Below are 144,179 nucleotides of genomic sequence, written 5' to 3' on the forward strand. Positions count from 1 at the left end.
CTTGTTAAGCTTCCACCCTCACTTCCTTCAGGGTTAAGATGATCTCACTAAAATCCTGCTGCTCTTGCTTGGCGAAGCTCTCAGTCTGACCCTCTGCTTTGCAGCCCCACTGATTTCGTGCCCACGTACACCTGCTGGTGGCACCTGCTGTGGGGACTTTCATCAACAGCTGTGAAAAACAGAGGAGACGCAACCTTAAAGTGCCAAGGTATCACTTCTCAGTCTTAACTGAGAAAAAAGCTTAGAGAATTTGTGCAAAGCTTAGAGAATTGTTTAAAAAGTCCTTTGTTCTTGGGGACTGAATATATTCACACTGGAAAAGTGAGAAAAGGAACATGTTTATACATTTATTATATACAATATTAAGGCACAAGTTTAAACAGCAAAGAGTAAGAAATCTTTGGCTGACCAACATTATCAGTATTTGCTGTGGGTGACATGTAACGTTCTTCATTTCCCCCCCTATGTACAAATAACCTTCCAGCTGTACAACACTGTACACCAACTTCTCTATACAACCAACAACAATAAAAAATGACAGTATTTTACAACTAGTTACCAACGTCACCTGGAATGGCTACAGCACAGTTTCTCAAAACACAGAAGAGTTCACAGAGTTGGGAAAACCAGCACAAATGGAGTTTCACCGCTCTGCTGAGAAGGGCTGATTTATGGCAGTAGTGCTCCATGCAAGTCCTGCTAGTGCTCAGGCCTGGGGAAGACCCGCTGGTCCTCCAGACCCTTCATCTAGGAAAACTAACATCTCTTGAGTTTAACGTAATTCAGAATGAATCTTCGAGTTTATCTGAGCCACGACTCCAAAAGCAAAGGAGTTGCCTACACCATAGTCTCTGACAAATGGTTTCCTATATGTCACCATGAATCTGGGGCAGCATCGGTTGTAAATGCACCTTGGGATACCAGAAACTCAAGAGACTGTGGTCTCCACGAGGAGGAGGAGTGCTGTACTCTAGCTGACTTGGAGAAGCTGAGCTGCACCACTACCAAACATAACTGAAAGCCGCATCACACATGCTGATCCAACACTGCTGCTGTGGGATGTCTAGCTGTCTGCCTGTACACAAATTAAATAGTTTAATCAAAAGAAATAATACAGCTGGTAATAAAATGCTTAGAGGCTTCCAAGCACCTGGGTATCCTTATTTCTTGATGAGAAATGATGAAATGAAACATTCACCATTATTTGTATTCCCTTGCTTTGACTTCCTCCTGCGCCGCTCCAACCGCAGACTTTCAAGGAAGGGCTACGGAGGTGGGTCAGCGCTGCTGCCATGCGCAGGCCCGGCCTTTATGCAAACACTTACAACCTTTAAATTAACTTTAGAGAAAAAAAAAATTATTTTACAAGGCATATATTAAGCTGTGTAACATTATCCAAGGGTTTTACACGTTTGGTTTCACAATGCAAAGCTTCTAATACTCAAAACACACAGTTTGCTTGCCCGCACAACCTACCTACGCCTACTTCATTTAACAAGTGCAAAAATCAGAACGAGGGCAACACTGACATATGTCTAATTCTATGTACACGCAAAAGTAAGTGCATAGATTTAACATAGCAATTTTGTTTTAAAAAAAAGGTATCAGCCAGGCAGTATTGAGCACAGGGCCCTGGCCCCTGCAGGCATTGAGGTTGCAAGGACTTCAGTTTTCAGCAAAAGCAGAGTTTAAAGTGCCTGGTGTTTTCACAATCGAGGGCTCTGATCCGATACCTGCAGGAAGGGGTGACCTCGAGCCAGCCCTGAGCACATGACTACTTCCAGCACCTATCAATTTTCCACTGTAGGAAGCTTCACATAAAATCCCATCACCCCTTTTCCCAAAGCCAAGGTCTTAACGTCATAACGGTGCACCACAAGGTTCAGGAACCCCAAAGCCAATACAGAATACCTCCAAGAGGAAAATTTCCTCATCAGCATGTGCAATGCATGAAGCAAATGGTATGCCATGATTAATGCTGCTGGTGAGTCGGCTGTCTTACAAAGATAGCTGCCACCTCGTGCAGAAATCAGGGACTAAGCTAAAAATTAGAAATGTTCCATCCTGGGTAAAACGAGGTGAAAAGAAACTGCAGCTCAGTGCAGAAAACAGATGATGCTCATGCTTTGCTTTGCAGTTAAACCCTTCCCAGCCTGACCCTACACCCCTTAGTGCCCAGTCCCATGTCAGCTTGAATGGCAGGTTCATATGCTCTAGGAAGGTAGGATTTGGCTGTAGGCATTGAAAATAAGGAAAAATGCTGTTCTTACCACAAGCACACTGGTTCTTCCACTACTATGAACCAGTGCACAGTTAGAGGCATCTTCTGATCTCACACGCAAGCCCAGCTTAACTCCACTGGAAATGCAGCCATGTAACCCCGCTCTGAATGAGCTTCTGCACTGCACAGCCCTTTGGGGAGCTGCCGGGATCCTCCCCCAACTTTCCATCCTGAAACCTTCCCATCCTTACAAGAGGCATTGCTTCAGCAGGGTCCTCCTCCCCCCTTCTACTTTCATCCTCCATGGGAATTCCAGCCAACAACTGCTCCTACCAAAAAAAGAAGACTCAGCAAGTTTGGAGGTTGCAAGACACGAATATTTGCACTGTAAATCCAGCTCCAAGAGCAACACTTGTCCAGCCAGGAAAGAGGCACCTGACCTGCCTGCCCAGGAAAACCACACCACACCATTTCAAACAAATACTTACAAGAACCTGCTGTGTACATCTATGGACCAATTATTCACTGAAATTAAGCAGTGAATACTTTAGAGAAATGAACTGAATCTGAAGAAGACGCAAGTTTCTCCTTGGTTATTTAGAAACTGCCTCTGGCCTCAAAAGAGATGGGATTTCACTCCCTTGTCCTGGCTGCAGAGAGGCAGGAAAACAAGTGGCAGTTTGCACCCAGTCTGTAACTTTACTACCTTCTCTTTACACCAGAAAATGCAGTTTCCTTTTCCCTCAACGATCCCCTTCTCATGCCACATTCAGTTTTCAATGCCCCTTTCTGCTCAGAAAATCCCAGACGTTCATTTCATCACTCCTCTTCAGTGCTCTTGACTTCTTGCTTGGTCCAAAGTCTCAACATATCAGACTCAAGATTCATTCTGGGCACAAACTTCCTCTGTCTTTGTTCAAATGCTCAGGGTTAGTTTTTAAGGTTGGCACACGGAGGACCACCTTGGACCTGGCTGTACGCACACAAAACCCCAGAGGCGCCATCCTCTGCTCAGATGAGGACTTCCATCATGTCCGTATCTGGAAACTCGGGCTTGTGGAGCAAGCTGCTCACTCGGCCTTTGCTGTCAGGCAGCTTCCCGTGGTTTGAGTTCTCTGCAATGAGAAGGGGGGAAAGTTGGTCTTCAGCTCAAATTCAACAGCAAATTTTTCAAAGCAAATATAAATCCATTTTTTTCTGGGTGGTGGTGGAACACATCTTAACTGTATATCCCACATACTGAAAGCCAGATTTGATCAGGAGGCTCGGAACGTCACGCTGAATTGCCTGTGCAATGACAGCAGGTGTGTTGGTGAGCACAGACCCCAAGGGCAGGCATAAAGATGGTATTTAAGAGATACAAACCAAAGTACCTCTTTAGCTGTGGCCCTAGAAAGAAACAGCCATTTGTGAAAGGTTTACATCATTTGGTACCAAGTTACTACTTGTTGTCTGATCCATGGTAGCTCTCCACATGTATGCTCCTATTCTACATCAGGTACAAATTTTAGGAGTTTAAAACATCACAAAGGCAGTACACAAATAATCAGGTAGGTGGTTTAATCTAAAATGTATTACTTTGCTAGTGGGATGGGCTAAGAGAATGTATATGGCCAATTATTACAATGTATGAGAGATGTTGTTAGGTGTTTATCTTCATCACCATAGTTCCCAAAAGCCAAATTCAGAGAGAACTCCTCTTAATTTCTTACAAGCAGCAATAGCTTTGAAAGGCTATTTTAAGAGTTCCTGGAAACAAATTCCAATTCAGATTGCCCAAAACACAGTAATACAGAGTTTCAAGGAATCAGTGATATTCAGCCCTATTAATGATACATGGCATGTGTTTAGAGTGAAGGCTTGCTTTTGAGACAAGATGAATGTGTAGGAAACTGGCTTTTTCAAAATAATGTGTGTAAAATAAATGTCTCCTTGCTGCAAACCAGCAGTTTCCACTTTTCAAAAATAATTGAAATTGTATTTCTTTACCTCTTCCCCCTCAAAATCTCTGCTTTCTCCTTACTACTTGCCCCAGATTTCCTTTAAAAATTAGGGAGAAAATGGTGCCTTCACTAACCATGGTTTAAATTGAAAAAAAGAGAAGGGTCTGAGGGCCTGAGCCGCTGTGGAGTGTTTTCAAGGTGTGAAACTGTCTTTTTATCTTTGGTGGCATGAATAATTGCATTTGTTGTAAACTGCCTGCTGCAGACAAGTGGAACTTTACAGAAGCTACTGAGCACGAAGCGCTGCAAAGCCAGACTGGGAAACCTTGGAAAGTTCTCTCCTTATGATTTTGGTTTCCCTGAAGAAACCTCCCCACCACCTTACAAACTGTGAAGGCATCACCCCCCTCCACCAATACTGGGGTGTCTCTGCTGACAGCCCTGGGGGTCCTGGTGTTTCACACTGACGTGGGGATCTGGCAGAGCTCACCCAGTTTCTCGCTGGCCACTCGTGTTGCTGGGGGCCGTGGGGCCGGGCTGTGCAATGGAGTGGTACCCAGCCGTCCACGGCCAGGGAAGGAAGCAGCAGAGGGCCAGAAGAGCTCAGCGCTTTTGTCTGTCTGGGTGCTGCTGTCTTTGCTGCCCGTCTTTGTGTGGGAGGCTGCTGGTGCCGGAACGGGCATGCAGGACAAGGAGGGCAGCGGAGGAGGCAGCGAGGGTACTGATGGGTGGTCGTGGTGCTCCCTCCCCAAGAGCAGTCCTGAAAACAAGCAATGCTCAGTCATATCCCCACGTAAATGTAAGTGCTGCCCCCCCATCCCACCCCAGAGCTACAAGGCGCTGGTCTGGATATGTCCCCAGCCCTTTAGCTCGGCTTAGCTTTTCCCTTTGACACCACCTGTTGCTCTTCTCCTGACATCCACATGGCACTTTCGTACAAAACCAGCCTTTTGAGAGCAGCCACCCATTCTTGCATCCCCTTTTGCATGCTCATCCCAGCAGAGCCTCACACATCTCCACACTCCCTGTTCCATGCAGCCCCAAACCACAGTCCTGCACTCATTTTCCCATTTAGCTGCCACATTACATCATGCACTCCTACCAAAGGGATGCTCACCCTCTTGTTTAACTAGGCTTTTTTTCTAGCCCAAATTTGTTATTTACTCTCACAAAGTTACAAACATCATCTGCTTGTTTCTGGTAGGCTTTCCCCCAATTATGGCTTTCTATAATCAGTGCAGAACGATTTAATATGATTAAAGATATAATTAAGATGCAATGCAAGGTTAAAAAATGACTAATTTTTTACTTCAGCACAAGGACACGTGTTCTTCCCATGGAAAGTGCTCTGGAAATGAGTCATCGGGGCAGCATGTGCCACGGCCAGGGACACTTTTGCTAAACTCAAGCAGGAGGATTAGGATGAAGTGATGGATGAGCCAAAGCTTAAGTAAAAACTGAGCTCACCTATGCTTCCCTTCCAGATCTTCTCTTCCTTCTTCTCCTCAGCTATCTGGTTGCTGGTGAGTGAGGTCTGGCGTGAATGCGTGCCCGTAGCAGCGGCGATGGAGGGGACGGACCGAGCTGGTCTCAGGCTGGCGCTGTCGGCTTTCCCGGGGTCCTTCCGTGACCGTTGCTGAAGGACCTTGATCATGGCATCCTTCTCAATTATTTTTGCATGGAGATTCTTTATTCTGCCAAAATATAAATGCCTTGCTTACAGGAATGGAAGAAGCAGGCAGCCCTCCCCATGCTGGGGCAGCAGGACAGGTCCCTGGTCCCTGGACATGTGCCCTGCTGCTCTGTCCCCTCCAGGTCTGAGTGACTCAGACAAGGCAGCTCCCACCAGTTCCTCTGAGGATAACCATGCACTTTGAAACAGGCAGCATTTCTAGCTATTAAACCAAATCTGGGAACTCTTTTCTGCAGGGTTAACTGAACCCATCTATTGCTGTGGCTTTACCAATGCAGCAGGAGCAATGAGGGCAATATCTTGGCTGCACTGCAGATTGCTACCTTCACCAGAATACAAACACACAGGCTATTTCCACCCCTGTAATACATCAGGGCCAAATCTGGAAACCCTCCTTTGGCAGGCTGAGTTAACCCCATGATTTGGGTCTGTTGTCAGCTGGAGTAAAGACCTGCTGAAGCAAGCATAAAGGTTCCCTTCGGTTTCCCTAACAGCTGGGCTGGGCTCTTGCTTCCCCCTCACCACTGCAGAAATGATCAGCACAGAGTGTGCAGACCTGAGCTAAGCTTACTTCTCTCACACAGACCCCAAAGACTCTCGAGTCACAAAATAAACGGATTATTTGAGACTTTTCTCCAGGAACGATTAACACCAAATCATACCAAAAGACTACAAAACCACATTAAAAAAAAATAATTGTACATGTACAATATGACAGCCAGATGACTTTAGCTTGACTGTGATGTACAATATACAGTCCAATGCAGCTGCATTTTGTGAAGCAGTGAAGGCTAAAATGCTGCATCTGGAAAACCTATATGTACAAGGGAGATAGCTAGTAACTTCATGTTGGCGTTAGTTTTCATAATCAGATGTCTAAATTGCAACAAAAACACAAGATCCTAATCTATCTTTAATGAAGCCAATGGCAAAACCCATTACTTAACTGGAAGCAGGATTAGCTTGCATCTGTGAGTGGAAAACAAAAATCAAACCCAGTAAAAACAATCACTGATATTTTCCACAAGCAACAAACACACCTTTTTATAAAAGTGTCTGCAGGCTGGTGTTTTTGTGGGGAAGCCAACACTGAAGAACAGATTTTTAAATAGCTTTTCAGTAAAAACCTAGAGGAATACACAAACTTTCTCAGGGGATTTTTACTCAGCAAAAAGCCACTTTTCATCAGGAAAAAAGTCTGAATTAAAAATACTGCCCAGGTCTAACGCTTATTGAACTACACAGCCACATGTCCGTTTGTGTGCTGGAAATGGAGAAGAATCTGAAACAATGAATGTTACTCTTGCTGACTGCCTGTGCCCAAAAGAGTTTATGTTATATCTTCTACTACTTGTAAATGCATCTTTTTTTCGCGGTACTCATGGTGCTAAATTTGGCAAGTTTGTTCCTAAATGCCAATGTGACCATCGACGACTTATATGCGGGAAACAGTGCATCTAGAAAGAGCAATAAGCAGGCAAGAAGTGAAGTGAGGCAAAGGCAAGCCCTTGCATTGCTGATTATGTAGGAGTGGGATTACAACTTCATCTTTCATGACCAGATGCTCGTGTTTCCAGAGGGGGATTTTCACTGAGATTAATCAAGCATTCAGCTTCATCACATGCCAACCTACTTTTAATAGTGGAAAAGACTCTGTTTTGCAAGAAGGTTCATTTTTGGCACGGAGAAGGTTTAACCGAAGGTAGGGAGGAGGAAGTTATCTAACAACGGCAACTCTTTAATCCCTGTTTTAATGCTGAAGAGCAAAAGTCAAAGTGAAGCTAAGCCCATCCTTTCCATGCATCCATGAAGGAAACAGAGGGCATCCTGTTTTATCTGAACCCAGCTCAACCCCCACGACAAGCAGGTACGGCATGACAGCCCCTTACGTGTACTCCATGTCCTGGCAGCGCCGGTTGGCTTGCACGATCTCCTCCTCCTCCTGCCAGCCCCGCACCTCCAGCGCACTCTCACCATAGCTGCCGTTGCGTGAGTGGCTCGGGGCCGAGGCGTCCCTGGCAAAGTGGTTCAACATGGTGAGTCGGGCTCCTGAGACTGCGAGGGCAGCTTTTGCAAGTGAGATTGGTCCTTGCAAAGAAAAGCCCAAACCCACACTCAAAGAGCAAGCTACTGACGGTTGCCTATCAAGCAGACAGCTACCTGGTGTTGGGTTGCCTTGCTGTGGTCTACTCTTGGCTTGGGTTTAGTCATTAACACCATTAAACAACCAGGCTGATGGAACAGAGAGCATGCTAAAATCACGGGCAAAACCCATGGGGCTAACAGCCATCCTGGAGGACAGGGTCAGACATCAGAAGGACTCCCACTGTCTGACTCACTCTGGGGAAATGGTCTCAAGTCAAAAAGACTACATCACAAATAAGAAACAAAATTGCACACTCTGGAAGGTGAAAAATAGCACAGGAATTGCTGCCTAGACTGGAGTGCAAAAGAAAGCGATCACCCTGAGTCATGCACTTAACCGCATTTCAAAGGGAAATCTCTTTTTAGGATGTTTTCAGGGGATTTGGCTTCTAAGAAACTGGGGCAAGAAGTTGTTTATTCTGTACTCCTCATCACTGGAAAGCCTCGCTGCAGTGCCTTGTGTGCTTTTGGGCACCATGCTTTGACACAGACAAACTGGAGACAGTCCAGGCAAACGCAACAGGAATGGGAAGGGGTTTACACTAGCACATGTGAGGAATGGCTGAAGGAAGTAAATTAGTTCAGGCCAGGGAAGACACAACAGGGGTTATCTGTCTCCCAATATTTACAAGGCTGATACAACATCGACAGTGATCTGTTGTTGATTATGTGCTCCTGGGAAGCACAAGAATCAATTGAGGTACTTTGCAGTAAAGAGGTTTAGCTTAGCTATCAGAAGAACCTTTTTATTTTGAAGCTTAATGAAGCTGTGGAACAGGGGACTTAGGCACAAAATTTCCCTCATTAAAGCTTTTTAAAACTAGGTTGAACAAGCACGTTGCAGACCGTGGGATGGATGCAGCCATATACCAACAGTCCCTCCCTGCTCCTGTGGTGCAGGAGTTGCCTTACCTATGCTGTGCAATTTGGCAGCCTGAGACTTTCCCGTTGAGGCCATGGCTGGAGTCTGGTACCTGGATTTGATCAACTTCTGGACCTGGTCAGAGGGGTAAATCCTGTCTTAACTGACTACTGTATCTCACTAGCGTGACACCACAGAGAGGAGCATCAACCTTGGCAGTGTGACTCAGCAGGAAAAGGCAAACAAAATCCAGCCTTAAGAAAACACCCATTCCTTATTATTCCCCCATTCTTTCTGCTGTGAACAGAGCTGCCCGCTTGCAGCAACATCTTACCTCTCTGTTGCAGCTGTGGCTGCAGCATTCATGGCAAAGTGCCTGATCGTACTCTCCTCTAGGTACTTCTGCTCCCACTTGGTCATGTCGGCTTCCAAGGCCAGGATCCTCTCCTCCTTCTCCCGCACCAGCTCCATCAGGGCTGGGGCACTGTGCTCTGGGAGGCTGCTGGCCTGGTAGCTGCCCTGCCTCTGCAGGTGGAAACAGCAAGATATTCACCTCCTGCCAGGTATGGGAGCTACTGGCCCTTTTTTCCCCACGTCTTCTCTGGAGCTCACAAAGATGCCCCCATGTCTTTTGACATGGGCAAGGGGAATCCCTTATGTTGCAGGAGGACAGGCAGGTTGACCATGTGTGCAAGCCCAGCACGTGCTTCTCTGGACCATGCTAACAGAAGCAGGGATCTGGTTGCTCCCTGGATGTGCAGGGATTTAATGGGATACCCCAACCCAAGGGAAAAGGCAGGAAAAAAAGCTGGTAGAAAAAAGAAGCAATGAAGCTTTAAATTATTTTCTTCTTGCTGGGACTCCATCACGTGGCTGGGCAGTGCTTGGTATGGACAGGCAGTTATTACCAGAGGATTTATATATACAAGCAGAAAAAAAGTGACACGTAACCTAGCTACATGTAACCTATTTAAAACAGCAGCTGGGAAAATAGCCCAGATATGGATTTATGCCTGTCTCATCTGGCACACTAGTTCTCATGTGCCCTCAGGAGATGCTTTCTGTGGTGCAGCAGGTAACTTTCTGACTGAGGGGCAGAATATCCCCAGGCACTGCAGGGGGGCTCCCATGGGATGCTGACAAGCATCTATACTGCGAAGAAAGCACTTACCCAGGCAGGATTTATCCCGCCCAGTTACAGGCACTTAATTAAAGCACCTAAGCAGCACATGCAGCCTTCCCAAGCTCCTTTTGTTGTTAGTTGAAAGAGGAGGAGGATGGAGATCCAGCCCTCGGCTTAGGGGAGGTTGGATGGAATGAGCCCTCACCAGGGGAAGAGGCATGAAGCTCTGGGAGAAGTGTCAGAAATAATTTTTTTTTTCCCAGTAAAAAAATGCAAGAGATTTGTTACACTCCATGGTGCACAGGACTGTGTTAAAAGGGAAACTGTGTCTTGTTTCTCATGTCTACACCATGAGCTTCCACTGGCAAAGCGGCTCCCGGGTGCAGTACCAGCACACCTGAGCAAGGGCTGCAGCAACTGCTTCCACTTTCCAAAACATGTTTCCTCCTTCTAGATACTTGTCTTCTGCTTATGGGAAACTAGAGATACCAGGGGAGGGCTGCAGTCTTTGCTTTTTGGTGCAGTAACGCATTTGGAAGCTCCTTTCTGGAAGAGTACAATACGGAGTAACCCTTAGGAGCAATGGCTGCAAGCCTTCTCCTGCAAAAAAACACCACTTATGCTTCAAATATTGTCAAATCCCTGGCAGGAAGGTAATGTTTTGGAAGCACAGCCCTGGGTCTGTGAATGGCATTTTGGGACATCACGGGTGCCTGTCATCTTCATTCTCAGTCAAAACCTCTGCCAGCCCTGCATGATCAGCCTGCAATGCTAAGTCTAAGGCTTTTTTTCGGTCCTAGCTCATGCATAAGTGATAATGTAGATTTGCCATTTCAACTCAGTTACCACCAAGCTAGGAACACAGGGTACTCTGGCTCGCTGTCTCCTTGTGCGCTGTCTGTTCTGATGACTCCAGTAAAAATGAGAAAATAAAGCTCTTTTTTCTCTGTGATGAGAAAATGTTTCAGTAGATATAACTTTGATAACTCAGAGAAGACACGGCTGAAGTAAAAAGTTGGGGCACCTTGAAGCAACATGATTCATCGCAGGGTTGCGGCTCATAAAACAAAAGGTATAAATAGTAAAAAATGCCCCAAAGTCTCCTCTCAAAGCTGATAGGTGAGATGTGAAGTCAGAGAACCTTTCTTCTTAAAACTTGTTAGCGTGAGCTGGTGTAGGCATTTGAGAACTATGGCAACCCAAAATGCAGTTGCTGATTACAATGCCAAAAAAAACCCAATTAAAAATTAAGGAGTGTGTAAGTTACAGAGAAATTTTCTGCCAAAACTGAACTGAACTGCCTGAACTCTCAAGACAAGGACTTTGTCAACAGTCCATCCCAGTTACTTAATATATTGTTTTGTCCCTATATGCCAGCCCAGAGAACAAAACCTTTACTAGTCCTAGTTTTACCCTCACTCGAATTTTAATCGTATTTTCTCAAATGCTCTTTCACTTGTACCAGCATTAGTATGTCATAATCCACATAACTTCTTTTTTAAATTGGAGAAGGGGTAATTGAGAAGAGCTACTGGAAGAAGACAGGAACGGCAAGCCCCTGGTGGGCAGGGCAAGAAAGACTTATACAGCAGCAAGCAAGAGCCAAGACGGATGAGAAGAGTCTCCAGGGAGCAACAGTGACAGTGATGCCGGTGGAGGGGTGCTGGGGGACCTGCCCTGAGCTGGGGCTGCCGGCAAGAAGGAGCTGCTCTCAGGTCTGGCCACTTTATGACATTGCAAACAGCTGCTATTGCCCATAGAGCTATTTCCCAGCCGCATCCTGCAGGCAGGATCAGACCCTCTGCTTTCGGGCAGCACAAGCTCTGTGTACCAGCTGCTTTGGTCTCCACTAACGGCTCGCGCATTTCTTGACATGGTTATGAGTGAGCCCTTCACGCATTACAAGAGCATCATGCTTTGCTTATGTTGCTGATTTTTCCCCGAGAGGTGGTTTGATATACTCTGTACATCTGCTTGCCAGCGCCCATGTATTCGGCCCTCATTGCTGGCTGTAACCTGGAAATCCTCCCTGCAACCTCTCCATGCTTCTTTCCCCCCTTTTCACAGATGACTGGACTTTGGGACTTGGGGATGGAGGATAATGTGAGAGACCAGGTTACCTACCCAAAGAAATAACTATGCCTAAAATACAAGCACACCACCATCCCTCTGAGGACACAGGGCTGCCAAAAAACCCAAGCGGACAGAAATGCAAAACTATACTTGTAGCCAGTCCGGACTGGACTGATTTTAAATAATTTACAGTATGAAGATAATGCACCATTGGACTTGATGATCCTTATGGGTCCATTCCAACTTGAGATATTCAATGCTCCTATGATTTGTCTCCAGATCTGTTATGGACAGAGGTTTCTGTGAACCAAGTACATCATCTTTGTCCAGACTGAATACTGCCCAAGCCCTTGCTTCCACCTAATCCCACATCATCCCACCTTGCGTTTTCAGTAAAAGATCTGCCAAAATCTGTGTGCCAGATCTCACACCCATGTGTACTGCACCTTTCCTTTCCTCCTTTAGTGTGGAGCTGATCTTGCACAACCTGTGATTGCTGGGGAGAAACCTGGAAGGACGTTCTCCCCTGGCAAGTGTGGGGACACACGCAGGGGCAGAGACCTGCCTGCCCTTGAGCAGGGGAGCCAGGAGCTCCCAGTCACGCAGCAGGCAGGACTCAGCCACGTACAGCAGCCCCACTGTGGAGCTCCCCCATCCTCCACTGAAAATGAGGAGTTAGAATCATAGTGTGGTTTGGGTTGGAAGGGACCTTCAAAGTACTACCCCCTTGTCATAGGCAGGGACATCTTCCACTAGATCAGGTGGCTCAAAGCCCTGTCCAACCTGACCTGGAACACTTCCTGTGATGGGACACCCACAATCCCATACAAAGGAAAGGCTGAGGCAGAAAGTCCAATGACTTGAACCCAAAAGCAAGGCGGTACCTGGCAGGGATGCAGGCAACTGCCCTTTAAAAGCAACAGCAAAGGCCCCGTGCTGGGGTCCTGCACAGCCCACCCCACCCTCACCTGCTGCATCCGCAGTGAGTCCAGCTCTCGCTCCAGGCGTGTGCGCAGCCGCCGCTCCATCTGCTCCCTCTTCTCGCAGGCTGCCTGCAGCTGCGTCAGCGCCTGCTGCAGCTTCTCCACCTTCTCCACGTAGGCCTGCTTTCGGCGCAGCTGTGGGGGACAGGGGGTCAGCAGCGCCGGAGGGCACTGCACACCCACCCTGGGCCACTGAGACCCCTGTGCACTTGGTACGTGTACGTTGGGCACAAGCATGGCTTTGGCCATTTGCTTTGCAGGGTTTCTCCAGGGGAAGGATGGTGCCCGGTTGATGGGCAGGAGAAGGGCACAGCAGGCATCACTGGGGCAGCTCTACCCCTTTCGGAGGGAACAGTGACCAGATCTTCCACCCACTGGGGACCTGGTACCCATGAATACCCCTGGCCATTTCTGAGCAAGAGCCATCGTGTTGGTCGATACTCTTTGGGCAAGCACACACGCTGGCCTCAGCTACGAGGAATCCCAGTGGGTTTTATCAACTGACGACACTTGGCACATTGTCTGCATCCAGAGTCTCTGTTTTTCAACCCTGTGGATCTGTCCAAAGCAGGTGGAAAAACTGGAGTGCCAGCAGCCAGAAGCACTCCACCTGCTCTATCTTGCTCATGTCAATGTATAGATGTGCTGGCAGCTAAAGGCAAGCCCTCCTTACACATATAATTATTTAATTACTGAAAGGCTAAACATGATACAAAAATCCTGCAACACAGGGTTTTATGGCTAGAGATTGCTCAAGCAGCAATCCAAAAGGAATTTGCAAGTGGACTGCAGGTATTCAGGGTGCTCAGTGGCTATCCCCACTTCTTCTGTCCTCCTACCATGCCATTAGGCACTCAGTGACACTGCAGGGTATCACGATCAGGGCTCAAGGCAGGAGCTGGCACACTTGGGAGCCCTCGGGGAGAGGGGGCTGCAGTTGCCAGACACACTGGGCATCTGCTGCACCAGGCACTGGTATGGGCATCTGCTGTACCAGACACTGGTATGGGCATCAAAGCCTGTGCTGAAACCTGACCCCCAGCCAAAATCTGGCACTGAGATGGGGCGAGCTCATGGGAGCCAGGCGTACCTGGCTGTCCATGAGCAGTCCTCATCCCCAGGGAGTATGGACACTGACCCAAAAACTCACCCACGGGGCTGTGGTGGTGGGATCTGCCTGCTCTCCCCAGGGGCTGCAGTCCCAGCCTCAGAAAACCCAGTTCCCCCTCTTCTCCCCTAATCTTTTGTCATGAATTTTCTCTTCATGAGCATGAATAAATGTACCTTTTGAAAGGTATCTGCCTTATAGCAGAGAAATTAACAGTGCACACAAACTGAAGCTGCAAGCCCCAAAAGACCTTGACGAACCCCAAAAGACCCCAAAACACTCTCGACTTAACTCCCTGACTCAGAAAGGGAGGGTGAATCAGTCTGAATGCTGAATCATGCAGACTTTGCCAAGCCTCAGTCAGACCCCATCTGCAGCCTGGGGGTTAATGCGGGATGCTCAAGGTCATTGCCATGATCACTAAGATCCTCTTTAGAACTTCTAGGCTCCCTCATTTATTTTTATGCTTGTTTGAGACCTGAAGCTTTTCAGAGGCAAAACAGAAGGCAGAAAAACACATTAAACCCAGCTGACACTGGGGAACTAGAAAAATAAGAGAGGCTGGGGAGATGCTGTGAGCTGGCAAGCCCAGCACCAAAATGATATCCTGGTGTCTACCTCTTTTTTATGTACTTATATCACTACTGAAATTAACTGTAACATGGGTTACGATTTAGGAGCTATGGCCACAAAATATCTGTGTCTAAATATCTAGGGGATGTAGTGAGAAGTTTGCTGCCTTGTTCCTAGGCATGTGGAGCAAATAAACACTAGTGCTGGGTTCCACCGACTCTGTGGGGTTCCCCTTCGCCCACAGTCCTCTGCTTAGCCCAGGACTCCCATGCCACAAAGAAAGTTTTTTTTTTCCACTATGTGATCCTGGATTCACCTACTCATTATAATGATAATAACTTTTTATTTAAATTCTTCTTCTGCCACCCTAAATCCATCCATGTCATAGGTGAAGTGAAATATGGCCTTGTTCACAGCAAAAGCAAAACTTGGCCTAAACAAAGCTCCTCAGCCAGAGATGACTGGCAGCGTGACCTCCCCAGCTTTCTGTAATCCAGGCTAATGCTTATGGCTCCTGGGGTTTTCCATAAAATTAATGAGATTATAATCCCCACTAGTCTCTGGCAGCGGCACGAAGACTGCATTCCTTGGGAGCTCACAATTTGGCAAGACAGGCACAGTGGTGGCTTCTTGCTGAATGTGCTATTTTGGCAGTAGGAAGATGCCTGTGCCACCTCCCAGCTGCGTCAACATGGACCAGAGAGGGGAAGGGGGCTCCCCCGGGGTCCCTCCTTGGCAGCAGACCTCATCCGCTCCCCTGCATCCTGCCAGATGCTGGAGGGTCCATCTGCACCACAGCAGCCAGAATTTGGCTTTGCAGCAGCCCCCTAAGCTCCAGGGTTCACACACTCACGCATGAGTGCGCCTCTGCCCATGCGGTTGAGGCGATGCACAGGCATTCACTGCCTCAGAAAACTATTTTGTTGGAGATACACAACAACAGTTCCCACATTCATACATTTATAGGGAGGTTCTTGAGCCAATTCTGACTTTTCTATCCTGCCTGTAGATTCATAAGCAAAAAATTCACCCACACATTTAAAAAACAAATTACAAAATGTTGTCATTTAAATTAATGGACTTGTCAGTGCAGTATGCATCTGTAATGGAGGGGGACTGCAATCAGAAATACATGATACTAAGCTCCACCACTTCAAAGACATGCAGACTCATATAAAAAAAGCTGGATGGCAGTAACTGGATGTAACTGGAGAGTTACCAGTCCATCCTTCTGCTGCAAGGTAGGATCAACTCTACCTAAAACATGGCACATGTCTGTGTAATCTGTTTACAAAACCCTCCAGGGGCAGGGACTCCACAACCTCCCCCTGCAAACTACTTCACAGCTTATTTTCCTATACTGCCAGAAAACTTTTACCCTAATGCCTAATCTGGCTTTCTCTTACGCAATTTAAGCAAATTACTTCTTGTTCTGTTTCCAGATTGTGATCTACTAGAGCAAGAAGCATTTAATGAAACAATTCACATATTCAGAACATCAGCAAACTTGCCTGAACACTGCCCATGTCCCAGGGATTAAGAAAATAAAGATGAAGAAGAGTTAAGGCTAAAAGGGGATGATCCAAGCAACTAAATCTGAGTAAAGATGAGTGGGTCTTGGAAAAATATCTGCACTAGGAACATAACTCCAGTTTGAGCTATAGAGTATCTATTCTACAGATATGACACTTGAGTCAAAGACTGTAAGAGCTGCAGAATTCACTATCACCCTAAGTAGGTTGTTTCACTGTTAATACTCTAACTCTTAACTTCCAGCCTGATTTGCTCAGCTTCAGCCCCCAAACACTGCATCTCATTATTTCTTCTTATGTTAAAGACCAGCGTTTAATCTGGCTGACAGCAATCCCTTCTTCATGTTCATGTGCATGGACTGGAGCTCAGCCACCTCTTCTCTTTAATTGTTCACAGCAAAGAACAGCTTCTGGGCCCCAAATAAATTCTACAGCTGTTTTCTGAACCCTCTCCAATTATTCAGTCTTCTGTCCAAAGTGTGGACCAGACACATATTTCCAGCACCAGACTTCTAAATGACATGTGGTGATAATACCACCTACATATTTTTGAATTAAATCCTTCTACTAGCAGGCACTCGGGATAATGTAGATTTACACAATATGCTATCTTATGTTAATTCAACTTAGTAGCTACTGCTGATTTCTCAAGCCTTGATTTAAAAAGCTTTTAAACTTAATTACATTCTGGTGGTAGAAGAAATCTGGGTGGATTTACAAAGCAGCGCATGAGGTAGAGCTCTGTTAATAATAGTCATTTTCATTAGAGCGATTTTGTGTTTCCGTCAATATATTCCAAATTATAGTAAAAACCCCAGGTTTAAGATGAAGGTTGAAAACTTCAACAATATCTGCTGCATATATATCAAATTGAGCTCTGGAAACACTGGAGACTGTTGAAAAGGTGCTTTGATTTAGTGATGAAATAGGCCAAATGCAAGGGAGGGGGAGCACAGGAGCTTGGGCACATGCTGACAGCCACAGATAAACTGCACTTCTCTCAAGATGCATGACACTGCCTTGAACCATTAAAACATGGCAGCTGATATAAAATTCATTCAAACTCCCCCTCAAATTAAAAAAACAACCAGTTAAACACTACCAGATCGATGTGGATTTGCTCAGGCTGAGGGTTCTGACAGACAAACTCTGGTAAATACCTTTGCATCACCTTCATATGTCGTCATCTCTGAGATCTACCATGCCCCAGGCAGGAGGTTACCACCTCCACAACATGTACCATGCCCCAGGCAGATGGTTAGCAGCTCTCTAGAGGAGAATATTTGTCCTCTCCTCAGCTCCACCAGCCCACAATCCAGGATTCTAGCTCTGATCCCCGGCAGAGGCACATTTCTGTTGGATGACTAGACTAGAAACTGGCAACTGCAAAGCTCTTACGAGGCAGAGCCCCGAGACTGCAAACATTACTACAACCCAGCAGGCACAGGGTAGCTTCTTACACCACCTGCCTGGAAATCTGTGTTTATGCTTCTGCTGCCTTCACCAGTGTGTATTCAGCAGGTTGATGTTACCTGCCAATACCACACTGACAGTCTGTGGAGCAGCCAGGAGCTAAACCTATTTCTTCCTATCCCCTGTGTGATGCCATGACTGTAGAAGCAGGTGTTGCCACCTAAAACAATCCTTTATGCAGTCACTTTGTAATGAAATGCAAACAGAAAACCTCTGGTTGCCTTTAAGGCAAGCAGTGTCAAGTGAATTATGTACAGATTAAACATACAGTAGCTCCTGCAGCTACACCAAAGGGACTGCCCCAAAGACTGGGATGGTGAGCAGGCTTTAGTCTAACTAACAAAGGAGCAGTTAAACTTTATGTGATCCTCTTCTTGCTGCTGAATGTATCCACTGGAGGGAATGGAGTTTTAAAAAGTTTTCTAAATGGGAAGTCAGAATGGTTTAATGGTCAGGAACAAAGCAGCAATGCCTTCAGCACTTACTTATAGTACCTTAAAAATCTTCCAGACTCTAAGTAACCATCAGTTAGCCTAACAGTGGGTCTGTCATGCTGGATACCCTTACAAAAAACATCCAAATATCACTGAGGTCAATTCAGCCTTCATCTCTCCAAGACAAGGAACTGCACTTAAGTTACTTGCAGGTATTTGAGAAAGATCTTCCCTGCTCCTCACAGAACCCCTTGCATCTGTGCACCCAGCAGACTCCTGTGGATTCATCCCCAGGCCAGCCCTGGGGAGGGTACAGGTGGGAAATGAGGCACTGAAGAGGAAAAGACCTGCCCAAGATCATACCAGCAGTCTGTGCCAGAGCATGAACCTCTACCCAAACCTGCCGGGTGAGCATCCTTCTCCTCACCAATGGCCTGCCCACTCAGATAGGAAAGATTATGTTTATTGTATTCCCCATAAAACATCCTCCTCTTTGTTGGTCACAAGGCTAGAGATTTTAGGGCCAAAAAGGCCTGTTTTGATAGTTTTGCCTGATCTGCCAGAGTGCATAGACTTTCAGTGAGTTATTGAATCCACACCTTTTGGTTGAAGGTCTTAAGGAATAAAATTTATTTGAGATTCAGAGACCTCCCATAATGGAGGACTGACATCACTCTTAGTTCTAGTTAAAATTGCGCATTATTTCCCCTTTGAATTTGTGTAACTCCAGCTTCCAGCTACCAGATGTCGTTCTGGACTTGTCTGTCAGTTTGAAGAGCCCTCTGTTCCTGGGATTTCTCTTCCCACCTGAACACCTATTTTCACTATCAGGCTTATAGGAGCCTTAATGACCTCTTGGGGGTTTTGCACAGATGGTGCTTCTTGGGTTTCATGGTATGACAGTTTTTTTCCAGCTCTCACATAAAACCTGTAGCTCTCTGTAGCTCTAAATCCTGGATGGTCTGCATCCAGCCAGATCAGTCAGTTCTTTTAAGACCACTGTTCAGATGCAAAGTTACCAAGCCCTGCACTGCTGTGCTGCTCTGCGTATCTCAAAAGTCTCCTGGCATTCTTTGAGGAGAAATGAGATGCACTAATATCACATGTTTGTATCGCAGTCCCAAGCCAGTGAGCAGTCAGCTTTCTATTTGATACTTCTGTTAAGTCCTACCCCTACCTCAGCCACCAGCTAGCTGAGTGTGGTGTTCCTCTTGGTTACATGTTGAAGGCTCTGTTCTGAAAACATCTATGGTTGTGGTCTCCTTTGCTTGCTTGTTTGGCTCAGTATTGTATAACTACACATTTTCTCTATAAGAGGGCCAGTGCAAGGGGAGCAGGAAGACCTGCCACACCATGCCTAGAAGAGATGCAGGACTTGGATGGAAAAAGCCCTAACCATGGGCCACCGCTAGTCTCAGAGCACAGAAATGTTGCCCACGCCTCACCTCCTCTTCCAGTTTGATGACCTTGGCTTGTGCGTTGTTTAGGGCCTGATCGAGGATTTCGATGTGCCTCCGCTGGTCCTCATTGGCAGAGCGCACAGCTGCCAGCTCCACCTCCAACTTCTCCTTCTCCTTCAAGTGCTCTTTGTCTGGAAGAAAGACAAGAACAAGAGCCGCTCGAGGACAGCTCACATGCCCTCGGCCATGCCCCTAGAAAAGCAACAATTACATGAAGCAGCAGCGAGTGGGGCCATTACAACATAGTGCTGAGATACAGCAGGCAAGGAGTTTCCACTGCCAAGGCTCAGCCCAGCCTTACACAAGTGGAAACAAGTGACAGCTTGGGCTGCATCTGCACTAGCAGAGCTTTGTGGGCCTGAGCACTGCCTCATAACTGTCCATTCTGCTGAACTACCAGCATATTCCCCAGCAAAATTTTGGCTTGCACCAGCTACTCCTTTCCCACACGATGCCCAGGCCTTACTTGAGAACAGCCTATGTCAGGACTGTTTATAGCTGTCAGCTTGGATGCTGCCATTCTCTAAGGCACAAGAAACCTCAGCTACATGGATGCGGGCTGTGCTGTGCCCAGCCCATTTTATTTGCAAGGATGGAGATCATGAGATACAGAACATGTGAAGAAGCCAAATAATAAATACAGGCCTGTGCTGGACAGCTTGAAAATAGAAAGAGAGGAAAGTGATAAGGAAGACTAAGATAGGAGGCATCTGAACAGGCTTTCTCTGGATATATACAGAAAGGGGGCCTGTGGGAGGAATTCCAACCCTGTCGGGGCCCTGGGTGACTTTCCAGTCCTCCTCTAAAGGGTCCAGCAATCAGTGCTTCCCCCTTATTAAGCGCCTTAAAGCACCAGAAGCGAGACTAAAACATGTGGATAACCTCTGAAAAATCATCCCTTTTTTGGATAAGATTTAAAGCTACATTAAAAAAATCCACCTGGCTAAATTCAGTCAGCTTTACCCTCATTTTTCTTCAACCAAACTGCAGGCCCACCACTGACTTTGTTGGCAAGCTGCCTGGGGAAAGGCTTGGCTCCATCTACCTCTGTCCTGACAGTGCTGAGAAGCCATTTCAGGGAACATGAGCATCACGGGCCAATCACTAGAACCCCAACATTGGACCACAAAGGGTTAATGACCGGAGGGAACAGAGGATGGAGGTTTCATTCAGTGAAATCTGAGATTTCAAAATCTGCTCTTCATTCTGAATGACAACAAAAATAGAGCACTTGGCAGGCCTCCAGGAAGGAAGGTTTTTCCCCAAAATTAATTTGGTGTCAATTAAAGATTATTTTCATTTTTTACTTTTTAAACATAGCATTACAGAATTTATTATTTTTTAAGTGAAGCGAAAAGTTGCTTCAAAAAACGTTGAAACATGGAAAATCTCCCCCCAATATCCATCCCATCCCACCCAAGCATGACCGCTCAGGCTGGAAGCCCCACCATCCACCACTCCTAAGGAGGGTCAGGAAACTTCACATGGCCAAAGCCAGCCCATTCCACACCTGAACTACCCCCAGAAGGGCCTTATTCTTAAGGCCATCTCAATTACAGTTGGGATGAGAACAGGTTTAATTTACACACTACCAGTAGGCACCTGCCACAAGGTGAGATGCGTATGAGCCGAGCCACGTGGAACAAGGAATGAGTGGCTGAGGTGAGTGCAAACCCACCTAGCCGTCTTCCCATTTACGCTAAAAGAAGCAATTCAGCACCTCACTATGCACCTGGTAGCAACACTGGTACACCAGCCTCTGCAAAACCCACAAGCAAAGCCCAGCAAGTGCAGTGCACACCACGCCACTGACTGCCACCACGAGCCATCTTGGTATGACATGGCCTTAATCTTCCCACATTAGCAAGAAATTTTATATTGGGCATGCAGGTCTCTTCCCTCCATGCAAAGACGTTTACTTCAGTCGGATTCACCAGAAATAACATTAATATCTATTGAACAAAAGTGTAAATCTAGGCAAATTATCAAGCAGCTAATTTCATTAGAGGGTGAAGAAGCTGGAAGATGAATGCTATTTTGGCACTCCAGTATCTCATGCTGGGCCACACTTGCTGTGCTCCAGATTTGAAACCCCAATTATAGGAGGACAGAACATAGAAAAACAGGACTTGGGATATTCACCTTCAACTTTCATTGTGGAACTTGAAGCACTCTGCTTACTCTGCTACATTGTTTTCTATCCCTCCCTAAAAGGAGGGCAAGATTATGCTGTACACAAAATGATCACTGAACCCACTAGAGAGCTGACAAGAAGAATTTACTTAACAGCTCTCAACACTTCTCCACATCAGCTTCTCCCTGCAAAATGCTGGAGGCACATTTTATAAGCACTTTCCCACATTGCACTAACTTTTAGTAAAGAACGTCTTTGTTGGACGTACCTTAAATTCTCTTCAAGTACATACAGGTGTCCTTAAACTCTAAAAATAGTGTTTTACTGAGCTACACTTGCACATACCTTCTGCCCATGCACGTGCTTTTTACCTAACAGACTCCAGCTAATAACTATTTCTATTTTCTGGTGGGTCACTGCTACATCCCGCTACTGAACAATCCCCAAAAGGCTTCTCTGCGGTAGATTACAGTTGCAGTCTCACAGCTTTCCATCCATTGCCTCTGACTGTTGCACCTCAACACACTGAGGACATTACACTGATATTCTGACTGGGTAAAAGAAAGTGGAGATAAAGCCAAAAGCCTGTTTCAGTGCTTCGCAAACAGGCTTTTTTGGTTGTCAAGCTGGTTAGGTACACCAAGAGTAGACCAGTCTTGACCCTGCTTTGAAGCAGAAACATTAGACAGAAAGATATAATCTCTGCCACCCCTTCACCTGCTGAGATGTGACCCCCAGCTTTTCACACAGACCTCACGCTTAACAGGAGGTTTTGATCTGATCAGTCTTGAAAGAAAAACAAGAAATACGTTTTTAACATACATTTACCTATATTAGTTGAATGTGTGCCCTCAAAGCCACTCACAACTAAACACTACATTATAGACAGCACAGGTCCACCCTGCACACCTCATAAGGAGCAGCTGCTTTAACTCCTGCATCCCAGCCAAACGCCAACACAGATCATTACCATCATCTTCAGTTTCGCTCACAAACAGCACATTCCCAACAGCTTTCTGGAGTTTGGACCACGCCACCACCAAGAAAAGCCTGAGAAGCACAGGAGGTTGTGCTCGAGGTCCCTGAGCCTGTTTTCTCACATGGTGATTAACAGGGATTCTGCACTAGCATTAATAATTATGGTCAATTGTAACATACTTAATAAATGGTTAGGTACATGGTTACTTGTGGCCACTGACCTAAGCAGGGATGCAGAAAGGTTTGATGCTCTGTTGTCAAAGGAAGTCACCGAATCTCCATCGAAACTCGTGATGGCTTTCCTTATCCTACAAAGTATCGCAGGCAGTGTAAGCATGGTCTGATTTACAGTTAGGACATTTCCATTTGCATGTCATGAAGTACAAGTCAGGGGAGAATTTGACCTTCACGTGCTGAAAACTGAAATCAGTTTTCCCACTCCCCTTCCCTTTGGAGGGCAGGGTGAAGTCATGCAGAACAGATGCATTCTTCTATACAGCACTGTTCCTTCAGGATACTGCTCCCTCCGCAGGTGCCCTTGGCTCTGGGTGCGGGGGGGGCAGTGGCTCCCCACCTCCCCACATGCAGCTCGCGGCTGTAAAATTAAAGGACAAGGAGCTCCCTTTCACTTGCCCCTGAAACTTCTGCCTCTGCCCTGATTATTTCCTCTCTTAATACCGAATGGCTCTTAGTCTGCCAAAAACACCATTCTCAAAAACGTTTAGTGTGAACATTTTTGCCAGTTGGATTCATTTGATGGGAATATTCATTTGCCTGGGATATTTGAGACCGAGATATATGCACAAGTTGTACACGGCACATCCACTGCACACTCCCACAAAGCATGAGGGTCTACCAATGCACTGCCAAAAATGTCTGTGCAACCCCACTAATGGGTGCAGAGCCACATGAATGGGCACAGACCTTGATCTGCCTCAGACACCTGAAAAAACAGTCCCTTGGAGGAACCCCTGCTCTGACAGAGTGCCTGTAAGTCCAGAAATCCCAGAAAAACACACAAAATTCTCAGATTCCACCAGAACAAATTTTTCCCATGATATGCTGTAGCATAAGTTTTCTCTCTGCCCTATGCCCTTGAAACCATCCTCAATCTTCCTGCCTCTCCCTTTCTACAGCATCTCTCAGCCTCTTCCTGCCTGGCTCTTCTCTTGCCTGTATGGGCCCATACACCTTCATCGGTTGCTGCTTCACATCTTTCCTTATACGAACCTTTTTCTCTGACAAAAGATCACATAATTATCATGAAACTAATAGGCCACGAGTTCTCTCCTACCCCCAATAGAAGAGTAGCATTTTTCTTAGGCACAAATGCCTAGCACTTAATACTTTGAGGCATGCAGCCTGGCTTTGCCTATTATTATGACACAGAATAAGAGTTTTTGTCACCTCTGGTCTCCGTCTCAGAGCGCATGACTGCTCTGCACTGTTGCACTGCTAATAGAGAGCTCTGCAAGAAACTGAGAAATGATTCCTGCATGCTCTGCCTTGCCAGATTTCTTTTTCAGGGAGTTTTTCCTATTACTGGAGTTCTACCACAGTATTAGTTCCACATTTGCAGTATTACCAAGGACAAGTGTTAAAAAAACCTCAAGGGTTTCTTTCCTTCTTCACCTCATCATGAGATTGGCTTAAAAATGTTAAGTTTCAGGAACCTGCTATATGTTGGAGTCTTTTTATATAACTTGGGTTGGGATGTTAAGGGTCATGTTTTCAGGTTGCTTTCCATAAATGTAGGGGCTAGAAATATGCTTTTGCTTTTCTAATTAAAACTAAGATTTGCATTTACTAATCTGACTTAATAGCTACTACCCTTAGGAAAAAAAACAAACACAAGTTTTATGACAAAATTGCAACAGCTGATAGGAGTGCTTGTAGGCACCATTTTTTCTCCTAAAAATTACTATTTCAGTCTCAGCAGACAGGTATACACATGGCAGCTAAAACAAGCTGCACGCCGTCTCCTCTCAGTTTCCTGCCTGAGCATCCCATCAAAAGACATGAGGAGGGTACAGATCATGCTTGCAAAACCCCCAGGTTGGTCTGCCCCTGGGGAAGACTCACAAACATCAGCATATAAATGCAGTCAGCAACAGAGGATTTCCAAGCAAAACCTTTTATGGGCTCTCAGAGGGGTGTTTTAGGCTGGTATCCTGATATCAAGGTCACTACTGCATGTGCCCCAGCAGCCCAAAGAACATGAGTGAAGAGGACCTGCTTTACATGTGCCCATTTTTCTATTCTTAGAAGCACTCTGCATCACATTGGTAACATTTAGCTCTCTGGCCTAGCCAGAAGACACTTCAAGCATCCAAGCCTGTCTTATGCGTTAGGATATGAAAAGCTATATTTGTTCGTAAGCTGTGAATTGATAGCAGTAATATGCTGAGTGCACAGCACAAAGTTTTATTGCTAGATATTTATCAGTAGAAGCACAGGCCGTATTTATGCACTGGAAAATTTCTCAAATTCAGTCCATCCTGGGGATTTAACTCCCCCTTGCAGCTACCAGCATATGGGAACACTGCCAGGCTGTCTCTATACGAAGACAGCAGACCTCAGTCTGCAATTTGCACTGTGCAACTTACCCCATTTGAACTCTTCCCAAGGATGACAAGACTTACATAGCAATGCTGTTTTCTTAACAGATCATCCCCTTGGATTCGGAGCAGTACCTACCCACCCTTGTGGCATCTGCTAATATGGCAAAGCTAACACAGTTATGGAAAAGATCATTAGATTCTCTTCTGGTTTGTGCACACACACACAACTATCAGCGAAGTTGCCATGCTGGCATAGTCTCTGCTGGTGGGAGCTAGGAGAAGGCTCTCCTGCATTTGGAGCAGCTGGTGGATGCTTCAATGGGATTTAAGCCCACAAGGTACTGCACAGCTCCCAGGTGGTCAAGCCCATGCTGAAGATGCTCAGGATACATGAGAAGCCACGCACTGTCATGCAGCATCCAGATGCTCAGGTTTTGGTTTGGCTGGTCACACAGAGCCATCAGCACAGGGCAGGGGAATGCTGCACCACTCTGCTCAGTCATTACAGGAGCCTAAAACTTGCCAGGAGCAGATGTTTTTCATAGTGGTAGAAGTTGTAAAATCTTTGTCTCTTCCACCCTTTGTGAAAAGGAGGGTCCAGCTCTGCTCTGCCTCCTGTTAGTCAACCCCCAACACTGATGACAAGTCAGCAGAGGTTGCTCTGAGCTTGATAAGCCAAGATAAGAATCTGGCTTCTCTAAAAAGCGTGCATCTCTAGAGATGATCCCCGCAAGCAACACTTCACAATTTCAGATAAATATTTATCAAAAATAAGCTAAGTTGTGTTACCATTAACTTCCACTGCCTGGTTCTGGTGCTCAGAGAGAAAAAAAACCAACTGCCTAAACAATCCAGTCTGCAGCTTAAAGAAGAGTATGTGACAAAGTAGCTGTGTAAAACCAAACCATAAAGACAGTAATGATTAATAGCAAAGTATTCACCTCCACTCCAGCACACATATGTATTTGTATATATATATGCACCTTTGAAACAGATCAGCACAGTACTCACTCTGAGTCACATAAAGGCCCTCTGTTGACTTATCCTCATGCCCATCGAAGTCTCTACTGGCTAGCTGCCTATTGGCTGTCTCCAGTCGTTCTGCAAAAAACAGGAAATACTTTAAGTATAAATATATGTATATAAAATTGTAGGCCAACCAAGAAAATAAGATGCATGCCAGCAGAGCAGTATAAATAGACTCTCTGAAGGAGGACATTAAAATGGAGGCTGACACACACGTAAAAGATGAGGCCTTTGACCTCTTCCATGAAGCTGTGTTGTTCAGGTTTACAGAACCTGGGGAAAAACCCTCTGCTATTAGTGCTGACGTGCCCAGAGAGTTCATCTCTCACACTGTCCAGAATGCACAAGGCATTTGCAATCTGAATTACCCAGCTTTGCAAGGGGATGGGTGCTTTCCTGCAGTAGAGTGTTGTCCCTGGTGCAGCAAGATGCCCTGGGGGAAGGCAGTCCCCAGCCCAGTGACACCAATCCTTGGGGATGCCCTGGGAAAGGAGCAGTTTTCTGCAGCCAGGGGCAGTTTACCCTGTTAAACTCCTGCCTTCAAGTGCCTCCCTTCTCCAAAAAGACCATGCAATCCTCCTTGCACCATTGCATAATGCATGAGCCAGCTTGCAGAAGGCATCTCACTGTACAAGAAGGTACCAAGTACCCCATCAAGAACCTGGACAGGTAATAGCTACAGGTAATAGCTACCCAACATACCCTCTGTTATACTATATATTAATATATATTATATATATATATAGTATATATATATACTATATATATTGATATACCATCAATTTTATGTTTTTAATACAAAAAAAAAAAGAGAGACACCCTTTGATACTTGCTACTGGTTTTGAAGGCACAGAACTTTGACATTTATGGGTGGTACAGCATTGCTCTCTATTGCAACATGATCTTCAGCTCATTAGAGCTGGACAAGACTTCAGGACTGGTGGCCTTGCTGTCAAATCAATATTTGCAAGTGCTAAATGCAAAGGCACCATCTGAAGTTGACTCTTATGTTTTGCCAGAAGGTTCCCTTGCAACGAGGGGGGTGACAGCAGTTTTGTCTTATGCCAATAAGCAAGGTCTGATTTCTCAAGACATTTATCTGAAACATGTGTGAAGCTACTCCTCTAAAGCCTGCTGCTCTGGAGCTTGTGAGAAGTGAAACACCATGTCAACAGCAGCAAAAAATACCAACACAAGCAAGTGTAACGTACCACGGAGATCCCTGTTGAAGTCATGAAGTCTTCTAATTTCTCCTTCGAGTTTGTTTCTCATTGCTTTGTCCAGAGACTCCCTCTTAGTGGTGGTCTTGACCAAGCCCTCATAAGCTTCTGAAATCCTCTGAATCTCTATTTCAAACTGAAAGGAGAGAGAGCTCCTGTTAAAGCCCAACAGGAAGGCGTCCTGTCCCAGCGTTTGCCCAGCATGTTTCGAAGGGGCACTGGGGTCGGGACAATGCTGATGCATGCCAAGTGTCACGCCAGCCACCAGCTCTACAATGACCAATCTTCCTGGCGGAAGATGGTGTGAAACCCCCAGTGGTGCTGACGGTTCCTGCAGTGGGGACCCCTGCAAATGCTCTGTGGAGCAGCTCACCATGCCACAACACCCCATGGCACCCCGCTGGCAGCTCCCAATAAAGCTTGGGGTGAGCTGGACCTGATGTAGCTGCTCACTTGCCTTCGTTCTGCGACCGAGGTGGCTGCTTTATCACCATCCAAGAGAAGAAACAAAGGAAACTGTGTATTTGTGTGGCCTGTATTCTTTCCTATAAAGGGTTGCAGGAGGCAAGATTTATTACTCTGCCAGATCCCTGATTCAAGACCTAGCTCTGAGCTCTGTGTGCCCCCAGAAATGTTTTAGTTCAGTCCCATCCAACTCTTTTAATAAGCTAATGTCGCGTTAAGTGTAACAGCTTTGCTAAAATCATTGCTGCAGGAATGATCAACACCAATGTGGGAATCTGCTCCTGCATGCCTGGACCTTGTGTTTGCGGAAAAAAGCTTGATAACGTGCACAGGCTGGAAAACCAAGTGCTATATATATATCCTCCCACATACCTTTCTAAATCTGGCTCTTTTTTAGCCTCTGGAACGGATTCGTGATCTGTGAAGCCAGGGCGCAAGCCCACTTCCACTTGCTGTGGAGGTAGGTTCCTCTCCAGGGCTTGTTAAGCTTTAGGTATCATTTGCCAGCTGCAACAACTTACAGAATAAAAGCTCCAGGGCCACTGGAGCTGTCACCCTGCTGTATGTGTAGGAACCTGCAGCCATGCTCCATCAGCCTGGACCTGTGCTTCCCATGATGCTGGCGCCACTCTGTCTGGATATGGCCCACGGGCATCCAGCACATCCAAACCACACACCAAGGAAAGCCCAGCAGAGCCATGATGGGGAAACCTGGTTACCTTCCCCGATTTCTGCTTTCAGCTCGCTCAGGCACAAAACCTGAAACAAGTGGCCATGTGCAAAGTCAACGGAGTGGCCCCCATGACACCAGAAGCTTTGGATTAGTACCTTGCTGGGTATCATATCACCTATCTCACGCTGGTGGAGATTTAACAGCTCGCAGGTATTTCACACACATACATGCTCCTCCCCTACGTGCATGACATTAAAAGGTACCATATGTAGATTAGTTCTCAGCTGACAATTTTCCGCAGCTCAAGAAGAGGATGACCTGTTGAACTGGCCATATCCCATGCTATGATATTCTGACTTGGGTGAACTGCAAACCTAGTTAGATTATTCTGACTTTTCATTTTGGTTTTGGTGTTTGGTTTGGGTTTTTTGTGTGTTTGTTTGTTATTTTTAAAGCAGGGGCTCCAGGAAGCCCCATTAAATTTTCCCTAATCACATCTAGAAAAGCAGGTCCTCTTCCCACCCTGCTAATGCATGGTCAGACACCAAATGTGTTCCCACCATGAGCATGCTTGGAGGAACACTGCATAAACTCCAATCTGTTTAAAATTCAGACTGAATATTACTGTGGTCCAAAAAAAGTCAATGGGTTTTATTTTTCCTCATATGCATGGCAAATTAAGCTTGTACAAAGCCTTATCGAAAAGCCTGAACTTTTTTGAGAAAATCACCTGGAGTGCTGTGCGCAGTTCTGGGCCCCACCATTAAAGAAGAATGTGAAGGTCCTTGAATGCATCCAGAGGAGGGCAACAAAGCTGGTGAAAGGCTGAAAGGCATGTCCTATGAGGAGCAGCTGAGGACACTGGGTTTGTCTAGTTTGGAGAAAAGGAGGCTGAGGGGCGGCCTCATCGCTCTCTACAGCTTCCTGAAGAGAGGAAGTGGAGAGGGGGGTGCTGTTCTCTTCTCCCTGGGATCCTGTGATAGGACATGTGGGGATGGTTCAAAGCTGCATCAGGGGAGGTTGGGACTGAACATCAGGAAGCATTTATTTACCGAGAGGGTGGTCAAACACAGGAACAGGCATCCTAGAGAAGTGGTCATTGACCCAAGCCTGTCAGTGTTTTAGAGGCATTTGGACAATGCCTTTAACAATATACTTTAACTTGGTCAGTCCTGAATTGCTCAGACAGTTGGACTAGGTGATCCTTGCAGGTCGTTTCCAACTGAAGGACATTGCATGACTGAAGCTCGCATGACTGGAATGCTGTAATGCATGGCTACATACCTTTTGGGAAAGACAGGTCAGCAAAGTGAGGTGGGAGAGTTGCTTTTTATGTGAGGGAGCAACCAAGATGCATCAAGGTCTGCCTAGGGTTGAAGGAAGAACGAGTCGAGAGCTTATGGGTAAAAATTAAGGGGCAGGCAAATATGGGTGACACTGTTGCGGGTGTTTGCTAGAGGCCACCTGATCAGGAAGAGGAAGTTGATGAGGCCTTCTACAGACACCTGGAAGTAGCCTCGCAATCGCAGGCCCTGGTCCTCGTGGGGGACTTCAACCACCCTGATATTTGCCAGAAAAGCAACACAGCGAGCCATGCATGATCCAGAAGGTTCCTGCAGAGCATCGAGGATAATTTTTTGACACAGGTGGTGGAGGAGACTAGAAGGCGAGATGTGCTGCTGGACCTTATACTACTTTATTGTATATATATATACACTGTATATATATATAGTGTATACACATGTGTGTGTGTATATATATGTATATATATACACTATATATATATATTGTGTATATATATACTTCTTTACTGTGAAGGTGACAGAGCAGGGGCACAGGCTGCCCAGGGAGGCTGTGGAGTCTCCTTCCCTGGAGACATTCAGAACCCACCTGGACACGTTCCTGTGCCCCCTGCTCTGGGTGTGCCTGCTCAAGCCAGGGGGGTTGGACAAGATGATCTCCAGAGGTCCCTTCCAACCCCTACCGTTCTGTGATTCTGTGAAATATTCTATTCTATTCTATGTCTGACCTACAACCAAACTCTGTTTCATGTGAATTTTCCAGAATCAACATGACATGTTGATTAGTTACCACAATACCAGCATAGTTTCAACTATGTGATTCTGTTACAGCTTTTTCTTTAGATCAGCGTTACCTCTGCTAGCAGAAGTTTTCGCTTCCAGTAAGTAGTTAGAGGCTATATTCAAGCTACCTTGCATTGCTCTCCTTGACCATTTAAGCAGATTGAGCTTCTCTCTCCTTGAAAGGATGCTTTGGCTTAGCAAAAATAATTTTTAAAGCACTTTGTTGAATCCTTAACTACATGATGCCTACCAGACACCATGCTTGGTTGGGTGCCCTGACACCTGCCAGTTCCCACGCCTCCACTCTCCTGGGGTGAGCCACTATCTGCAGGAGAAGATGACTGCTCCAGAGAGCTCCTACCACAGAGCAAAGCAGATTTGCCAACACGTCAGGGGGTTTCCAAACTCCGCAGTCCTGCCCAATGCTGCTGGTTACCACAAGGACTCTGACTTGCCTGTTATCTGCTATTATTTCTCAAAACACATCACCACGCAAGTCTCCTGCAGCCCTAGAGGCAAAGACTTGCTGCAGGAAAAGAAGGAACCTCCATCAGCACTGAACAAAATTAAAGGACAGCAGAAGAACAGCCATAAATTGTGTTGGTGTTTCTCAGCAGCTCTGGGATTTCCTTCCCCTTCTTCTATGGAGAAGAAAAAACAGTTCAGCCTTTTCTCTGTCTGGTAGCTCCTAGAGCCAACACACTCAAACAACCCACACACACAGCATGGGGAAGAGCGAGCCCAGCCCGGCAATTAAACTTCATCAAGGTAACACTGCCCAACAGAGAAACAGCAGCAACAGAAGAAAAAAAAAAAAAAAAAAAAGAGAAGATAATGTTTTGCTTTCGCAAAAAAAAAGGTCAAAATTAAATGTGCACAACTCCTCTTCACCTCCCAACTCTTTTAGATAAGAAAACCAGCCAATTGTCAAACAGCACAGGGATTAATCACCACCTTGTACCTCTCTGCAAAAAGTCTGTTCAGACACAACTGAGAATTTGACAGTCCTCAGGGCTGATCTGTTTGTACGAATGCCCAGGGAGCCCTTTACGTCAAGCTGACTTTCTCTAATTTCTTCTCCTATTCTGTAACGAGTAAAAGTGATGGGAGGGTGGCCCTACCTAGAATAGAATTGTTATGCACTGACAAACAAGAAGTACTCCTCATGACCCTTCCACTTCTAACAAGAGGGAAGAGTTTTCACATCCAAAATATGTAATTTAACTCACTGTCCTGTTTTCAGAGGTGATGTTCAGCTGAAACTGTGGAAACAGAGGAGGACCTGCCTTGTCCTTGTGTTCAAACACAGAAAAAACAGCATGGGAGGGATACTGTGTGTTAAGGCTTTGGTTCAGGACCTGAAGAAAGAATGCACTTGAGCATGTGTTTCCCTTTAATACTCCGCTTACATTCCCCCGAAGTCAATGGGACTCGAGTCCACGCTCTGTTGACTGAAGTGAGACTTCACCCCATGCTTGAATACCTTTCTGTTGGTGTCTGATGCAATCGACTCGTGGGGCATCCAAGATAAAGAGAGAGCCATTTCCAAGAGTGTAAAAGGAAATCAGAGTATTTTTAGGGCATCGCACTCAAATACCTTTTACTGAACAACGCAGCTTTTGTAAAATTAATAGTTGGAATATTTCTTTTTGCCCATGAAAGCCACAGGGAAGCCAGCATTAAAATCTTTGCAGATGTCTTCACACAGAGTTAACATTGCTGCAAAAACTTCTCAACTAAGTTTAGGAAATTTTGTGAATAAACTCAACTCATCTGTTTGCAAAGGAGGAGGCTGAAAGACAACAGCAGCTACAAAACAACAGGTTTTTTTCTAACCTGTTTGAACAGATCGTCACAGATTTTTCCCAAAGCCGAGGCTGGGACATGGACTCTAGGAGCTGCCTCTTGCCCTGTGACGGGTATCTCCAAGAGTACCCTGATGCCACACAGCACACAAAAAAATAAGCTCCTATTTAGACTCCTAAATTCAGAAAGAAAAAACCTGCAGTATAAGCCCATTTGTGCATAAGCAGTGGGAATACATAAATTAAGTATCAGTGTAAAATCCTAAATCACTCATTTGGTCTGGGACCTAAAGCCAGCAGATCTGGGGAGCATCTCTGCATCGCCTTCAGTGAGCGCTCATTTTTAAGCAATTTCTGCTTTGTTTGATTTGACTCTCCATCTTGTCACCCCAGGCAGTACATAGGACAGTGCCCTTCTCCACCAAAAATGCCAGCTTGCATACAGAAAAAAGGGGTGCAGGATCTCTTCACAAAAGGGTTTTTGAGCAAAACCTTTACCAGATAGCTCTTTCAAACAAGGGGGCAGTGCTTTTTAAGCCAGTATGTTCAAAGGTGGGTATCTAACATCAGTTCCTAGAAACCCATCGAGCAGTCACTGAAAACTTCTGAGACAACGAAGTTAATGAATTTCCAAATAATGGGCAACCCCACCAACAGCTGTTAATGCTTCCAAAGAGCATGGAGTGCCATGCGAGCGTATTGTGGTGGACAAAACCGCTCAGGACAGATATGGCCATGCTCTTCAAACGCTTCTCACCTGCAGCCCTCCAGCCTGCGCAGAGTGTGCAGGATCCAGCTGCACCAGGAGCAGACTCTGCCCATGAGAGACTTCCAGGGAAAGCTCCGCTGAGGCCAGCATGGAAGGATGGAAGGGGAAAGTCCCCAGCTGAGAGACATGTGATGGGCTGTCCCATTTTGCCCTAAAGGCAGGGGAGCCCACAGGCACAGGATTACACTTCTGGGAGACCACAATGGAGAGGTAATGGTTAGAGATGGCCACTGGTGCGTCCCCATCGCAGTGACATGACTATGAAGAACAGCTTAAGGGACCCAAATGCAGAATCACCAACATGGTTGCCCTGCCCAAGCCCCATCCACCCCTCCACATACCTTCTGCAGCTTGTCCGCCTTCTCGTAGTACCCCTCCAGCTCCTGCCGCAGCACGTGGTTCTCCTCGGAGAGCATCTCCACCATCTGCTGTGCCCGCTCCACGATGGCGAAGGCGTCAGGCGTCAGTTGCTGGCCCGGCGGTGTCGGTGTCGGTGTCTGGGCAGTGGCGGGGGCTGGCAGCGGGGGCAAGGCTCCTGGGAGCAGAGAGCCAGCAGTGGCAGTGGCCTGTGAGGACATGGGGCTGTGCTGCTGGGCCGGCGGCGGCGGGAAGGGCGGCTGGCATTGTCGGCTGCAGGGAAGCACACGCGGGGGAGGCGTTAGAGCCGAGCGCCCTCAAAATGCGCACAGGAGCTTTTGCCTAATAACTGCATGGTTTATTAATAGGGTTATAACTGTACAGTTGTGATTCCGGTCCTTAGTCACTCCTAAATACCAACAATCGCAGCAGGGACTGGGTAAATTGTCTCCTCGCCTGCTCTTGACAGTGATGTATACATCTGGCATGAACGGATAAAGGAAGCATTGACTTGAAAACAGCATTTTTGCCTAGGTGCGCAGCTAATATTTCAGCAGCCAGCCAGCCTCTCCCTGCCCCCCCTTGCCACAAACCCCACTGCTGAGAAGCGTGAGCCAGTGGGCTCGAAGGAAACACAAGGGATGCATTACTCACCCTTCGAGCACCGCTCCCTGCCTGGAGCGAGACCGGCTGATCGGCCGAACTGGGAGGCGAAAGGAAGTGATGTGAGCGAAGCAGCGTCCCCAAGCAGCTTTAGCAAGCGGCAAAGGGAAGGGCTGCTGTGGAGCTGCTGGAGGCACAGCCCCGGTCAATCACGGCAAGCCATGAAAGCCATCTTCCAGTGCGAGACCTCATTGTGTCACTCCCCGACTACTGGCATCCATCACACACCAGGCTCGTGTCGAGAAGGATGAGAAGCAAGCTGGCAGCAGACCTGGTTGTGGGCTAGCCTTTCAGATCGCGGGCAGCTCTTTAATTCACCTGAGTCACAATTTGCAATGGCTGGAGGATAACCCAGGAGGACATCTTAGCAGTGAGGGTAACCCTGTGGCTGGTGGCCAGATGGGACCTGGAGTCCCTCAATTCTGTCCTGCATTTCAGCCTTGCAAGCTCAAGAAGGGAGACTGCCCCTGTTTCAAAGGGGGGAAAAGTCAGGCAGGGAGCAGCTCAAAGCTTGTCTGCACTGGACCCATCTCCATCCCTCCATCCACTGCATGGGCAGCCTTGGAGCCTTGGCCAGGGTGAGCAGCCACAAAGAGCCTTGCTGTGCACAGGGTGAGCCACTCCTCAGCCCAGATGCCAAAGCTGTGAAATTTCTACACTGTGCTTGTCTAAGAGACTCAACCCAGACCATGCAACACATAGGTGTCAGAACCCAGTTTGGCTGGAAAGTAAGCCGGCTGCTGGACTCCACCTGAAGTATGCAATCAAGCACCTTCTGAAAGTTGTATTTTAGCTTAACCACAAGCTATTAGGCTTACTGTAGCTATCATTGCCTTTATTTCCGTACCCCACACAAGGCAGGAGACCTAACGAATAGATGTATTTACCCCATTTGGCTTCAAAGATCCATGAATGTTAGAGATGATTTTGTGCTATATAAATACATAATAAATAAGATTACCCATCTTCAGCACCTACACAGCTTCTCAAAGCAGCGTTTTCAAAAGCCCTCAGCGTTGGCCTAATTCTGCTGACAATAACCCGTCACTGCCTTCAACTGCAGCAGAGCAAGGCAAAAAGTGAAGGTAATTTTAAAGCCCTGCCCTAAAAGTGAACAGCACTGCTCTAACAAGCCTGTCCTCACCAAGCCACACGATGACGAGGAAAGCCAGCAATTCAGCCATATCTTCCCTGTCAAACCAGAGGGAAAGCAAACAGGGCTCTGCAGCTGCTCCCTAGATGCAGCGTACACACAGCCCCACACTCCCATGCTTTGTCCGATGCATCCACCGTGGCATGGAAAGGTATTGAAATGGAGCAAAGACCTGAATACTGCTAACCTGCCCAGGAGCACAGACCCTGGTCCAGGCTCAGTGTCCTTGGGAGGAATATCCCGGCCAAGCTTCATGCAGCCAGCACTGGGAAAGCCTGTGCTGAGCTCACCCTGCCCTCAAAATGGCTTTTACCTGCAGAGTGTAGACATACCCTTCTTCCCTGCTAAACGTCCTTGGAGGCAGCTCTGGAGCACAGCAGGGAGGCCATTCCCCCTGGGTAGCTCCCAGGGCCAGGGGGGTTTTGCTTTCAGATCCAGGCATGTTACTTCTCTAGTAGAGGTGCAGCCTAATGACTAAGCAGCTAAATGTCTACTGAAAGTGGATAAAACTTTCCACAGGACAGGAGAGCAGGGAGATGCTGTACAACACTTTACATATGGCCAACAAAACACAGTAATTCATAAAATCACAGACCGTTTTGGGTTGGAAGGGACATTTAAAGATCATCTAGGTCAACTCCCCTACCATGAGGAAGGACGTCTTTCACTAGATCTGGTAGCTCAAAGCTCTGTCCTACCTGATCTTGAACACTTCCAGTGATGAGGCATCCACAACTTCCCTGGGCAACCTGCACAAGTGTCTCACCATCATCATAAAAAAAAATTCTTCCTTAAGTCCAATCTAAATCTACTGTCTTTCAGTTTAAAACTGTTGCTGCTTCTACTGTCACTACAGGCCCTGGTAAAAAGTCTCTCTCTGTCTTTCTTATAAGCCCCCTTGGAGTACTGAAAGGACACAATAAGGTCTCCCCAGAGCCTTCTCTTCCCCAACTTGAACAACCCCAACCCTCTCAGCCCTTCTTCATAGGAAAGGCGCTCCCTCTGACCATTTTCATGGCCCTCCTCTGGACCTGCTGTAGCAGGTCCATGTCCTTTTGTGCTGGAGACCCCAGAGCTGGATGCAGGACTGCGGATGGGGTATCACCAGAGCAGAGCAGAGGGACAGAATCACCTCCCTCAACCTGCTGGCCGTGGTTCTTTTGATGCAGCCCAGGATATGGTTGGCCTTCTGGGCTGCAAGCACATTGCTGGCACATGTCCAGTTTCTTGTCCACCTCCAAGTCCTTCTCCACACATCTGTTCTCAATCCATTCATCCCCCAGCCTGTACTGATATTGGGGATTGCCCCAACCCTTGTGTAGGACTTTGTACTTGGCCTAATTGAACTTCATGAGGCCCACCTCTCTAGCCTGTCAATGTCCCTCTGGATGGCATCCCTTCCCCCAGGCACCACTCAGCTTGGTGTCATCTGCAAACTTGCTGGTGGTGCACTCAACCCCACTGCCTATGTCAGTGATGATGACATTAAATGGTCCCAGTAACAACCCTTAAGAGACACCACTCATTACTGGTTTCCACTTGGACATTGAGCCATTGACTGTAACTGCTTGGACGCAGCTGTGCAGCCAAGTCCTTATCCATCTAATAGTCATACATCAAACCCATATTTTTCCAATTTAGAGGCAAGGATGTTGTGGGGGACCATATCAAAGGCCTTACAGAAGTCTAGCCAGATGACATCTGTAGCTCTTCCCTTCTCCACTGATGCAGTCACGCCAGCGTAAAAGGCCACTAGATTAGTCAAGCTTGATTTGCCCTTGGTGAAGCCACGTTGGTTGTCTCTAATCACTTGTTTTCCATATGTTTTGACACAGCTCCCAGGAGGAACATTGCAAAGTTTTATCTGTCATGGCTGGTGAAGGTTCTTTTCATGCTGGCCCACGCCCCCATCCCTGTGCCCGCACAGAGCATACCACAGCAGAAATGCGACAGCACAGAGAAACAGGAAAAAGGAAACTGCAGCAGCTACGCAAACACAGCCCTCACCGAATGCCACACCAGCTGGAGCCAAAAACCATCCCACTCCACCAGAGGAGAGGATGCTACCACAGCTCAGGACTCTGCTGACTGCTGTGATTTGCTGTGGTGCTCGAAATTGCCTTAGCAGGACAGGGGGCATTCCAACAGGGAGTGTTTAATTTTAATTCAGGATGTTAGGCTGCCTTGCTTTCTTGCATTTGTCACAGAAAGGAAAGGAGCATGCACGCCCACACCCAAGCTGACTTTCTGGCTGGTGTATCTGCACTATTGCCTTCAGATGGTGCTCAGCAAAGCCCAGGGCTGCCAAAAGAAGCAGTCATGACTTCCGCTGAAATCCCCTTAAACCAGTGGGCCCAAGGTAGCCGCCCCAGAGCTCCTGGACACCAGTACTGGGTTGAGATGCTGTTCCCTGCTCACCTGCCTTTGGAGTTTACTGCTCCTCCAGCCTCACCACTTCTGCCTGCTGCTGGGACCTCACAGCAGGATGCCCTGTGGGGTCACACTGACCTCGGGGGCTCATTTTACTTCATGAGACCAAAACCACATCTCCTCACAGTACCTGGTGATCCAAGGCCGTGCGAGCCAGAGAGCCCAGCAAGCCCTGTGCCAAGTTGCTTGGCAAATCACAAGAACAGCCCCGCATGGGCACAGTTCTCACACCATCCCCACAGTGCCCCTTTCTTTTGGTGCCCAAGTGTATAAATCCCAACAAGGGACCCCATGCTCATCGTGGGACTAGTATATTTTTTGCTCAAAAATATGAACAATAAAGAACATCACGAGCAGTGGAGCAACAGATGTCACCCACGGTGCAAAAGATGCACCACAAGCATTTGTAAATGTATCCAAGCATGCAGCGCCTCCTCAGCGCTGCTGACACCCAGTCCGCACTTGTGCGTTTTTACCACAGCAATTAATTGAGCTAAGTGTGAGTTTTTTATTACCTATTTATTTATTTATTTATTTATTTATTTACCTATTTTATTACCTATTTATTACCAAATAAAAGGTAACAGTTCACTTTATGCAAGTAAAAGCCCAGCTGTCTGGACACAGTTATACCACTACAAAAACACACATTTGCTACAGGTACAGATTTTCTCACTTCTTTATGGGAATAGCTTAGAGCAATAAAATTAAATTGATCTCTGAATCCAACCCAGTGGAGATACAGCAATTTTTCTTCTTCATAATGAAGCAGTACATTCTTTGGTCATAGATACACCCTTTAAACACTTGCATGAGCTCCTGACACTGTGCTTTTGGGAAATCTCAACCTCCCATCAATTTAACCTTTTCACATGTACTTTGGTCTGTCTAGCTTTTCACTAGAGAGGGAGGAGAGCTCCCCAGGATCTTGAACTACAAACAACTTGTTGGACTAATAGCAGCAGCCTGGCACCAGAGTCTCAATAGCCAGGGCCACAGGAGAGATTCTCCAAAGTGTTTTCCAGCTTGGAAACTCAACAAGCAAAACCAATATTACATCTCTTGAAGCACATCTGTTCAACAAAATGAACATGTTTCTTGCTTTTACTTGCTTAAACTGTCCCAATTTAATTCTGACTAAGCCTACTGCAAAATCTCCAAGTGTATATGCAATAAAATCAACACAGCGATTCATACTAACAAATCAACATTTGTAGAAATAGGAGAGCTATATTATCAGATTAGTTCACATCCAACCACTCACATAAAGCTCCAAAGAAACGAAGCAATCAGGATTATCCTGAACTCCTTTGGACTTCATAAAGAATGACATTCTCAAAACTTTCCTACTGTATTTTAAATGTTGATCTTACTCTGCATTACAGCAAGACAAAATCTTCCAGCCAAACAGGTTTTTATCGAAAATCATCCTTATTAAAAGCATGAAACTGTGGAACAATATCAGTTTTGGATATCTCTGCAACACTGCAGCTACATTTCTATTGAAAACATATTTTTTTGTTGACATTATTATAGAAGTAGGCTCCTATATACTTCCACAACGCAAAGAAGAGAAAAAGAAAAGAACTAAGGAAACCAGCTTTTAGAATACGGAGCACCATGCAGGCAGCGAGCCTTTCAAGGGCTACCATGCTAGGCTTGCCACAGTGTGCTCTCTCCTTTAAGTGATGCATAGCTTGTGACACATGTAATAGCTTGCTATGCATAGCTTGCAAAATACAGTGTCTGCAGCAAAATACTTGACCATGGACCTCACTTTCATGAGAAACTCCTCAGAGTTCAGCAAAGCCACCCAAGCCCCCAGATTTCAGCGTGGTCTTAATACACCTCTTGTACTGGATCTCCCGGGAACAAGAATGACAAACACAGAGGAGTTTTGGGGGGAACTTTTAGCTGTATGTAGGAATAAGAAACCCTGAAAGGACAATTCACGATGAAGTCGACTTGCTGTTGACCAACAGAAAATCATAAATACAGAAGAGCTATTGCTCAATAAAGCAGGGAAGTAGTAATTAAGTAATAAGCAAAAAATAAGGAAGTAATGAAATGAAAATGCCTTTAAATGTTCTGGAAAGAAAAGTTCACCACTGCCCTGCTAGAGGTACAGTGCGGCTCTCCTCCATGTAGGGATGAAGAGTGGCCAGTGGAAGGAGGACTTTGTTTCCAGAATACCATAGCATTTACATTCATAATTAAAATGACACCCTCTAACCTATTTAGCTCATCTTTCTCTGAATGGTCTGCCTTCCTTTGCCTCTAGGGCAGACTGGCCTACTTCATCTCTCAAAGACTCTCCCAAGGGACTTCATCTCCCAACTTCACACATCTACTGTGGATGCTTCAGCTGAGTCAGCAAAATGAAAGTGGCATTTCTGGGGCGCAGATCTTTGAAACTGCCTTAGGCTTTTATCTTACAATGAGAATAAAAAGTGTGCCCACTGACCAGGCATCTTGAGTCTGGATACTAACCCTCAGACCCAGCTGTCTACCCAACCTCCGCTATGATTTCTGCGGTCATGAAGCAGACTTAAAATGCTGTTCTTTGTAGTTGTGAACAACATAGATGAATCAGTGTTGTCACTGTGTGGGAAAAAGACAGGATCCTGGGAAAGTCAGTAAGTCCAGTCTGGTGGTCATGGTACAAGGAAACAGCTATAGACCTGTCATTAAATGCTAATACAGCCAGAAATGGGAGATGACTTCCCATAGCCATGATGTAGCCCTCACGGTATCCTCTGGCTTATGGAATCAGCAGCAGTTGCAACACCTTATAAAGACAAAGGTTTATTTCAAAAACCATTTTGCAGACTTGGACTGACAACTCCAGAATTCATTATTTTGTTAGTGATGTTTGTTAGTGCTGGAAAGACTCGGCCCAGCTTCTTCAGGGGTGACTACATCAAGATTTGCAGGGCAAAATTATCATCTGAAAAGACACATGCTGCATTAAACATATTCTCCATAGTTAAGAGAGGTACAGGATATCATATTTCTTCACAGGGATTCACACTCAGAATAAATACTCCTTCTAAAGCCCAGCTGATTTTCAGCAAAGGAAATGGTGCCTTCCTCAACCTCTGCACTCCTGGAAGAACCAATGGGGATAACAACACAGAAGGGTAAGGAGAAATGACATGGGCATCACCCAAGCTGTGGGAACGGCTTCATTTCTCTTCCATTTATTTTACTGAAAGGCAAATTAGACCAGGAGGAGAGCGTACAAAGCTCTTCTGCAGGGCTGCCAGCATCCACATCAGCTGGAAGTGCAGCCTCCAACCCACGCTTGCGCTTGGGCTACCCTCGCAGAGAAACGCCTAGCAGAAGTCAGCTTGGGTGTGACATCCCTCGGCTTGGCCACATTGCCAGCATGCCTATCTGCCTGGGGTGTCTCAGGGAAGAAAAGGAGCTTCTTGTAGTCCCCTCAGCAGCCACAGACATGTGGCTGAATGAATAAATATCAACAGGTTGTCTGAAAACAGCGGTAAAGTGGTGGGGTGAGTTAACGCACAACCAACCAGAGAAGCCACAGACTATTTCAACAGTTAAATGCAGGCCTCTACGTCTAGGCAGGGTGGAATTTTATTAGGCACAGAAAAACCTGGGATATCTTAAAAAGAGCCCAGATTTATTCTTCAGTTGCATGCCATCTTTTAAAATGCATGGATTATATCAGAATTAAAAGGTGCCTGCATGATTGACTTCTGCATGTAGCCACAAATGAAGCCCCCTCAACAAGCAGCGGTGTTTCTAGTTCAAGACTTCGTTTCCATTATACATGCTTTTTATTAACGGTGCAGAGAAAGAAGTCATTCTGGCTAAAAGACACCAGGATCTGACAAGGGCCACTGGGAGCAATGAAGAGGATTCGTTGCATTGAGTGATCTGGATCACTGCTTAAGCAGGGCATGGAGAAACAATATGGACTTCAGCAACGTCCCAGTTCATCCACCTAGGAATAAATACAGCATGCAACAGCAAAAGGGTGGGAAATCCTATCCCAGGCTGTGACTACCCTCACATGCCTGACCAGATAACAAGCTGGATGGGGAGCTCCAGGGTTGCCAATGACTGAAACGGCAAGTGTTAATGAGCTACATAGATGAGGAACATCGAGTCGCATTGCAGAGGTGATATTATATCTGATTAGCCTCTGATTCAGCTGGTACTGTAACTGTGTCCAGGTTGGCTTTCCACAGTGAAAAAAGGATTTTTGACAACAACAAATAATTACAGGGCTCCAGGCTCCATCTGTTAAATGCATTAAAGGACTGACAGCACAGTGCTCCTCACTATATCTGACAAAGATACTGCAAAATCTCAACTAGTAACTAGAAAACACAGGCTAAAACTAAAACGCAGATCTGCGCCAATTAGCTAGTGGAACAAGTCTGTAAAACCTGTGATGGATTCTCCAGACAGAGAGTGTTATAATCACCAGGACTGAATGTTTCACAAACTGGAATTAATTCACAGCGTTGTACAAAAGACTAAATTAGATTATTTCCAAGCCCTTCTACCTGACAAGCTGCAACTCTCTCAACATGCACCTAAGAAAAGTTAGCAAAGACACCATGCAGACATAGCTGCACATCTAGGAAAGGAAAGGTTTTCTAAAGGTTATTACATTTTGCCAACTTAAAGCATTCAGAAGTCACGAGTAAGGGCCCAAAGCATCATGCAACTGGCTTAAAAATACTGATATTTTAAAACAGCAACAAATATTGGTTCCTTCTTATTTGCCTTCTGAGTTTTGGCTTTTTAAGCTTCAGGGTTCCAGCTCAGCTCTGCAACTGTGATGTCCATAAAGCAGAGGCCACTAAGTCTAATTTATATAAAGGCTGAGATTACCGCAGCATTATATGACTCTAGGAGGTTTTCAGGACAATGCCAAATACCTTGAGATTTACAGTAAAGTTGCGAGATTTCACCACAGTAATTATAAAAGCAACGTTCCCTTTAAAACCAGCCATGTGAAAAAAGAAAAAGCCAAACCAAAAGAGCAAGTTAAGCAGCAGCTGCAGTTATCCCATCTCCTTCAACAGCTCCCTGCCAGCATTTGTGGGTTTCCAGCCACATTTCCCTCATCATAGAAGGACTGGAGGGAATGGGGGATCGGTGACCCTACAGGTCTTTCCCATCTCTGGTATCTGTGGGCGCTGCTTCTGCACCAGTGCAGCTCTGTGCTTCTCTCTTCTCTGGAAGGAAGAAGCCTTTTGCACAGTCCCTGTCCAAGGGATGCCAGGATGAATGGGCTGGAGAACAGATACAGCCAGGACAGAGGGAAGGAGAAGCTGGGATATATGAGATTCCCTTCTGTCCATGGGCAAAGCTCTGTTTCCACTAGCTTCTTTCCCAGGCCCTCCTAACAAGACGAAAGCTGGAATTTCTCACCTCCCTTGCTTCTCTAACAGAAAAACCAGCCTCTCCAAACCCTACTCTTCCATTAACCTGATGAAACCGGGTCGTCCCCTACCTCGACCTCTCTTATCAAGGTCCCCCATCCCAGCCAGATGGCTGTCTGTGAGCCTCCCCAGAGCCCAGGTAAGGGGGGAAGAAAGGAGTGAGCAAGAGCAGAGGCACAGGAATATTTGAGCTTGGGAGCAACCTGCAGTGTAACACAACCCCCGGCTCCCCTCCAGCAGCACTCAGGGGCTGCTGCCCAGACAGATCCTCAGGCAGAGATGGGGCTGACATCCCCAGACAGGTAGCCTGCCTTAACCCTTTCCACAGAGAGGAATATTTGGGGCAGAGGCCATTTTGTGAAACTGCATTTTAACCATGTTCATTTCAGACCTGGGCAAGCCCATCCTGTGACACAGCCTGAGATGAACACAGGGATGCCCTGCTGCAGACAGAAAAACAGCAAGTGATGACCACACTGGTATTACTGCCGCTTCCTAAAGGTTTTGTCACCCAAATCTTCCCAGGTAACATGACCATAAGGGGATCCTGCAGCCCACGGGGCCAGTTATAATCTGCAATATGGCACAGGAGAAGAAACCAAATGAATTGTGTCCAGTTTTGGGCTCCCCAGTTTAAGAAGGATGTGGAACTGCTTGAGCAAGTCCAGCAGAGAGCTATCAAGATAATGAGGGGGCTGCAGCATCTCCCTTAGGAGGAAAGGCTGAGAGACCTGGGTTTGTTCAGCCTGGAGAAGAGAAGACTGAGGGGGGATTTCATCAATACCTGTAAGTATCTAAAGGGTGGGTGTGGGATGATGGGACTAGGCTCTTCAACAGTGCCCAATGACAGGACAAGGGGCAACGGGCACAAGTCGGAACACAGGATGTTCCACCTCAATATGAGAAAAAACTCCTTTCCTGTGCGGGTGCCAGAGCAGGGGCACAGGCTGCCCAGGGAGGCTGTGGGTCTCCTTCCCTGGAGACATTCAAACCCCACCTGGATGCGTTCCTGTGCCCCCTGCTCTGGGTGTGCCTGCTCAAGCAGGGGGGTTGGGCAAGGTGATCTCCAGAGGTTCCTCCCAACCCCTACCATTCTGTGATTCTGTGAATTCATACCAATTAAGAACAAGTCTGTGTAATGCCAACAGTGAATATTTCAGTGTGCCCAAGCAAAGTGAAGGGTTGACAATCCTGTATTGAAAAACATCACAGAAAAAAAACTGAGATGAGGATGAAGACCACTGCCTGCTGACATCTGTGCAGCCAAATGTCCCACCAGCTGCTGGTGCTGTGCAAAGCCATGGCACAAGATACAGTCTGCAAGTGAGCAACTGTCCTGCTAGTACTAATTACCACCTAAAATGTAGCCGGCAGGAACACATAGGCAGGAAACATCCCCTAAAAATCCAGGCACCGCGTGAAAGCAGCTAAGAACCACCTGAAAATTCCCATCTGCACACCAGGACCCAGAACTGCCTTAAAGAAAGCACAAGAGACCATATGCCTTAGACCAAACCTAGCTTTGGTGAAACACTCCCTGGCTATGCCAACCTCCTAACCTACCCCTGGAAACACATGCTGGAGTAGCCACAGCAGGACTATATGTAGACCAAGAGGTATTCAGGCCCTTGTTGAGCTGCAAGAAAGATACCACCCAAGATTTTTTAATAAGTCTGCAAACTGCAGCAGCTCTGCTCTGCCATGCTGCCAGTCCTCTGCTCCACAACACATCCCCCCAGTGTCCCTGAACCTGCCAGGAAGGACGTTTCTCCACCATCATGCAAAGACAACGGCATGCAGGGGTAGCAGGCAACCCCTCTGCAGTGTGATTTTGGGGGTAAACCACACTGTCTTACTGAGAATGAGCAGTAACCACCATCACGAGCCAGGCTGTTTCTCCCCACAACTGCTGGTGTGATCCAGCTCAGCTCAGCATTAACCTTGCTGATCAGGCACCTGGACAAGGCTTTGAAACTGGTTCCAAAGGATTTCCCACTCAACACCTGTGCCGCTCCCGGTTAGCTGCAGCAGCACATGCAGCACCCAGGTCCACTCGCTTACACAGACTCAGCAGAACAGACTCTGTGGGTATTGAATCAGCACTTTCCAAGAATAATAAAAAAAAACCCAAACCAACTCATTTTCTGTAGGGATGAATCTGCTTGGTGCCAGAGATGTTTGTTAGCATTGCAAATGGCTGCAGCAGAGCACGGCCCCAGCTTGACCCCATTGCCCTCAAGTTCATATAGCTGTTTCTTAGCATAAACAGCAATCTTTGCTGAGCTCTTAAAATTATCATCTCACTCTGAAAAAATGGCACAAACTCCATATCATGGTAGGTTGGTAATCAAAACACATGGGTAGCTGGGGGAAAGCCAGCACAGGCCCTCCATTTATCATGACTACCTTGCAACATTCATCAAAGCCACACTCTGGGTTCCTCCCTGTCTTGACATGAAGCTTGTCACTTTTGCAAACACAGAAAGGCAGAGCATTTACCCCATGATTTCATGCCTTACAAATTTTGGAAAGGAATAGCCTGGTCAGCTTCACAATCTTTTCTCTGTGCCTGTGCTGTGGCAAAGTAAGTGCATGCAACTTAAGTCAACACTGACAAAACCTTTGGGGATTTTGGGGTCAGAAAAGACCTAATGAGGCAGCCTGCAACACAAAAACCACCCACAATCACACCAAACAGCACTAGCCTTCCAAATCTAGCAAAATACTGTTTGGGCAAACAGGGATGAGACAGAGAAACACTTCTGTTTAGGTACAGCAAGGAAAAGGGAGCCCTCAATGCATGGACTTGCCTCTGAAGGCAGCAAACCTGCTTGGGCACTGGGCAGGACCCGCACCACTCGCAGGGGTCAGCTTGCAGTGGGTAAACCCTCTGGATTATTTTTAACGCGCTTGAAATAAACCTGTTCTTGCGGGGAGGCCCAGCATGAGGGGCCAGGTACCCTGAAAGCCCCACATGAGCTTTGTTGGGAAGATTTAAGTAGTGCATAAGTGGCATATATGCTTTATATAGCTCTCTTGGAGATACAGGTGCCTCCACCAGCCATCCCGCGCAGGGCTGGCCACAGGGCTGCAATGTGCCCACCATATGCCTGAGGCTGAAGCACACATGGGCTGCGTCCATGCAAAGCCCAAGCACTGCAGATATCCGCTCCTCCATCGAGGGCAGGATCAGGCCCCTCCGGCAGACCCACCCCCCTCGGCGGCCATTACCTGCTGACGCCATACTCCGGGGGTGGCTGGTAGCGGACGAGGGCCACCTCCGCCCGGGCGGGCTGCGGGGCGGCCGTGTAGGCGGCCTTGAGGACATCCTGCGCCGGCTGCTCGCCATAGAAGAGCCCATGCTCGGGCGCCTTGCTGCCGGGGGCTGCCGCCTTGCCTTTGTAGGGGTACTCGGGTGGCGGGCCCCGCAGGTCCGTGGCCTTGCTGGGTGGGGGGGCCACCTTGAAGCCCTTCCCACCCCCCGGAGCCGGGGGGTGCTGCTTGGCCCCATTCCTCTCCAGCGAGAGCTGCATGATCCTCTCACTCAGCGAGCGGACGTGGCCCTGCTTCAGCTCCTTCAGCGCCTCGTCCTTATGCGCCTGCCCGCTGTTGGCCCGGTTCACCGTCGGCCTCCCCTCCGTCCTGGACTTCTGGCTGGATGCGCCATAAAAACCCGGCGCGGCGGCAGTGGCCGGCGGCTGGCCTCGGAAAAACTGAGACTGGGCCTTGGCCTCCTCGTAGGTGGGGAGCTCCTCTGTGCTGTGCGGGGGCTGCGGGGCCCGGGGCTGCTTCTCCATTGCAGCACCGTCCCCCTGGTGCTCCTGCCCCTGCGGTTCCTGCCGCCCTGACGGCTGGACCATTGACGGCTCTTCGGGCGCGAGGTTTTCTGCGGAAGAGAGAGTGCTGGCAGTGCTGTTGGAGGGGCCGGCGCTGCCCGTCGCCTGGTGCTGTATGGCCAGCAGGTTCATGTTCTCGCTGGGGTTGCCATACCTCAGCCGCTCCTGGATCAGGCGCTGCAGGACGGTGCCGGCTGCCACCTCCTCCGCCCCTCGCATCTCTGCCTCTGGGATCCGGCGGAAGCTGGGTGGGCGCAGGGTGCAGAGGGCCTCCTCGGCTGGGCAGGGAGAGACAGAGGCCACCATTAGCTCTGCTGCCCGCTTTTTTCCCCTCCAACACCCCACAGCTCTGACCGCTTGCCCAGGATGCACCCCCATGGCAGCACTCTCTGCCAGGGTACCCCTGGGAGCAGAGGAGACATGGCTGGAAGCCACCAAAGGAAGTAAAGCACTGCTCCCAGTTCATCCCTCCACCCCAGTTCGTCCTTAATTCCGTTTGCAGTGACCCCAAAAATATATTCCCATCCCCTCCCTGGCCCTCCCCTACATAATACTCCATGTGTCCCATACCCACAGCTCTTAAACCCCCCCGAGTCAACAGAGAGACAGGCAATGTCACAGGGAAGTTTTGTCTTTTCTAAAATGAACAGAACAGAACATTTCAGTTGGAATGGACCTACAAGGATCATCTGATCCAACTGTCTGACCAATTCAGGTTTGACCAAAAGTTAAAGCATGCTCTTAAGGGCATTGTCCAAATGTCTCAAACACTGACAGGGTCGGGGCATCAACCACCTCTCTAGGAAGCCTGTTCCGGTATTTGACCACTCCCCTGGAGATGCCTAGCACAGCTTAGAGAAGCAGCTTGCATGGCAATACTAAACAAGATGCTCCATTTTTGATGGCCAAAGTCAGATGAGTCAAATCCCCTCCTAAGTGCACTGCCTGCCACGACAAAATAAAATGCAGAATGTATCGCAGAAAAACTGTGAAATGACACTTGAAATAAGAGAGTCCTAAAAGTGTAATTAAAGAACAATCTGTGCTCTGGCATCTTCCCCTAAAACTGCAATTTCCCTTCTGGCCAATAACACTATTTCTAAGGGAGTCGATGCCAACTTTTGTAATTTTGTTGGGTGAGTTCAAGGAAGGCGTTATGGTCATAGATGTAATGCCAGCATTTTAAAAAGAGCACAGGCAGATCAGCTACACAACCCTAACACAAGCTACTGAACTAATTCAGAGGCAATGGTACCATTTTTGCACCACACACACAGTGGAGCTTCCCTGGAGCTAAGCATCTACTGGCACATAACCACAGCTGGGAGACTGGGATCCTTCCCTCCTGGGAGACATCTGTCTGAAAGTGTCTGAGCCCAGAGGGGTCTCCTGAAAAACCCCTGTTTGGACAAAAGCGAGAATAAGCCTGCAGCTCTGTTGAGAGTCCTTCCATGTCCCTAGGCAACAAGGAGGTGCCGTTTTGAGTTTGGTTTTTTGAGGTCATTCTTGGCAACTTTCTCTCCTGCTGTTTTCAATTCTCAGAGGAGTTTGTGAGAAGTACTTATATTTGTTTTTTGGCGTTTGAAAGTAGTTAAAAAGCAAACTTTCTCTTGAGGTCTGGTATTTCCCTGAGGTTTCATCAGTTACTGCCCATGCTGTGGGATAACATATATAACCCGGATGCCAGAGGGCAAGAAGAGCCTTTGGCTCTTAACTATGAGAATAGGTCATTTCCGCTAACATTTCTGCAGCAAAGCCTTAAAGTTGATTGCGGGGCTCAAGGGGGAGAGAAGGTTCGCAGACTGTTACAAACCATGCCTGCCCTACAAGATATACCTCTCCTGCTTTCCATGAGACAATGTTATCTGCCTACCAGCCTGACTTGCTGGGTCTGCAGCCTGGCCACCAGCTTTCAGAGAGTCTGTCAGCGGCCCAGGCCAGTGTTTCAGCCAACAAGAGGCACAGACACACACATCTCCACCTATCTGTCTGCACAACAGCCAAGTACCCATCTACTTAATAGGCCACTGCAGCTACAGCAACCTCTTACTGCTTTATCTGTGTTATCACAGCGCACAGAAGCCTCGCCATACTGGACATTTTTGCAGATGTGCAGTAAAATCTCCCTAACATACCAGAGAGCTCATAGCCTGGGTTGTTAAGACTACGCTTCACATATGCCTGCGGAAAGTGAAAAAGCCAACACTACATTGTCGAGGCAGCTCTTTATCATACACCACAGGGATTTTCACCCCTGCGCTAGACATGTTAGCATCCTTATACTTGGGAGATATACTTTAGTTGCTTATCGTTGAAGTCCAAAAGGACTGACCACAGTGAGACTTCCACAGGGTGCCTGTGGTCGTGCTCCATCAGCAAAAAGCTAGGGACCTCAGTCCAGCTGTGCAGTGAAGAGCAGCCATGTCCTGAAGGACAAGCGGAAACATTCCATCCTCCACAAGCACAGGTGACAAACGATGGTGGGTTATAACACCCAAGTCAAAGGGAACTCCCCTTTGACTCCACTGAGGATGAGAAGCTGGCCTTCAACTCTGTAAATACTATTGGTAAATGGTCTAAACTGCTTAATGTATGCTTTGGGAAAACCCTACAAATAAATTTGGTAGGTTCATATGGAAGCATGGCCACCCACTTACCAGCTTTTTCTTTGGCACTGATTGCTTCAGCTGTCAGCGGAGAAACTTCATGCCTGCCGGCAAACAACTGGTGATCCTGGTAAAGAAAACCAGTGTCTTCCAGTACCTGGACTGGGCTAGTAGGCTTGTAACAAACAGATGTGGAGCCTGTAAGAAAGAAGAAAGGGATGTCAGTAAATAGATCACTTGAATGACAAAATATAAAGCCATGACTTATGACAGAAGTGTAGAACGTTTTCTTGGGCATGGTTAGGTACCTGAGAAGCCCTGCTGAGGCCACTGAACCAACCACCTCTGTTGTCCTCACCACCCAAATAACACATCAGCTCTAAGGAACAAGAGGCAGCCACCAAGTCATGTTCCATGCACCGACCCAGCCCAGCCTTTGAAGTCTGCAGACCAGATACAAAACAAGGCTGGCAATGCCTGGGTTGTAAGAGCTGACAGTGACAAGCTCACAGATCAAGGCACGTCCCTGGGACATGAAACCAACAGAGCCAAAGCAAAAGGAGTGGGTAAAAAGAAAGAAAGGATAGGTGAGGACCCAGCCACACATTCTATAGGATTAAAGTCTGGGAAAGGCTTTGCCACAAAATCTGCTCATGAATAATAGTTCAGCAATACTGAAAATTGCTGAGACATAAAATACAGCCAATGCTATCAAGGGAGAGAGTTTAAAAATAATTTTTTCCGGATGTTCTTAATATGGTAAGGAGATGATGCAGCTAGAGAGCCATGGGAATGTATCCAGCAGACCGACTGCACAGGAGCCCAAACTCCAGCATCCCACAGACATCGATGGCTGGACTAGTTCCCCAGCCCCTCTCACAATCAGTGAGCAGGAACAAGGCTCATCCTGAATCTGCTCTAAGGGGCAGCTTTCTCCAGCAGTGCTTGTTTTAACAAGCTCATACAAAATGCATCACAGCAGTGTTAAGACAGGAATGACACTGGCTTGACCCCACAATTCAAGACAGGAATGGCATTGGCATGACCCCACTATTCAAGAAAGGCACAGGCAGACTGGAGAGGGACCAACTGAGGGCCACAAAGATGATCAAAGGGCTGGAGAAGCTGCCCTATGAGGGAAAGGCTAAAGGAGTTAGCTCTTTTCTCCCTGGAGAAGGGAAGACTTGGGGGGGCGGGGGAGGCAGCGCTCATCGCAGAACTCCAGTAGTTAAAGGGTGGCTACAAAGAAGACAGAGACTCTCTCTTCACAAGGTGCCACATGGAGAAGACAAGGGGCAATGTGTACAAGTCACACCACAAGAAGTTTTATCTTGACATAAGAAAGACATTTTTTACAGTGAGAACCATCATTCACTGGACATGGTTGAGCCCCCATCACTGGAGGTTTTCCAGATGTGTTTGGACAGGGCCCTAGATCACCTCATCTAGGCTCCCCTTCCCATGGAAGGTTGGACCTTTTGAGGTCCCTTTCAAACTGGGCTGTTCTATGATTCTATGATTTTCTGCTTCCTACTGATTTTTCTGAGCACTACCTCATTTTTACAAAGAGAAGGCTCTTTGAGGGTCAGACCTGGGAGGCGAGCATCTCCTGGCCCCAAGCACCCTGGTGTAGCAGGGACACAGCAGACTCACTCTCCATTTACATCACCCATTGCAGCCATTTTAGACTAAGGGATGGCCATCGACCTCTAGCACCAGCCACTGCCAAGGGACATGCTTGGGCAAAAGGTAGAGGGCTCGCAGTGGCAAGCAACCAGCAGGGCATCCATCTGTCCCAGCGGGGCATCTGTCCATCCCAGCAGGGCAGGAAGCCCACAAGCATAGGGACCCACAGCACCCTGCTTTGCAGGAAAAAACACTGACCACGGATGACCCAGACTTATTAATCCTTACTGTTTGGTTTGCACTCAGCTAACTGCGTGTTCGCTGGCATATATCACATGGGGAAGTTGCTTTGCTGCTCTCCTTATGTACAGGTCATCGCTAACCCCATGTCCCTGCACAGAGCAGAGCAGAAGGAGGGTAGTGGAGGGCAGGATCCAGTCTATCTTCCCCACAGGCATGAAGATAATATTTTCTTCTGTGCCCAGAGGAGAGGAAATAGGCATTTCTGCAAAATGTTAATGAATTCATCACTTTACCATTCATATTATGCATTAATGTGTATGGCAGTTGTCTATATTTAGAGAGGGAAAGATTGCTCACTTGAGCACATCTAAGCCGAGTACACTTGTGAAAATGAGCATGGCAGACTGGTCTGGAATTTGTGCTGATGCAGACCCAAGAAAAATCTCAAGAACCCTAATTTTCAACATTATTATCCTATTCTGGTACAGAATAACATTAAAGACACCCTCTACTGCTCCTCCATACACATGGTCCTGCCTCAGAATCAGGAATTCTGTATAAAACAAAGGAGTTAGTAGATTGGGGTGAAACAAAGAAAATCCACAGACCCAAGGAAGACAAGCAGTTTCAAACATTAAAGGCAACCTGAACAACCAGCAACTACCAGCTTGGCCTCACCATTCACCAAACAGAACTTAAAAGAATGAAACTGTTACTAAAACCGTACACTCGCCTGCTGCATTTTGAGTCTGTAGGCACCCTTGGGTCACGCTTTCAAATTTTCCAAGATGCAAAATGGAGAATAAAGACTTGTTTCTTCTGTGATAAGAGCAGATATTCTAACCTAACCACTTGTCTTTGGAGGTTGTGGCCATGGCCAAGCAATATTGTACTTTAATCACAAGGACTGGTAAATGCCGGCATCTGTCAAAGTGCTCGGTTTCCAATCTCTGTTACGTCGGAGTTGAAACCAAGTAGCTCTGACCTGGGCAGAAACCACCACACTTTGCTGTACCCATGTTGATGTTTTATCATCATAAAATGACATAATGATGTTTTATGATGTTAAAAATGACGTAACAATGTTTTATGTTCATTCATGGTAGGTTTTAATAAAACATCAGCTGTAACTGCCACAGAAAGCCAGTTTATGTGTAAAAATGATAACAGTTACTGAAAGATCAGTGCTTGGCACATGGCCACAGACCAGATCATGGGCAATAACGCAACACTTGAAAGCTTAGGGAAGCTTCACAAGCTATTTGGAGGAAGGCATGAGCTTTTTTTTTTTCCCTCACTTGCTATTATTGGAGCCTCCCAAATCCCAGCTCCTCTCCCCAGAGGGAAAGGGCTTGCTATACCCAGCTCTGAAGGAGTGCAAGGCTCCCTTCCGATGCTCAGAAGCTCCTGCTCCTTCCCCAGACCTCCCCATTCTTCTATGATGCTCACCAAAAAAGCAACTTCCATCCCTAAAACTGATTCCTGGTACCAGAGCAGCAGTGCCCAGGGTCCATGGGTAAGCAGCTGGTTGAGGGCAACCTAGGACAGACCATCATCCCTCCAAGGTCATGTCCCGAGGGTAGGACTTTCTACCACCATCTAGGCCAAACATCCCAAGCCACAAACCATGGTTGCTGCCCCGTGTACTGTTGCTGCTGCTGCCACGAAGAGCTCAACCCATCACCTCGGTAGGTGCCCATGGGCAGCTGCTGGCTGTGCTGTGCCCCCTCCCAAAGCCAGCCCAGCCCCCTCAGCCCCAGCATGCCAGGATACAGCATGGTCCATAGACATCACCTTTCCAATTGCCATATACCTGGTGTCTCTCAGGGCCAACTCTGTAAGACATGACCACATTCCTGGCCCACTTCAATCCTTACTAAATTGGGTAGCTGCTCCAGGCCTTCATTTCATCATCTCTACTGACTCTGCCACATCTAAGTGATTGCCTGACACCAATTCATTTGCTTTCCATAGATTTTTTGGGTTGGGTTGGGTTTTTTGTTTTCTGGTTTGTTTTTTTGGGTTTGTTTTTTTTTTTTTAAGATAAACATGCATTACACCATACAGAAGTAAACGCATTATCCTGGAGGGTTACTACACAGCAGCTTAATTCATCTGAAGATTCAGAACTATTTCAATGAATCATTTGCTAAGATTAACACCAGACAGTCAGCAAGGACCCAGAGACAGAGGAGAAACACTTCAATATTTCCTGTTTCTCATGTGGTTTCAGTCTGGTTTTGAAAAGGATCTAAAGCAAAACCTCATAGGAAGCTCACTGCTGTGACATTACAGAAAGCCACAGTTTTAGAGCAATAACATTATCCCCAAGAAGCAAATTTCCTCGTCAAAAAAAATAGTTGGAGAAGATGGTTTTCTTACAGCCAAACTGTACTACTACTCTCACCTTCAGTAAAACACCAAAAAATGCCCTTTGTGCAATGACAGTTTGCTGCTTTTTAGAGGCAGCACCTCGAGGCAGCACCCGAGTGATGAGTTTCTGCATCACACCCCACTGCCCGTCCGGGTACTGCTCTGCGGCTCCCTGTGGCGCAGCCCACGCTGCCGGCACATACGACTCCTCCTCCACCACCCAAAAGCCACCCAGCCAAACAAAAACACAGAGTTGTCCTCCAAAAAATCCTCTCCCAATATGTACCCTACTGACCGAGTGGTTTGAAAGAGACCGAGGCGTTTCAAATACCATCCAAAGCAATCACCTGAAATTAAAAAGTAAGTAAGGTGGCTTTACACTTTCCTATAAACTCTGCGGCGGTTTGCAAGAGAGGTCCAAAAATGACGGAACAAAAATGACATCATTTCCAAGCCCACATCTGTCCCTGTGTCTCACAGCCAAGCCAGAAAGGAATATAAATACCTTATTCCACATTTAAAATATTTTCTCTGCCCTGTTGCTGTGTAAAAATCTCAGGTCAACAAGAAAGGAAAATAATTATTTAAGGGAACCAATGAAAGGACGGTCGAAGCGCGCCAGGTGCCCAAAGGCTGTGCCATGAATCCCCCAGGGTGGACTCATCAGTCCTTCCAATGGGTCACAGGGACTGTCCATCAAGGCTGGACGCCCCCTCCACGTGCATCCTGGCCTGTGAACCCTAGTTTCTCTCCTAAGCATCAGCCCACTTTTGAAAGGAGGGATTGCTGTACCCCATCCACACAGCCGAGCCGCTCTCCCAAGGCTGGGAGGCAGATTTGAGTTTCCTTCAGCTCAGAAATAATTAACTCCCGCTTCTTGGTTTACCTACAAAAAGCAGACGCCACTTCCAACAGCATTGCAAAGGATGCTGTTGGTACCGCCCGCAGCTCTTCTCCAGCAGCACTGGGACTCCTTTGCAGCCCCAGCTCCAAAGAGGAGCAGGGGCTCAGACACACATTGGTGATTGTTTCCCATCAGCAGCTCCCCAGTTGATGTGCAGGTTTTCTAGGTCACTTCTGGGGTGGCTGACTCACTCCCGCACCCCGTAATTCTGCTTGGGAACCTCACATCAGCTGCCAGGGCTCCCGAGCCCTGCGAGGACAGAACAAGCATCACTAATATTATTTTCACGGGAGCAGAGCAACATCTTGCAGGACAGAAATCCAATCCACGTAACGCACACCAGATGTGAGCAACCAGCACCTCTCGTTTCCCACATGAAAGCTGGGGATCTACCACATCTGAGCCGGGAGAAGCCTCACCCCTGTGCCCGGCAGGATTCACCAAGCTGAGACTCCCCTTCGCAGTACCCTGCTCTGGGGAAAGAAATCCCCATTCCAGTGTTAGCTCCAGGATCCATGTTGTGCTATTCCCTTGCTCGAGAAGTGCTCCTGCAGTCTCCCAGCTGGGGCACCGTCATTTCACTCTCCAAAAAGTGCATCGTCCAAGAAAGCACTAGCAAGATTAATGAGGAAAGGCGAAGGAGGCAGCCAAACCCCATCTCTCCCAAGGAATCGTGCTAACACATCCAAATTTAACTGCCTACAAGAATGAACACTTTCCATGAAACTTCAGCCTCACGCGCTTATTTTCATAAGCGCTTCCCATCAGCAAAAAACAAAACGGATGAGCAAAAAAGCTACGAGCGAAGCAAAACAAAGGCACCTTGAAAGCAGCTCCTGAACCTGGCATGAGATCAGATGGATACAGGAAAGAGGAGAGCCAAGTCTGCCTGCCCGGGAGATCCCCCACAGATGCCCGTGCCTCCCCCATGGAAATCAGGTGCACGGGCATGTGGGGGCAAATGGTGCCCATCACAGCTCTCTCATCTCAGATGGTTACAGGTTTTATAACTTCAGAATAATCCGCTGGTTTTTTCCCCCTTCCCAGGCTCACCCCTGGAGGAGAGGCAGGATGCAGGCAGAGTATTTTCATTGCAGCTCCAGGCCCCGAGCAGTCACCTGGGCATCAACCCCATGGAGGAAGGGAAGCATGTGCCTTAGGTGGCTGCACTAGGCTTTGCAGAAATACGTGCATTTTAAAGGCCTCTATATATTATGAGCTATGTATTTGCCTCTGCAGCTATAACAGTAAGTCTACAGCATGCAGCCAGCCTAAATATATTCAAAGAATTGAATCAATAATTGAAATTTCTACTTTGATCAAAGTGCCAGTGGCACAAATACGACTCATGTCAGCATTGCTGCTCCACGATAAAAGGGAAACTATTAATCAGAGCTGAAAGAAAAGAAAGAAACTCTCTGTAAAAGAATGAAATACAAAGGCTGAGTGAGACAACGCTTCTGCTACAGCCACACCACTTGTCAGCACAGCAGAGTCTGCAGACATCTTCACTACACTGTAAATTCTGATTTCTAAGCCACAAAAAACTCCCAAGGTAAAAATTCATCATTCAAATTCTTAGGGAAGGATTTTTTCTTTTTTTCCACTGGGGAAAAAATCATAAATCAACCAGCTACACCATGCAGACAAGACACTCGCAAAGCAGGAGTTTAAGCTATGATTGACTTTGCTGTACTTACTGCCTTTAAAAACGATCATGTTACAGAAAAGCACTGGCACGATCAGTGTCACTTGGATATTTCAGCTCTTCCATTAATTAACCAGAAGTGAAATAGGACCTAGGACTGTGGTTCATTAAGTCTAGTTCCTCGCTACTTCAAGCAACCATATTATAAAACTCCCTTCTTGAACTAAAAAAACAGCATCTGAAAAAGAGGATTTTTTTTTTTGTGCCCCATTTGGAGGCGGTTTCAGGATTCTCTTCCTCAGATACACACAAATATTCTTCTTGGTTCCCACTTGCAGTCACTGACATTGCTCTTTATCCATCTTTTTTTTTTTTTTTTTTGCCAGTGGTGTCCTTTAGGTTAAATAGCTTTCTCCCTGAGTCATTCCCACAAACTTGCAGCGTACAAAGGAGCCTGGGATAAGGACAGAACAAAAATAGTACAAAGACTGTACAGTGCTCTCTAACTGAAAATGCAGGCATTGAACTCTATCATATGGATCTTCTGATTTCTAAAGCTTTTCCTTTTTTTTTAACACAGGCAATAAACCACAGGCTAAGGATCTACAGTGCTTCACTTGATCCGCGTGAAGAACTGCTTGCAATAACACTACGCTGAGCGGAGCCTTTGCATTATTCTTATCTTAAGCGTCATGTCTAAAGGAAAAAGAAATTAAACTGTCTCCTTACCAGAATATATATTAAAATTATGAGCCTTCTGCTATTAAATCATTACACACAATTTATATTCAGCCACTTTTAAAATGCAGAAATTTAATAAAGGTATTTTACACAGAAGTGCTAACAAGATAATTGCCTTTAGTTCCTGCTCCCAGACGGCTGAGCTCAGATTTAGAACAGGGAAAAATCACAGTAACGGCTGAGGACGTGGAGCTGTTGCCTTCAAAACAGCCCAAAACCAATGCACGTCGCAGGCAGGGGAGCATGTCCCAGGGGATGGGACATGCCACATCACTGGCTGGGACCGCCTGCCCAAGACAGGTAGTCATCCCAGCGGCAGCCCTCTGCAGGATGCAGGAGCCCAAACCAGGTCCATGGGGGGAACCCCGGTGCCTCCTGCTCTCCAGGAACGTCAGGGACCCACGAGCTGTCCCTCAACCCAGCAGGGACTTCACTGAAATACCCACTCACATCATCTACGCTGAGGAGGGAGGGCAGAAGAATAACTGATTTTTGATTATTTCAGTTGGCCGAGGCCTTAAATGGAGACTGAACTTTACAAAAGCATTTTAATTCATAAAAATATTCATTAAATAAAATAAAATTGAATTTTTTTCATTATTTTCCAGCCTGAGCCTTGATTGCTGGAGTTGCTGTTGTCTAAAGCACATTTATATTTGTGCTAACCAATACGGTCAGAGCAGATAACCCCAAGTATTGCTCAATTATTTAATCCCAGACTATGTTTCCTGAGAGGTGGTAGCACCCTGCTCCTGGAAAGGCACTGCCTCGATGCGCACCAGCTGTCACCGCCTGGCTCATGCAACAAGGACCTGCTACAACTTCAAGAAGTGGTAGAGACGCGTGCAGGGAAAGGCACGGCCGCGCACCACGGCGGGACACAGCAGGGCTGTGGCAAGGCCACCGAGAGGCAGTGACAAGCAGGCATGCCAGCAAATGCTGCAGGACCTGCTGCTGCACACAGGATACACTTTACTGCAAGGCAAAACTCTGCTTTCACCCACACTGGTACAAATCCAGAGTGACTTCATCAGCTTCTACAAATTTACTCCAGATTTACACCCACAGCAGCATCCCACCCACTGAAAAAGACACTTAAAAGACCAAAAAAGAACAGATATAGTTCCTAAATGCCACATTTCAATAGAAAAGTTGCCCTAACATTTTTTATGGAGGTGATGTTCTTGTTGTTTCTGCTATTATTTTCTATTTACTTCCATCTATTTCTACTTCTGCCCTCAGCCGAAGGCAGGCTTTTTCATTTAAAAATTCAGGACACAAATGGGAACCAGATTACATCTATCCCAAAGCTGCCAAAAAGCAATTGCTGTATGAAACCAAAAATCCTCACGGGATTTTTCCCAAATCCGCAAAATATTCCCGAGCACTAAAGTTTCCACTGGGACTATTACATTAGCAGATCTCTGTGCGAAAACCCGAGTATGCAGCCGTCCTCCTAATGGTTTCCAGGACAAGGAGGCTTCGCAAAGCACATACTCCCACCTTAGCACCAAATTATATTTATACCAGATCTGGCCTTTAAAGCAAGTAATACACCTAGCAGTGTTAAAAAATGGCATTAGGGACCAGTGCCAGTCTGAATCAGGCTTTCGTTTTCCAAAGGGGAGCTGCAATGGTCAGCAGTAACATCTCCACATCACCCTGAAACCTCCACATGCACCCCCAGAGTCCAGCTGAGCCTGACCCTGTGGGCAGCCCCCCGCACATCCCTCCTAGAGCTGCTGCAGGGATCCCTACAAACTCCCTGCAGTGAGCCTGCACTGGAGAAATGCAATGCCTTCAGCTCTGCGCTGGCAGTTTCTCGCAGAGGAGCCCCGGAGCTATCTTCATGCATCAGTGCCTCCATCCAGGATGCCGATGTGCGGTGGATTTGGCCCAGATCACTGTGTAGGGCCAGGACCCTGGGAACTGCCCCTACGCTGCTCCACGATGTCGCAGGAGCAGCACATGCTTGGAAATGTAAAACAAGAGAGAGCAACCACTGATCCTGCGGGCATCGGGGCTTCGGAGGGGCAGCATGCGTTTGTCTTGGTCGAAGCTGCCCTCCTCCAGCAGCTGAGTGCTTTCCAAAAGCAAAGCTCCCCCTGCCAAATGCTGGCAGGGCAAAGGGGAGCGATGGACATCAGGACAGGAGGAGGAGGACGGACATGCAGGTGATGGGGGGGCTCCCACCGGCCCCACACAGCCTGGGGAAACTGGGGGGACCAGCCCCAGCCACGCTAGGGGGCACATCCCTCCCTATTTAACAACCTAAAACCAGCCCCCCAACTCCACTCCCTCACACTGCTGCTCCAGCTGGGGCTGGGGGCGGCTGGGCAGGATGTGGCCCCTCCCCGCGGGGCCACAGCATGCACCCAGGGCAACCCTAAAGAGGGGGTCGTTTTGGGCTCTCGCCCACCCCATAATCCCTGCCCTCACCATGCCAGCATCTCTTGGTAAGGTATTTATTGGACCCTTTTAAGAGCTTTTCTAGCCATTATCAATTATTACATATATGTATTTCATATCTCTTATATATATTCCAATACATATAATATACACAAATATAAAAATATAAATATACATAGTATACTTTATGGTTATATATATGTGTGTTGTCATAGATACCTACATATATTTTTATATATCTCTACATATATAAATGTATTAAAAAAATATATATACATATATGTATACATAGAACACTTATATTTATGTAAAAAAAATATTTAAAAATATGTATCTCCATGCACACCTGTGAGCAGGAACAGTGTGTCCAGGTAGCTGCGCACAAGAAAAAAATCAGTGGACTCCTCACCTTCAAAGCCACCCCTCTCTCAGAAAGCTTTTTAGGCTTATTTTTACACAAAAAAGGGAAAACCTCAGCGCAGTGGATGCCCGGTCAGGGCCTTGCAGATGCCTTCGCAGCCGAATCTCGGTCTCGGGTGGGCGTGGGGCACCCCAGCGCCAAGCCGCCCCGCAGGCAGCTGCTCGCCCCTCCCGGACGGTCACACAGCACCAGGAAAGGGGGGAAAAAAAACAAACAAAAAACCCACCTCTTTCCATCGAAAGAGGAAAAAGACCAACAGCGACCTTCCTGTATTTAAAAACTATGAATCACAAAACCTGGCAGGACGATTCGAGTTAAATTCACGTGGTTTTTTTTCCTCCTCTTTCAATGCTTTTTTCTTTATTTTCTTTTCAACAGGAGTTTATCTCTGTGCTCCCTGACGGGGTAGGAAGGTTAAACGTAAAGGCTCCCTCTCACCATCCCCCTACAACAACAACAACGTGAGAAAGCGCTCCCCCGGCGCGGGAGGCCCTTCCTGCGTTCCCCCGCCCGGCGCGGGCCTCCCCACGCAGCCCCAGCGGGACGCGGCCGCGCTCGCCCCGTCCCGGGACGGGACCCGCCGGCAGCCCCGCGCGTGTTGGAGCCCCCCGCAACCGGCCGGCGGTGACAGCCCGGCGCCGGGGCCGCCGCGGGGACGCTGCGGGAACACGGGCGGCCGCTCCGGGTCCAGCTGGAAACGGCCGCTCACGGCGAACGCGGCTCGCAGCGGGGAGAAGCCGGACAAGTCCGCGGGTGGGTGCAGGGCGCGAGGAAGCGTGGGGGCGGCCCGGCCCCAGCGGTGCAGCCGGGCGGGGGAAGGGTCAGCTCGCCCCCGTTCCCACCGCGGGTGGGGCTTCCACGCAGGCCGGGGGTGCCGGGTCCGGGACTCACTGAGGGGCTGCCCAGGCCTTCCCGCATCCTCCCCGGGGAGCAGCGACCCCGGCGCGGTCCGGCCCCCCACGCAGCAACCGCTCCGCGCAAGTGTGGGTATGAGCAGGGACAGCCCGCACCGGCACCCCCGCACCCACCCCCGTGGGCCCCCCAGCACACACGTGGACAAAGGCACAGGCGCTCCCACGCACACGGGTGCACACAGACACACGTGTGCACACACATGTACGAGCAGGCAGGCGCACGCACCGTGCGGTAACGCGGAACAGACACACCGCGCGGACGGACAAACAGACACGCGCGAACAGTCCCCCGCGCGGCCGCCGTTACCTCCGGCTCCGCGCCCCGCCGCCCCCGGCAGCACCTTGTCCATCCGCGCCGCTCCCCGCCGCCCCGGGGCGCGCACCGCCGGGCGGGGCGGGGCCGGGGCGGGGGTGGGGCCAAGGGCGGGGCGGGACCGGCGGCTGGAGGCGGGGCGAGGGTGTGGCCATGGGCGGGGCTCAGCGGCCGGCCCCCCTCCCTCGGAGGGGCAGCGCCCAGGGGTGCCTCGGCGCCCAGTGCCCCCCGCCAAGGCTGCGAGGCCGGGGCGCTCGGGGGGAGCGCCAGCCTCCCCAGGCTGGGCCGCGGGCTTTGCTGGAGCTTTGCTGGAGCTTTGCTGCCCCAAACGGAGCCACCGAAGACACCTGGATGCGCCCGGGGGTGAGCCTGTGCGGCAGCACGGCCTCCCCACCTCATGCCTCCGGAGGCTCGGGACCTAAATCCCGTCCCAGATAGCAACACAGGCTCCCCCAAACCCACTCCAAGCCTGGCAGGCAATGTGCAGGTGATCGGAGTTATGCCGAGTCCCCAGCCCCTGCATCACACCCCCAGCATCCTCCCCATCTCACAGGGCTCAGGAGCAGGTGACGGTTGGGGAGTGACTGCGCTGTACATAGCTGGCACGGAGCTGGGGCACCCCACCCCATTCTTAAATGCAGCCCCCGTTCTTAAATGCATGCCCCTTCCTCTGCTGCCCACCCGCCTCATGGCACGTTTTCACGTGAGCAGCGATGCACCTGTCCCTTGATGTCAAGGGATTTACAGCCCATGCTGGACATGAGCGCTGTGGTAGCGGGAACACAGGATGTTTGGCAGCTCAGGGTTTCTTTGTGGATCACACCAGCCCCATAGGACGCATTTTCATTAGTGCTGGAGCCACTGCTTTTCCTCCCCAGCCCACCCCGGCCCTGCTGCTGAGGGTCTGGCATGGAAGGCAGCATGGGAGATCTCCTCGGGTGTTTGTACCGCATTTCATTCCCCTCCTCAGGGCCATGGGGTCACAAATGGGGTTCAGCAGTCTCTCTGCATCTTTTTCCCAGTCCTGTCCCACAGGGAAGATCTTTTCAGACAGCTGGTGCTACCAGCACACTGCTTGGGTTTCCCCAGGTCATTGCTCCAATCTCCTTCACCCCAGCAAGATGGCCAGTAACACTGGGATTATCCATTTGGTTTGCACTCATTTCTCCCAGCTCTTAATGCATGGACAAGGTTTTCAGGCCCCAAAGGCCTGATGGTGGTTTCTGCCTCCCGAAATCCCAAAAGGGGTAAGAGCAAGTGGAAATGCAGCGACAGGCTGAAGAGTGCCACTGTAGCCCTGTCAAGGGGCATGGCGAGACGGGAGCTGGCCCAGTGCCATCACCACAGGGCTCGAGGGATGCAGCGGGGACTCCCGGCAGCTCCAAGCTCTGGGAGCATGCTGTGAATCACAGCAGTCTGAGGCATTGCTTTTTCGAATTGCAAGACCCAGCTTTGCTCATGGTTGCTTGGGTGTATGCAAGACATGGGGAAACTATAAGATATAGGAAAGGGACAAAGAAGGAAAAAACATTGGTGGTGAAATCAGCTTCCTCCGTTCCCACACCTGCACATCTCCCACTGCAGCGGTTACCCCAGAACTGCGTTTCCCAGGTGAGCTGAACATCCTCAGGGGTGCCCTTCCCTCAGTGCCAGAATGCAAGGCAAGGTGACAGTTGGGTGCTGTCCCTGCAGGCGTCTCTGAACCTCTGAAACGGAGGCAGCTATTAGCTGTCTCCCTATAGTCACCTAATACAGGCTGGGGTCACACTCAAGCAGGGAGCAGAGAATTGCAAATGCATCACTCTTTGAGGCAGGGAAACAATCAGATCCTTGGCCTCCTCAGGGGAACAACCACAGGCTAGTGCCTAGGGTACCAGCCGTGGCCTGAGAGAGGGATGTTCAGTTCCCTTGTCTCCTACAGATGTCCTTAGTATCTCAGAGAAAGTCAGACCCAGGTTAAGGTTTTTAAGTGCTAAATCCTCTGCAAAATCATGGGGAACATTGACAATGGATAGAGTTAGACACCTCAGTCCCCTGGAGGAACTGGCCTTTGGTTTCTTGGATTGTACAGCTGCTCTCTCCTACCTCCCCTGGAGGTAAATGTTGGCTTTGCTTATAGACACAGGCAAACCATGAATCTGCTCAGCTGTAAATGAAGATGTAATTTTGCCCTCGGCTTGTTAGGTGCCTGTTCACAGCAGTGGGTGAAGTTGGATGAGGGCTCTGCTCACCAAGCCCCATTCAAAACAGCAACTCAAGCACTACTTTTTGCCACGCTCCAACTTTATCACTTGGTTAGGCAAAATTGGACACAGTAATTTCGTTATTCTGCTTCGCATTCTGTGTCATGGGGGACTGGGCAATTGCAGTGTGATCTGGTGGTACTACCCACAGCCAAGCAGGCCCAGGCTGTCCAAGGGCTTGTTTTGTTTCTTATTCTGGCCCCACAGTCTACAGTCCCATTTCACCTACTGCTGCGTGACAGACAGCGATGATTTCAGTGCTAGAAGAACAAGTATGTTAAGAAAAAGGATTATCTGCTGTCTTGTCTTTCAGTAGCATTACAAGGACCTCAGGAGCCATGCTGTTATGTTTTCAAGAAAAACAGCCTTTTTTCCACCTAAGTAAAAGTGTCTTTTCTCTTTTCACCCATATTAATTTTCTGGTGTGTGTTTCCAAGTGGTTTTCAAAGTCTTTTTCCTCTTTAACTCTATTTTGATTTGATAAACTTAGGATAGCAGATTGGAGAGGGATTTCTCTAATCCCTCTGTGTTTTGATATACCTGATAACTGCTGGGGAGATGTGTCTGCCCAGGAGGGCAAGGCAACTGCCACTCAAACTTCTCCACTTTGCAGTTCCACTAATTTTATATATGTATATATAAACACCTATATATAAAATATATATAATGTTCCCTCAATGAATTTTGGAATAGCTCCACTATTTTATAGATATATTCTTATATATTTATATTTTTTGTGTTATTTCCCCACTGAATTTGGAGAAGGAAAGAAGTTCATCCTTCCACTCCTTTTGGTCCTAACCTACTCAGCTGAGGCCAAGCACTACCACGATTCCCGCTGTCAGGTCAGCAGAGCAGAGCTGACAGTGCCATCTCACTTCACTACCTCCCTTTGGCTTCTCACTGGTAACTATGGACCCAGGAGATGCACATCATCCACAGGCTGGAAGCACACTTCTGTTATACCCTGCTGTGGACAATAAACACCTCTCTCTCATGGATTTCCTAAGCATTTCAGTGAGCTGCGTGGGAAGTGGAAAGTATTTCCAGGTGCCTCCCTGGCTTGGCCAGTAGCAGCCCCCTGGATCACAGAATGGCAGGGGTTGGAAGGGACCTCTGGAGATCACCTTGTCCAACCCCCTGCTTGAGCAGGCACACCCAGAGCAGGGGACACAGGAACACATCCAGGTGGGGTTTAAGTGTCTCCAGGGAAGGAGACCCACAGCCTCCCTGGGCAGCCTGTGCCCCTGCTCTGGCACCCGCACAGGAAAGGAGTTTTTCTCATGTTTAGCTGGAACATCCTGTGTTCCGACTTGTGCCCCTTGTCCTGTCCTTGGGCACTGTTGGAGGGCCTAGTCCCATCATCCCACACCCACCCTTTAGATATTTATAAGCATTGATGTAATCCCCCCTCAGTCTTCTCTTGTCCAGGCTGAACAAATCCAGGTGTCTCAGCTGTTCCTCATAAGGGAGATGCTGCAGCCCCCTCATTATCTTGATAGCTCTCTGCTGGACTTGCTCAAGCAGTTAATCACTCAGCATATCTGTGCCATCCTGAATCCCCCATGGCTGGGGAGGTCTGAGTGGTTGCTACCATCAGACCCAGGGCTGGACCACCAAGTCCCTGCAGAAGGGACGCAGCCATCCCAAACCGCAAGCGCACTCGGGTATTGATGCTCATTACATTTGCACCCACCCATGCATGTAATCCCACAGATTCCTAATGCTGCAAGCAAACAAATAATTGTCCTGCTCCGCCTGGCAATGCAGCAATCCCAAATGCCTGCACACAGTTTCACTTCTTGCTGTCGCTGCTGCTTTTAACGATGGCTGATGGGCAGCCAGAGAGTTACAGCCCCATTAACACCACTGCTGGGGACAGCACAAATAACCACCGTGTGATGTTGAGACCACAGCAAGAGCTGAGTCAAGAAATCAGAATACACTGTGTAGAAAGCTTCACCCAGGTAAGTCTAGTAAATAAATGCCACAAAGCCTTTGACATGAAAGATGCCCTTACCATTATCTCAGGTGGAGATAATCCTACCTCTTCTTGATAGTCACAGGCTCCACCTGCCCCACAGAGACCCTTCTACCTACCCTCAGCCTCCCTGAAGCATCTCTAGCTGCTGAGCAGAGGTGAATCTTCTTGCGGTGCTGGATCAGCACTTTCTAAACCACATCTGCAGAAGGTTTTTAAGCAATCTTGCTACCAGGCAGAAAGTGAGCTTAGTGGCTCAGGGAGCCCCAAAGAAACCCATCCTGCTAAATTAGTAGCCACTGTTAAGATTTCCACAATGACAACTTGTGCATATTTATCAGGTCCCCTCTCATTTGCACTTAACAGGCAACATTGTATTTCAAGGCAGTAGAAATATCTCCGCACATCTGTTTTTCCAGTTCTGCCAAAGAGCTTTCATTTTCCTCTAATAACTTGACCTGTTTGGTTTCTGGCAGAAGACGGCTAAGCAGAGCACTCGCTCTCTGGATTCACTCCAGTACGGGATGAGGTCAGGACAACAAAGAAAAAGAAACAGCTGGATGGCTGCAAAGCAGTGGGAACAAACAGGGCAGGGACCCGGGCTTTTTCTTTCCTTCCCTTTTTATTTATCCAATGGGATTTCATTCCTGGGCGTATTTATTCCCCCAGCAGATGGTATCACAAAAGCAGGGTTTCCTGCAAGCTGCTGCTGTGGGGAGTCTCCTGCAGCAGGCTGACCAGGGTGCAGGTATAAATAGCACAGCCAGCTAACCCTTCCTCTGGTTGGCTGTTGGGAAATGTGTGCACAGGTCCTAGGGGTTTCCACTGAGATGCTGCATCTCCTACAAAAGCATTTTCATCTTTATTTTGTCAAGGTGGGGTTCATACCCCACTCTCCCACTTTATTTTTCCATTTCATCACATTCTCATTAGTCTATCCAAGGTTTTCTGGGCAGGGGGCTTTCACCTTGCATTGAATTTTCATTCTTCTTCCTTTTTTCTGATATTCAACTAAAACATCTTAAAGCAGCAAGCAGAAAAATTGTCAGTGAAGCAGGAAAGAGGTGGAAAAGAGGAGAGGGATGAGGGAATGGAAGACAGAGAGAAGACATGCAAGCACAGGAGAGAGGCAGTAAAGCAGGCTGCACATGTTCCCTGTTCGGAGAGTTTCTCCCTGACCTCACTTTCTCCACAGCCAGAAATTCCACTTCTGGACTTGCCAAGGGGACAATGCAGCATTCCTCTACTGGGCCACAAAGCAAGTGTGAAATGTTCTGTTTTAATCATTTACAGAACAAAAGGAACACAACAGTCACTGTCTGATTCATATCTGCTGAAATCCAGCAGCCAAAGCTGTGGGAGAGGCAAGATAGATGAAGAAAGGAAAGGAAGAGGAGGAGTAGGTTTAGTTTGGTTTTTTCTTCTGGTTAGTCACTGTGGACCTAAGGAAAGACCAGAAAGACCATGTTGGATCACACCAAAGTTTAAGAGCCTCTGGTGTCCCCTCTCTCACATGGCCTCTGGTAGATGACTGAAGAGAAAATACAAGGAACAGTACAAGTACAAATGCTGTTTCCTCTAGTACATGATCCCATTTCCCTTCCTGAGCCAAAGGTTGTAGCTGCATCATCAGGTTTGAGAGCCCTTCATAGACCTCTCTTCCAGAACATTTTCTAATCACTTTTTGAGCCCATTCATACTTTTGGCACCCTGGACATCCTGTGGCTGTGAACTGCACAAAGCAATTGTGTGTTGCGTGAAGACATACTTCCTTTGGGTTGTTTTGAGCCTTTCCTTATTTCACAGAATCACAGAATGGTTGAGGTTAGAAGGGATGTCTGGAGGCCATCTGGTCCAACCCCCTGCTCGAGCAGGGCCACCTAAAGCCAGTTGCTCAGAATCACGTCCAGACGGCTTTTGAATATCTCCAAGGATGGAGACTCCACAACCTCTCTGGGCAACCTGTGCCAGTGCTCAGTGACCCTCACTGTAAAAAAAGTGCATCCTGATGCTCAGAGGGACCTTCCTGTGTTTCAATTTGTGCCTGTGGCCCCTGGTCCTGTCCCTGGGCACCACTGAAAAGAGCTTGCCTCTGTCTTCTTTGCATCCTCCCTTCAGGTATTTATATACATTGATGAGATCCCCCTGAGCCTTCTCTTCTCCAGGCTGATGACACCCAGCTCTCTCAGCCTTTCCTCACAGGAGAGATGCTTCAGTCCTATCATCATCCTTGTGGCCCTTTGCTGGACTATCTCCAGTATGTCCATGTGTCTCTTGCATTTATTTACTTCTATGCCATTCATAAGTCTTGTACTTCTACCGTATCCTCCTTCAGGCCTCTTTTGTCCATGTCATCGAGTTGTAGTTTACTCAGTGTCTGCTTTCATAGAAGCTGCTCTGTCCCTTGGTCACCTTTGCCTCCCTTGCCTGGTACTTCTCCAGGGAACTTCAGAAATGTACTCACTGCTCAAGGTACAGGTGAGCCATGCACTGACTTACACAGCAGCAGACCACAGAGAGGTTTCCAAAGGTTGGGCATGGCAAGCACAGCACCAGTCTTCAAGACAAGGAGATAAAGAAGAATTATGAAGTGATTTCCCAGTCATTGTTAATTCCACCCTTGGAAGCACTAGAATGACCAAAGGCTTTGCAAACCTGCAGAAAAGGAGGATATGAGTAATAGCCATCACAGATTCAGCAAGAACAGAGCTAGTCAGACTCATCTAATCTTCTGTGATGAGGTAATAAGCCTTGTAGATGAGGGGGGAAGTGCAGGTGCCATATATGTTGGTGTATAAGACTTTTGACACTGTGTCATATAGTATCACTATAAGCAGAAGAGGGGCATCTGGACTAGGAGAAAGTATGAACAGATGGCTGCATGACTGGTCAAAACCCTTCTTGGAGGTTAGTTACTCATGGCATGAGGCGACACAGAAAGCGTCTCGTAAATCTGGTACTGATCAGCATTCACACGAATGACTCGAAATCCAAGCACGGCTTTTTACATTTGCAGTTGGCAGCAGGCTGGGACAAGCTGCCAGAAAGCTGGACGCTGGACTGGAGGTGAAGGCAGGCTTGACGATCAGGAAAAAAATGATGCGATCCAGGGATCCTCCATTGGGATCCTCCTCCAGCCCTCACACAGAGGACAAGAAACTCTCAGTCTGACCCATGGGAGGGCTTTTCCCTGCTTATGCCTGCCTTTGGCAGCACAATGCATAATTGGCTTAAATTACAGAGTTTTAATTAGACACCAAGAAAACCCTTTCTGTGCAGTGAAGCACTGGGGTGGTTTGCCTGGGAAGGCTGCTAGGACAGGCTGGTCTTCCATGTGGGGTGATGCGTGAATAGGAGGTGCTAATCCTGCCTTGAGGCAAAGGAGAGGTGTAGCTGACCTCTTAAATTCCCACTCAGACCTGCTTTTCTGTGATTTTTTTATGGTGATGATGCTTTGTTACAATACTGATATTTTGTCTCAGGATGTTGTTGTTATAATGCTGCTTTATTTTCTGCTCCTCTACTAATAACTCCTGCTGTTCAAGGTGGCTGGTTTGACCAAGGCTGAGTATATTTGACCTGATATTCTCAGGCCCTGGTTACATGATCACTTCAACACAGCACAAATCTGAGCTGCTACTGGGATTGTCTTGTCCTCTCCCTCCCCAACATGTGCTTGCTCTTACCCCCTTGCTTGCCTGGCACCGCAGACCACGCAGCTGTGCATGACTCAGGTCAGGAGACTGATCCAGCTGAAAACTCACCAGCCGGGAGGGAGGCAAGAGGAGAGATCAGTTTTCCATTACTTGTTCTGCTATCTCACATCCTTTGTCTGTCTTGTCTACCTTGGATGGAGCAATCACGTCTTGTGCTGTGTTTGGAAAGCAGAGTGGAAATGTAAGGTGATACAAGCACTGGTTTGAATAATCTTTTCCAGACTGAGGGATGTCTAATACTGCTGTGCAGAGGAAAGTGGTGTCTGAGCAGCTCCTGCTGCCCCTCGGCTGGGTGTGGGACTGTGCAGAAGCCCTGGGAGATGCCATCCACCTCCTCAGGAGTCAATGGATTACAGTGGATAGCACAGACTATTTGTCCATTAACATGAGGAGGATGCCAGGAAGCCGGTGGTCCCATGTTACAGCCCTGATCCCTGCCCCTCCAGGGTCCTGCCCCTTGACCAGGGGTCACCACGAGCCTCATTTTGCACATCTAAAACATCTGTCTAGCTGCTAATGCATTTCTTTGCTACTCAGCTAAAACCAGCCAAATCTCATTATGTGGGAGAGGGAGTTTGTTCTTTGTCACTGAATATGTTTGCTAAGACTTGGAGGGTTTGCCAAGGTAGGGAGAAATGGGCACCAGTCAAGGGATAAGATGAGGAAGATCAAGAAGAAAAGGAGCTGGTGGAAGCTGTGTCACAGAAAATGCATTTTAAAGTTACTTGACTTGTTTTAACAGCAATCTGGTAATGAGTGAAGCAGCCAAGGGAAGGCTCTTGGCTTTTTCCCATTCCCTGTTAGACACTCCTCTGGGTGTCAGAGCAGTCTCTATCCTGACACCAAGTGGAGAGAGCTCACAAGGACTCCTTTAAAATACGATCAAGTGTATAAGACTGCCAGTGAGGACAGCTGCTGGCCCAGCCACCCCTTCCAGAGCCAGCGAGGCATCATACAGTTTATAGGCATTTTTTGCATTTATAGGAATTTTTTCAAGGTCCTGGTTCTTAGCAGCAGAGGTTTCCAGCAGAGACAGTTGCACAGAATAAAAATCACTGTTCTGGGCTCCTGCAGTTTTTACTCTCCTACCCCAAGTTTCCACCAGTGCCACATGTGGTGAGCAGCCCAGTGCACACATCCTTACTGGGGACAAGGTGGGTTCCCAGAACAACAAGGAAGTCATAGAATCACAGACTGGTTGAGGTTGGCAGGGACCTCTGGAGGTCATCTTGTCCAACCCCTCTGCTCAAGCAGGGCCACCTAGAGGTGGTTGTCCACAACCATGTCCAGACAGCTTTTGAATATCTCCAAGGATGGAAAATTCATTGCCCTGAAAGTGAAGAGGAGGGTGTGTTTTCCTTGGGAGGAAGGGCCGGTGTTCGGTTGTGTAAGGTGATGGGCATTGCAGTGCGCGGGGCTGGTCCCACCACCCTGCCAAAAGCAAGGAAAGGTGCACAGCCCTGAGCCTGGTGTCTCTCCCCACACATCTAATTCACACTTTCCTGCGTGTTCCACCTCCAGCCTTCCCCATTTTCTCAGGAGGGGTTGGGGATTTGATTTCCCCCTTCCCTGCATGTCAGACCTCCTGCAGAAACTTCCCAGCGTGCAGCTCAGGTCCTCACCCCCACCTTACCTTGAGCACCTCTAACTTCTCCTGAGCAGCACATCTTTTTTGACCTTTGCCCTGGAATTAAGGGGAGATTACTGCCAGATAGGGTCCCCCAGGGATTCAGCCTCTGAAGCCTTCAGCTCATTTGAGGTTGTTTTCTCCCTAGGTGTCTTACTCTTCATTCTGACTTTACACACCTCTACTTCTGCCTCCTGGCAGGGGGCAGGGGAAATCCTTCACTGAGTTGCAAGGCACCAGAAAGTCACAGAAGCTCCAGTGCAGGCAGTGGGCTAAACCTCAAACCCCTGGCCAAGAAGCAGCAGCATCTGAGAGTGCTCTCCACCAAAGAGGTGAGACCTTCTCTCCCAGGGAAAAAAATCTGCATAGATTTAACACAAAAAGGTACTAAACACACCTAGCATCGAGCTGTCCCATCCCTCTGAGGGATGGCATTCAAAAGCAACACAGAAAGGAGGCTGTGGTGATGATGAATTTATGCAGTGGAAAGCATTCAGCAGCTGCCCTGTGTTTTATCTCCTAATTACTCTACATAGGAAAAACAGAAGAGGAAAATGTATCATGGATGGACTTACCCAGCTGATCCAGAGCAAAAAGGGCTGGGGCACCTTCAGAGAGCTCATTGTCTGAGGGAAGAAGAACAAATGCTTGGAAAGGTCAGCTGGAGAGGGAGGTGTGGAGAGCTGGGGTGACAACGCTGTTTTAATCACATTGCAGATAAGCCCCTGCTCAACTTGCTTCCAGTTCACCCCTGACAGCCTTTATATGTGTGGTTTTTTTTAATCCAGCTGTTATTGAAAAACCTTAGAATCAGCTCAAGACAGAGACTTAGCAGGATGAACCCTTATTCCCCTCCAAAGAGCAAGAGCTCTGCTGCCCTGTCTCTGCACACACTGGGATACCCTGGCCGTGCTCCCCTTTGCAGCGATGCCATGTCTCTCTGCTCCATTTCCACAGCTCACCTGGGTCTCAGGGCATGGCCAGGAGCATCCTGCCCACAGCAGAGCTTTCCTGCATGCTATGGTCTCCTCCAGCAATGGCAGCTGGCATAGGTTTAACCAGTGGGAGCAGGAAAATGCTCCAGCTGGGATTTTTCAGAGGCTGAGCAAACCTTTAAGTCATCTGATAATAATACTGCTGTAACTCAATGCCTGTGGCAGGTTAGACCATGAGCTCTGGAAACTCTTGAGCTGGTGGTAAGTCTCACCAAAAGCTCATGGGAGATTATTTTGGATCCCAATGCCACTACGAGCCCACCCATCCTCACCTGCTCCCAGCTGCGGACCACAGCGGACAGGGATCCCTCACTGCCAGAAGGACCTGCAGCCACATAGGAGCATGTGGCCAAGTGTTAAATGCCATTTGTGCCTTGGAATTGGTGGGGATTTCTTTATTTTTAAACATTTCTTTCAATGTCAAAATGCTGCTAAATTGCAGAAACTCAATGCAATTTTAAAAAAAGTATTTGCACAAGGTGGGTTTTTTCCTGTTGGCTTTGGGGTTTTTTTCCTTTTAGGTTCATGGCATTTCTTCAATGCATGGGTTAGACTAAAAACCCTTTTGGTCCAAAATCTGTGGACTGCTCCTAGGGGGTTCAAGGAGGATGTTTAAGAAGGGCAGGTGGGCAGGTGCATGACACCATGTAGTAATCCATAGCTGTGACATTTCTAAGAGATCTTGTCCCCCACTATAAAATGCTGTTAGGCCCATCAGCTAGAAAAAGCTGTGAGCCGCTGGTTTAGGATAGCAACAGGCTGCATACAAAACCAAGGGCCAATGTATATCCACTTTTTACTAGTTTGATTTTTTTATAAACTCCTGCAGGCAGTGACTATGCCCTCCTCTGCATTACAGACCCAAGCACAGTGGGATCCCAAACCCAACAGCATAAACCAACCTATAAATGGTAACATAGACCACACACATGGCAAAGATTTAGAAAAATAACAGAAGCAGAGACTGTCCTAATTGGCAAAAAGGATGGACTGCAGCAAGCGTCCCTGTGCTGGTCCCTTGGAGCCACCCTGGGCTGGGTACCTGCAGAAGCAGCAGATGTGCTATCATAAGGATGCCACCCAGTGGTGCTTGGCTGGGGAGATTGATCCCAGGGCTGCTCAGTTCAAAAGCATAAACCTCCTTATCTAATTCAACTCTCATGGAAAAGGAGGCAATGCCACATCTCGGACTGTCCCCTTCCCTTTCCCCAGGCATCTGGCTATCAGCAGGAAGCTGAGGGAAACAGATGGAGATAAGCACAGCATTTTACCAAAGCAAAAATGTTTCTGTTCCCAAGGTGCTATCATCTGGAAGGCTGTGGGTTTATTTTGGTTTTAGTCCAGGGCACAGTCTGCCCCAGCCAAAGAAGGAGCTTTGCCCAAGGAGGGGCAGCTTGTCCTGGCCCACAGGACAGGGACTTCTGGTGATGAAGATGAGCTGGGGCTGAGCAGGGATCACATGTGGCTGCTTCTGCCAAATGTTTGAATGGAGATTAAAAAGCAAATTACAACAGCTGGCTGGATATTAGGTAGAGATGAATCAATAGAGGAAATGGTTCTGCTGGCTATTTCCCATTGCATCTGCCCCAAGTGCTTTCCTGATGTTGGCAGTTTTTGGAGAGCAATGGACCCCAGCCTTGGGCTGGGAGGCCTTGTGTCATGCTAAGGTGGCCTGAAACCTTGTATGGTCCTGCATAGGAAGCCCCAGCCAGGGCAGCCCTTGGCCCTCCTGTCACCGCTGGGACAGTGTGTCTCCCTGGAGCCACCCTAAATTGTCCCATGCAAATATGATTGAAGAGAGAAGGGGGTATTTTACTAGCTCTCCTCCTCACTCCTCCCCAACTACTGTCGCCTGCAGAGTCCTGCTTGTGGAGAATGAGGATGGTCACGTCTAGCACAAGTGGCATAATAACTTGCCAAAAGGTGGGTGTTGGGGGTTTTTTGGCAAAAGGCCACTCCAGAGAAGGAAGATAAGCCTATGTCAGTGTGCCAGCTCCTGGCAAGACACTGCAGTTTGGGTCAGACCTTTCCCACCCTCATGCTGAGTACTGCCTTGTGCTAGACATAGCCCAGCAAAACCCCTGGGACCACTGCAAGCACAGTACAGGGCAGCAGCATGTCAGGAAGGCTCCCAGCACATTCACTGGGTGGATTAAAAATCAGCAGTCATGTCCTACCTCCTTTCACACTGGCAAAGGGGTTGATCCCACCATGAGACAACCAGTTGGTTTCATCCAGCTTCCAGTTTTCACCAGGGTCCATCTCTGATCTGCAGCATCAAAGATCTGCTTGCAGTGCCTCCTGCCGCTCTCTCTGGGGAATAACCAGAAGATACTCTGAGTGCCTGTCGTGGTCTGCACTATGGCCAGCTGCTGAAAAGCTTCCCTCAGCAGAGGAAAATGTCTTGTCAATATTTCAGGAAAAAAAAAAAAAAGGAAAAGAAAAAAAATCTCATGGTTCACAGGGACCACACTGGACCAAGGAGCAGCTGACTCTGCCAAGCCTTGATTTATCACATCAAAACATCTCCCCACTGTGTCAAAAGGCCACCAATGCTTGGACTTCTTCCATTTTCTGTTGTCAGTCCGACCAATGCTGAGAAATTCCTAATCCCTCACAGTATTTGTAGGGATGGGGTTTTATTTCTGAGCAGGTGACATGCCATAAGGGTGTCACTGGGGATGAGTGTCTCAGCTCTACATCTACATGCCCAGCCTGACGGCCTGGGGAGCAGGCAGGGGTGCTGGCTCTTGCTCCTGCATCCCTCCCCCTCCCTGGACAGGAGTTACAGGCTGGGAGTTATCAGTTACACATTATAAGCTGATGCTACCACTGGCCACTTGGCTCTCACAGCTACCCCATCCCTGGAGCGGTGGCTGTGAGCCACCAGGGAAGGATGGAGATTATTGAGCAGTTAAAGCTGAAGCTCCTAACCCCAAAAACTCCACTTCTGCTATAGACACTGAATTATTTTCCTGACTTTCAGGCACTTGGTGCTACCTACTGGTTTGCTGCAGCTAGGAGTCCACAAGAATATGTGGAGGCGTTTTCCCTCCCTGACCCCTTGGACCTGTACATCCCCGGTGGGGTACGCAAAGAGGGGCACTTCATCCATTCCTATATTTTCGGGATTATGTGGATTTGGGAGGGAACAGAGTCCTTCTAGCATCAACAACATCTAATCTATCAAGGAAGAACACACTAGTGTTGGAGCGCAACAAAAAGTTATTGCAGAGCTTTTTTGCCTCTGTGGGAAGATGCTGAAGAGGAGGTGACAACAGGGACTTTCCCTAATACTGTCTGAGCCAAACCTGGGCCCAAAATGGCACCGATGGAGCTGGTTTCATGGCAAAGTGTGTCCCCTGGCACCCACCACTCTGGAAGCTGTGTATGACTACTCAGCCCCTGATTTTCATCATCAGGATTTGTAGGGATTTGTTGTGATTTAACGCTGCCAGAGCCCTCAATTCAGGGCACTCCTAGGAGGGACAGGCAAGTAAGAATGGAGGGACACCATCACATCAGCACTGTTTCCTTAGAAAACCAGGCAAAGAAAAAGATGGATGAGCCCTGTCCCCACAGGGAAGCAAAGCATGGCCGAGCCACACCACTGCATTTCCCAAGCGCTAGTGCACCCCATCCCATCGAGGTGAGATGCCAGAACTGGGGGGTCTGTGGGAAGGGGCAGCAGCCCCACGTCAGCGTATCACCCTGGTGGCTCCCAGCCTGAGCCCCTGCCACAGTGTGCTGCTGGGTGTCACCAGGGTGAATCATGGCTGTGCCAGTGCTTCCCTGGTCAGCCAGGCCTGCAAGAGGCCATTACACCTGGTCTCTTGCTCAACACCTTAATTAAGTAGAATTAAATACTTGTGCATATGTGTTTGCTGAGCAGCAAACAGGACTGGTCACTGCCGCATGCAGGCGGAGCTCGACTGGGTTCTTTTGATGTAGCAAATTCACCTGAAAGGCAATTAATAGGTACTGAGACTCTGGGTGAATTTGGGTTGAATAAGTAATGAATTTTAGCTGAAAGAGAAGAAAAAAAGTTCTGGGAAAAGCTGCAAGGCTCCATTTTGACATTTTTAAAATGAAACATTTTTTGTTGTTCTTTCAAATGATGTTTTTAGTTTGAAAGTGACCTAGTTTGCTTTTTCTTTTCTTTTTTCTTCTCTTTTTAAGTTATGAGAAGTGCTAAATAATCTCAAACCAGAATGTCTCATGCAATGCTTATATAAAGAAATCAAAGAAGAAAAGAAACATGACCCAAAACAAAAAGTATTTTCAATTTTTCCGTTCAGCCACTGAAATGAAAAACCTATTATTTGTACAGCTCCACTACTGGAAGGCATTTCATCAATGTGTTCTGCTGGCAATTTATTTTTTCCACCTGCCAAGGGAGAGGTTTGTCTGCAAGTTGAATAAAAGTATAAGAAATAAAGATTGAAAGGGCAATTTATCAACATAGCATAAAAGATAAAATGGCTTTTCCATATTCACTCGTTTCTCTGAAAGAAGAAAAAAGCAAACTCCAGACCTCAGCTCTTTGCCTGTTGTGACCCTCTGTTCAGAATCATGTAGACATGAAATCATATAGACATGAGTCCTGAGCTCCTGTCACACAGAAGATTAATTGCAAATGTAAAACTTCTAACTTCACCCATGTGTAAGGTCCAACCAATACTAGAGAAAGCAAAAGCCAGAATTTATTGGGGGCAATAATACTGGCAATGAGAAACACCTAAAAGATCATAAACCTCAGTCATTGCTGTAGCTTTGGGGCGTCCATCCCTTCCTTTCACAGCAGAGCTTGGTGCCAGCAGAGGCTGGTGGTGTCAGGTCCTTGGAGCCAGCATCACAGGGTGAGGGATGGGTTCGTGGTCCCTGTCTCACCACAGAGCACCCATCGTGCCCAGCCTCCACTGCGGCTGCCGTGGGTATGAACATGGACCAGGGCCCACTAGCTGCATTAACATTAATGCAACAGACTTCTCACTAAAACGCAAAGCTGAAGAAAGAGGCATTGCTGCTCACCCTGGTGTCTTGCGAGGGCTGGGATTTATGCTCCCGCTGCTTGAAGCACTCAGCCTTGTTGCAGTGAATAGTCAACACCTATTACCTCCATCTCTTAAGAAGACAACAAATCAAATGTTGGATTTCCAATGTGCCTCCACTCAGATCCTGTGTTCAGTCTTTATTTAGGGCAGGGGGAGCTCATTTTACACACCTACAGCTTCCACTAGTCCTCTAAGAAAAAACAAGGTAAGAAAAGACTTGACTCACATTCCTGCTATATGTCATACCCTGATACAATATAAAAAAATAAGAGCGGCTGAATGAATTAAGACCCCTTTCACTTCAGAGCTTTCACTATACCTCAGTAACACCCACACAGATCAGAAACCACTGCCCATTTTCGGCCTAACCTGCAAATCTCTTCCAAATGTGGAATAAAATAGCATAATACTGGAACGACCATTTCAGCAATATTTTACAACCCCTCTAATATGTAAGAAGTGGCTGTCAGAGGACAAGTCCCAGTTAAACTCCTCTTCTGGACCATTTCCAGTTTAAGACAATCTGCCACACAGCTTCTCTGGGCACTCGGCAGCTGCACGGGGATTTTATTCTTTAGTACCATAAACTGCAGAATTCACTCAGCTAATACACCAGGAAAATAAAAGCTAATGGCCTGAGACTAACCCAGAGAGACAAGAGATTAAAGCATCAAATCCTAATCACTCCAGCATGCAGGGGCCTGATCTGGAGGACAAGAAGAAGCCAGCAGCATTTTCCCAAGCACTGCCCTCACAATTGGCTCCATCCACGTGGCTCACCGAAACCAGGCATTGCTGAGCAGAGATGCAGATGCTGTACAAAGGATTTCCCATTTCTCTGAGCTATCTTATCTCCTTGCATAAAGCTCAACTTCAGAGCTCTAGCTGCGCCCACCTACTTGACTGGGGCTAAAAATCAGTGGCGTCTTCCAGAAGGTGCAGACTCAACTACTTCTCCTCTCCCCCACGAGGAATTAAGGAGGGCATAGTTTTGTGAGATGCTCGGTCTAATCTGACCTGGGAATTGCTAGGCCTGGTAACCACGTAGTGCTGGTGATAACCACACACCACCTTGCTGGCCTGAGCCCCCAGAGCAGCACACAGGAGCCGTTTGCACTTAATTTCTTTGTTTAGATGAATAACCTCTCCAACCCCTTGTAGCATCCAAGAATCATAGAATCATTAAGGTTGGAAAAGACCTCTAAGATCATCAAGTCCAACCGTCAACCCAACACCACCATGTCTCCTAAACCATGTCCTGAAGTGCCACATCTACACATTTTCTGAACACTTCCAGGGATGGTGACTCCACCACCTCTCTGGGCAGCCTGTTCCAATGCCTGACCACTCTTTCAGTAATGAAATTCTTCCTAATATCCAATCTAAACCTCCCCTGATGCAGCTTGAAGCCGTTTCCTCTCGTTCTATCACTAGTGACCTGGGAGAAGAGACCAACACCCACCTCGCTACAACCTCTTTACTGAAGAACTCACGTGTGAACCCCTCTGAGCAGGATCTGGCCCAGGGGAGTTGGGCAGTGTGGGGTGCACACAGCCAGTTCCTGCGTGTCAGAGCAGCACCAAGCCATACCATCGCAGGGCTTGGTGACCAGGCCAGAGGTGACTGCAGAGCTGCCACCAGCATGTTGCAACCTGGTGTAAAGGGGAAGTGAGCATTGGCAAGGACTGGGACAAGAGAAGGGGCTACATAACAGCTGAGGTGGCCACCAGCCATGGAAGGTCCGGTAGATGGAGCAGCAGGAGGACACCAAGGAGAGTGGGGTTGGGTATCGGTTTGTTGAGGGAGGGTGGGACAGGGGAGAGAAATCTCTGTTTCTGCTCATATTGCAAACTCTACCATGGGGGTTAGTCATTGCTAGTGTGTTTCTCAGCACAAGAGGACACTGATCCTAACCTGTGCCTCCGAGCATTTTGTGGATTTTGGGATGGACGTTCAGGATGCCAAAGGGATGAGGTGGGCAGCCAAGGCAGGACTGAGGCTCAGGCAAAAAGAAGGGTCTGAAGAAGGGAACTTGGTCCTGCTGAGGAAGAGGGAGAGAGCTCAGGCAAACTGCAGAAGGTCTCAGGCAGCAGTCTTGCAGCAGCCACACATGGGATTAAATGCTATGAGACAGATCCCTTTCCCTGGGATGTTTCCCAGTGCCCTGCAAAAATACTGTAACAGCAACGCAGCCTTCCTCTCATCAGGCACAGGCTGGAAATGTCCAGCCCCACACTCACCAAAATGGTATAGACATGCTTACAATGCCCGTTTCAGCCCAGGGCTCACCAAAATGGTATATACATCCTTATGGTGCCTACACAGTAACCCAGAGTCTTCCCACTCCAAGTGAGTCCAGAGAAGTTAAAACATCCCGACCCTCAGTTTTGCTCAGAGCAAAGCTTTTATGTGTCAAAAGGCCACGTACACCAAATGTGGGAGCAGTGCCGAGGTAAATTCACATCACTTGGGCAAGCAGCGGCTGCTCTTGGGCAGGTATTGCTGCCCTACAAAGGTGTCGCCTCTCTGCACCCACCTCTTCGCAGCTATTCCTCTGCCCAAGGGCAGTGCAAGCGGGAGTGAGAAGGTCTGACCAAGCCTTACGGAGCTGAGCAGGGCAGGATCAAGCCTTGGAGGGAGACAGCAGAAGCCTGTGTAACTGGGAGCACAATGGCCACAGCAAAGGACATGAGGTGACAAACTGCTTCCCCAGTACCGCAGACCTCAGCCTGATGGTTGCTTTTAATCACCCACTGCTGTTCTTTACTGCCTTGGATGTGCTCTCCCCTAATTAGCCCAAAAGGTGACTAATGAGAGATTTGTTAATGCCATCATTCAAAAAGCTCTATTTATAGCTGGTCTGAAAGAGTTTTTTTTAAAAGCGGTGAGTTTCAGCCAACTGGCACAGAGCATGATCACAAGTTAATTACATGATCTCATGGCAGTTATCTCGAACTAATACATCATTAATCTGATCTTACGACAGCTAAAGGAGAAGCCCAGAGCCAAGAAGCACTTGAAGGCTCCACAGTCCCCAGGTCAGGAGCCCTTTTTTATAAAAGCTGCGGGTTTACACACAGCAGGCGCATGTCAGGACAAGCTGCAAGTTGTACCGCTCCCCTTGCCCCAACAAACAAAAACAGTCAGAAGCCAGGAAATACACAACCTCTTCTGAAAGGAGCTTTCCCAAAAGTGCACCCACCATCCCCCTGCCTCGGTTCAGCACTGTGAGGATGGGCAGAGTGGGAAAGGGTGCGGGGGCAGGCTCCCAGCATTGCTCGGGAACCTGAAGGCATTTCTGACAAGACCTCTATGAGGAAGCCCTTTTGGAGGACCCATTCCAGTCTGGTCTCAGGGGAGGTATAGGCAGGTAGGTAGTTTTATGTCACCAGCACTGATGGAGACAGGCACTGGAAGCTCCTCTGTATCCCCCTTTGGATATAAAGGTAGGAGGCAAATCAATAAATACATTCTTATTTACATGTCATGATTTCATCTGAATAGCTCATCCCTAGCTAGGAACACATACCTACACAGATACCCAGGAACCAGAACAAAAGCTTGAAAAGCTTTGAAAATATTAGCTTCAATTTCAGCCTAGCTCTTACTCTCACTCCTGGGCAAGGGTGCCCCCCGAAACAGTTCTGAAGTAGCTCGCAAGCCTGTCCCAGCCATCCCGCAGGCACAGCAGGATGCCAGGAGCCACCTTGCAGCACTCCAGGACCACCACTCTAATGACAGGGTACAGGAGATGCTGAGTGCATGTGTCAACCCAGATTTGGGGTGGTTTTAAGATCCATAAGGTCCTCCAAGTTACCATGTGGAATCAAATTTCTCTTTCTTATTTCTCTGGTTTTCTTCCAAAATCAGCAGACCGAATTGCAGCTCAACGATTCAAACGTTCAAGCACTTGAAGCAAAGCTTGTGTCTCCCTTTGTGTCTTTTGCAGAGGCGTCTGTGCTAAACTAGTGATACCAAACACCACTGCACCTCATTTCTGCCAGTTATCTTAACAGGCAATTAGCTGCCAGGTTATTTTAGCCATAACAATCACTTATCTATTTAAAAGAGGATAGTTTCTCTGTGCCATTCCCATGACCTATCAGAAAGCACACAACTGACTCTTTTTTTACATTCATCATAGAAAATGTTCCCATTCCAGTCTCAGTTTGGACAAGATCTTTCAAAAACTGGTCAAATAGAAATGGTAAATCTTACCTGACAAAACACCTGCGATTTCTCTGGCGACAAAAAGCTTCCGTGCCTCGGTGCTGCAAGACCAAAGTTTTCTTGGGGAGACGTTTGTCCTCCTTTGGGTAAGGGCTCCACAAAAACTATGTAGCCATTGCCTGGACTTGCTTTGGTTTGGGTAGGGAAGTCATGGGAATTCAGCTGCTCTTGTGTGTTCAAAGAGCTTCAAAATGCTCTACACCACCTATCGGCATTACGGTACCCGCAAGTATGCAAGGTATGCGTTTGTCTTCCTGAGTCATATAATTATCTTTGGGAAAGTAACCTGTGGAGGCACAGCAGAGAAAAAGAAACAACTGGCCATGTAAATACCTCGATGATCCGCAGTAACCCTACAAGGAGATCACCTTGCACAGAGGCTTTGCTAATTCATACGTCCCAAACGTCAAAGCTAATGTTTGTGCTGGGCTGTCTGCTCTCGTTCCTGCCTTCCTTGGCAGTGTGCGGCAGCACGTGCAGGGAGGGAGTTCTGAGGAGGAGCGTCATGGTCTCGAAAGCAGCCACAGTGCTGGAAGAGCTGATCTGAAGTTCGGTGGGTTGCACAGGTTACAGGGTGGCCTCTCGCCAGGAGGAAAGGTAGGGTAAAATGGTCCCTGATGACTGCTGTTAATGGAGGCTGAGTCATTGGTGATTTGGGCTGAAAAAATGATGTGATGCAGCAGTGTCTGGGCTAGTTACATCTTGATAGGGTTGGTGGGTGTCTTGCTGGGTTTTCCATTGAGTCAGAAGCACCTGGGGGAAGGTGACACCAGGAAAGGGATTTCTGCCATGATCAAATGCCACCTCAGGCAGTCTCAGAGGAGGAATAGATACCATAAGAGAATGGGACACCACATCAGTGAGCTTCTCAGAGAAACCACTTGGGTCAAGCATAAGGGACGAGAGAAGGCTGAGAATGGAGAGCAAGCAGTGAAGGGGCCCTTGATTATACCATCTTTCCTAAAGGAAGAATATGGGCTTACCATGGAGCAAATGGCTCCAGCAGATGTTCACACCCTGCAATGTTTTGTCAGCGTTGCCAGTTTTCCCAGATGATTTATAACAAGGACATTTCAGAAGTGAAGTTCGTGTCCAATTTGTGCACGACAGCAGCAAGATCACTTGAGCATAGGCAGTCCACGCACCTGAGGCAGATGTTAACGGATCTTGGTTTTTGCTCCATCTCCCAAAAGACCAGCTCCATCCATCATCTCTCTTGACAGCTTACGGTACTCAGGAGGTGATTTCAAAATTATGAGCTCAGCTGCAAAGGACTTCCAGCCACCAGGTTAGACAGAAAACCTCATACCTAGGAGGCAAGCAACTCCCATTCCCAGGACCAGGAGGGCTTCAACAACCCATGGGCACTGAATAACAAAGAGAAATGTGCTGTGCAGCCTTTGAGCCAACTCTGACCGGTGGCCTTTACTCTTTCCAGCTGAGGCTTGGTTTTGTCAGCCCATCCCAGCTTTGGCCAGCATTGCCTAATGCATCCAACAGTGTCTGGCTGTGCGTGGCACCTTCATGCAGTTGCAGGCTGCCTGTGCATTCAGGAAGGCAAAGGGTCTGGAAGCAGCAGATGTCAGCCAGGGAGAAAAGCCCCTCAAAGCCCCTGTGCTCCCACACCTCCTCCAGAGGCATGTCTCAGCTTTGACCACAAAGGAAAAAGCATCCGAGCTCTTACCAAGAGGCATTTTGGGGACTGCCAGCACAGTGCCAACTGGTGCCAGTTGCAGCGGCAGCCGGCATATGGAGCAGTGAAAGATTCAGGTTGTGCCACCACCTGTGCGCAGCTGAGGAGCTGAGAAGAGCCGTGGCTGTGCTGGGATATCCCAAGGCCATCTTCACATCCAGGCTCACTCACCAGAGCTGCAAAGCAGCAGAAGCAGCCCTGGCAGAGCCGAAGCTCTCCCACCAAGCCCATGGGGTGCTGGTGCCCCAGGACACATCCCAAGGATGGAGATGCCCTGAGGCTTTGACTCTGTAGTGGGAGACACTTGGAGAAACCACTCCACTTGGAGGGAAGTCAACTGATGAACGCATGCACAATGGAGGCTTTGGATTAAGCTTGTTTTTTTAAAAAAAGGTCCTACATAGCAGGCTTGTAATTACAGCAACACTGAGTCCTGATGGCTTTTCTGAGCCTGATGACATGGAGCATGCTCTTATCCTCCTCCTGGCATGTCTGTGCGGGGCTGTGGTCGCCCCACTGTGGCACAGACTCATTCGCTCCTGCACAAACATCCTGGGGAGCCAAAACCGCCTTCAGAAAGGTGAGCAGCCGGTGCCACATAATTCGCAGTGCTCCACGGCTCTTACACTGTGAGTCATGAGCTCCCTGGCAGATTTACAGCTGGCAGCAGCGACGTGCCTCGCAGAAAAATGGAGCTGACGGCTGCAGCCCAAGCCAAGTTCCTGGGTGAGTCAGGGCGAGGCAGTGATGAGCAGTCATTGCATAGTGTTGCATCTGCTGCAGAAGGGTTTACCCACAAAAGGGGTGTCTCTCCTCTCTTCCCACCCTGTGCTGAGGACATAAGTTGGCACTGGATGTCACCAGCCTCCTGTTTCTTCTCCAGCCACATTGCCTAAGCCATGCACCCAGGTGCCCATGTCAAAACTCCCATCCCTCACAGCTCGTCTTGCCCACCAGTTCTTCTGAACTGATGGGGAAAAGGTCGTCACACCGGGGCCTGTCTGCTGGTAAACATCTGCCCAGCTGCAAGCACTGCACTCCCCAAAAAGAGTGGGGCAAATGGAGGCAGAGGGTCACACCAGGCAATGGGGTGAGAAAGGCCATCCCACTGGGCTTGGCAAACCCTGTCTCAAAACAGACACTTTTTCCTAGGAAAGCCTTTCTGGGCACCGCCTTGCAGCGCAGCTCAGGGAGGAGGTTGGGTGAGAGCTTGCCTGTGTCCCAAACAGTGGTGGGGTGCTGCACCGCTGCCTCTCAAGCAGCAGCAGAGTCTTGTGGCTGAGGGCTGGTTTGTCCCCTGTCCCCATGCCCTGGGCACTGCCCCACACACATCATGCTCTCTCATACAGTAACACTGCTGGGTTACCTGTACTGAGCGAGAGAAAGGAGGGAAGGGTGGCTGGTGGGAGGAAGGAGATAAGTCCCAGGCCAGCTGCAGGCAGCGGGGAGTCACAGGTTACTTGTGGGATAGGCAGAGATGGGCATCAGCTCTTGGGTTACTTGGTGGTGGGAGAGTCAGAGTGGAGCTCCAAGACCCCAACAGACTCCACAGTCTTAATCGTAGTAATTTTCTCACTGGTGAAGGACAAGAGCAGGCAGAGGAAGCTTCTTTGCTCAAAAACCTAAGTATATAATTCAGTGCAGTTGAGGCTCAGGCAGGATCTTTGCTGGCAGATGGGAAACACTTCAGCTTTTTTGTTTAAGCTGCAGTATTTTTCAGACAACTGAGTAAGATGTATTTGCAGCAATCTTTTCAGAGGGAGCTGCTTTTGGGGATATCATTCTGTGCTAAACAAAATCAGGGCTCTGCAGGGAAAAACAAATATGGAATCCAACCAGCATCTCATCGAATGGCTTCCCAGGATCAGACAAGAGCAGAAAATGGGCTGGTAAGGGAGTGGTGGTGACTCTGGAGGCATTACATGGCAAAACCAGACCTCAGTGGCCCATGTAAAGGATGCCTTATCCTTCCCTCCTTATCTGGCTGCATATAGGGGATATGGCATCCCACACCTGGTCTGGCTTCTACTCCGTCCTTCAGTTCAGGGTTAACCCAGCACCTTTTCTTCCTGTGGCTCACCCACACACAGCTCTGACCTCCCCAAGTCCCGTATTTTGCCATCCAGGGGCAAGCCTATGCTCGCCCCCAGCTCAGCCGGCACCCGGTGTGCCTCTCCCTGGGCTGTGAGAGCAGGGCTGCTGGGTGCCCCAGCCACAGCTCCGTCAGCGAAAGGTGCTCGTGTGGGGCTTCTGGGTCCCGGACAACCACCTACCTGGCCTTGTGGCATGCATGTTGGACAGACACACAGACAAATGCTTGTTGATGGTTTCACATGGCTGGAAAAGACTCAAGTCTTCCTTGGGGAGGCTGGGATATTTACAGAGCAGACCAAGTAGGACCTCAAGATGACAGCAAGCCACAAGCTTGCTCGTGTCTACCACATAAAAGGGAGAGTGAAAGCCCTAATGTGGTGGTGGGGAGAAGAGGAATAAATCTCCCTCCTTTCTCCAACAGGAATAAGTCTCCTTACCCCGGAGAGTCCAGTGCCAATTTATGAGGGTGTGATCTTGGCCCCCAGGGTCTATCATGGCATAGACACCTCATGTCTTGCCACTGGGGTCAAAGAAATGCATCCATCAGCCACTTTCTCCCAGTTTTCTTCTGGCTGCCCACCCTTCCCCGTAAACTGTGCAGTGACATGCTGTGGTCACCTCTGCCCTGCCTCCTCTGTGGATCCTTCCTCTAATTGCAGGAGGACCTGGATGCATTCAGGTCTCAGCCCCACCTCATGGAAGGTCCTCTCTGCCCACTGGCATGGGAGGAGTCAGGGCTGCTCACTGGGCATGAAGATGGCAAAGTTATAAGCCCCCACCACTAATTCCACTGAGCAAAGTCTTGGCCATCAGCCTCAGATGTGGCACGGTGGGAGGTGAGTCCCTGTCACCAAGTCCCAGCCTTACACTAATCAGATCTTGTGAAAAACTAGAGAAGACCTTGGTTTTGCTCCACATCAGAACAAAAACAAAAGCTGAAACTTCTAAATATCTCTTAAAAGAGAAATGTCATTTTTCAGCTAGGTCTACTTGCTGCTTAAGAGAAGAGAACTGTTTCCACCACAAAAATATCAGCATTGCAGTGGTATTTTTTTTGAGCTGAAATGTGAAGCACTCCAGGTCCTCTTCTTTCACATTACTGCTTGAGTATTCTTTAGAGTCGCATTTTGTAGCAATAAGGGGCTTTTGATTTGTGCATGTTATTTAAACTCTCAGCAAGGAACCAAAGTAACAATTATGCACCCCATGGTCTGGTGATTCATGGGAGACACTGACAAACACAGTGATGCTGTGTAACTGGTATGAGCTATCGGTGAGGAACAACCATAAAGAAAGTTTGCTCAGGTCAATTATGGAAGAACAGCATCTAACAGGACGTGTCCAACCACATCCTGGAGACTGAGACACAGCGTGATTTAATCAGCACTTGAGGTAACACACTGCCAATTATTACTTTCACACTGAAAAAATTCATTCACATTACTGAAAAATTCATCAACAATCTATGATTGGAAACAGCTCCAGGTGTGGGGCAAAGAGAGACCTCTTGAGGTCAGCGATGTTCTCCCTGTTGACTTCAAGAGATGACAGACCCGACTCCCTAATTGTAACAAAGAGATTGTATGGGGATAGCTCTATCTTTTTACCGTATGATACACAATAACTGCCCTACAGTTCTTAATAGCCAAGATGACACTTCCTTTAACACCAACTTCTTTGTGACACTGCCAACAAACCGAACAACTTTCCTGTGGCTTTACTAGGTGGCTCACCATAGTGGTCAATCCTACCCACTTTGGTCACTGTGATTCTCTAATCAGAGACGACTTGGAGGTGAACTCTTTTTCAGAGATTTGGGTTTGTTTGGTTGTTGTTTTTTTTCCCTACCACTCATAAATGAAGGATAAGCTTTACATTCAATTAAATACCTTAAATTTTGCCTGGCTCCCTCTCCCCTACAGAAAACAACTTCTCTGAAGACTTTTTCTATTCTTTCTGCAACCCACATGCAGGAAGCGTGCTTGGTGGCTCTGGGAAAATTGGAGACACCTTCTTCTAGGGCATGGAGCAATCCCATGTTTCTTCCCCAAAAGAGGGTGTGAGAGAGGCTGCCCTTTCCCTTCTCCCTCCTCCCAGTAATCGCTTACCTCAAGCGTGCCATCACTATACCTCAAAGAAACCTGTTGGTGCTCCTTGATTCCCTCCATACCTCGGTTCCTTCCCTCCCCACCGAGCAGGGAGGGTCCTCTGCCAAGCCACCTTCTGCCCTCCTCTGACAGTGAACCACATCAGATATACAGCTTGGGTTATCTGAAAAGCCAAGAATTAGGCTTTTCCTACAAGATTTTTTCATGAAGGATGAAACATTGCATATATGCCCTGGATGGGAACTGAAGGAGACCAAATCTACCTCTCTTCCCCCATGAGTAACTATAACAGCTCATTCTTGTCTGTCTGCGGCTTGGGCTGTGCTGGTGGGGTTTCCACTGCTGTTTTTTTCCCAGGAGCTGGAGCCTGCATGCTGGCCTCCACAGTTTTCTGAAGGGCTGTCATTTGTGTCAGCAGTGGCCAGGACACTTGGAGGCCTCAGGGCTCCTCCCTGACCATGGAAGAGCCTCGTCCACCTGACATTGCACACAAGGCATCATCATCACCTCCCACGGCCCCTGCACCCACCCCACTGCCTTGTAATTGCCAGAGAAATGGATATTTCCCCAGAAAATATCAATTAATCTTTTTTTTCCCCTCATTTGGGAATGTACCACTTTCAATAAAACTTCTGCCAGGAAGTTTCTTAGGCTGGAATTTTTAGTCCGCGTGTGGAAAAGCCACGTGGGAGGTGCCAGCAGCTAGCGGTTAGGGCAAGGTGATGGTGGGACCTCAGACGGCCTGTTTCAAAAGCGTACCTCAGACCTGAGCTTCCCATATCCTTAACTCCTTGCTTACGATCTCGGGCTCTAACTCTTTTTCCAACAACATCAGTAAATGAGAAAATATAAAGATGAGATCTAGTCCTCCTGAGAAGCTGGAAAAAAAGGATAAAGCTAGAAATGTGTTTATTGTCAGCCATAGCTCAGGCTGTTTTACTCCCAGGGAATGTTCTCCACCCATTTCCCATGATATCTGTGTGTCCTGAGCCAAGATTGCACCATCCACGCTGCAGCTGCTCTCTGACACTGCTCTGGGAGACGAGAAGGGCTACAGGCTTCAGCGGATGTGTAACAGCCTGTGGCCAGACTGAAATGCGGAGGTGATGGTTGTCCTGTACTAATTCAGCTCAAGCCTTCTGCCCACCCATATCCTGCCCAGGCAGCAAAATACCATGTATGGATGTGACCGCTTTTCCCTAATAGTACCAAATGAGTCCATCCTTGCAAATGACAACGCCCCACTGAAACACCTTCATGTCAAAACTCCCACTCCTCTCAGCTTGTCTTGCCCACCAGTTCTTCTGAACTGATGGGGAAAAAGTCGTCACACCGGGGCCTGTCTGCTGGTAAACATCTGCCCAGCTGCAGGCACTGCACTCCCCCAAAAGAGTGGGGCAAATGGAGGCAGAGGGTCACACCAGGCAATGGGGTGAGAAAGGCCATCCCACTGGGCTTGGCAAACCCTGTCTCAAAACAGACACTTTTTCCTAGGAAAGCCTTTCTGGGCACCGCCTTGCAGCGCAGCTCAGGGAGGAGGTTGGGTGAGAGCTTGCCTGTGTCCCAAACAGTGGTGGGGGGCTGCATCGCTGCCTCTTGGGGGAAGGATGGGAAAGAGGGGGATGGATGGGAGCCTGGAGGTTGGGGCGGCTGCCACCCTCACAACATTTTTGTGAAATGAGCTCTTTGTTTACCTTGCTTTCCTTTACTGGCACCCAAAGTGGAAACAGTAATTTCCAGCCCCATCCAACATTTTGTTTATTACACAACTTTCTTTTTTTTCCTTTGCAGTTTTAATGACAAAAACAACAACAACAAAAAAAGTAACATCCATATAAATCCACAACAGAGTGGGTTTTCTTTCCTCCTCCCATTTGTCATTTCAGCAGCCAAACCAAACACAACTGTCCCCATGCTTGCTTTCTGGGTACTGCTGGATCAATAAATAACACTGCTCCATTTCCAGCTTACCTTGAGAGGTCTCTCCTTACCCTGTTGGCTGTGTCCAGCTCTCCTGTGGCGAGTTTCCCCAGCCCCAGCGTCTCCTTCCCCCCAAGCTCTGGAGCTGCTCCACCTGCACAGCGATGGCTCAGGGGTCCATGTTATGAAAATGGGCATCAGGCAGCATTGCATGGGATGGGATTCAAATCTACGTGGTGGTGGAGTTATTCCTGGCTCACATCAGCATGTGTGGGCGCAGGACTCGGTGCAGCGAGCTAACATGAGCTTTTGACATCACTGGTTAAATTTAGGGGATTAGCACAGTCCTAAAATGGTCTGGAGGAAAGCAATCGCCAGGCTGGCAGGAGAGAGACAGCACCCTGCAACCACCTCCCACCCCAAGCGCAAGGCAGGGGATAGACCCAGGAGTTTCTGCACCAGCACCACTGCTATGCCATGTCATGCCTTCAAAAATAACCCCTGAGCAAGGTATGCCATGCTTTGCTGCAGCACAGAAGCAAACAGCCTCCCTGGGCTTGCCCATGTCAGGGCAGTGGGGATCCCTCATAAAATCACACAGCCTCATGTACCCTGCTCCTGCTCCACTGGTCGGGGTGGAAGGCTGCAGGGTGACAGAGCTGCCCCCCACGTGGCGGTGATGTGGGAGGGGAGGTGACAACGAGCAGCTCCCAGCCCACAGACTCCCCCAAGAGCCTCCTGCAGCGACCATGTCCCCTCTCCAAGGGGCGATGCAGCTCTCACCAACCAGACCAGGCCCAAAAGGAGTGTACCTCCAAAGGAAAGGAACAGAAAACAATCACAAAAAAGGCAGCTCCCCCAAAAGATGAAGAGGAGACTCCACAACCAAGAAGAGTCTCTGAATCACAAGTCGGTCTGCCACTTACAGAGGTGGGTGGAAGCTGTAGGTGTGTAATTGCAGTTCAGGTTGTTTTTGGCAACCTCAGTACTTACAGAAGATGGCTTCTACAGTTTATGGTCTCTTCTGTGGACACTTCTTTTCTTCCTCTTGATTCCTTGTTGATTGCCACAAAGCCTTCTCTGACCCTTGTGTGAAGAACGTCCCAGGAAGCTATTGCAATAATACCCTTGAATTTTCACATACCTTCAGTGTGGAGATTGTGGGACAGCACATTTGACATAACCAGAAGGAGCATCTCTGTTTCTGAGCGTACCATCTTGTAGGAGCAGCTGGCTTGTTCTGCTGCAGTCATGTGGCACCTGAGTAGGAGAGACTGGAGCATTTTGGGTGCAGGGGAAGAGCCATCTGTTTGCTTTCCTGAAGGAATAGATTTGCAGCCACCAAACAGCTGGTGAAATAGCAGCCATGGGAAGCAGCTAATTCCAAGCCAGACCACGAGAAGCACGATAATCCTTAATTGTTTTCTCAGTACTTGCTCCTAGCCCATGCTAACACCAAAAGGCAGTGGAGCTGAGCAGGCTGACAGCACTCAAGTCCAGACTCTTGTTTCTAACATTAATGATACTTAAGTGTACACTAATGTAATCTGGCCAACAAGTTATAGAGCTTATTATTAGTATGATGATTTTTTTTTTCAGATTTTAATCAAATTTATTGGATATTTGGAAGGGCTGCCGACAGCATTTCCAAATTTCTCTGCCTTGAGGAAGATTAGCAGCGTGTGAAGGTCCTCCATGCCCATGGGATATGGGAGGCTCAAGGTCAGGGTATTCCCCCACAGTAAAGCCCAGATGGACCCTTATCAGCACCGTGCAGGGGAGTAATATGCTCACTACATCAGAGGGTGATTTGTTTCTCAAAAATCCGGAATAGTTTTCATTACAGAATTCAAATACTTTCCACAGAAAACCCCATATTTCTTAGGATACAAACACCTGTCATGTTCAAGGATCAGGTGCCTTCACTTTAATTTTCTTTCCAATGTTGCTGTTTGTGCATCTATACATGAAGTTACGTATTTTACGACGACCTTTCACAGTGGTTCACGTCCCCCGGGTTTTCAGTCTGTGACTGCTGAGGGTGTTTGCTGCAGTTTGACTCTCCAGCTAATGAGCAAGGCACAGTGTTGTTCTCAGATCAGTCAGTCTTCTGCCCTCTCTTGTTCTTCCTTTGATTAATGTGTTCTCTTTGATGCCGCTCATGCTCAGGGACACATTGCAAACGCCTTCATCTTCCCACCTCCTGCTGCAGTCACGGAAAGTCATCAGTCATTTCCAACAGCCCAATTACTGTTGCAGAAGAGGACCTGATTCTACCTCACAGCTTTTGTGTTGAAGTGCTTGAACATAATGAGCTCGATGGTGATCAGCGTGGATCCAAGCACTCGTTGTGAAGAACCATGGAGGTTATTTACACAAAAAGTACTCATTACATTATACTAGAAGCAGAATATTGCTGGAGCAGAGCTCCTGGGTCGTCATACCCCATTGCTGTCTGCCCCAAGGAATCACATCATGAGACTGTGCTAAACCAACCAAGGTATATCTCACATCTTCTTATATCTTTCATCTTCTATATCCATTTTTCCTATTAGGATGTTCTCACCTTCTGATGGTTAAAGATGCTCTTCTCATTTCCAGTCTAAATACATTCATGGGCAGTTTATGTCCATTTGTTCTTAAGCCTATGTTCTCTTTTATTTTACATTGTTCAGTTCCATCCCCATTTCTAACATAGGGATCTGTTTTTAAAAGAGCAGTTACATCCTGTATATACAGCACTGGGCGGTATTATACATTTTGGCTGGTATACACTGGCCCCCTAAGGCTGTGACATGCAAACATTCATCTGCTTAATTTTATTCTAACATGTAGGCCTATTAAAATGAAAGGGAATGCTCTGAAATAAATGAAGCATAAATTTGCAGGAAAATTGGTTATGTAATTAACTGCATCTATGTGTAATCTGCATCTAAAAAGTTTGTGCTGCTTTTCAAAAGGATTATAATATGTATTTTATGTCAACAGAAACAAATATCCTTTAGTTTGTCTCCTTTCATTATGAAATTACAGAGCTCTACGACAAATTAATACAATTACTTAGGTTTAAAAGATATTACAAGCATATCTAAAGCTGTAGCACTGTCTCAATCTTGTGTTAAGAGTAATACAAAAGCAAACCCAAACCCATTCATCCAGTAAGATGTAGAAGAGGACAAAGGATACGCAACTTTGATGATGACAGTTCCTTATTGCTCAGTATGCAGCACTCTATCATTTCTGATTGCTATATATGGATTTTGCATGCAATTTAATAATAAAAAGCTAGGAAAACTTTGGCCAAGTTAACATAACATCATCCTTAAAGGTAGAGCATGCACTATTTTTACCTACACATGGGTTAGCGTATTGTTAACAAAAATGCATGTGTTGAGTGATAGGGCAACCAACACCTCCCACCAGCTTCACCTACACAGTGCCTGGGCACATGCCAATTCACTTTTAATACAGAAATACCTATTTCGGATAAAACTGCTTTGCCTTTTTTTACTAACAGAAATTCCTAACTATGAGTGCACACGCACAGGCTCAGCCTGGAGTAACCGGCAATATGAATTACACATGGTGCAGCACAGCAGCTTCTCCTCCCATCGACCAACCCCGTGCTTTCAGTGGAGAAAATTAGTCTTTCTGGTACAACCATCCTCACCTCTTTGCTCTTTAAACCTGTATTCTGGAGCATGAAGTGGGCTTCAGCAGCTCCTTCCATGTCAATCCATTTGACTTCTCTCTGTGTGTATGTGTATACATACACATACACACACACACACACACACATACATGCATATCTATCTATCTATATATGCAGGGCTATATAGCCAGCTCCCAGGTAGACACCTCGACTCAGGCGTCAACTGTGTGAAGCTGCATCCAACACTGTGCAAATAGTCTGGCTGAACAGTGATGTCCCATCCTCATAGGCTACTCTGGCAGTCACTCCCGATTTTGTCCGGATCAGAGAACTTGTGGGGTTTTATTTGTGCAGCACATGTGCAAGTCAGCTTTGGGCTAACCTCCACCTCACTCCTGTTGAGTGCTTCCAGCACTACATCTGCAACTACTGAATCAGTCCTAGGTTCTCCACCTTCTTGAAAACCCCTGTATTTCTAGCTCATAATTTTTTCTGTATTCCCAAAAGGCATTCTTTCTTATTTTTAAGCAGCTTTTGTTAACAGTATCCTGCCTTAACAGAAGGCAGTGAGCATTTCCAGAGGATGATTCAGCCACCCAGCCTACCAGCTCTCTTATAAAGGATGAATCTCCCTCCAGAGGTGCCAATTCTTCTCTGCTGATAACAAAGAACACGGAAGGCAACTACTTCTGACTTGGATATGCAATTTCTGAGTGGCCTAAAGAAGGGAGATGATTCCCACCCAAAATCGATCTACAACCGCAGACTACTTTCAAAGTTTTCTAATCCGGAAGGTGTACATGGATGGGATAATCTTCACCTGATTTAAACTGTAAAATTCATTCCACATGAACAGAGGTGCCTACTTTCAGGATGAGATGAATCACACCAAAATCCTCACTTGGGATGGGCTGAATCACCTTCAGAAGCTGCGCCTCTCTCACTTCACTGACACAGACACTCAAACGACCAATTTAGATGAGCTGTAGCTGGTGGAAGGGAGACCCTCACTGCAGTCCCTGTGCTTGAGGAGTTATAGGGCTGGAGCTGGGGTCCCTACAGGCAGATTTGGCTTATATTTATAGCATTTAAAAGTTGAGATCTTCTAAATTCTTCCCATTTCTTAAACTTTAGGTAGATTTCCATCCTGTGCCCGCTGGCATATTTGCAAAGCTGAATTAGGCATATGTGTGCCCCTCCCATGTCTCCTAGGAAAAGCATGCTGGTGAGCTAGGAGGGTTTCCCCAGGAAGAGATGGCATTCTGCAAATTTAATTTTCTGTGTTTTCCCTTTAGGTATTTCCTCAGTCTATTTATGGCTGGTGTGCTCAGGCAGACCAATGTATTTGTGAGTACGGCAGAGGGATTTGTGAGTATGGCAGAGGGATGCTCCATGCAGTGGTTGCATCTGCACAAGAGCAGCTGCCTCCAGAGTGAAACACTTCCCTGCAGCCTTGTGTGACAGAAAAATGATGTTCCTGTGCCTGCCATTAAACCAAAATATCACGTTTCAGTTGAATCATCCACAAACCTCTAAAGAAGCAAGTGGAAGACTGTGGCTATTCTCTGGACTGCAATTAGCAGAAGGTAATTTGGATAAACCTGAAGTCATCTGCTGCCGACAGGTAGGGTGGAAGGCAGCATTTCTTTCTATAGCATAGCTGTGTCTCTGTCTCACACATGTGCATTTTGTCCTCTTCCACCATTCTCCAATTCCCTTCCTTCCATTATCGTGTAAATCACTTTACAGTGATTTCAGTTTCAGTTCAGAGACACTTCACACTTCCTCAGCTTCAGCATTGACTTTTTCTTTACAGCTGTATGTCTGTACCAGTTTTTCCAGCTGCTTTACTCTGGAGCTTCATTAAGAGCTGCTTCAAAGGCAGGAGCTGCAGCTTTATAGCTCAGCTGCAAACAGATGACCTCCCCTGGAGAGGCAGTGTGGGTGAGTGCCCTGCTTGGAGAAGCACAGCCTCCTGCATCTGCTGGCTGGGACCTGTATGCAGATGTCCTCAACCCACTTGAACCAAAACATGCCAGATTGGCAAAGTTCTAGTATTCAACCTGTTGAAATCTGAATAAACTAAAAAATTGGTGTGGACCCTCAAATTATGTTACTGCCACTCTTTCAGAGGTATGCACACCAGCGTTAATGAAACCAGTGCAATGCTGCATGCTTAAGGAAATGCATCTTTCAATTTAGTGCTGAACCTTTGACATGACATAGCTGGGTCCATACTCAGTTTAACAGAGTCAAAACCAGACCACTCTGGACTCACACACACTTTATTTCTTGTACAGTTGAAGTTACAATTGCTAAAGAAAAATTGGTTTGTGTTTTGATTTCCCAGAACTCATAAAAACAAAGCGGGCAGCTGAGACTGGCGTGATGAGTTAGACAGGCAAGTTATTCACGAATGGTGCTGAACATGAAGAATAATTTTGTATTATTATGCTGTTCATTGCTCTCTGGAGAATCTGGGATGGAAACCTGAAGAAATCAGCCTGAATTCCTCTACCTTGCTGCTCTATAGAGAGAGGAAAAATTCCTACTGACCAGAAATGGGCATGAAGAAAACATTTTTTTTAAAGTGTCTGTACACTTGCTGCTTTTGGAAGTAGAAAACATTTTACCTTAAGCGCTCATACGTGCAAAAAACCACAAGCAGAAAGCCAACACAGCATGTTCTAATACAAAATGAAATATGACCTTTTAAGGAACCTTAAGCTTCTGAAGAGTAAATGTTAAATCTATATATAATTCAACGTATATTGGCTAAATTAGATGCTGGATTCAAACCTGTCCTGAATAAAACGATCCTCACATTCAGATTTTTTGTTTTATTTATTTTCTGTGATTAAAAAAAAGGCTTTTGAGATTTTGCTGTTATTAACCAATTTACCCCATGGGGAAACCTGCTGTCAGAAGTAAGGTGGCTGCCATGCCCCTGCATGCACGCAGGTCCAGCAGCCCAAGCGCTGGTGGGCTCGATCCAGGCAGGAGTGAGGGTCCCTAGAAGTCAGATGCTTGCTGGCCCCAGCTCTTGTCCTGGGACCGCCAGGGCAGAGTCCAGAGCCACGCGTGGGCCTTCAGGCCATTGAGAAAATGCAAGGTGAGTTATTGCAAGGTGCCATTCATCTTCCAGTCCTTACCACCTCTCCAGTTAGCTGTTTGCTGTAAAAGTAGGTTCTTTCAATAAAAATGTAAAGTATTGGATTCTGATGCTTGAGGTTCCCATAGCTTTCCTTGATCCACAAATTATTATGCTGCAATGTAATCAGGGAATGAAAACATTGAGTCAAACCCAGTTTTATCCTGTTAAAACTCCCACTCACTCTTATTTTGAAATCAATTTACTTATTTTGAAAGGAATTCTTTTGAAAAGAATTCTAAAAGAAAGCACACAAGTGCAAGTATCACCTTTGCATGAAGTATGTGTTTAATGGCCCATCACATTGATTTGAAGAACTTCCGATCCAACTGGGTATGGCAAGATACTAAGAAGTGAAATAAATTTGGATATTGAGGCCTTTTACTGATATATTATTAAAGACAGGTATTCCTTGCCCTTGTCAGTTCTCCCTGCCCGCAAATAGATAAACTCATGCGATCCTTTTCCTTTCACTCCTTGAAAATAGTTTCTAGAAAGTTTTCTTAATGTTTAAGAGCATGTTGGCTGTTCACGTGCCAGAGACTCATAGTCACATATGGCTCGGTTCTCCTATAACCGCCTTGTGGATAAGAGCTGGGGAAAGAGCTTGGCCCAGCATGTGGATGAAACACAGGGAGACTGTCAAATACAGGAAACAGCTACTGCAAAAACAGCAGGGGTGGACAAATACTGGATGCCAGCATCAGCCAGACCATCTATAAATGAAATTACTAAGTTGTTAGCCTCCTAATATTTGTAATATAAACAGGAAATCCACAAAATACTGCCATTTGAAATGCGTGACCTGATCTTTTTAGCTCCTTGGACTCATCACCTGAATAGCAATGCTTATAGTACTTAAAATTCAAACCACAGTAGGAGCATTACTTAGAGCCATATTTGCAGAGCCAAGCGCTGTGCTTTCAATGTGGAAACAGTTTGGACAGAAATGCACTGGTGTCCAGCAAGGCTGGACATCGTATAAACTGCCTGCAAAAAAACCTTAGTCCTAGTTCGTCATTACAAATTATGTCTTTTGGGAGCCAAATCTGCACTGCAGCCACTGCCTGAGCACAGTCCTCCTTCAAGCAACCGTGGCGGGGAGACATCAAGAATATAATGACTCTCTTAAGTTGTACAAGCTAAGCCCAGAGCAAGGCCTGGAGCATTTCCTCCATTTCCAGCCCATGTGTCAGTGTGTTTTAATGTATTCATCTGTTCCTACGCTGCGCTGCACTGACACTAGGGTTAGTTTTCCAAGCCATCTGTGCCAATGCCTGTTTCCTTACCAAGATTACCTTGGTATCAAGATTAACAACAGAATAAGCTCAGAAAAAAGTTCAGCATAATATATTTTTAGTAATTCAATGTTCATATTATGTAGCAAAAATACTCCTATGATGCAATGACACGTTATTTCTTAAAGAACCATTTGAAATCTTTTGTAAACAGACAGTAAAAAAATTCTGTAAATGGAGAAGCGACCTTGAAAAGGAGCCCAGAAGTTAAATGTGTATGTCTGCAGAGTAAGACATGGTTTATTTATGCCCCATGTCTTTGGGCATTAGTGAGGGGTTTGCTCCTGGACACCAGAATGTGAATTTAAATATCATGATTCCTGATGCCAGGCACACAAAGTCCTCAGCTGTCCTAATTCAGAGAACAGATTATTCCTCATTTTAAATATAAACCCAAATATTTTCCCCTCTCTAATGCAAGAGAGACTTGGAGCAAGACTATATTGGCAGCCTTGAGATTCCAGAGAGATTTCTGAAAATCATTCTTATGGTATGAAGTTATTCCCTTCACTAGACAGAGAAACCGGTTGGGCAGCTCCAGGCGTGGCTCCCCGTGGCTGCTCCATGCCCCTGTTCATGGGCATGGGGTGCTCACAAGACAAACAGACCCTGTGAAAGAGCATTTGAGAAAACTAAATGATCATTTCTTGTCTGCACCCCTGTTTCTTTTTTTTTCTTCTTTCTGAGAGAGACAAGCCCCAGGAAAATAACTATTCCAGTATGCAGTGCTGTCGCAGGATTGCTCTCTCTGTCGCTGGTGGGCAGGGGCCACCGAAGGTCACGTTCTGCATGTTCAGCCAGAGGCTCAATTTCACTATGAAAACTGTATTTTGGGGGCCATAATATATATAGTCAGTGGAAGGAAAGCCATTTTTACTATTTTGGGACTAAACATGCATAAAGCTCCTTAAAAGTCAGCTGAGGAGCAGACATGACACCTTCAGGACTCTCCTTTCCACCAGCACAATTGGATGCTGTCGGAGGATGCTGCTTCTCCCTTCCTAAGCCCTTTCTTGTCCCACTCAGGCTACCATGGTGGGTGATCAAAGTGCACTGCCTGCTTCTGCCCACGCAACTGCCCTGCCTTCCTCATCCACTTGCCCCAGCAGGCTCAAAAGGAGGGCCAGCAGCAAAGCGCCACCCTCTTGTGGTTCCTGGTGAGACGATGTGGTGTCTGGAGAGATGCCTGCTGTCATGCCTGCTGAGATGCACTGGTGGGATGCCTGCGGTGATGCCTGCTGTGCTGCCTGCTGGGGTGATACCTGGTGGGATGCCTGCTGTGATGACTTCTACATTTAGTCATCTTTCAAGACAAGTGAAACCAAGCAATTAAATCTTTGTAATTTTTTCCTTTCACCACAGTGCATGTGTGTGTGCTGTGTGAAGATATGCAAATATATTTAAATATTTGTTTTTACAGGCTCTGTCTTGTTCCAGAAGGAGTGGTCCCAGACGGCCCAGGCTCCAAAGCCATGCTTTCAGCCAGCCCTCACCAACGCTTTCAGTCTCCCCTGAGCACTAGCAGAGAAAGAGCAGCTGTTAGCTGTTACACCCCCTCCTGCAACTACCAGTGATGTTCTTCACAGCCTGCAGCCCTGACACAGGCACACTAACAACAGGTTCAGGCCACAAGCACATTTTTTTCAGCAGCTGTGAGATTTCTGGGAAGACTTTGCGGTGCCTGGCAACGCCTCCATTTCCCTGAAGACTTCCAGGCAGCTCCAGCGAGGGAAAGACTTCCCTGTGCCCAGTGCCAGCCTGGGCAGAACATCCCATCCCATGCCCCAAATGAACCCTCCTATTCACCAGGAACTGCATGGAGAAAGTTGCGTCTTGCTCAGCTCCCCCAAGGCTCCCTTGGACTCCTTGGGCATCAGAAAGGAGCTTCTGCCCAGGCAGCACTGCTCGTGCCCACTGAACCTGCGCTGCTGGAGGTGCAAGAGCATTTTGTGCACATGAGCACTAAACTGCTTAGATGCAGAGGCTGCATGAGCACCAAATGGTCACGGTGTCACATGCATCAACAGCTTCTGTCTCTGCTGTTAGTTCCACGTTCACCTCCCCGTCTCCTGACTCATAGCTCAGACACCTCTATGAGGTGTGTGGCAACCCTCTTGTTTATATTCTAGGAAAGTCTTTCTTCTCCAGGACGCTTTCAGTTCTGATTTCAAATGTTATGAAATATCCAAATGCAGACTTCTTCTGTGGATGATTTCAGAATATATTACCTGTTGCAATACCTATTTAATATAGTTTCTTGGCCATTAGGTTATTGCTACACTTCACTCTCAGTTTGTGTTGCCAGCAATGCAGAACTGCTATGAGAAACTGGAATCAGATTTATGTCAATTACTTTAAGAGAAATCCTACAGTTGTACTTTTCTCTTTCAGGAGGGACATGTATTAGGAATTACATTTAAAATCTAAGAATATAATGGGTGAAATTGGTCTATATGCAATGTCTTCTATATTTAATGAACTGTGATCATCCTAAAGCAATAAAAATGTTAACATGGATTGCTATGCACGCTTTGCAATGTAACTAATGACTCTGTCAGCAAGTTCCATATTGGAATTTTAATATATAACTGTAATTTTAAAAATACGAGAATTTCTGTAAAATAGTTAAGGCAGTGTAAGTTTTATTAGATGAAGAAATGTTAAAAATAGTCATGCACGTCTTTATTTGGTCCAGGTATGTGGCCTGGTTTTGAATTGAATATTTTCTCAAAACACTGAGTGATGCCAGATACCCGTTGAACAACATTAATCCCCCGTGGCTTGGCTCGCTTCCCTGGGCTGTATGCAGATGCCAAACATTTGCTCAGCCTGATGTAAATCCCTTCTTGCCATTCAGGGTGCATGCAAGGAACCAAAGGATGCATTTCTCCCAGACCACAGCTGTGACACTTCAGGTCTTGAAACAACGGAGGAGACAAAAGCACACATATCCAGGTACATATATATATTATATTTCCTAAATATAAGTGAATTTAAGCTCAGATTAATCTTACATAATGATGCACTTGAAGCATCTAAGTCCTAGGATCCTGTCCTATCTAGGCTCCCTACGCAGACACTGTGTGAGCTGAGCATCACTGAAGATGGGCTCAGCCCTTGTAAGATCTGGTTTTCTTCCTGGATCTGCATTATCTTCTTCACTACCTAGCAGTGGGGCCCACAGTAACCACACATCTCATGTAGATATCTGACCTGTGTCAGGAGACGGGGGAGGCGGATGTGGTGCTAAGAGCAGAGACAGAGGCACCTGATGTGTGTGACACTGTGACCCTTCACTGCAAATGCAGCCTCTGCATCTAAGCAATTTGTTGGGTTTGGGAGGAGAAAGACATCTGCTGGTATAAAACTAGGCAGTGTCTCTCAACATCCAATTTCCCTATGGAAATAAGAAACATTAAACCGCAAAAGTTTTTATATTTTTTTTTTTTTCTGGGGAAAAAACAAAAACCTCACAGAGCAGGTAAGCACTGAACCTGCTCAGGCTCCTGGAGTGTGAAAAGGAAAAGAAATCTTATATCTGTGCCTGAGCTGAATCCTGCGGAGACGTTTAGCTGCTGAGGAACCTCAACACCCATGGCCACCTCTGGCTGATAGTAAATATCAGGATAAAGAACAGAGTGGGTGTATAACGTATGTGAGATTACCCACTGTTACATAGGACATTAAGACATTCTCATCATTTAAGGTGATGCCATGCTCTCCGTTTATTAGAAACCAATTCTCTGGGCTCAGTAACAATGATGCAGACTAAAAGAAGAAAATGTCTTCACATTTCTCCATCAGCATGGAAGTGGTGATATGTAACACATAGAGCAGGTGGCCTGGGAGGTCTGATTGCCAGTTAGGGCTCTATTCTTGGCTCCCAAAGCTTCCAGATGATCCATTTCTCATGACTTTGCTTATCCATCTGTCCTTTTCAATACCCATTCACACCTCAGCTGGCAGCACCCCGACGACTGTTAGCTGACAATAGCAAACACTAGGTCAATTAAAATTTAAATACACTTTCCTAAATTAAAAAACCTCTTGAAAAGAGAGCTCCCAGGGCTGCAGAGACCAGTGTTAGCATCAAGAATCATACTCAGTGTACTGCTGGTCCTCCACACATGCTCTTAAAATCAAGCCACTACCATGCTTCTCATAAAAATGCTGGACAGTCAACTAGTTAATATTTAAACGTATTTAAACATCATGATGAAAACCGCTCTATGAATTGGAGTACATCATGAATACTAGTTAAATATGCAGAGGACAAAGTATGTACTTTTTCTACGGTGAGCTCACATTAGGTTTGCATTGTTTGAAATATAGGTTAGGCCTGTGGCTGTCAATTAGTTGCAACACAGTAATGTCCATATGTGGCCTTCATCAAAAGTGTTTCACATTTTGTTAACTATACAGAGATGGATAATGAAATTCTGCATTTTACTGAGTCATTAACTGTGTATGATAGTTGTAGAAAGTGAAACACAGAAAGCTACTAGACCGTCCATGCAACCAAGTCAGGGAATTAAGTGTAATTTAAGCTGTTTTTTGATGATGGAAGTATTTACACTTTTACAGCCAGACCAAGGATTTGAACCTCTGTCCAAGTGACTAAAAAGAGCATCAGAGACAACACTTCAGTTTTGTGCCAGATTCCCAAGTGCAGCTTTGTGTACCTTCCCTGGGTCACACTGGTCCAGGGGACGAGTCCAGCACTAGCTGCTCAGGTTCACCCATTCAGCCACCTCCGCTTGCATCATGTGGAGCATGGGACTGACCTGAATGCATTTTCCTTTAAGGTAGATCCTATCTGTCAAATAAATGTTTGATTTAAAGATGGTTCATAGCAGATGACTGATCAACACCCACAGCAACTTTTTTCCAAAAATCAAATATCTTATTAAAATGATTCATTAATGATTAATAATAAACTCTTCTGGCTTTGACTTCAGCCACTGGATTTTGCTGTGACTTTATCTGATACACTGGAAGTCCATAATCAATTTTCTTCCTCAAATAAACAGCTGCAGGGATCAAAGCTGACTCTCAATCTTCACTAAGTAGATGGGCTCATTAAGAGTCTCACAACAGAGGCACTTTTCCCAATACTTCATTAAATCTGTGACTCACCTCTAAACTGTCCCAGTGTTAAATGGTTACCGAAACCATCACAGCTCATGAATTATCACAACTCTGCCAAATGAGGAGGTACAATAATTCATCTACTGCTACTTAATACTCCTGCCTGCTTGCTTTTTCATTGTACAAAAGGAAAATTCAGGCTGGAAGGGACCTCAGGAAATTGGCTCCAACATCAGCCCCAGATGCTCAGAGCTTCACTCCTTTGAGTCTCAAAAGCCTCGAAGGAGGGAGGCTGCACAGCCTCTCTGCACAGCTGGCATGGGTATCCTCGTCAGGAGAAAGCTTCTCCTACCTAAACCTCTCATTTTTAAGCTTGTACCTGCTGCCTGTTGTCCTCCTGCTCTGTACCACCATGCAGAGCCCAGCTCTGGCTCCTCCATGCCCTCCCTGTAGGCACTGGGGTTGCCCTTGTGTCCCCCCAAAGCCACACACTTTTGGGCACGAGCTGTATAACCAGGCTCACCAGATACGTCACTGCCTGCTGCTCTTCAGTGGGAAATTGGCCATAGCTGGAGGTAATCTAGGCTCTTCAGCATCTGCAGGCTGTCTTCCCTCCTCTTTTACCCATTTTCCTGAAGTTTGGGTCAGCTGCAAGTGCTACCAGTATGGATTTTGCCATCTTGCAGTTCAGTGATGATCTGTTTTGTCTGAGGTGGTCCAAGTAGAAATTAAATCTCAGACTGCCCTAATAAGGAGGGCAGATACAGCAGTAACAGTGGCTGTGTTAGCAAAGCCTTACCTCATGATGCTGGAATTAGCGTGGGCCACCAATCCCATTACCCAGCCTCCTGCATTGATGGGGTCTTTACAGGCATCAATCACCAGCAGTGATGTGAACTGTGAAGTAACGTATTTAAATTTGGAGTGATTTAGAGATAAACTGTTTTTGATGAGCTGTTAATGCATTATTACATTTTATACATTATGATTTTTATAATGCCTGATGCCTCTTCCTGCACCTTGCACAATCCCTGCACGCTGTTAGAGGGTTTAAAGGAAATAATTGGTTTTAACGGCTATAACCGAGGTGGGAATCTGGTCCATATGGACTTGGCCCATGACATCCCCATGGACAGAAGCTAAACCAAATGGGCAGATTTCAATAATGAGGCCGATAATGAGTTATGGGCCACTTCAAATCAAATGGTGTGACCAAGTTATACTGGTGTTTGAACTTCTACAGTGCTGACAAACCTTTTTTAAATAATTAAGATGGGGAGAAAAACAGTAAAGAAAGCCAGATTTATTGTAGAGGGTCCAATAACATAGGGGCAAACTTTTCCTATTACTAATACAGTGATAAAATGTACATTATTTTCTAAATAATTGTCTAATTGTGTAACTAAGCATCTGCTTATTTTTGAAGATCAAGAAACATTTTCATATATGGTTAATCCACCCTCAAATGACCGATTAGCAAAGGATAGAATTAATTTCTGACCTATTAATGAATGGAAAAAGCTAGTTTTATAGTGTTCTCTCATGTCAGCTACAGCGCATGACCCAGCTGAAACACCCCAGACAGAGCCCCTTCTGACTTTGAGCTCTGCAGCTTAGCACCAGCAGGACACATGGTGTCCCCAGGGGACAGGCACCTCACACTGGTTATGGTATTGCACGAGCGTCAAGCCTACCTGTTAAATCCTCCTACATCACTTGGCAGATCACTGTGCCTCTGGGACCTATATGAAGAAAAAGCTCAAATATTTCCAGCATCCAGTCTGCAGGGGAAGAGTTTGGCTCCGATCAGTCTTCCTGCTTGAACAGGACAACAGTGTCCCTGGCCAGGTAGTCCTGGGGGTAACACTCCCTGCTCTCTGCTCTGGCCCCTGGCACACGCCCCTTCATAGGACATACTCCCCTTTACCTGACAGCCTCAGATGCCTTCAGCACAATTATAACTAGATCCACATATAAATTTCACAGCGCCCACGTCCCTCCCCGGGAGGCAGGGAGGTGATGGAGCAGTGCTCCACTTCCACACATCTCCTCATGCTTGAGGGTTTTCCACATTTTTAAACACATACATAGTTTTTCCCATGAAATAAGGAAGAATTTATTAAGTCTAACTTAGTTGTCCTGTAAACTTCTTTTTCATACAAGATGACAGCTGACAAATGAGATCTGTATAACAGGGCTGAAGTTATCTGCCTATAGGGACCATGCTGAAAAAAACAGTGACTCAGCTCCAGGTCAAATCTTGCCAGTATCAAATGAGCCGAAGCACTGGAGGGTGAGACCCCCATGATGGCAGCACTACCAGGCTGGGGAGCAAATGCAGCACAGTTACCTTAGCCCAGCCCTGGGAGGGGGGTGGGGGAAAGCAAGTATAACTCATTAGAAGATGTGCAGCAGAATTTCATGTTCCCCAAGCTGCCACTCCTGCATGTACTGCACTTTCACAACCTCTTCATAGCTACCCTAAAAAAATAAACGACTGCCCCTTGCACAAATATGCTTTATATAACTTTCAACCAGCTCATCCAAACACCAGTCACAACCTCTAACTATATCAGCAAAGCCTCCAGTGCAGGTTGCAGGGCAAAATGCAGCCCTCCTTCCTTGCAGTCATGCTGGTCCCAATATCCAAACTAACTGCTTTAAGGTTTCCGATCTCCGAGCTGTCAAGACTTGATTACTCCTCCATCTACCCCCCCTAAGGGCCAGAACTCAGGCTGCATCTCCTTCAAATGCAGTACAAATATGTGCCTGAGTCAGTAAAAGGCAGTAACCCCAGCTGTGCATCAAAATTCACATGCTGCTGCCTTGCCCATGGGAATGTCATCCGGCACTTGGGTGCTTCTAATCTGATCAGAAACATTTGTGGTAAACACATCCAGCTGTGCAAAGATTCTGCAAATATCAGTTTTCTGCTCACCTTCCAAGGTGAGGGGAGGACTGGTTGCTAGTGTGACACCATGTTGTTCTAGTTTTGGCTGGGATAGAGTTAATTTTCTTCCTAGTAGCTGGTGTGGTGCTGGATTTAGTATGAGAATAATGTTGATAACACACTGATGTTTTAGTTGTTGCTGGGTAGTGCCTACACTAGTCAAGGGCTTTTCAGCTCCCCGTGCTCTGCCAGGGGCACAAGAAGCTGGGAGGGGGCACAGCCAGGACAGCTGAGCCACCTGACCAAAGGGATATTCCATACCATATGACTTCATGCTCAGTATATAAACTGGGGGGAGTTGCCTTGGGGGCAGCAGTGGCTGCTCGGGGTTGGGATGGGCGTTGGTTGGTGGGTGGCTGCATCACTTGGGTTTTTTTCCCTGGGTGCTCTCTCTCTCTTTTCCTTTTCATTACAATTATTTATTAAAATGATTATTATCATCATCATTATTATTGTAATATTTTATTTTAATTTTTAAACTATTCTTATCTCAACCCACGAGTTTTCTTACTTTTGCTCTTCTGATTCTCCCCCCCATCCCACTGTGGGGGGATGGTGAGTGAGCAGCTGTGTGGTGCTTAGCTGCCTGCTGGGTTAAACCATGATACACATCTATCAAATATAACACTGAAAAAACTCTCAGGTTTTGATTTTTTTTTTTTAAACTAGATTTTTTAGTAACTAGCTCTTAAAAGGAATAAATTGCTTCCAGAATGAGTGTATAAAGGATGCTATGGTAATATCTGCATGCTGTAGCTTGCCCAATAGCAGATTCTTGATGTGGCAGTGGTCACTTTGGCCACTCTGACCCTGGAAACTAAGGCTTTGCAGACATACACACATTGTTCAAACATGGACCTGGTCGAGTGGGTCCAGAGGAGGGCCACAGAGATGATAAGGAAGCCGGAGCACATCTCCTATGAGGACAGGCTGAGAGAATTGGGGTTGCTCAGCCTGGAGAAGAGAAGGCTTCAGGGGGACCTTATAGCAACCTTCCAGTACTTAAAGGGAGCGTACAGGAAAGATGAGGAGAGACTTTTTATCAGGTAATATAGTGATAGGTCAAGGGATAACAGTTTTAAATTGAAATAAGGTAGATTTAGATTAGATACTAGGAAGAAATTCTTTACTGTGAGGATGGTGAGACACTGGCAGCAGGTTGCCCAAGAAGTTGTGGATGCCCCATCCCTGGAAGCGTTCAAGGCCAGGATGAGGCTTTGCACAACCTGATCTAGTGAAAGATGCCCCTGCCCATGGCTAGGGTGTTGGAATTAGATGATCTTTCAAGTCCCTTCCAACCCAAACCATTCTGTTATTCTATGATTCTTTGTTTCTATGGTCAAAAGCAGCTAAGAACCCCAGCTCTAGCAGGAGCTGAAACATGTTCAGTAACAAGCACCAACAAAGCAGAGATGCCAGTGCAGCAGCTGTGGGTGCAGGACCTGCTTGAGCCCTCGTCCAGCACTGGCTCCACAGGTAGGTCCCTGTGGCTGGGACAGCACCAAGCCCTGCGCTCAGCCCTGTGTGGTGGGTTGACCCTGGCTGGATGCCAGGTGCCCACCAAAGCCGCTCTGTCACTCCCCTCCTCAGCTGGGCAGGGGAGACAAAATATAACAAAAGGCCTGTGGGCCGAGATAAGGACAGGGAGATCATGTCACGGGCAAACCAGACTCAACCTGGGGAAATTAATTTAATTGATTACCAAATGAGAGTATATTAATGAGAAATAAAAACTATATCTTAAAAAGGCTTCCCCCACCGTTCCCTTCTTCCCAGGCTCAACTTTAGTCCACATTTTCTCTACCTCCTTCCCACCAAGTGGCACAGGGGGATAGGGAATGAGGGTTGGGGTCAGTTCATCACATGTTGTCTCTGCAGCTCCTTCCTCCTCAGGAGAAGGACTCCTCACACACTTCCCCTGCTCCAGTGTGGGGTGCCTCCTAAAGAAGACAGTCCTCCATGAACTTCTCCAATGTGGGTCCTTCCCACGGGCTGCAGTTCTTCATTAACTGCTCCAGTGTGGTCCCTTCCATGGGCGCAGTCCTGCAGGAACAGACTGCTCCAGTGCAGGTACCCCACGGGGTCACAAGTCCTGCCAGCAAACCTGCTCCACTGTGGGCTCCTCCTCCACAAGGCCACAGGTCCCGCCAGGACCCTGCTTCAGCACACGCTTCCCATGGGGTCACAGCCTCCGTTGGGGCATGTCCACCTGCTCTGCCGTGGGGTCCCCCATGGGCTGCAGGTGGATATCTGCTCCACCGCTAACCTCCACGGGCTGCTGGGGGACAGCCTGCCTCACCATGGTCTTCACCAGGGGCTGCAGGGGAATCTCTGCTCTGGTGCCTGGAGCACCTCCTCCCACTCCTTCTCCGCTGACCTTGGTGTCTGCAGAGCTGTTCCTCACATATTCTCACTCCTCTCTCCTGGCTGCTCTTGCACAGGGTTTGTTTTTTTTCCCCTTCTTAAATATGTTATCCCAGAGACACTACCACTATTGCTGTTGGGCTCAGCCTTGGCCAGCAGCAGGTCCATCTTGGAGCCAGCTGGCATTCGCTCTATTGGACATAGGGGAAGGTTCTAGCAGCTTCTCACAGAAGCCACCCCTGTAGCCTTCCTGCTACCAAAACCCAGCCATGCAAACCCAATACACTCTGGCTCTCCTCTGATCATGGCTGTTACTTTTCAAGTAACCATCATATAAGCTATGTAAAATCCATGGGGCAGTTCACAGAGCCACTTGCAGTCACCTTGCAGAAGGAAGAGGGTAGCTGTGCAGCAGGCACCAAACCACCCGTCAGCATCACTGCCAAGCAGGACCCAATCTCTCCACCCACCTCCCACCCAGCAGGAGTTAACAGCGTGCTCAGGGAAGAGTGGGCAAGTGAATCATGGAACGGAGATGCACGTCACAGCTCCAGCTCAAAAGACCAAGCTGTCAAACACAGTATTTCAATGAAAATGTATTTCAAGACAACTCCGGTCATCTTCTCACTGGGAGATGCCTGCAGATGGACAATGCAGTGTTCCCCAAGGATGGGGAGCTCATAGCTGGAACAAAACTGGCTCTCCAGCCTGCATGCTCCCATCCTGATACAGGCATGGAATTGGTGCCAGCAGCAGCAGTTGACAGACACTGGCTTAGAGATGGAGCCAGAACCACCACACTCCAGAAACGTTCTGCAGCTGAGCACTTCATTGGAGACCATCTACAGCACACATAAAGCCATGAACTCTGGGTTGGGAAACTCAAAAGCAGAGTCTTAGACCTTGTTTTCCTTTCCTATTTAATTTCTTTTCCACTTCCATTTGTTTTCCTATTTCCAAACATGTGGCAGGAGCTCAGGCTGCCAAAAAGGATAAGATGATCAGGATCAAGTTGGGTCTCGATCCTGCACAAGGCAGCTCCAGCCGAGCTCTGAGCACAGGGCAATTGGGGCATGAGGACACTGTCACCTCTGCAGGTGACATCTTTGCCATTTAAAATGTGCGTACAGGCCAGGGACCTCCTCAGCAGGCAGCAGGGCTCAGATCACCCGGTTTTGGACAGGGCAAGTGTTTAGCCATGCAGACAGGAGCTGTGCTGTGCAGCTTGCCCTCAGTGGCAGGGGAACCCCAGCCCCTTTTATCTATCAGCCCTGGTGCAGGCCAGCTGGTGCCCTGGGAGCCCAGAAGAGGGTAAGACCCAAAATAATCACAAAAATTGGTATTACCTATTCGTTATCAGAAGGCAACACAGACTGAGGATGTTGTCACTACCTTACCTCCTACTGATGCCACTCATTCACCTCCCCACACTTCCAAAATTAGCACAGAGTCTCTTCAGACCTCAGGGGAACTGCACAGCCAAGCCACCTCATTGCAGAGTGTGCGATGCACCATACCCCGGGGGTGATCAGCTCCTTGTCTACTCACAGGTGAGATGGTCTGCACTTTAAAAGCTGCATTTAACTTTGTCTTAAAATATGTAATTCACAGCTATTATTGCACAGGGGGTTTGAGCGCAGCACACAACGCAGGAACAGACTGCAGACCAGGTCACCGTAACTGAACCTGCTGTTGTTCATTCGTTTAATAACACTGCCTGCCCATACATGCATCACCCAGCCCGACTCCTGGAGCTGCAGGGAATGCTGATTTGAGCTATAGCGTTTCACCGTTCACAGCTTGGACAGACGAAGAGCACTCACAAACAGCTGCAATGCCTTGACAGGCAGTCAGGCAGTTATTAAGCTGCAGCACCTACCTCTGACTTGATGGCATCTCTAGCCCAGCAGTAGCTGCCCCAAACAGCTTAAGATCTAAAGCAGCTCTGGGCATGTGAAGCCAAACATCTCAGTAGTCCTGTGGAAGACTTACAGAGAGGAAGGAGTGTCTCATACCAGCTACCCGAGGCTGCTACTCGTCTGTTATGAAAAAGAAGTTTAATAGGTGTAGGAAGAAGCATCTTCAGTGAGAAGATCTAAAGGAAGAGAAGACTGGTTCCTTTTTTTTACCGATGTGGACTGGGACTGCTCACTCAGTGGGGAGCATGCTGAAAGCAAACAGCACTGGAGAGGAAGCAGGCTGAGAGCAGAAACTGCCTTCATCTGTCCTTCATCAATTTTGTGGTCTTTTATTTATTTTAAAAGCATGTGAAAGGTCTTTACATGCTGCGGGATGAAATAGGCACATGACTGCAAGCACTTGTTGTTACCTTTGGCTGTGGTAAAGCACTGAGACTGGCAAACCCTGCTAGCAGAGGCACCTTGGGCAGTGGTTGGTCTGTCTCACTGAGGCAGAGCACGCCCTGAGAAACCTCACGTGTTGGGATATTTCATATGAAACCCTGCTACACTCTTGGCTCCTTTCAGACTCTTGCAGGCAGCTCTGCAAGCTCTGCTTTTCTGCAGAAGTGCAACAGCATCTAGCTGCCCAGAAGATGGACCTCACTTCCTTTTGACAGATCACCAGCGCTAGCAGCCAATTAGCAAAGGTTAAGAAACCCCAGAAGAACAACCAACTCAGTAAAGAAAAAAAAACTCATCATAAAAGAGATCTTCATAAACAGTCTCCTCCAACAGAAAACATAAACTGTCATTTATGAGCTGCTGCACCTCAGTCAAGAGGAAACCCAATGTCATTCCCTGAAGACCAGCAGCTCTAGCAGTTAAGAGAGGGAGATGATTTTTTTCCCCAGCACTTAGTCTAGCTGCATGAGCAAACAGCAGCAGGGGGGTGGTGGTAGTGACCCACATCTGAACAGGGCTATGCAGGGCATCTCTGTGTCTCACGATGCATGAATAAATGCCAAGCAGGAAAGCATTCCTGCACTTCCCTTGTAAGCTGGATGCATCCCCATTCAAGTGAGGCTTTCACAGCATTGCCCCATTGCCCATCTTTGAAAAGCATCACCTGCACATCTGGATCCCTTCAGTGATGAGTGGTGTCCCTTAGGTGTCCATTTTGGGACCAGTGCTGTTTAATGTCTTCATCAACAACATAGACAGTGGGATTGAGTTCACCCTCAGCAAATTTGTAGATGACACCAAGCTGAGAGGTGCAGCTGATGCACCTGAGGGATGGGATGACATCCAGAGGGACTGGGATAAGCTTGAGAAGTGAGCCTGTGTGAAGCTCATGAGGTTCAACATGGCCAAGTGCAAGGTCCTGCACTTGGGTCAGGGCAATTCCCAGTATCAAAACAGGCTGGGGGATGAAGGGATTGAGAGCAGCCCTGTGGAGAAGGACTTGGGGGTGCTGGTGGATGAAAAGCTGGACGTGAGCTGACAATGTGTGCTCACAGCCCAGGTGGCCAACTATGTCCTGGGCTGCATCAAAAGAAGCATGGCCAGCAGGTCAAGGGAGGTGATTCTGCCCCTACACTCTGCTCTGGTGAGACCCCATCCGCAGTGCTGTGTCCAGCTCAGCACAAGAAGGACGTGTTGCTGTTGGAGCGGGTCCAGAGGAGGCCACAGAAATGATCTGAGGGCTGGAGCACCTCTCCTGTGAGGACAGGCTGAGAGAGTGGAGCTGTTCAATCTGGAGAAGAGAAGGCTCTGGGCAGACCTTATTGTGACCTTTCAGTACTTAAAGGGGACTTATAAGAAAGATGGGGACAGATTTTTTTAATAGGGCCTGTAGCGATAGGACAAGGGGTAATGGTTTTAAACTAAAAGAAGGTAGATTCACACTAGCTCTAAAGAAGAATTTTTTTACAATGAGGGTGGTGAAACTCTGGCTCAGGTTGCCCAGAGAAGCAGTGGGTGCCCCGTCCCTGGAAACATTCAAGGTCAGACTGGATGGGGCTTTGAGCAACCTGTTCTAGTTGAAGATGTCCCTGCTGATTGCAGGTGGGGGGTTGAAACTAGATGATCTTTAAAGGTCCCCTCCAACCCAAACCATTCTATGATTTTGAGATTCTATGATAACCCTGATTCCGTGTCTGGAATGAGGAGCAAGGAGCTGATGGGTACATAGATTTGACAGAGATGTCATCCTTACTAAGAGCTCAGGAACAACTTTCCTATAGCTGTGTAAGTAATTAATATTAAATAATAGAAAGGAAGGCCTTCTTCCAAATGAAAGCTAAAATACATGAGTAGTATCTGGAAAAAGCAGGGAAGAGATATTTTGCATAGCAAAGTGGGAGTGCATTCTGGAGCAGGTTTGGGAAGCGTGAATGGGGAGGGCTTTGGCAGTGCAGGGGGTGCTCTGATGGCACCAACACAGTAGCTTCCCACCTCATTCAGCTCCTCCACCTGTGGCTTGGGAACACAAGGTTTCCTCAGATCCAACATTGACACCCTGTGCCAGGTCACCAAGGCATTTGAGTGAGTATGGCTCTGATACCTTTTACTTACAAGGAATTCAAGTTCAAGCCTTTCTTCCTTTCTTATTATTAAGGCACACAGCTGGTTCTTTCACATCAACAGCTTACAATAAAATTTCCCAATATGGATCAATCATTTCACATTAAAAAGTGCTGCACTCCCTAGGCATCGTGCTGATAGCTAAATACCTGCATGGAAAGGTCACCTGCAGCTAAGGAACTTCTATTAATAGGAAAGTATGCTGTGGATACAAACTGTATAACATTAAATAGCAATCCCCTGTGGCCATTCAAAGACCATCCTTTTTTTTTTCATTGCTGAGAGAAGGACATAGCTGGCCTTTCTCCAGTAGCAGACACTTCTCCCTGGGGTTTGAAAGCCCAGACATGTTACCACAAAGAACACTTGACGGGCAGTCCCAGGCTGTGGAGACATACAGAAATATGTAATTTATGATAAAAGTTACGTTTGTGAACTTACTTTCTGCTCTCCTTTAAAATTACTTAGCTGGGAGAGCTTGTCCACTCAAAGAAATTTGGCACACAAGCTGTATAGCCAGATCTCCAACATAAACAAGCCTCTGTTTCTGCAAAAGGATTTTATTTTATATAAAAGACAAGAATTTAAGTACACACTAACAAAATAGAGAAACAGCTATCAAATAAGCAAACTTTAGTTTTTAAAGAATCTGGTTGTATTTCACACTATCACTCAAGAAAAACAACCCAATACTACCTGATTAGATTGGGTGGCATTCGCCAACATGTGACCCCTCCAAACACAAGATGTTCTTAGGGTATTGCCTATTTTATCAGCTAGTCCCTTGAGAGTGCAGTACAAGCAATAAGATGTAACCAAGAATTATAGTGCTATAACACCATCTAGGGGACTTAGTCATGTCTCAGCTCATGGGAGAGGCATGTACAGCTGGCAACCCAGCACTAGGTGTGAAGGGCACTGCTTTTAAATAAAATAGCATTGTTCTAGTCCCAAACCCCCACTTTTCCTGCCTTTTCCATATGACTGAATTGTCACACAATTCTTAAATCCTGTTTTTTTACCTCCACTTCATCTCTCTCACCCTTTTTTTTTTTAGTTTTCAGCTCATTTTACCATGTGTTGTGCTACTCAAGTCTTCATTTTCCCTGCCTGTTGCCACTAATAAGTACTTATTATATATAAATATATATATCTATAAATATCTATAAAGTATGTGTTATACAAAACCAAATAGTTTAAGAGGGATTAGACTGGTTAAACACAATTGGAACAGAAATTACTTTAAAAGCCAGTAAACCCATTAATGCAGAACAATTTGCTGGAACAAGAAGAAGTAAAATCAAACCTGATTTTGAAAAATGAACGTTCAGCTTCTGTTCACATCAGGATTAGCACTGAGGAGCACAGTGCATCTCCCTCTTCCTTCTGTTCATTCTAGACTTCACTGAGTGCACTTGTAGCCAAAGTCCTCAGTCCATACAATGCATGGGCACTCTGGGTCTCACTGTTTCTGAAAAAGGTAGGATTATGGAATGGTTTGGGTTGGAAGGGACCTTTAAAGATCATCTAGTCCAAACCCCCTGTCATGAGCAGGGACCGCTTCCACTAGATCAGGCTGCTCAAAGCCCCGTCCAACCTGACCTTAAACACATCCAATGATGGGGCACCCACAACTTCTCTGGGTAACCTGAGCCAGTGTCTCACCACTCTTGGTGTAAAAAATTTCTTCCTTGCCCCCAATCTAAATCAACCGTCTTTCAGTTTAATACCGCTTTCTCTTCTGTGACTAGAGGCCTTGGTAAAAAGTCTCTTTGCATCTTTCTTATAGCTTCCTTTAAGCATTTAAAAGTTCTCTGGAATGTTTTCTTCTCCAGGCTGAACAGCCCCACTCTCTCAGCCTGTCCTCACAGGAGAGGTGCTCCAGCCCTCGGATCATTTCTGTGGCCTCCTCTGGACCCGCTCCAACAGCAACACGTCCTTCTTGTGCTGAGCTGGACACAGCACTGCGGATGGGGTCTCACCAGAGCAGAGTGTAGGGGCAGAATCACCTCCCTTGACCTGCTGGCCACTCTTCTTCTGATGCAGCCCAGGACATAGTTGGCCACCTGGGCTGTGAGCACACATTGTCAGCTCACGTCCAGCTTTTCATCCACCAGCACCCCCAAGTCCTTCTCCACAGGGCTGCTCTCAATCCCTTCATCCCCCAGCCTGTTTTGATACTGGGGATTGCCCTGACCCAAGTGCAGGACCTTGCACTTGGCCATGTTGAACCTCATGAGGGTAATTTTCAGAAGTGCAATAGTTTGTGTATAGACTGCAGGTAACAGGTAATTTTCCTGCAAGGACAGTTTAACGGTATCTTCTAGTTTCTGAATCCCTAAGATTTGACCCTATACCTCACTAGCGTAAACAACGACAACGCCATGCTCACTGATATTTAAGTAGCTCTGTGGAAGAAGAAACTTCGACTGTCAAATCCTGACCAAACAGAACGATCAACCTGATAAGCGCCTCCTGTAGAGGCACAGGCCAAGAGTCACGTAGCAATTCTGCAGCCTGAAATCTGGTATCATGTGCATACAAATTTGTATATATTATTACTATTTGAATGTTACCAAAAAAAATAACTCTTGAAGTGCATCATACAGGAAGCCATTTCAATTTATAAAACTATTTTGCACTCATGTAGGAATTTGCATTTTTAGGCAGCACAGCACAACTTTGGTCACGGATGGTCAGGCCGGGACTGGGGTTTTCTGCCCTACACCCACTCCCTTGCATATTTGCTTTTTAGGGGTCTGCAGGCTGAAGCCCATCCATCTCATAGACATTATAGCTGGAAGGGACTACTTTTTAAACCTCATGAATAATACAAAGCATTAATTTCATACCCTGACTCCAGTGCATTTGCTTAGACTAAAGCACTTGCATCCTCAGGAGGATTTTTATTATGTAATCTATATCCTACTTCTTTTTCCAACACTCTTTATATGTTTGTAGGAACATGGTCTTCTAGCACTGGGGAGGATAAGCCAGAGGAGATCCAAGTGCGTACAGAATTGCCTGCTTTATGTTTGTCATGGCTTACGGCAACAGGCACGCTAGTTTTGGAAACTTGGTATATATAAGAGTCCAAGTATATGTACAACTGGGGGGTGCCACCTTCTGTTTTACCACAAACACAAAGCCAGGGGAGCATCAACACCGGTGCCTTGTGAAGTTTTAGGTAAAAAATTAACTCCTGCCTGTTAGGAAAAGGTGCAATATGATATTGCCATGTACCAGATGGGGATTTGCCCATGTTGCTATCAACTACAATTTCTGAACACTTGGCAGGCAGTTCTGTAGCAGTCGGCAGGTAACCATCCAGGAGCTGCCAACAAGCAAGCTGAAGGTAGCAAAAAACCCACAATTTTTTTCCTGTATTTTACACAGCTGCATTGGAGACAAGGCTGTACTTCCTCAGAAAAAGATCTGGAAGTTGGCAAGAGTTGCTTAACAATTCCTATATTTAACTCCAAAGGATAGAAAATGACTCATTTCCAGGCACTGGCAGGACTGAGCTGTCTCCTCTGTCAGCATGCGGCCAGCCCACACTTTCCCTGTGTTTACAGGTACTTGTTAATGTGACAGAAGCAAAAGTTCAATTCACTTCAGTAAAGCTCATTAAACAGACAAAAAAATTCACTGAAAATTCATATATGGCTTTATTCTTGTTGACATAAACAAATATATCTTATTAGCCAGCCATATTTTATGCCTATGTGAGGAGTGTCAGAGAACAGGAGGATTCTGATCTATTTTATCAGTGTAAGTTAGAACAGACTTTACCGAAATGAAAGGAATATTTTGGTACTAATAATAAACTGGGAAACATTGTGCTAAGCTTTTTCATGATAAACTGGGGGAAATCTTTTTTTCTGTTCTCTCAAAAATGTGATTAGAAATAAATGTCTGCAGCAAGAATAAATACGTGTCTGTTCTTAAACTTACCCACAAGCGTAAAATTAGGTAGAAGTGACATTTTAGCTAATGTATGCTACCTGCACTTACCATGCTGAGATCAATCGTTTGAAAATCAGTTATGGTATATATTTAAATTTTTGTCCATATTAGGACTAATATCCTTTGAATCAAATTAAACACAAATTGAGATTGTTCACAGAATGCTGTATGTGGTAATAACTACATATAGATAGCATACTTAGATATTTGAAACTACATTCATTAGCAGAGGGTGGAATGCAGTGATTCATATGGAGTGGACCTTGTTCTGCTACCTTAAAAAGCATATTGGCACACTGAAACAGTTGGTGTTGGGTTCGTTTCCAAACATTGGGTCTAGTTACTTCTTATGTCTAACAGAAAGAAAAGACTTTATTGTCTTGTAATCATAGAATCATAGAATCATGGAATGGTTTGAGTTGGAAGGGACCTTTCAAGATCATCTAGGCCAACACCCCTACCTATGCATGGATAGCAGATATCCCTGATGCAAGGACATCTTTCACTAGATCAGGGTGCTCAAAGCTCCATCCAGTCTGACCTTGAACACTTCCAGGGATGGGGCATCTACCACCTTTCTAGGCAACCTGTTCTTCTGTCTCACCACCTCAATATATTAGTCAGTATACTCATTGTTACAGTACGTCCAATCTGCTTTAGCAGTTACTCATAAAGAGTTTTGCATCCTAACAATGTTTTCAGAGAGTGGGAAGATTTTTGAGTTCTGCTTGACTACACCAATAATCTAACACAATACAAAATGCTCGCAATATTTTATACATATAGTATTACCACCCTCAAAAAGTTTACGAACACTAGTCCTAAAGTATGATATTTTATTAACTGCTATTAAAAGTAATCTCAAACACAGTATTTATCTGGTGTAGAGAAGAATCCTAGAATCTCAGAATCATAGAATGGTTTGGGTTGGAAAGGACCTTTAGAGATCATCTAGTCCAACCCCCCTGCAGTGAGCAGGGACATCTTCAACTAGATCAGGTTGCTCAGAGCCCCGTCCAACCTGGCCTTGAATGTTTCCAGGGGTGGGGCATCTATAACCTCTCTGGGCAAGCTATTCCAGTGTCTCACCCCTCTCATTGCACAAAATTTCTTCCTTAGAGCTAGTCTGAAGATACATGACTGTGATCATTGAATACATATGGGGCAGAAGAAAATCTCTTTCCATATCCACAGGAAAAAGTGGAAAAAGTCAATTGTCTTAACCAGCAGCAGGAGAAATTCAAGGCTTGTTTCAGGTGTCAAGTGCTGTTTGAGATCCCCTGGAATGTCCAAAACTCTAGTGGGCAGATCAGACACAGGATCCATGGGACACATGAACCTCTCTAGATCAGTAGCTGTCGATCAGGTAGGGTGTCCTTAGAGCCCCCCGTCATGATATGGGATGTCACTAGTGTGGGTAACTGATCCAAGCACTCCTGTGGACCTTGGTTGTATTTGAGACATGCCAGGACTACTGTAAGAGAACAACCGCCCCCTTGGAAAGAAGGGGTATGTATATTTTAGTTAGTGTGAATCTAGACTCCTTTCTTTTTGATTAAGCATTGTTTCATGTTTTAATATTTAACCTAAGCTTAGGGACGGGATGTCTTGGCCATCAGCTCACTCATTTAATCAATGACAAACGTTCCTTTTAGAAGACAGGTTAAGGGGAGTTGGCAATAAAAAAATAGCTTTAAGTTGTTCTTGTGTAACACACGACCATATAAGGATAACAAGGGTTAGGGTACTTCATCTGGACCCCTGAAGAGAGGAAGGCATGCATGGAAGAATCTGAAGTGGAGCCAAGAAGAATGACTTAATGCCATTACACAACCTATGCAGAATAGAATGAATGTCAGGAAGCCCTGCCTGGGGAGCAGAGGCTGGTTACCACCGCGGTACAGCACCCCACCACAGCTCTGAAGTAGTCTTCTACTATGGAAATGAGGCTACCCAAGAAATGTGCCTCCAAGCTGGCTGGAGACAGCCACGCACTGTAACAGTATCAGTGTGGTACAGTGGCACCATTTTAAAGTAGGTGGTAGGGTCCTGATTTATCTCAGTCCTGCATTTTTTTAATATTTAAAAATATTGTGAGATATGTTCAAGTGTATAAAAACAGAAGACAGGTAGTCCTGACAATTAAACTTATGTGCCTTATAACACAAACAGGGAAAAAAGTTAATTCAATTAAGCACATTCAAAATTTGTCCATTTGTTATGAAAAACAGCCAGCTCTGGAGAAGAGAAAAACAGTTGGTAAAAACTGCCAGATTATACATTTTGGCAGGACAGGAGATGGTGCCCAGGGGTCAATAGCACCATGACACACTCAGGCCCGGAAAGTGTCATTTTTAAGGTGCTCAAGAAGCAGATAAGCCATCATATTGTAATTTTTCTTGCAAAATTGCATGCCTATTTATCTACCTCTGCAGGATTTAAAGTGTCTAGCTTTTGTGTCAGAAAAAGGGCAGCACCATCAGGTGCTTCAGTTTTTCCATTAAATTCCTCAAGGTTGTAAAGCCAAACAAGTAGCAGGCACCTGGAATCCAACTTTGAGACCATCATGTGGTATTGATACAACAGCAGCATCCTTAGCAAAACTTAACTGTAGAGGCTTGTGTCCATTCTCCCTGCAATTCCACTATAGAATTCAGTTTTAAATGAAAAAAAAAATTTAAAACATCATTGATAGTAATATCTTAGTTCTTACTGATTTCTGATAACAGTATCTTCTCTGGTGAAGCATAAGTGAGAAAAAAAATTCATTTTCCACTATCAACATGCATCACCTTATGGAAATTATGAAGATAGAGAATATAAGGGAAGAAACAGAAAAAAAAAACTCTAAAACTACAAGTAAATATGGGAAATGGACACCGAGATAACCTTCAGGGGTTTTCTGAAGAACCATGGAAAGAAGACTCAGATTCAAAAACCAACTGCACTGAAAGCAAATCCAAAGAGCCCTGCAAATCTGTGTCACAGGAGGCAGATGCCTGTAAAACACTTATTGTCACATATTTAAAATATAAGAGAGGAATGAAGCTGAACTGAAGTGCTCAGTTCAAAACTCAAATTCCAGCTGATAGGCATTGTAATGAACAGCACATCATTATGCTGCACGGGGTTTTCATAATAAGTGCAAACATAAATGCACTGCTGAAACATAACAGAATCTTTTGAGTAAAAATACTACTTTCATTTCGGCATCATCCTACGGCAAAGCCCTCAGGTAGCAGTGTATTACATCAACCAACACCCTTCATGAAGCACGATGCTATAATCCCCTCAGTAGGGATTAGGACAGGCACAGAGGGGCCATCCCAACCAAACATCTCACACTGAAAAGTCAGCAGCAGCAAACAGCCTGATGCGCTTCCTTACAAGATTCTGTTTCACCCTACAGTGATTTTTAGAGATATCTTCCTGCAAAGAGCTAAACCAAAATGTCCTTCAGTTAACTGCTGGTGGTAGCAATGGGCCCTACAGTTTCATCCTGCACAATACCAATATAAATAAATAGTAGTATTTCTAAAATTTACCAAATAATTTGAGCAGATCCGAAATCTATTATAAGAGATATGAACAAAGGGACATTCATAGTGCTGAGAGAAAGACAAGCTGAAGGAAAGAGGCAGTGAGACGAAGAGCACATTGCTATGCATGCCAGCAGCAGTGGAAAGTAACATCATTTCTTCAGTCCTGTCTTCAGACATTCTCTAAACAGCTGTTTTTCATCCCACCCTTCCCTGTGCAGGAGTAAAAGCAAGGGGACAAACAGCAGCAGGCATCTGCTTTTAAGGAGCAAAGACGTTGCTGAAGGGCTAACAGCACTGGGGTGCCTGATGAATTTGGGAAGTGCTTGGTGTTTCCCAGGGAGAGGTGGATGACGCACAGGAGACCACCTTGGTGCTGTGTCTGAATAGTTCTTGTTCTGAATTTTGAGCAATGCTGAGAGACAGCCAAGACGACATGCAGCTGTGGGTTTGTTTTTTTTTTTAATTGTATTTAAATTTGTGTTTTAAAAATACAAAGAATATTTTCTCCAAAAAATAGAAAGCCTTCTCTACTGTTTTTTTAGCAGGATTTCACCCTGATAAGATTTACTAATCCTTTTGAATAAAAAAGATTGCAAATGGTTGACAGAACTGTCTCATCAGGAAGTGAAGCCAAGGAGTTGAAGTGTGCAAAGAAAATTGGGATGTCAAAAACCAGACATCTGAAAATACTCTCTTGGCAGAGGGGAACTCCTACACATGTTCTGAGCACCCTTTCAGAGGTAATGACTACCTAACACCAGAGATGAGCACTTTGCACAAGCATGCTTTTGTATTTCCAAATACAGCAAAACCAGCGAGGTCCCCTCCTTCCAGTGCTCAGCCACTGTCCAAATCACATCCCAGAAATGCAGAGTAATGCAATTAAAAAAATATATTCTACCTGGTTTATGATCTCTGGTATCTCTACAAGCAGTTGGATGAAGTCTCACAATCTCTAGCCCTTGTTCTCTTGGGAGACTTCAACTTACCAGATATCTGCTGGAAATACAACACGGCAGAGAGGAAGCAGTCTCGGAGGTTCCTGGAGTGTGTGTGGGATAACTTCCTGACGCAGCCAGTAAGTGAGCCAACCAGGGGAGGTGCCCTGCTGGACCTGCTGTTTACAAACAGAGAAGGCCTGGTGGGTGATGCGGTGGTCAGAGGCTGTCTTGGGCTCAGAGACCATGACATGGTAGAGTTCTCAATTCTTGGAGAAGTAAGGAAGGGGGTCAGCAAAACCGCTACCCTGGACTTTAGATGGGCAGACCTTGGATTGTTAAGGAGTCTGGTTAACAGAGTCCCTTGGGCGGCAGTCCTGAAGGGCAAAGGAGTCCAGGAAGGCTGGATGTTATTAAAGAAGGAAGTCTCAAAGGCGCAGGAGCAGGCCGTCCCCATGTGCCGTAAGTCGAGCAGGCGGGGGAGAAGACCGGCTTGGCTGAATAGGGAGCTTTGGCTGGAACTCAAGAAAAAAAGGAGAGCTTACCGCCTTTGGAAGAAGGGGCAGGTGACTCAGGAGGACTACAAGGATGTTGTGAGTTATGCAGGGAAAAGATTAGGAAGGCGAAGGCCCAGCTGGAACTTAAACTGGCCGCCGCCATTAAAGAAAATAAAAAATGTTTTCATAAACACATCAGTGACAAAAGGAGGGCCAGGGAGAATCTCCCTCCTTTGTTGGATGTGGAAGGTAACCTTGCCAGGACAGATGAGGAGAAGGCTGAGGTACTTAATGCTTGCTTTGCCTCAGTCTTTAATAGTCAGACTGGTCATCCTCAGGGTTGTCAGGCCCCTGTGCTGGGAGACAGAGATAGTATGCAGAATGAGGCCCCAGCTGTTGAAGAGGTGGCAGTCACTGACCTGCTCGTTCACCTGGATGTTCACAAGTTTCTGGGGCCAGATGGGATCCACCCAAGGATACTGAGGGAGCTGGCAGAGGAGCTCACCAAGCCACTCTCCATCATTTATCAGCAGTCCTGGTCAACTGGCGAGGTCCCAAATGTCTGGAAGCTAGCGAATGTGACGCCCCTCTACAAGAAGGATTGGAAGGAGGATCTGGAGAACTACAGGCCTGTCAGCCTGACCTCGGTGCCAGGAAAGGTCATGGAGCAGATCATCTTGAATGCCATTACGCAGCACATGCGGGACACCCAGGGGATCGGGCTCAGCCAGCATGGGTTTATGAAAGGGAGGTCCTGCCTCACTAACCTGGTCTCCTTCTATGATAAGGTGACCCGCTTGGTGGATGAGGGGAAGGCTGTGGACGTTGTCTACTTAGACTTTAGTGAGCAGCCAGCTTCTCCAGGAGAATGCTGTGGGAGACAGTGTCAAAGGCCTTACTAAAGTAAGGGGGTCACCTTATCATAGATAAGGTGCTGCTAGTCCAAAAGTAAAGTGTTTTCCAAACAAAGGAAATCAAGATTTCTGTGTATCCATGGACATGCATTCTATTTAGAATAAAACACTCATGCAGATGAATGCATGTATGATTGTCTCCATTTAGGAGTTTAGCACTTTAATTACACCAGAAATACCGGAGGCTATATGATTTGACCAAAAAAACCCCCCAGCCGTTAAAGGTTTTGATCATAGTCTAAGGAAAACAGGTTGTCATTGAATGGTGATCTGATTATTTGCTCCTTGTCTGACTGAGGAAGGGCAGTGGAACAAAGACTCCAGTGTTCAGGTGAGTCCTGGCCTCAGGTGAGAGCCACCTGGCAATGCCTCAGTGTGGTGAGGACCGAGATAACCTACCTCATTTCTGGAAAGTAACCAGAAGCAAAAGTGTCAATTATATCTGCGTACCCGACTGATGGGACTCAGCTGCCGCTTGTAATATAAGTATGTAACAAAACAGAAGTATTATGATAGCCTGACCCACTCATGGAGAAAGAGGAGTGTTGGGCATACCTAGGCATTTTTCCTACTGTGCCTTCTTCTATGCACACTTTGTCTCAGTTATCTGTGCTTATCTTACACTGGGACTGGATCACATTAACAGAAGTTAATACATCGCCAGGCCAGAAAACTGCTCCCAAATAAGGTCAGTGGTATGAAAACCGGCTCAACTGAGACCTGGAGTGGGCCCCAAACTTTTCCCAAGGTGACCCCATGGGTCTGAATTTTGCTTCTGTAATTGAATTTCACCTGTGTCTTTGACTCCTCTGTTCCAGGAGACACAGATTATTTCAAGTTATGGATAAAATCCAAGATGCTGCTTTTAACTCAAAATGTCCAGAATGGTCTTTGGGGGCTGGTATAGGCTACCAAAAAGCCTATCCCTCTTCTTGTTCAGTGCTGTCTTATTTAAAATTGGCAGTAGCTTTTGAGCTAGGAACCTACCCTTCCTATAAAAGAAGGACATTGCCAGCAGTGAGTTTCATTAGCTAGTGCATGTGTTACTCTTCAGCACAATTTTCTCTCCGAAGCTGGGCTGATGATTAAGGAAAATTGTTCTTTACTGCATAGGTAAAATTTCTTCACTTTAGCCTGCCATTTTAAGGATTTACTCTGGGTACCCATGCATGGGAGACCAAACTAATTCTGTATTAAACCTAGATGATATAGGGAACACCATCTTCAGAGATGAAGAAAATAATTTCATTTTACTCAAACATATGTAGTAGCCTGGCCAAGGATGGGTGACAATGGCTGCCACTGGCACTGAGCTGCTCGCTGCATTCCTGTTTGCTCCAAGAGGCAATGGCCTGCTGCCCTGATCCAGCACCTCCTCTTCCCCATAGCCCCCAGGATCATACGTGCTTCACTGTGTGCAGACATAAACACATTCTCCATTGCCAGGGTGTGTCCCCAGTGTGGCAAACGAAATGTAGCAGATGATGGGTAGAGCATCAGGTCATTGAAAACCTCAGTGTCCCCCCTGAAAATCTGAGTACGTTGAGACATGACAATCACACACCTCTCCTTTATACAGGCTGTATCTAAGTGGTGAAGAATAGAAACCTGTCTTCTACTCTGGTGCTATAGGTCTGTCTGACACTTTGAGCTTCTTTGCTTTATTATGTTGAAGGAAAATACACTAAAATTTTGCTTAAAAACCTATTCTGATATATATTGCTCCTGTTAAGAGTCAGCTTGAGATATCAGAGAAAAGCTGCCTTTCAAAGACAGAACAAAGCTTATTTTACAGCCCAGAATCCCACAATATTGTATTTGTGATGTTAAGTACTTTGACTATATTTTTTATCTGATTCAAAGTGTACCTAAAATACCTTGCCACATGTCCTTTGTGGGACATCCCACCTGAAAATAGCAGAGCAAGTGGTTTTACTATTTCTATTCCACAGTACTAGCTTCTTGACACAGCCAAGGTTCTTGTATTGTAGACCCATCCAAAATGCAGTCCATGAGGTCATGCTTGCTGCAAAGGCACAAAACACAGTATTATTTCCTGCAGAACCTGTTCTATTTGTGCTGTAACTTGTGCAATTGCAAAGATCAAAGAAGTGCAAAGCATTGGGAGTATGGAAACGTATTACTAAATTAATACAATGTAAACAGTGCGCGTGGAAAGAACAGTTTGACCTTGTTTCACTTTCTGCTGCTTTCAGAACAAACACCACGTCAGCATGGTCACTCTGGTTAGTATTGGAGCAGTCCCACTGCTGTGTCCCCTGCGATAATTTCTGTGGCCATGTAGGCAAATACAGCACTTAAACGTAGGGTGAAACACCAAGAAATCTCTCTCTGGAGAGATTTCCCTTGTGCTTTGGTGAGTCTTGGGTGAATAGAAGCCTTTAAGGGAACCAGGCCAAGCTTAAGCTTACGGGAAAGTGCTGGTGTGAAGGAGATGTTCCCATCTCCGTTGTGCTGCAAGGTTCCTCTCAAAGATAAAATGCAGGGAATGGGGATGGAGATGAGGAAGAGCATGGTAGCATGCACAGCACTGCCAGAGTAGAACAACCCCCACCACAGCCTCAGCTTAGCACAGATGCCTGTGGCTTATCCCAGCAGAGGTTACAGATCCATGCTGCTTTAATGCAGCCCTCCTTTCTTTTCTTTTGACTGCCATGCACTTCTTTAGTCCCTAGCATCAGCTCCTTTGTACCACCACAGTAGCTTTTTCTTTGTAGATCTCAAAGCACTTTATTAATGAGGAAAAATATGTCACAACTCTCCTAGGAAACAAGGTTAATACTAGGTCCATTTACAAACACAGGGCTTCTTTGCAGCTTACTGTGATCAAAGCGAGGGGAAAATAAGAACAAGGAATGGTCCAGGAAGGTCCCATCTTACTCCACTATGGTGTTCTTGGGAGGAAGGCACCAGCTCTCCCAAACCCACCAGCACCCCACCACCATTAATTACTACCACCTCTGCGCTCAGATAAGAACTAATCATGAGCTACACCTACCTGTTTCAAGTACAGTTTTGTGTCAAAATTAGCTGTGAGCATGCACACAGATCTGCAGCGTAAGGCCGAGTGGAGACCCTCCCCAGCACTATCCACACGCTGGGTCACTGACTGAAGGAGGAGGTTAAGTGCAGGAAAGGTATCTATCCTGGTGAATTAGCACTGCTGTCTCCAGGAAAGTCAGACAAGAATGACTTCCAGCAAATTAGAAATATGTAAGCCTTCAGAAAAAGATGAAATCTACTTGTGCCTCCTGGACTGTTCCTTACAGGAGACTCTATGCAGCTATCTTGCCTTCTATACTTCTATGTTTTTGTGACTTGAATGAATATGCTGCCTTAATGTTTTAAAGGGTGTTTTACATTAATAGGTACTTTACTTGCATTCTACCTCAGTCTGGCTCAGGATAAGAATGATTTCTAGGTTATTGGTTAATGGTGAGGCACTTCTCACACAAATCATGGTGAATTTGTATCCCAGAATACCAGGACACTTGAGCAAAAGCCCTAGTTCCCAGCACTTTCTCCAGCAGAAGAAAAGGACAAAAAAGGCTGTCTTATATATATTGCAGACTAATTTGAGAGCTGTTATCATAAGTCAAGAGCAGAAAAAAATGTATTCCAGTGACTGGCATAGAAAGAGAATCACACCTGATCCTGTGAGCTCCCAATGAGCTTGTCACACTCAGGGAGGCAGCAAGCAGATCCACCTTGCTGCACTGGAACAGGCAGGAGACACAGATGAATCTCCTTCCACTCAATCAGGCAGTTGGAATAAAGCCAAGGATCAAATGAAATAATTTCAAGAAGATGGTGTTCCTTTCTGCACCAGCTGTGTGTGGACAGCATGTCCGCATACCCTCATGGCTTGAAGAAAATCAATTCCTGTTATTACCAGGAACAAACACATAGCACAACTTGCTTTTTGAGGACATAATGAAATATCTAGAATATGGTCCTAAGAGTCAAGGCCGGCAAAGATGCCATAGCTGATTGCAGGACTTTGAAACCCCTAAGATATCTATCTCATGTTTTCCACCAGACTTTGTGGAGGATTGAACAGATAAATTTCTGCCACATTTTAACTAAAGGCATAAATTCTTTTAGCTTAATGCTAATGCTGAGTATTCATCATACAAACCAAGTAAACTGAGATATAATTGAATTTGTTTTCTTTTAAGAGAATTGAGAAATACCTGTGAAATCAGATGACTGGAAATTAAATAGAGTAGACTGCCTTGCTGATGTTTCTTATCCTGCTCTGGTAAAACCGGACGGGTGAGATGCCAACGAAACAAGCATACTTTTCCTTTGATTCAGCAGTAGCATTTCAGAAGGATCAATATATAAGGTTTTAACATACTGTGGATACCATGAGAAACAAGATGAATTCAGGAGGGACAATGTGGTCATTGAGAACCTCAGTGAGAACAAAGCCAGTGTTACTTTGTGGTGAAGTTTTGGTCCAAATTCAGGCTCCAGACAAGCAACCAGATGCTCTTTGTTCTGTTACAGCCCCGTCAGTCACCCAGGCCACATTTCTTGTGCATTTACATGTGCATAGGTATATCTATATTGCAAGTCCAATGGAGGACTTCAGTCTTCCAGAGAACACCCTGGTGAATGTGGTAGGGCTGCATGGAGACAGCACTTGAAGCCAGTGCCTGCCCACTGCCTTACCTGGGTCCGTCCCTAGCAGCCACCTCTTGCAGGCTCGGCCCCTGCCAGATCACCCAGGCTCTCCCAGGCTCCCAGGAGCTGAAAGCCCCTGCCCACAGGTGTTGTACACCTTGCCAGCAAGCATGAGAAACAAGTGGCTCCTGGATCGTTCTTGCACCCACTCAGATCCTGCCTTCTTCATGCTCCCCACTGTGTTTTTCCTCACTGTTCATTAACCCTCTCGCTTGCCCTCACTACAAACTGGACTACCAGCACGTGCTTTAGCTGGCACACCAGTAGCCTACACAGACACTTCTTCAGCTTGAAAGGGGAAACTTGGTATTTCAGTAAAAGCCAGTTTCTGTACACTGACTTCCTGATATAAATACAGATTCCTTCAGATGTGCAAATCATGTTTAATTTCAATAGCAAGTGAAATTCCCAAGTCCTGCCAGGTCTAAGTCTTAATGGAATAGCAGCCTGCTTTAACTGTGGGATCTTTGATTCTGAAACATCTCACAGCAAACTCACGAATCTGTAAAATGTAGCAATTATATCCATGTTGCTCTTTCATAACAAACTTCAAATTAAAGCCAGTAGGTAAGCTGCAGGGAATCAACATATGCATCCATATGACACATTAAAGCTGTAAATACGTAAGCACTGGTCAGGATCTCTGGTTTTACCTGAAGAACAGCAAAAATGAGCTTGAAATCACAGAACCTCATAACCTCCACCTTACCAGAGATGGACCTGCCATCCAGCCTAAAAAGTGATGACCAGTAATGGGTAACCACAGGGTAGTGATGAAATCTGTTGTCCATTTCTCACTTGTATTCTGTCAAGCAAACCCTGTCTTAGTATATGGGCTCTCATTCAGTCTGTCTTGAAGCTGGAAGGGTCAGATTTAAATTTCTAACTGGAAATGACAGTAGAATCACTTGAACACAAGACAAAAGGTTCCTAGTCCAAAAGTTGCCTTTCATTTATGTAACTTCAGACAAACCATTTGAAACTATCTTCTTTGTTCTTAAGTCTTAACCTAAGGATTATAAAAGGACAGTTTCATCTGCAGTGATGAAATCTGTGCTATTTCTTTGCTCATTTGCACATATTTTTCTGGCAGCCTTACAGCTGCTAGACCATATCAGATATGCAAAAGCAGAAGAGCATGGTACACCAGTGCAGTAATTGTGCTCTCCCAGCATGATTTGAAACACCGATCCCAATCTAGACCAAGAGAGATGGACACGATAGAAAAGTTTATCTATTTTTAAAAGTCTTGCTCAAATCACTGGCTTCCTAGCATATAGTGTGGTCTAGACTGATAATAAGCAGGAATTTCCACAAGAAGTGATGACACCCTTTATACTCTAAAATCACTTGTGAAATCCATAGGATATGTGTATGCTGACAGAACAATACAAGCAGCATGTGCCTGACCAATATCCCAGGCAGCCAGATTTTTTTTGTCAGCCTACACATACTCCAGCAGTTAACATCAGGGAAAAAAGCAAACTACTTTCTCTTTGCACAATCTAATGCTGCGCCATCTTAAAGTAGCCTTTGTAAAATAAATTAGGTCATTCATGAGTAGGCAAACAGGAGATGGCCTAAATGATAGAGTCCTTCTGAAGTATCTGATGCCTCATGGAGGGTGTATCTAGAGATCTGTGCTAATTTGTGGGTTTGTCTTGTGGGCTTGTTTAAGGATGTGGGGACATTTATTGAGCATATATAAAATTACACATGTAGCTTTTCCGGGTTAGGTAAAGGTGGCCAGACCACGTAGGTAAAAACTGGTGATTAATGTCTTAAGCGGAATAGATAACTCGTCATGATTCCAAGTCTCTTGGTCCTGAGTCCCTACATACTATCAGTGCCCTATTGTGTCTTTTGCCCTCTCACCTTCTGCCACTGCCACAGAGCATCAGTTTATTTAGAAACCATTAGCCTATACAGTTCCAGTTCATTAAGATCTTAAAATAGTCTGTGCTTGACTAGCAAATATATGTACAACATCTACTGAAGTAAATAGTGCCCAATTCGATAAACAAGAAGCGACCTTTTCTTATTGGGAACTGGAGAGTCCTAGTTCTGCTAACAATTCATAGTTGCCTTGATACCACTTGCCACGTGCTCCTATAGGAAATCCAATAAATTTAATAGTAGTGGCATTCATCAGTTCATGAACTTGACCTTTAAGTTGTTGTAATTCTTTACTTTCTCTGCCACTGCATCTGCCAGTAGATGTAACCATTGCTTGACAGCAGCTCGAATTGCCAAATCAAGGGTTTGCAGGTACATAGCTTTTACGTTGGCCTGGTCTGCTAAGTAATTCAATCATGGGATAGTATATCCTTTCAAGATGTCAGCTTTCTGAAATGGCTTCAGTGAAGCCTTCCCAATCCGTTGTAACCACCCCTTCACTTTTTCCAGTAATTCTGGTTTTGATATTCACAGAATCCCAGAATCCCAGGTTGGAAGGGACCTCAGGGATCATCTAGTCCAACCTTTCTGGGAAGAGCACAGTCTAGACAAGATGGCCCAGCACCCTGTCCAGACGACTCTTGAAAGTGTCCAACGTGGCCGAGTCAACCACTTCCCTGGGGAGATTATTCCAATGGGTGACTGTCCTCACTGTGAAAAATTTTCGTCTTATGCCCAATCGGAATCTCCCCAAGAGCAACTTGTGTCCATTCCCCCTTGTCCTCTCCATGGGACTCCTTGTGAAAAGGGAGTCTCCATCTTCTCTGTAGCTACCCCTTAAGTACTGGTCCGTGGTGATGAGATCCCCTCTGAGCCTCCTTTTCTCAAGGCTGAACAAACCTGGTTCTCCCAGCCTATCCTCATATGGCAGCTTCCCAGTCCTCTGATCATCTTGGTAGCCCTTCTCTGGACCCCTTCCAGCCTGTCCACATCCTTTTTGTATAGCGGGGACCAGAACTGTACACAGTACTCCAGGTGTGGCCTGACACGTGCTGAGTAGAGTGGGATAATGACTTCTTTCTCTCTGCTGGCGATGCCCTTTTTGATGCAACCCAGCATCCTGTTGGCCTTCTTGGCTGCAGCAGCACACTGTTTGCTCATGTTGAACATGAGTCCATTGGTCAATACATAAGCCCAGGCAGCAGAGCTACCAGGTTCAGTCCTATTGAGGGGAGTGCCATTAATCATCCATGAAGGACAGTAATTGATTATATACCTTTTGTAGGATTGATGTAAAAGCCATGGCACTTCTTCCCTTGTGTCTTGAGGCCAGTTAGATCACAAAAGGCCTCCAAAATGTCAATGTTTTTTCTCCATCCCTTTCCATGATCTGCTCAGCAGTACAAATTAATCTGCAAAAGCCACAGTTGTCATATTGTTCAAGCAGTGTTGGAACCCACATCCTCCTTCCTCCAACTTACACAGTAGGGTGTCCACAGATAAGTTAAATAAAATGGGAGATATTGGATCATGCTGTTTTACACCAATCCTAGTCCCAAAGGGATCCAACTGTTCATTCTTCAGGTCAATATAGGTGTTGATGTTATAACACAAGTTTGTAATCAGGGCAATATTATGTTCACCCATGCCCTTCTGCTTAAGAGCCACAATGATGTGAAAATGGTTCATAGTGTCAAGGGCTTTTGCTAAATCAATGAAGACTACCCCCAGGAGTCAATGTTCCTTCTTTGCGTTTCAAATTAAGAGCTGTAGTAGCTTCAAGTTTTCTGCACATCCTGATGACCTTATAAACCCCCTTTGCCATGGATGAATGGGACATGCCTTAGTTAACCTTCCTGTTAAAATCCTTGAAAACAACCTCAAGATGGTCGATCCAATGGTAATTGGTCACCAGTTATTGATGTCATTCTGGCATTCTGGTAAAACAGATTTTGATATTAACACAGTCTGACATTCCCTTACTATGTCTGGTATGGTACCAGATACCAACCACAGCTTGAAAAGTTCCATTAATTGGGTGCAGTAAGGATCTGTCTCAATAAGATCTCTCAAACCTAGCCCATCTGATCCTGGCACTGTGTGCTTACTCATCTCTTTGATGTTTTTAGAGATTTCTTTCACCATGATCATGGCTTTGAATGCCAAGGTATCTGCCTAACCGATGGTTCTGAAAGCGCCTAGGCCCTTGAATGTTCCTGGCGATTCCCATCTTGACTTGAACACTTTGTGCACCTTGTCTAGTAGGATATCACATCTCAGGGATTCCATGTCATCCAGAATGATGTTGGTAAGTTTCCCTCTATCAAGGTAAAACAGCCACCGGCATTGTAGGAATTGCCCCAGCTTGATGGCCCTCTTCTTCATCTGCTCCTTGGTGGTTTAGAAGGACAAGCCCTTGCACTTTGGGAAGTGGCAGGCAATACTATGATGTTTCACATGCTTTCTCCCACATCACACACACTGGAACAAGATCTTTTTTTTTCATGTGCTGTCTTCAGATGTTCAGTCAGTCCCAACATCTTTTCTACCTGGTTTCCACAGCACGGACATGATGGATTTTTGTCCAAGACCTTCACCACGAGCATGCCTTCAGTTGGCAGGTCCACACTGGCACCAGGACAGGCTTTGATGGCAATGGAGAAAATCAGGCCATGGCTCCTGGGAGTGACAGCTCCCCACCCTTCACTGTCAGCCTCCTTTAGGCATGGGCTGATGGTAATGCCCTTAAGACTCTGAGAGGTAGGCACCTTGTACACCTCTGGCAGCATGGCTAAACTGTCCTTCCAGGTGGAACGACGACACCATTCCAAACTATTGATCTCTGAGTTAAGGAATTCCAGGCCATTCAATTCTACTCCCTTTCCCACCAATTTTCTATGGTCTTTGATGTTTCTAGTGACCATTTTGTCTCACAAGTCCATAGGACTTGTTTGTGGGCAAACCAATACGAACTTAAACCGCATTGGCTGACCCATTTTATCACTCTCAGTGTGAGGGTACACATAAGCCAGACAGCACCACCATCAGAGGCTACCAGACTGAGCCCAACTACGCCCATGGGCACAGGCTCTGGGCAATGATTAACAATCAATGCCAGAATTTGTTTCACCTTTATAAATACTATCAAGTGGTTGGTGAAGCCAGTAGACAGGCAGGAAGCAATTATAACTCCATCACACTGGGCCAGAGGTCATCTTGGTTACCCCAAGGGCATCCAGCGGGACCACGAAGAGGTGTGACCTCTGCAGGTCTGCCCAGTTAGTAACTAAGATCCTGTCTTAAGAGAGCCATAGTTACTCCCACCATATGATCTGCCATTGTACTCACTTGCTGTCTGTGCAGAGGCAGTGTACCCACAAGTAACACTGCTCAGGTATTTAGACAAGCTACAAGATGCGGGGGCATAGGGACACCTGGGAGGAACAGGCATCTCTCAGAGCTGAACTGTACGGTCAGGTCTATCTCTGCTCCTTCTAGGCAGATGCGAGCATGGGATCTGAGCCATCAGAACTCCCAGCACAGAGCTTGCTGCCATCTCCGGGCCTGGCACATCTGCTAGAGGAAAGGGGATGGCCTCAAGGGCAGGTTATAACAGTCCAGATCCTCTTGCAGTTAAGCAGGATCAAGCAGGTGAACAAGTCATGTGAAGAAGGTCACAATGAGTGCTCTGAGGCAGTTGAGGATTGAACCTAAATTTGTGGAGGAACAGGTGTTCAGAAAAAAAAAATTGAGATTTCCCCATCCTCGTTCCTGATACTGTCATGGGGAACATTACAGTGCAAATATGGAGAGTTTCTTCAATTTGCCATTTAGGGACACTTGCCCCTAGAAGCTCTTCTCTTCTTTGGGTGTGATTACTTCGGTGAAAGCAAGGAGATACATCATTCGGTTCTTCATCTCACTCTCTTCTCAGCCACTTGGTAACTTCCAGGCCTGGCTATCCACAATCCCAAAAGGCTACCAAAAAAGAACATCACATATGTACCTGTTGTTTAATGATACTACTTTTCCATTGAGTATCACAACCTGCCAGACCACCCTAACCTGCCCAAGAGGCTGAGCCCTGAGCCAGAGAGCAGTCCATTAAGAGGGAAATGAGAGCAAGATGCAGGAGATAGCTCACAGCAGAAATGTAAGAGATAAGTGCACAGGGAGACACATCAATCACTAGAGCAATAGGAACAGAGAAAACATTTAAAATTGTAAAAGTCCATCCAAGTACCTAAACAGGATATCTAGCTGTCCCACAGCCAGCAGGCTCTGTTCAAAGAGTTCATAGCTTAGCCAGCTGGAGAGGCTAGACAGCTGTTGAGAGCCTGTAGAGTTGTAAGAACACTGGCTATACAAAAAGGTTGGTTAAAATCACTTCAGCCCTTGAGGCAATGTTGGAAAGAGGATTTTTCCTACAATACATCACAAGTCAGTAACCAGTGCAAGGAAAGTGGCCTATGCCTCTGTGCCTCAGGCAGCTACGAAAGGCAGGAATAAGATTCATCTTTCTCCTGAAACGCTGGAGATTAACTTTAACTTGTTCAGTACCCTGATGGTCCTACTGATGATACTCAACTGAGAGGCTGAGTGGACCATCTGTCTCACTTGTTTGCTCAGGGTAAAACTACTCCCAGATGTGAGATTAAAAAGGAACCCCCTCCCCAGCCCCTGCCCTGGTCAAGTCACCAGGGCTGATAGTCAGCCTCCTGCAAACTTTTTATCTAACAGGCTGCTTCTTTTTTTTTTTACTGCTTTGGTGATGTGCTTCCTTTGTCCTGCTCTCTTGGAGCTGCCACACACGAGAAAAAACTTACCGGGCTTTTCCAGCTTATTTCTGCAGGTTTTAGGCATGGGAACATTCTGAGGCTAAGGAAAAGTCCATGCCTGTGACCAAAAGGGTCTCTTTGCATGTTTTATTGTGAAGTTCCTTGCATTCCTCAAATTCTTTAGGCAATGGGGTTCAAAGTACTTCAGAAACTTAAAAAAATCAACCTCTTTGGTGACATTTGTTTATCTTCTCCATCTCACACGTGGAGTCAAACCCAGATCTGCCACTCATTTATACCACCTGCAGTGATGGTACCTTTGGGGGCTGCTCCAGAATGACCTAAGCCAGTGGTCCAGAAGGGACAGAGAATGCTCCAAGCTTTAGCATCTGCCCATGAACTGTGTGGACAGAAACATGGACCAGAATCCTCCCATCACTCTGTCCCACCTGCTCCAGTGCTGCCACCCAGCAGAAAGCAGGCACAGGGTACATCTCTTAAGCCCTGTACAACAGTGCTGCAAGGGCTGGGCGGAATTTGTCAGCAATTTGAATGGGGTAGGAAGACAGCATTTTTGGGGTGTGCATTGGACTTTGGGCCACTCCTGACGATATCCCACTATTGCTTCTCAGTGATCTGCAGCACACCATGAAGCAGAGCTATAATAAGAACATGGGTCTTCCTCACTCCTTGACTCTGGCCAGGAGGTCACATTTCCCCTTCTCTGTATCAGTAGGCACAGGAAGAAAATTGTTTACTAAGAGATCACCAGCTCCTGTAGATTAATCCTGACTTTAATAACTTTCTAATTAGTAGAAACAGAAATCCCTAAACTGTAATGACAAGCTACAATACAGCTTCAGGCAAAGAATCTGAAGGGAAAACTAAACACCAAACCCAAAGGAATGATATGTTCTATAAACCTAAAGTTCTTACTTTAATGTGGCTTTCTAAAGACATAAGTATTTGGTACAGAATATTCTAAGAATGAATTGAAGCACCTCAGGAGGTAAAGGTGGGCATGGTGGTTTCCATCAGTTGAGAGCTTGACCTTATATCTCTAATTATTCATCAACTCCACAGAAGAAAGATACCTCCTACGGGAGAAGTTATTCACAAAGGACTGCTAGAGTCAACGAAGTTCCAGGAAGCGTCTTACCCTTTAAAGTTAATATGGAAATAAAACAAAAGAAACAAGACAGACTCTGTGTCTTCTTCAAATTAATTGGGGCTCTCCAAGTGAACATTTCAGTTGCCACCCCTTCCCTGGCTAACCTTTCCTTTTCTGGTTTTATTGATGTCGATTGGACACCTTCCTGTGCTGAGCACGGGCACCCTAGTCCTCTCCCTCTAGCAGGTTTTACAAGATATAATGGGTTTTTGACTGAAAACTGAATATTCACTGCTGATGCCAAAAATAAAGAAAACAGTCATAGCTTGTGGGATTAAATTATCTTCATAACTTGTCAAGAACTCCACAGAATGCTCACTCTTTACTTTGTGGATAAAACTTTATTTTTAATGATTGATTTTATCCACTACTAAGGGCAGATACAAGCTGAGTGAAATCCTGGTTCCAGTGACAGCAGTGTCAAAATTCCTACTGAAGTTAAGTGGACCCATAAGCACCTTCCTTACCTTCTGACAAGTAGCCACAGTTTTAGTTGGATCACTGCCTTCTGTGACATTTTGGAAGGCTCATATTCCACAGGGCAGCTGTGTTTCACCAGAGGCAACCTCAGTTTACAAGAGGGAAAAGGGCAGGAGAGGGGACACATTTTTTTCTCCTCTCCTACAATGATCCCAGGTAAACTAGCAATTGCCCAGGCGTGAAAAAAGACTGAAACCAGCCTGTGCCTCCCCTTGCCTCCAGACATCTTTCTTCCAAAGGTTTAAGAAGGTTGTATGTTGGGAAAGGTGATTAGGAGAGAGATCATTCTCTTCCCCTTCATTAACCTGCTGCACACTCAAGCTCTCCCTTGAGCTCACAGGCACGCTGGCTCTCGTAGACGTTTACATCTTCACTGCTCCCCAGCACTAAGAGCATCGACCGGAATGAGGATGGAAAAGGGACAGAAGATTGCAAGAGAAGAGACAGAGGAGCTGGCGGTAGCCTTGTTCTCCTCTTTTTGTCACAGAGGGGTAGAGGCAGAAACAAGCAAAGCCCAGGATGCGACCAGCGGACTGCGGCTGTGTATGCCTGGAGTACCTCTGGAAATCCAATGTGCTCCTGCAAACGTGAGGATTGGTCCCAGAGGACCTAAAGTGAATTCTGCAGAAGATGGGACCCAGTGCTTCAGACCAGCTTTTATATGTTCAAATAACTTGTCCATAACTACAGCGGAAACTTCTACAGCAAAAACTTGCTGGGTATTAGCTCAGTGCTATTGATCCACAACCAACTTCCTTTTCCCAGCGGCACAGTGAAATATATTTTTAAATTCTTGTTATTATTTTAAAGTACTTTGGTAAAATGGTAGAATACATTTAATATCTGTATTTAAGGATAAGATCTGGGTTTGACATCATGGTAGTACAATGGAATAAAATGCCACTCTGAATTACCAGGAAGAGTAATTCGGCATCATGCAGGCTCTAGCTTTTCTCCAAAGATTCAGTGCAGAAAACACTCTTCACCACAGTTACTGTAATGGACAGGGTTCTGAACCTGTGTTTTTTCATTAATATGCCTGATGGTGCTTTATCAGAGCCCGAACCCAGTACAAATTCTCCTTTAATTAACCTAACTCACTTCTTCACAGCACAGACATACTGAATGAAGTCTTCATAGTCCATCTCTACGATTCTATGATGCTGAAATAATACAGGAGTGGGAGTCTTCAGGGGTACCTGATAAAATAATCTTCACCAACAAATAGAAAACTCACAGCATAAAGTCTCAGCCTTAAAATCTGATGAGATGTTTCATTCCATGCTCTGGTCTCGGACAAAATCGTACCATAAAACATGCTTCTCTTTTTTTACCTTCAACCTCTACTGCTTACTTCCATTCATCCTAGGACTACTGCAAAACCTGACCAAAATTCTCAGCAAACATCCATATATTAAATTCTTTCCTCAGCTCTGCTTCTCCAAAGTCAGAAGCTCTTCTCTCCAAAGTGAGAAGCCATGAGAGCCACAGGCCTGTACACATCTGAGGAGCAATGCAGAACAACAGAGAAGAGAAACTAGCATTAAGCCAAGCAAAATGTAGGTTTGGGACTGGAAGGGAAATAAAAATGTTCAGAGCTCTGCCTTAATCTCAGGAGGCCATTCCTATTCAGAAACAGATGTAAGCGTGAACACAAGCATGACTCTGAACCTGTGTTCTCTGTTTTTAATTGGGGCTAGGGTCCTAATTTCCAAGAAAATTCTCTTTGTTCACCGTTAAGAATTTAAAATATATATCCATGCCTTCCTGCAACTGCAAGTTTGGGTTGTGGTTTTTTTTTTAATTTCTATAAATTTTTTCCATTTTAAATCCAACTTTGCCTTTAGGACAATTATTTTGCTCTATTTCATGTCATTCTCTTGTGCTTGCTTCAAATAACTCAATCATCCTTAACACTGCACAAAGTTATTTGGCAGCATTATTAATGCTCAAAAATATATTCGCAATCTGATAATCTACACTTTCTATTTGCAATCATCTGTCTGCCTTCTGCTCATAGACAAGATGATTTCCCATTTCCAGTCATAGGCACTCTTGTGATCAGGATCTCAGAGCCATAGTACGCCACAGTTTGGACATTGCTAGTGCTCTGTTTCTTCCTGGACGGAGCTTCCCATCATCCAAAATACCTAGAGCGTCTTTTACACCAGTGGCAAATTTGGGAATGCAAATGCAGAATTGTCTTCCATAATGTATACAACCAACTCGTAGGCTGACTAACTTCAAAAGATTGTTTAATAAATAGACAGAAATATAAGTTTCAAATTTTGGACCATCTTTTGATAGTTTTTAGAATAGTATTATTTAGATATTGAGCATTACTGAAATAAAGCCCAATTTTAAGTGTTTGCAAAATGTAAACCCATGCAATTATAATTCCAATGACCTAAAATAATTGAAGAGCTTCAGAGAAGTATTTGCTCCTTGAGAGAAAATTTTCAAATTGAAAGGGTCTTGTAGCTTCAGGATGCTTCTTCCTAAACATGCTGAGTCCCTTACCGCTGGTGGTGCCAAATCCCTGCAGCAATCAAAGCACTCCTGAAAAACAGGCTTTGTCTTACTCCTCTCAGATATTCTTTGGGGTGAAACTCTCAGGAATAGCCACTACTGTGACAAATTTAGGCTTAAGTATTTAGCTCAAGATCCTGAAGCAAAACATCTTCAGAACATAAAGTAGACATAGATACTCTGGCCTCAAGCGTTGTTTTTAAACAGACCATACAGAAGAAAATACAAAATTATATAGGTCATAATTGTTAAACTGAGCTGGTTACAAGCGATACCCAAGTTATGCAAATAATGTCTTTTCTTACTGATTAGAAATAGGCTTTTATACTCAGATCCTGATTTATCTTTAGTTAAGTACCACTTAAATCCATGTTAAGACATTTTGTCTTCATTAACAGATTTTAGATTGAGCCAGCTCTATGTTTCCTACAGGGGGCTGTTTGCACTCTTAAAACAAATACCATTTATGAGAGTGTTGGATAGAGAGCTGTAAAAGTGAGTTTAATCAGGCGTAACTCACTTCTTAAGAGTCACCAAACAAGCTTGAACAAATGGTACAATGTTTGGCAGAAAAATATTTCCACCAGTAAAAAGAAGTTTCCGCACCTCGGGCACGAGTAAACAAGCTCTACTTACAAAAGTTAAATGTGATGGTGATACAACATCAGTCACCTGAGAGGGGGTGGAAATGAGGACTGTAGGACTTCCCCCATCCTGGCTGGGCTGAAGCTTCCGAAGTGCTGAAAATTCTCAGTATTATGCACCAAGCACACAGAAGATGAGTAAAGAGAGAGGTAAGCAATCACCTTGCTACAATCACTGTTAACAAAAGCTTAGGGAGAGAGCTTTGGGCCCTTCGTCTTTTGTTACTAGTTGAAGACAACAATGAACAAGGATGAAAAAAGCTGCAGCTAGAAAGGCAGCTGCAGCACTACATGCTGAATATCTACAGAAACACAATCTCAATTTCATTTTGAAAGTTAAGGGGGAAAAAAATCCAACCACATTCGAATTCTCTGTAGGTCAAGAAAAAGTTTGGGTTTTGGTTTTGTTTGAAATTGCGTTTTTCCAGCAGGCATCCAACTTCAATAAATGCTCCTTTTCATGCAGAAAATAACTCAGCACATCCTCTCCTATGAAAATATTTTTGTCCTGGCAAACCAGGTTTCATTCCTAACCTCAGATGGTCTGACTACTTTGAGAACAATCAGCCACTTCTATTGATTAAACAAACATGGAAAGAGATTAATTCTCTTTAAAAAGAAGTTTTCTACAGCTTTCATTAATACAGAAAGAAGATGAAATAAAGAAGAGGGTCATTTTGTGCTACTTCCATTCTTTAGTTTTATTGAGTGTCAATTTAAATAATTAATACAAAGTTACTTCATTCTATGAAGATTAAGAGTCTTTACAGTATAAAATTCCCTGAGATACAATATGTAACTTAAAGGATCACATAATTCTCTATTGCATTTATACCATAATCAGAAAATACCATTATTTCTTCTTCTTATAGAAACCAGAAGAATATTATTTTCCTTTCTCTCCCTCCACCCCAATATTTTAAGGGATGGAATAAAACACTTTATCAAACATATTCAAAAAGTTTTTTCTACTTAAAATAGAAAATACATTTGCTTCATTTTTACAGATTGATTATATACATCACCTGCAATATCTTGTGGAGTCTGCTACCTCATCTACAATCCAATTTGCTCAAACTTTTTATTCACCATTGAACTTGGGCTCTACTAAGTGAATTACAAAAGCCAGGCCTTAGCTTGTAACAGGAACACTAACTGTTAGCGTGTGGAGCGGACGAGCCAAAACACTAACTAGATTTATAGAGATGCTGTATTACTGACTTCAGCAGCTGTAGGCCAGGGCTTAATTTCCTCCCTAATCTAAAGGGGAAAGTGTGCAACACTAACGTAAGAACTATGAAACTAGAAAAAGCTTGTTTTATCCCAAAGCAAGAGCTCTGCAATAATTATTACAAGACTGCAGTTTTCATTACGCAATTCTTGAATATACTCAATGCGTAACTTACAAATACAGCACAGCTGTGAACATCTTATTCAAACATGATGCTTTAATTATTGCATAGCTCTTTTCTGAACTTTACAAAACTCTAGTTCATAAAAGATTTCAACTGCTTTTCTTAGAGAGGCTGAGAAAAAAGTATCAGTTGTGATCTTTGGAAATTCTCATGCTCCTGTAGCCTGATTTTCTGCCTGTGGCATTACTAATGATTACAGGGAAGAACTGTGCCTGGCAACTTTCAGAAAATGCTAATAAATTTAAGACTTAAAAAAAAAGTGACTAGTTTCAGCAGATTGATAAAATGTAGTGCAATCTTCAATATTAGTTCACTTTTAAGATCAGGTTTTTGTATATATTTATGTGAACTGTGATAAAAACTGAACAGAAAAAAAAGGATAATTCAAAGGGAGACAGATTCTATCATCCTGACACTTCGCTATTACTGTTAATGCTATACTTAAATTTTTAGAATTATCAAAACCAATTTTCTGGAAGTAGTAACCACTAGTAGAGAAACAGATGAGTATGTTGTGAAGAACATGCTTTTGCTTTGAACAATCACTGAAGACCTGTTCAGGTGAAAACATAGCGTTAGGGACCATCCCTACCACACTCCTCATTGCGTTGACTGTCTTCTCTGCTTTGCCAATAAAACTTCTACAGCAACTCTGGCATGAACAACAGAAAGGGTCATGAAGTACTTTCGGCCATCCTTCCTTGCACAAAAGCAGAAGGGAATGAACATGGGAGACAGCAAAATCCAATCTGGTAAATCTGTGCAAATTATTAATGAATTTATTATCAGATTTTTTCAATAATCCTTGATTCCATGCTTACCTAATCATGGGGAACATCTAATTTAAAATAAATTACAGTAGGGTGCGAGGTCATAAATCTTAAAAGCACCTACCTGACATCCTTACTGCTCAAGTCAAATCTAATCCTTTTCTAACCTTAATATGACCGAAAGGGAATAAATACCGTAAATCTTTGGGGTAGTCACTGAGAGAAGCAAGTTTTATCTTAGGAACCCATTTATTGATTAAAAAGCTGAGCTGGAAAAAAACCCTCAAAACCAAAGGAAAAAAAACAGTAAAACTTTCCCTTTTCATATTCTTTCCTCACACAATCTGTATTTTATCAACAGTCTAGATCTTATTCTCTACAGTAATTTTCTTTTTGAAAGGTAGTGATTTGGGACTTGAGTTTTGGGGTTTTTTTTTTGTATTTATTATTTTACAAACAACAAAGCAGGATTCTGAGTAGTCTGTCACCCGGCAGAATTTTTAAAACCAATACAATCACTACACAAGAAGACTGTCTAAAGATACTAGAGAAATAAGTTAGCCTTTCTGTATACATATTCAATATAGTAATAGAAACCCTGCAGTTCTGAGCCTTTCCCTGCTTTTTCCTTAATGTCAGTAATTTTGCAGGGAAAAACATGCAGATTCTTGTAAACATTTTCTAATTCCTGAATAAAGGGAGGGTGGAAATATTCCAACTTTTTTCCTACAGCCTGCCTTTTCCTGTACTTAAAGTTCTCCACTTTCACACAGGATAAACGTGCCTGTGGTTTCGGTAGGCAGTGGAAGAAATACTCTAGATCATCTGAGCCATTTGTTCCACTCAGATCCAGTCCCCTCCACACACTTTTTCCTAAACTGATTTGGCTAAAAGCATTATTAGTTGGCTGCTGCCATTTTGAACATTGCTAAAAAGTGCTACTGTATCATTACATTCTTACGTTCAACAATTGCAGCTCAGAATTTGTCTGCAAATAGCTTTCACACGCATAATAATCACTGTTAAAAACATTCACTTTTGTCTTTGGAGTACAGAAAGCCAGCAATGATCACGTATCCCCCGTAAGCCGAAGAAAGTTTCATGGTCCAGGAAGCTGTCATAGCTGACAAAATTGGTTTCAGCTGTACAGCTGAAGATCTTGGCATCGGTTATTTATGTTGAGCTGTGCACAACTGTAAAGGTTTCAGATCCGTTTGACTTCTGGAAATTTAACTTTGCTCTTCAAGAATCATCTTGCCTGATGCTTCTTTGTACTTTCAAAATTTTGCACTTAAATAAAAATCTTCCTTTTGTAGGTTTTTCACAGCTTGTTTACCTGTACCTGTATGCTTCTCTCACTGATGACAGCCTTCTGCATGCTACCTTGGCTAACAATCTCTGTGACACCCATCCTTCCCCATGCCTTGACACAGTCCACCGCTGGCACAGGCTGGCTAGGCACACCTCACCTGCCAGGAACATCAGCTTTCAAACCAGCTGGCCAGATTTTGTACAGTCTTGATTTGATTCCCAGCTGCCCTTACGGCCTCGCAAACCTTGCAGAAATGCTCGTCCCAGAAAGAGGTGACGTGGACCTCATACTTCTTCCTCCAGGCAAAATACCTCCTGTAATTGGGTTTGTTTTTATCGAGGAATTTTAGGTAGGTGGCCAGCAGACGGGGGCTGGGGAAGTCGTCGACGTGGATGAAGGAGTCGGGGGGGATGAAGCGCTCGTAGTTAGCCCTGTGGGGTCCAAGAACGACGGGCACAGTGCTGGCGGCGAAGGCGTTTCTCCAGAGTTTCTCAGTGATGTAGTCGGTGTGCTGGGAGTTCTCGAAGGCCAGGTAGAACTTGTAGGCCGAGATGGTCTCCACCATGCTGCCCTCGGCCAGCGCCAGCCCACGCGCCCCGTACACGTCAATGGCGAGGTGCTCCTTCAGCTGGCGGTAGTAACGCACCCGGGCGTGCTCCTCGTTCCAGTTGCTGATGACCCAGGCCACCAGCCGTGTCTTGCGGGGCAGGACGAAGGGCCGGGGCACCGGCGGGGCGTAAAGGTACCCGTAGGGCACGAAGACGTCCGAGTCCCGCCGGTAGGACATGGTCCAGTTGAAGAGGCCGGCCAGTCCCCGCAGGCCGGGCGAGTGCGAGGGCGACTCGAAGTTCATCCACACCCAGAGCTGCCGCGGGGGCCGCGGCGGGGGCCCGCGGGGCAGCCCCTCGGCGCCGTGCAGCGCCAGATCGCGGTGGTGGAAGAGCACCGCCTGCGCCTCGCCGTAGCGGCTCCGGTCGGCGCTGAGGCGGCAGCCCGTGATGTTGTAGCGCCGCCGGCAGTCGGCCATGCGCCGCGGGCGGCCGAAGGGCTCCCACCACAGCAGCACGTTCACCTCGCCGCCGACGTGGCCCCGCGCCGCGGCCCGCGGGACCGCCGCCGGCTCCGGCAAGCAGGCGTAGAGGGCGAGGGCGGCGGCGGCGCCCAGCAGCCCGGCCGCCAGCGCCCACCGCCGGCCGCGCAGCCGCCGGCGCCACCGCCGCGGGCAGGCGAGCCGCCCCGCGGGGCAGCGGCGCGGGGTCGGCTCCATCCAGGCCGCCCGCTGCCGCCGCTCTGCCCTCGGCGGCCGCCGCGGGGCAGCCGCAGGGCCGGGTCCAGCCGGCGCATGCTGGGGCTGGGGCTGCGGCTGCTGCCGCCGCCGCCTCTCAGCCCCCACCCCCTGCCCCGGCGGCGGGGAGGTGCCGGTGCCTGTACCGCCGCCCCGCCCGGCCATCCCCCCACCCCCGTCTTCCCCGAGCGGCCAGCAGCCCCGCCGCCTCCCGCCCACCGCCGCGGCCCGCCTCTGGGTGCCGCCCTGCCCCGCCCGCGCTGGACCGCCGCCCGTCGCCCGCGGGGGAGAGCGGTCCTCAGGGGTCCGGCGGGGCTCCGGGGCCTCACCCCCTCCCCTGCGTGCGGCAGGTGCCGCGATGGCAGCCCTGGGGGCGCTGAGGGGACTGCGGGCCACCACGTGGGCAACGCCCTGCCCCAGGGCTCGCTGAGGTGGCCGCAGGCCACCATGTGGGCAATGGAAGCCTCGGGGTTACTGAGGTGGCCGCAGGCAGTGTGTGGGCAATGGCAGCTCTGGGGTCGCTGAGGTGGCCGCAGGCAGTGTGTGGGCAATGGCAGCTCTGGGGTCGCTGAGGTGGCCGCAGGCAGTGTGTGGGCAATGGCAGCTCTGGGGTCGCCGCAGGCAGTGTGTGGTCAATGGCAGCCCCGGGGTCGCTGAGGTGGCCACAGGCAGCATGTGGGCAATGGCAGCTCTGGGGTCGCTGAGGTGGCCACAGGCAGTGTGTGGTCAATGGCAGCCCCGGGGTCGCTGAGGTAGCCACAGGCAGCGTGTGGTCAATGGCAGCCCCGGGGTCGCTGAGGTGGCCGCGGGCAGCATGTCCACAAGGGCGGCTGGGTGCAGCTGCAGCCAGTGGTTGCCCTTGCTCCCAGCCTGCTCAGTTGCTCATCCCCAACTCAGGGCTGCAGAGGGAATTTGTGTCTCCGCACTCGGGAAGGACCCCCTGGCCAGAGCCCAGGCCCTAGCACACAAAAGAAGGGTCACGGGGATGGGTCGCACAGGGCTTTGGGGCATCCGCACCCTGTGAGCGGAGACAGGAGCATGGCTCAGAGGACCATGGGCAGAGGAGAGCCCTGCCATGCATGCCACAAAGGCCGACGCAGTCTCACGTCTCCCCGCCCTCTTGCCCAGGAGAAAGCAGGACGGCTCCACTTCTTCCCATGCGCCTTCTCACTTCCCATTTCTTCCCATCCATGCCTGAACTAGAATCAGAGGTTTTAAACCCTGGCAAAAGGTTTTCCCAGATCAGCTGAGCTATGGTTCACATGCTGTATTCCATGGCCTTGCAG

General features: G+C 46.7%; 2 protein-coding genes across 3 annotated transcripts; both read right to left on the minus strand.

The window, feature by feature from the left end:
• Positions 1 to 334: 334 nt before the first annotated feature.
• On the minus strand, positions 335 to 61,482 carry AMOTL1 (angiomotin like 1). Of its 2 annotated transcripts, XM_064441348.1 has the most exons (13): positions 61,393 to 61,482; positions 49,858 to 50,004; positions 46,596 to 47,478; positions 33,680 to 33,968; positions 27,534 to 27,678; positions 26,308 to 26,397; positions 19,609 to 19,754; positions 13,029 to 13,178; positions 9,199 to 9,389; positions 7,747 to 7,872; positions 5,632 to 5,858; positions 4,655 to 4,924; positions 335 to 3,336 (listed from the first exon to the last, which is right to left on the minus strand). In XM_064441348.1, exons 1-13 carry the CDS (start codon positions 61,433 to 61,435, stop codon positions 3,233 to 3,235), a joined length of 2,811 nt encoding a protein of 936 aa, XP_064297418.1. In that variant the 5' UTR covers positions 61,436 to 61,482; the 3' UTR covers positions 335 to 3,232. The 2 variants fall into 2 exon arrangements, with proteins under 2 accessions (XP_064297418.1, XP_064297419.1); XM_064441349.1 differs by lacking the exons at positions 49,858 to 50,004; positions 61,393 to 61,482 and having other exon boundaries at positions 46,596 to 47,250; positions 47,355 to 47,453.
• Positions 61,483 to 138,797: 77,315 nt separating this feature from the next.
• FUT4 (fucosyltransferase 4) lies at positions 138,798 to 142,982 on the minus strand. Its single transcript, XM_064441350.1, has one exon. It carries the CDS (start codon positions 142,873 to 142,875, stop codon positions 141,778 to 141,780), a length of 1,098 nt encoding a protein of 365 aa, XP_064297420.1. The 5' UTR covers positions 142,876 to 142,982; the 3' UTR covers positions 138,798 to 141,777.
• Between the last annotated feature and the right edge of the window lie 1,197 nt (positions 142,983 to 144,179).

This window comes from Phalacrocorax carbo, chromosome 1 (assembly GCF_963921805.1).
Source record: "Phalacrocorax carbo chromosome 1, bPhaCar2.1, whole genome shotgun sequence".
NCBI classification, from domain to species: Eukaryota; Metazoa; Chordata; class Aves; order Suliformes; family Phalacrocoracidae; genus Phalacrocorax; species Phalacrocorax carbo.

What these genes read in the sequence shown, in the direction of transcription:
- AMOTL1 (XM_064441348.1), bottom strand. Translation starts at nt 61,435, where the DNA reads ATGGACAAGGTGCTGCCGGGGGCGGCGGGGCGCGGAGCCGGAG. An exon ending in CTTCAACAGGGATCTCCGTG is followed by an intron (nt 26,398 to 27,533) that starts GTACGTTACACT and finishes TGTTTTTTGCAG; the next exon opens with AACGACTGGAGACAGCCAAT. An exon ending in GCCACAGCTGCAACAGAGAG is followed by an intron (nt 7,873 to 9,198) that starts GTAAGATGTTGC and finishes CCACTTTGCCAG; the next exon opens with GGACGCCTCGGCCCCGAGCC.
- FUT4 (XM_064441350.1), bottom strand. Translation starts at nt 142,875, where the DNA reads ATGGAGCCGACCCCGCGCCGCTGCCCCGCGGGGCGGCTCGCCTGCCCG.